The sequence below is a fragment of the Leucoraja erinacea genome, chromosome 20, assembly GCF_028641065.1.
Source record: "Leucoraja erinacea ecotype New England chromosome 20, Leri_hhj_1, whole genome shotgun sequence".
In the NCBI taxonomy this organism is placed as follows: domain Eukaryota; kingdom Metazoa; phylum Chordata; class Chondrichthyes; order Rajiformes; family Rajidae; genus Leucoraja; species Leucoraja erinaceus.
Genome location: NC_073396.1, coordinates 12,607,692 through 12,729,587, shown reverse-complemented (window position 1 = coordinate 12,729,587; position 121,896 = coordinate 12,607,692). Strand labels below are relative to the sequence as shown.

At 45.3% G+C, this 121,896-nt stretch overlaps 1 protein-coding gene across 1 annotated transcript; it reads right to left on the bottom strand.

Moving 5' to 3' along the window:
- Positions 1-12,736: 12,736 nt before the first annotated feature.
- On the bottom strand, positions 12,737-86,753 carry LOC129706793 (heparan sulfate glucosamine 3-O-sulfotransferase 2-like). Its single transcript, XM_055651282.1, has 2 exons — positions 85,780-86,753; positions 12,737-15,698 (listed from the first exon to the last, which is right to left on the bottom strand). The coding sequence occupies exons 1-2, from the start codon at positions 86,331-86,333 to the stop codon at positions 15,080-15,082; spliced, it is 1,173 nt and encodes a 390-aa protein (XP_055507257.1). The 5' UTR covers positions 86,334-86,753; the 3' UTR covers positions 12,737-15,079.
- Between the last annotated feature and the right edge of the window lie 35,143 nt (positions 86,754-121,896).

Sequence of the window (121,896 nt, the reverse complement as noted above, 5' to 3'; positions counted from 1 at the left end):
TTAAGGGCAATTGTCAATGGCTAATTATCCTCCACGCACGTCTTTGGGACGGGCACAAGAAACGGCAGCAGCTGGGAGAAGCCCACGTGGTCACAATTGACAATAGGTGCAGGAGTAGGCCATTCAGCCCTTCGAGCCAGCACCACCATTCACTGTGATCATGGCTGATCATCCACAATCAGTACCCCGTTCCTGCCTTCTCCACATATCCCTTGACTCCGCTATTTTTAAGAGCTCTATCTAACTCTCTCTTGAAAGCATCCATAGAATTGGCCTCCACTGCCTTCTGAGGCAGAGAATTCCACAGATTCACAACTCTCTGGGTGAAAACGGTTTTCCTCATCTCCGTTCTAAATGGCCTACCCCTTATTCTTAAACTGTGGCCCCTGGTTTTGGACTACCCCAACATTGGGAACATGGTTCCTGCCTCTAGCGTGTCCAATCCCTTAATGGTCTTATATGTTTCAATAAGATCCCCTCTCATCGTTCTAAATTTCAGAGTATGCAAGCCCAGCTGTTCCATTCTATCAACATATGACAGTCCCGCCATCCTGGGAATTAACCTGCACTCCCTCAATAGCAAGAATGTTTTTCCTCAAATTTGGTGACCAAAACTGCATACAATACTCCAGGTGTGGTCTCACTAGGGCCCTGTACAACTGCAGAAGGACCTCTTTGCTCCTATACTAAACTCCTCTTGTTATGAAAGCCAACATGCCATTTGCTTTCTTCACTGCCTGCTTACTTTCAGTGACTAATGAACAAGGATCCCCAGTTCCCGTTGTACTTCCCCTTTTTCCCAACTTGACACCATTCAGATAATAATCTGCCTTCCTGTTTTTGCCAACAAAGTGGTAACCTCACATTTATCCACATTAAACTGCATCTGCCATGCATCTGCCCACTCACCCAACCTGTCCAAGTCACCCTGCATCATCCTCCTCACAGTTCACACTGCCACCCAGCTTTGAGTCATCTGCAAATTTGCTGACGTTACTTTGAATTACTGTGAATGTGTAGCCTCCATGCAGACTAAAACGAATGTCAGATCGAAACTGCGTCAGTGTAGCTATGAAGAAGCAGTACTATCTGCTGCCCCTAAATGATAGATTGTTTGGCCGACTGGGACTATGCATGGTTGGGTGAATGGGAACTGGTTTTGGTTCATTTGGATGAGGTACACAGGTAAAAATGGGAGGAGGTTTGGACACGAGGAATAAAGGGAGAGGCTCAACTCCCTACTCCTCCCCCTCCTCTTTCTCTCCCTCACACACCTCCCCGCTCTTTCCCCCGCTTCCCCTCCCCTGTGCCCCACCTGGGCTCGCTCAATCCTTTTGTCTCACGCCTTCTTTTTACATTTCTGGGCTTTCTCCAACCACCTGCCTTTCCAAACCCCTCACCAGTGTCCACCTATTTACCTGCCACACTTTGTCCCACTCATCCTTTCTTCCAGCTTCTGTCCCCCGTCCCCCACCACAGCCAGTCTGAACATGGTAACCCCACCCAAAACGTCACGCATCGAAGTAGTCCAGAGATGATGCCAGATCCACCGACTCAAGTTAGCTTAGTTTAGTTTAGTTAATTTTCACGTGTTCTGAGGTGAAGTGAAAAGCTTTTTTGGTGCGTACTATCTAGTCAACAGAAGGACTGGGGTGGAAGATTGCAACCTTCACGTGGTCCGCCCTGTTTCGACGAATGCAATCAACCCGGCGTGCACAATCAAATAAGATCAAATAGAACAAGTTGTCCGACAACTTTAGGCTGTGCACACTATACGCAAGAAGAAGAACAGAAGGACTATACATGATTACAATCAAGCCATCCACAGTAAACAGGTACAGGATAAAGGGAATAATGATTTGTATAAGATAAAGTCCAGTAAAGTCCAATTAAAGGTAGCCCAAAGGTCTCTAATGAGGTGGATGGTAGGTCAAGACCATTCTCTCATTTGTGATATGAAGTAGCAATGTTACAAACTTTTGACATTTAAAAAATCAAGTCAGCAATTTATCCCATCAGATAAAGCATAAAAAGAAGTTTTATTTGATACCTAATTCACTTTCATATCTTCAGTATTAAAAAAGTTATGACCATTTTAATACTCGGAAATTAGCATATTTCCAATTGCTTTTCCATTGACTTAACATGAAAGCTGTGATCGAGGACAGTCAAAAGCCCATAACTTTCTTAAAAATTAAGAGAACTGAATGAAATTTTCAGTTATTACCGATTGAAGCATTTTGAAACAAATATGAAACATCTTACTTGGATGACCTGAAATTAAAGCATATAATTAGTTAATTACCTAATTGTAGCTAATTACAAAATTGCCAGTTGTGACGGAAATAGTAATAAATACCCAGACTGCCTTGAAAATTCAAAAATGTGATATTCTCAAGATCAGAACTTAAATATTATTGTATTATATGCTGTACGTCCATTACATGGGTAAATAAATTACTATTTCTAGCAATAGACCAAGTCTTTATGGAAAAGATCAGTTGCTAGCTGGTATATTGGCATATCAGTAGCATCAGTAGCATCATCATAGTCCTCCGATTGTAACCAATAAGCAACTCTGTACACCTTGTTTTTTCTCAACTTCTCAATTTTGGCATTGTAAACTGCAGGTTTTTGCTCTTCAACCACACATGACATGCCTTTCTGCCCATGCACATGCACTGCTTCGCACCTTATCTGTTATATTTGGTGCTTCTGATGTGACCGTATTTACATCGGCACGACCAAGCACAGATTACATGATGATTTTGACAAACAATTGAGCTTGCTGGATCTCCCTGTTCCTAGCCACTTAAACTGCCCTTCCCATTTTCAATATTGCCTTTCTGTCCTGGACTTCCCATGTTCCCTCTCTCCCTTTCCATTGACACCGCTGCCACAGTCTGCCCACATTTCTCCCATTATCCCACCTGTCTTTCCCACCCTCTTCCCTCCCTCATCCCCTTCCACCTCCACCCTTCCCTCTGGCTTTACATTTCATTCTTCTCCTTACCTGACATCCTTTAGTCTCCTTTTCATGTCCTGTCTTTGTCCATCTATCTGCCAATAAAACCTCCCTCTCCTATATCCACCTGTCATTGCCAAGCTTCGTCCTATCCCCGTCTCTTTTCCAGCTTTCCCACCCCCCTTCTACACTCAGTCTGAAGAAGGGTCCCAACCCAAAACATTGCCTTTCCATTCTGTCCACTGATGCTGCCCGACTCGCTGTTACCCCAGCCCTCTGCGTTGCACTCATGATTCCAGCATCCACAGTTCCTTGTGTGTCTGATGTACCTTCCTTCGTCCTTAACTGTGGCTTCCCATCAACCCTTCATGGCCACACTATCACAGAAATTCCCTCTGTTCCATCATTAAACTCCCCCATCTTCTCTGCTATCTAGACCAACCTGTTTATCCCTTATTGCTGATAAAACTGAAATGCTGAGTATTTGCTCCAGTATTTCCTATTTTTATTTCAGTTTCCCAGCCTTTGCAGTTATGTTTTTGGTTCATAATTTCATAATACATAGGAGCAGAACTATGCCATTTGGTCCATCGAGTCTAGTTTGCTAAATAGTGGCTGATCTATCTTTCCTTCTCCACCCTTTTCTCCTAACTTCAATCTCCGCTTTAAAAATAGCCAATGATGGCCTCCACAGCCTATTGTGTTAATGAATTCCACAGATTCATTATCCTCTGATTAAAGACATTTCTCTTTATCCCCTTGTCTCCTTTATAAAAGTAAGTCCTTTTATTCTGAGGCTGTGCCCTCTGATCCTAGATTCTCTCACTAGTGGAAACATCCTCTCCACATCCACTCTGTCCAGGCCTTTCACTATTTGGTAACTTTCAATGACGTCTCCTCTCTTCTTTCTAAATTCCTGACTTTTTGAGTTTTGTGATAAAAAGGGAGGCACGGTGGCGCAGCGGTAGAGTTGTTGCCCTACAGCACCAGAGACCCAGGTTCGATCCTGACTAGGATGCTGTCTATGTGGAGTTTGCATGTTCTCCCCGTGACCTGCGTGGTTTTATCCCGGGAGTTCCAGTGTAATTCCACACTCCAAGGACATACAGGTTTGTAGGCCGGTGGGCCGAGGGGCTCGTTTCCGTGCTGTATCTCTAAACTAAACAAAATAAATGTGGCCTCTTACACTGTTCCAACAAAGCCCAATGTAAGCTTGATCACTGTTTTTGACTGGTATTGGCCTCAGGATCCAACAGTGAATGCAACCATTTCACATATCAGACCTTTCCAGTTTGTGTCAGAACTGTGCAGTGCTGATTAAAAGCCAACCTGCAGCATTAACTCAACGTTTCTCCCCTGCATTTGCTGTTTGGTCCACTGAGTATTTCCAGCTTTCTCTTTCATATCACGTTTCCAACTATTTCAATTATTGTTTACTCCAACTGAGTCAGAAGAAACATATATTTTTTCGGGCTGGAAAAAATAATGAAGAGCAACCCAAGTAAGAAATGTTGGCCCTAATTAATTGTGGTTTATCTTCATAATCTGGAGGGGGCAGAATGTACGATATCTGAGTTTGCCAATGACATAAAACTAAGTGGGAGGGTGTGAGATGGGTATTTGGAATCTGTCACAGCATGTAGACAATGTGAGTGGGTGAATTGGCAAATAGGGAAGTGTGAGGTCATGTGCTTCAGAAAGAGGAATCAAAAGGCAGACTGTTACATAAATGAAGAAAGATTACGTTGAAGGACGTATAGAAGGATTGAGATGTTTACTTTAGTTTAGTTTGGAGATACAGTGAAGAAACAGGCCCTTCGGCCCATCGAGTCCGCGCCGACCAGTGATCTCCGTGCACTGGCACTATCCTACACACTAGGGACAATTTACAATCTTTACTGCAGCCAATTAATCTACAAACCTGTACGTCTTTGGAGTGTGGGAGGAAACCGGAGCACCCGGAGAAAACCCACGTGGTCACAGGGAAAATGTACAAACTACGTACAGACAGCACCTGCAGTCAGGATTGAACCCGGGGTTCTGGTGCTGTAAGGCAGCAACTCTACCGCTGCGCCACCGTGCCTGTCCTCTTCTGGAACAATAGGAGATAGTCACCGCATTCCGGTGCCATCTCGCAATGTCTGAGTCTCTGCAAAGTCCAATCGTGGCTCAAGGAGAAACGCAATTTCTTATGTTCTCACTTTAAGCTCTGGTGTCCTGGCGGCTCTGGATCGATGTTGTAGGGCCCAGCCTGGCCCAGTACGATGCCGTCAACTCCTTCCACCGCTGCTACAGGCTGCGCTCAATTTATTCATTCACCCGGCTGCTGTAGCCATACAGACAGCATCCGTAGTCAGGATCGAACCTGGGTCTCTGGCGCTGTCAGGCACTAACTCTACCGCTGCGCCACCGTGCCACCCCCAAATGCATGTTGTTACGTGTGAATCACATTAACTCAGCAAGAAGGTGCAACAAGTGGTTAGGAAGGCAAATGGCATGCTGGCATTTATTACAAGAAGGTTAGGGTTTAAAAATAGGGAGGGATTATTCGGTGTTGATGGGGCCGAAGACACTTGGAGTACTGCACACAGTTTGGATCTCCTTATTTAACAATGGGAATACTGGTTGTGATGGCGGTCCGGAAGAGATTCACCAGGCTAATTCCTGAGATGAGAACATTGACATTAAATCTTAAGCATCTTAAGATAGCAGATCTACATTTCTTTGAAACTTAGAAGAATAAGGGGTGACTTTACTGAAACGTAAAATTCTAAGGGGTGTGATGTTTCCACCAGTGGCTGAGTCCTGAATGAGGAAAAATAATTGTGGTAAGAGGGCTATCATTGAAACTGAGGCACAGAAGAGCTTCTTCTCACAGAGGGTGGTGGGTCAGTGTACTTCCTTGGTGGTTTGTAGAGAATAGATCTTTGGGGATATTTAAAAAGGAAGTTTTGTTTAGTTTAGTTTAGTTTAGAGATACAGTGTGGAAACAGGCCCGAGTCCGCGCCCACCAAAGATCACCCTGCACACTAACTGTCAGAACCTTTTTTCCAGGGTGGAATTGTCAAAGACTACAGGACATACCTTTAGGGTCAGAGGAGGAAGGTTTAAAGTGAGGATATGTGGGGCATGTTTTCACAGAGAGTAGTGGGGTCCTGCAAAGCACTTCAGGTAGTGGTGGAGGCTGATATGACAGTGGTGTTTAAGAGCCGTTCAGATAGGCGAGACTGACAAATGATGAAAGAATGGATCGACTAAATTCACTGGAATTTAGGATGAGAGGGGATCTTAAGAAGATTCTTAAGGGATTGGACAGGTTAGATGCAGGAAAAATGTTCCCCATGTTGGGGGAGTTCAGAACCAGGGGTCACAGTTTAAGAATAAGGGGTAGGCCATTTAGGACTGAGATGCGGAAAAACTTTGTTGTGAATCTGTGGAATTCTCAGCCAGGTAGTGGAGGCCAATTCACTGGATGTATTCAAGGGAGAGTTAGATATAGCTCTTAGGGCTAATGGAATCAAGGGATATTGGGAGAAAGCAGGAACAGGGTACTGATTTTGGATGATCAGCCACGATCATATTGAATGGCGCTGCTTGTTCGAAGGGCCGAATGGCCTACTCCTGCACCGACTGTCTATGTCTCTATGTTTCTGTGAATCATGTGCAGAGGGAGATTACTTTCTGTGCTGTAATGTTCTATGTTCTATGTTTGTATGTTAAGAAATATATCTACCACCTTCTTTAATGATTTGACTTCCACTGGCATTTGTGGTGGAGAGTTGCGCAGGTTCACCATTCACTAAGTGAATACATTTTTCCTTATATTGAGAGACTAGTCTGATTTATTGGCTTAGTGCTGGAATGGGACGTATCCTTCTGACATCTTGCTGCAATTTTCACCTCTGTCTTCACCTCTCCCACTCTGGCTGAGTTTTACTCCAATTGAACGGCAAGGTGACGCAGAGGTAGAGTTTCTGCCTTACAGCACCAGACACCCGGGTTCCACCCTGACTACTGAAAGTGCCTGGTTCCCCATTGTATCTCTAAACACCTTTGTCTTTCCCCCCAAATGTTACTGTGGAAACATATTGTACGAGTCGATCCCACCACTGCCAACTGTGTGCTGGGTTACATTGACTGCGGATAATACTCTGACAGATGATATGAAGTAGATTTCATTACACGGTGACTCTCTTTCATCGATCAATAAGCTTAAGTAAATCTGTTCCAAGGGTAATAAAATGTCACTATTGACACAGCACTACCGAGAATATAAGGTTACTGACTGCGAGACCTGGTTACGTCAAATGTTGAGTTTTCTGACCTTCGCATGTTGGAGACAAGCCCATAGCTCAATGTAATTTGAGAGAGTATCTGTTCTAATTAAATCTCATTATCTGCATTCCTCTTTGGTTAATGCTTTGTGACATTGTACAACCCAGACGTGGTGGTGGACTGTGCATAGCACTGGTGGTGGACGGGAGGGGTGGGGAATATGTGTCTGATGTGGGAAAACTGAATTATGTTGTTCTAATCACCAACGTCTACAGATGCGCTGGGTATAAAACATTTTTCACAGGATGCATCGCAGCATGGTTTTAGGAACATCTGGACGCAGCCCAGACCATCACACAAAGCAGCCTCCCTTCCATTGACTCCATTTACATCAGCAAGGCCAGCAGCATAATCAAGGACGAGTTGCACACTGGCCACTCCTTCTTCTCCCCTCTCACATTGGGCAAAAGGTATAGAAGTGTGAAAACGCACACCTACAGTTTCCATAGACAGTTTCTTCCCAGGTGTTATCAGGCAATTGAGCCATCCTACCAACAACTAGAGACCAGTCCTGAACTGCTATCTACCTCATTGAAGACCCTTGGACTATCTTTGAGCGGTCTTTACTGGCTTTATCTTGCACTAAACATCATTTACATTATTCCCTTTATCATGTATCATGTGGACGGCTCGATTGTATACATGTATTGTCTTTCCGCTGACTGGGTAGTATGCAACAAAATAATGTCACTGTACCTCAGTACAAGTGACCATAAACTAACCTCAAACTCAAACTCAGTGGAACTGGAAGTGGATGGGGGGAAATTAACAGGAACTAACAGCAAATTGCTTCAATGGTGATTCAGTCAAAACTTGCACCAACAACACTGTGTACTTGTATATGAAAACCAAAAATAATCATGATCAGCCATGATCATATTGAATGGCGGTGCAGGTTTGAAGGGCCGAATGGCCTACTCCTGCACCTATTTTCTATGTTTCTAATAACCATAGATGCTGCAGATCTGAATTAGACCATTTTGGAAACATTCAACAGGTTAAACAGCATCCGTGGAGAGAGAAATGTTTAACGTTTCATTTTAACTTTAGAGATACAATGTGTAAATATGCCTATTCAGCCCACCTATTCTGCACCGACCAGCGATCACTAGCACTATCATACACACTAGGGATAATTTACAATTTACCCAAGCCAATTAAACTACAAACCTGCACGTCTTTGGAGTGTGGGAGGAAACCAGAGCACCCAGAGAAAACCCATGTGATCACAGGGAGAAGGTACGAACTCCGTACAGACAATACCCGTAGTCAGGATCGAACCCGGGTCTCCAGCGCTGTAAAGCAGCAACTCTGGCGCTGCACCACCGCTTCGCCTATTTCTTAGATCCTTCATCAGATGTGGGAAGTTTTAGGTACCAATTATTTATGATGATGACTGGTGTGTTCATGCATCAGGACTGATGAGGGGCATTGTCCAATACTGTTCAGTGATGCCCGACTTGCTGAGTGCTTCTAGCTTGCACTTACACAACACTGTTAACATTGTAAAAAGCCCCAGGCCAATTTATAGCAGGCTTATCGAATAAAATTAGACACTGGTCCATGCAAAGTGAAAGCCTGGTCAATGATAAGTGTCTTAAGGAGCTTCATAAAGGAGGCATGTAGATACACAATAGACAATAGACAATATGGGCAGGAGTAGGCCATTCGGCCCGTCGAGCCAGCACCGCCATTCAATGTGATCATGGCCGATCATCCCCAATCAGTACCCCGTTCCTGCCTTCTCCCCATATCCCCCGATTCCGCTATATTTAAGAGCCCTATCTAGCTCTCTCTTGAAAGTATCCAGAGAACCGACCCCCACTGAGAATAGAGTGTTTTTGGGAGGGAAATCCAGCATTGAGGGCCAAGGAAGTCACGACACACGCATGGCGTGCATTACGTGCGCATGGTGGGCGGTGACATGGGCAGTGACGCGCGGGCACGCGTGGCGCCCCAGGATTTTAGGCTTCACAAAATCTTCGCGCGCCACCAGATGGACTACTTTAGACAACTGCATTTCTGTTGGAACATATAATTCTGTTATCTGCCAACAATTACTGCAGAATTGAAGGAGATTAGAGATTGGAGATAGGGAGGGGCAAATTAATGGAGGGATTTGAAACCATGTATGAGATTTTTTTTAATTTGAAAAGTTTGAAGTTTGAAAAGTAACTGATATGGATTATCAAGAACATTGATGATGGGTCAGCAGCCCTTGATGTGGGCCAGCACATTCAATGACCTTCAATGGATTATGAATGGCAGTCAGAGTTGGGCCAGTGGCAAAGGCTTAATTAATTACTTGAAACCTGAGTTCAATGATTTTGTGTGCAAGTGTATAAGGGAAATGGAGCCTTAGATGTGTGGGTTGAATTAGATAGAGATAGATGTGATCACATTAAATTGTGCTCAGAAGCATGAGTGGTATGTCCTATGCTTCTATGCTCTTGCCCATTGTACTCCATGTTCTGTCTTTTTGGGCATCAATGTAGATAAATTAGTCTTTAGTCAGAGGGTGGCAAACCTATTGAACTCATTGCCACAGAAGGCTGTGGAGGTCAAGTCAGTGGATATTTTTAAGGCAGAGATAGACACATTCTTGATTAGAACTGGTGTCAAGGGTTCTCTGGAATTCTCTGTCACAGAAGGTAGTTGAGGCCAGTTCATTGGCTATATTTAAGAGGGAGTTAGATTGTGCCCTTATGGCTAAAGGGATCAGGGGGTATGGAGAGAAGGCAGGTACGGGATACTGAGTTGGATGATCAGCCATGATCATATTGAATGGCGGTGCAGGCTCGAAGGGCCGAATGGCCTACTCCTGCACCTAATTTCTATGTTATGGGGAGAAGGCAGGAAAATGGGATTAGCAGACAGAGATCAGCCATGATTTAATGGATGAATAGACTCGATGGGCCGAATGGCCTAATTCTACTCCTTTAACTTGTAAATCTGTCAAAGAGAAATGTTAGTAACATTTCACTAATCCAAATATTTGGCTCAATGCTATGCAATGAACCGCTATAGATTTGTACGTAAGTTGACACTTCGTCACATTGCTAATTCCTACGACAAGGAAAACATCTGCTCCTTCTTTCCGAATTATGAAGACATAATTTCATATCTGTTTAGGAAAGAAGTGCGGATGCTGGTTTAAATCCAAGGTAGACACACAATGCTGGAGTAACTCAGCAGGACAGGCAGCATCTCTGGAGAGAAGGAATGGGTGACGTTTCAGGTCTGAAGAAGGGTCTCAACCCGAAATGTCACCCATTCCTTCTCTCCAGAGATGATGCCTATCTCGCTGAGTTGCTACAGCATTTTGTGTCTACCATTTCTTACCTGTTTCACCATTGATTATGCATTTCACCATATTACCACTGTGACTACTTGATGTTGCTTGACAATAACAACAAAAACAATAACAACAATTTAGCATTGAAGACTTTGATGGAAGCCAGCGGCACAAAGACAGGCCATACAGATCGTGTGATGAGACAGGCTCATACAGTACGATATGCCTGTAAATTTTGAGACATTTCAGCTTTTTGGTTGACATGGGATATGGTCAAAGGCAGGCAGATGAGACTAGTGTAGATGGGACATGTTGGTTGGTGTGGACAAATTGGATCGAAGGGCCTGTTTCCAAACTGTATGACTATAACCGAACAATGGACTAATGTTTTTTTAGGGGAGAAAATTAATTGAATATTTAAGCGCACCTGCATGGGTACAGTCTAATTTCTTGGAATACATACATTTTAAATTATTCCTGCCAGAAAGAACACAATTGCAGTTTTGTCATTGAACTATTATTTTAGTTTAGAGACACAGCGCAGAAACAGGCCCTTCGGCCCACTGAGTCTGCGCCGACCATGCGTGAACGCTATCCTGCACACACTAGGAACAATTTACAATTATGCCAAGCCAATCAACCTACAAACCTGTACGTCTTTGGAGTGTGGGAGGAAACCAGAGCACCGGGGTAAAACCCACGCGGTCACAGGGTGAACGTACAAACTCTGTACAGACAGCGGATCGAACCCGGGTCTCTGGCGCTGTAAGGCAGCAGCTCTACCGCTGCGCCATCAGAGTATTGGGGAGATGAGTTGGCGTGATCCTGACTTTGTGTAATATCGTAAGTTTATAGTCTTCCCTGACCATTCTATATCCCTGCCTACCTCGGTGTTGCCTATTTTTTTTAACATTCCAACCAAGTTCATATTTATCCCAGAGTTTGAATCTCATTAAAGCACTTTGTGTTAAAAGTTTAAAAAAAAACATTCTATGGGACTGAGCAGGTCAGGTGGCTGTTATGGTAAGAAAAAGAGTTAAGAGTTAAGAGTTTATTCCAGTTATTAAATTTAAAAAATCGCAATTAAAGTATTTCCTAAATTGGTGAACAACTGATAGAGATGCCCCATGACAGAGTTCACCGATATCCTTTGGGGCCGGAAAGCTGCTTCGGGCCTTTAGTCGAAACCCAATGCAATTGACTCTTCCCTCTGAAACAGGATACTCTGTATCAGAAGGCACACCAGCTATAATTACAGACCCACACGCCAAGAATATAGAGAAAAATAATATACAGCGGTCATGCAGCGGTGGATTCTGGAGCAATAAGCCCAAGATAATTAAACCTGTGATAACTGAAACACCCACAGGGAGTAGTAAAGATAGGTTAATAGTTGCAGTAAAATAATCCATGTAGGTGAAAAATCATTGACGGGAGAGAAGGAGAGGCCTGAACACACAATCACTTCTTTACATGGGAGTGCGAGTGCTAACCTGCGATGGGAAAGTGTCTGTATGTCTTCTGGTGACCAGCATGATCACGTCAAAAATATTGGTGTAATACAACATACATCATTTCAAAAAGGTCATTTGGATGCCCGTGTGAAAAATGTTACCCCAATGGTATTCCAGTAGTTTCCCCATAGGTTAAGCCACTGGTTGTTCCAGTGGTTAATCTTGTTGCCTGGCTGTGTGCCCTCATGCCTGTTCCTCATTGACCCGTGAATACTACTGTTTGCCCTTGTGATTGCCTTAATGCTAATCACTATTGTAGCCCACGTGAATAGCCCAGGGGTTGACATTGCATCTCTCAGTGGTTCACTTAGAGAATGCCTCTGTCATTGTTCCAGAGGTTAGCCCAGTTTACTCCAGGAAAATTGTGCCTAATTAACAATAAGAGTTTTTAGATGAAGCCTTCATCGGTCAGAGTATTGCGTATAGATGCATAGGTTGGGAAGTCTTGCTGCAGGTCTATACGACGTTGGTGAGGCTGCATTTAGATTATTGTGTTCAGTTTTGGGCACCATGTTATAGAAAATATGGTGTCAAACTGGAAAGGGTGCAGAGAAGATCTACGAGGATATTGCCAGGACTAAGCTATAGGGAGTTTGAGCAGGCTAGGACTCATGTGAGCGCAGGAATAGATCTAACTGTCTACAAAGATACACAATCTATGTATCTATGTATCTATCTATCTAAACACACAGAAAACTAGAAGGGGGATCTAGAACCAGGGGACATAGGTTTAAGGTGAAGAGAGAAGGGTTTAATAGGAACCGGAGAGATATCTTTTTCACACAAAGGGTGGTGGGTGTATAGAACGAGCTGACGGAGGAGGTAGTGGAGGCAAGTACAATTGCAACATTTGAGAAACAATTGGACAGATGCATGGATAGGACAGGTTTAGAGGGATATGGGCCAAATGCAGGCAGGTGGGGCTTGTGCAGATGGGACATGTTTATCGGTGTGGGCAAGTTCAGGTGAAGGGCCTGTTTCCACACTGTATAACTCTGTGCCTCTATGACAGAGAAGGTTTATGGTGGGATTGTAATCAACTTGTGTGTTTATGGCAAGTGATAAAGTGCTGTACAATAGGCTTGTCATCTAGATTTAAGATTGTGGACTGAAAGGGGCTGTGTAGCAGTGTGGATAGAAAATTGGTTAAGCAGCAGGGAACAAACATTGGTGGTGAAAGATCATTTTATTTGACCTGGGAAAAAAAAAATCCAATAGAGTTCCCCAGGGTGATTACTAGGACCAGTACTCTAACGTATTTTAATAATTGAAGCTTGGGCTTATGTGACACAATTTCCAAATATATAGAAAACTCAGAGGCATCGCAAATGTTGACAGGGATAGCTATAAGTGTCAAGAAGGTATCGACAGACTGTTGGAATGGGTGAAAAGGTGATGGATAAAGTTTAATATTACAAAGCATGACAGGTTGCATTTTGTAGGTTGCACGAGAATATGAATTATAAACTCGAGGATACAATTTTAAAAGGTGTTTAAGAATTGGGATATCTGGGGATGTGCGAGTATGGTTGGTTGGAAACGGCTGGGCAGGTCAAGCAAATGGTCAGCGAAGTCCATGCGTTACATGGATTATAATTAATGGCAGAGAGTTCAAGAGCAAGATAGTGAACATCTATATGAACATCTCAGCAAGCATCCATAAAGCACTGGGCTGGCTTTAACTGGAGTAATGTGTCTGGTAGTGGGGACCCACATTTTAGGAGTGGTGTCAAGGTTTTTGAAGAGAAGGAGTTGTGGACGAGATTTACTAAAAGGTGAAACAGGGGATAGACTGGAGAAGCTAAGGTGTTTATTTATGGTAGAGAATATTACGAGGGTGTCGTGGAGATGTGTTTCAAGTCAGGGAGGGGATAGACCGATCATTCATGTAAATGTTCAAAGGGGTCAGGCGTGCAAAAAGCATGAATTTGCAGGATTAGGGGTTTAACACTATCCTACACACACTAGGGACAACTTACAATGACACCAAACCACTTAACCTACAAACCTTTGGAGTGTGGGAGGAAAGGGGAAACCCCACGCAGGTCACGGGGAGAACATACAAACACCGTACAGACAGCACCCGTAGATCAAACCCGGATCTCTGGCGTTGTGCGGCAGTAACTCTACTGCAGCGCCACCGTGCCGTGGAGGGGAAAGATCAGCTGAATCGCTCTGACATAGAGCAAATATAGATTTGATGGGCTAAGTGGCCTCCTCCCATGCTGTGACTATTCTGTGGTTGTGTGAATGTGTGAATGTGTCTTGCCTGACTTGTCTGTTCTCTTACCCCAGTGGTTCGTCTGGTTTGTCCATTAATTTCCCCTGCAGGTACTTCAGTAGCCTTCCCCTATGGTTGCCCAATTCTGTTTGCCCAATGGACTTCCCCTGCACATTCAGTTTCTCTTCAAGTGGATGGGCCAGTGGTTGGTCCAGTGGTTGGTCCTGTTTTCCCAAAGGCTTCCCCTACAATGGTTTCTGCTACAGGTGTTCTAGTGGCAGGACCAGCATTGGGTCCTATGGTTTGTTTGTGCTATCCCCCATGGTTGCCTTGTTATTGGTCAGTGTCTGTTTCTGTTTGCAGCAGTGACTTCCCTAAATCCCATTGCAGGAGGGAGATCCTTAAGCTCTCTGTCGAACCTCAGGGTCCCATCATGTGAGCTCTGGCACAGCCTGGCTTGTATCGTGTTCATAACTTATAGAGCAGAACAAGGCCACTTGGCCCATCAAGTCTACTCTGCCATTCGATCATTGCTGATCTATCTTTCCCTCTCAACTCCATTCTCCTGTCTTCGCCCCATAACCCCTGCCACCCGTACCAATCACGAATCTGTTGATCTGCACCTTAAAAATATCCATGGACTTGGATGTCATCACTGTATGTGTCATCACAAACCACTTGGGTGAGTATGGTGCAAGATTTATAAATGTTATTTCCTTTATTTTCTCAAAGTGTAATTCAGCTAACAGTTAGTCCCATCGAAAGTCCTGTCCCACCATTTGATAAAACTTTATATTATATGGTCTGTAAAATTCTTTTAGCTGCTCAATAACGTCTGAGTCTATCTGGACGTGAGTCCTTCCTTTAGATTTTCCGAGGCATCTTGGCAGGCTGCTGCTCTCAGGTTTCTTCAGGCACGGAAATCCCTTGGTTTTATTGAAGTAAAAATGTTTGTCAGTGACGATCCTCTTGAGGCTCAAGAAGTCCTGGACTTTTCCCATTTCTCCGGCCGGGTCAATGATGAGCCTCTCCCCGCTGACGAAGTGGATCTGGGAGAGGGGGAAGAACTGGAGCCAGTTCTCCAGGTGCAAGGCGTAGATCCCAATACGGATGGCGCTCCAAGAGGCATCGATCAGACCCAGGGTCCTGTTCTTGAAGGCCAGCACCTCGAAGGTGGGAATCTCGGGTTTCTTGGACAGTGTCTGTGTGTAATCCGAAATGGCTCTGGTCACTGGGTTCCTGACCACCACCACCAGCTTGGTGACCTTTGCCATGGAGAAGATGCGCTTTGGTGCCTCCCTGGTGACGAAGTAACTGGGCGTTTTCTCCATGGTCAGCTGGCCATCCAACGTCTTCGGCATCAAGCTTCTGAAAGCAAAAGGGACACGATTTAGAAAACTCACCAGCAATCTATGAAATTATCTCCAGGCTGCTTAAAACAATGGAAGGTGAACACGGTTCACAATTTCATAAGTTATAGGAGCAGAATTAAGCCATTCGGCCCATCAGGTCTACTCCACCATTCAATCATGGCTGATCTATCTTTCCCTCTCAACCTTATTCTCCTGCCTTCTCCCTGACACCATTACTAATCTAGAATCTGTCATTCTGCCTCCACAGCCGTCTGTGGCAATGAATTCCACACATGTATCACCCTTTGACTAACAAGGTTAACAATACGCATAGCATCACACAGAACGAAAACAGGCCCTTCAGCCCAATGCCCATGCCAACCAACATGCCCCATCTACACTAGTCCAATCTATCTGTGTTTGGCCCATACCCCTCTAAACTTTTCCTATCCATCTACCTGTTCAAATGTTTTTTTGAAATTGTGATAGTACCTGCCTCAACTACCTCCTCTGGCAGCTCGTTCCATATACCTACCACCCTTTGTGTGTAAAAATGTTGTCCCTCAGGTTCCTATTAAATCTTTCCCCCCCCCTCACATTAACCATATGTCATCTGGTTCTTGATTCCTCATACTCTAGGAATGTTTTCAACCCAGATTTGAAAAGAATTGAACAAAAAATACTTTTTGTGTGGAAGATAAATGGACATCGAAGGAAATTCAGCATCAGCGGAATAGGGGCTAGAGTATATGATGAGGAGTTTATTCATGGACCTAGAGACAGATGATTGGACAATCTTTGCTCTGTGTTAGTCATGGGGCCAGTATAAAGATAGCGCCCAACCCAGGCAACTATTTGCATGCTAGCCACACAAGCAGATTTTACAATCACATATTTCCATCGCTCCACACTCTTAAATCTCTATTTCTACACTGTAAACGGATCGACTATAATCGTGCATTGTCCCTCCGCTGACGGGTTAGCACGCAACTAAAGCTTTCCACCGCACCTCGGTACACGTGACAATAAACTAAACTAACTAACTATTTGAGACCGACAATCGTGCTTTGGTGAGATGGTCACTTTGATTTTAAATCCTGAAGGACAAATGCTGGTTTGAGGGTTAAATGAATCTTCTATTTCAAATTTAATTTGACTGGTGAACTGTAAATGTGATACTGACTTCCTTCTGAAGCGATTGGATTACAGCAACGCTTCCTTGTTCTTCCTCTGCTGGCCACAACCGCAGAGATTATCCTTGGACTGAGTATTTGTTGCCCAATGTGTTTAGTTCATTAAACCTGATCCCATCAGTGTCGTTTCAGCCCAATCACACTTCCTTTTCTGGCCACATTCCTGGTGGATGCTTTCTAATACCTTTCTTTTGAAGTATTTTTACTTAGGTGAGCTCATTGAGCCCCAGTTGGAAGGTCATTGCCTCGTCCCATTCCATGTCTCCAGTGACTCCTATGGACTTCTGCAGATGCACGAAAGTAGACACAAAAAGCTGGAGTAACTCAGCGGGACAGGCAGCATGTTGTTTAAGAAGGAACTGCAGATGCTGGAAAATCGAAGGTAGACAAAAAAGCTGGAGAAACTCAGCGGGTGAAGGAATAGGTGACGTTTTGTGTTGAGATCTTCTTCACATTGGTTAGGGATAAGGGAAACATACGCTGGCTTTGCATCACAGTTTAGTTTAGTTTATTGTCACGCGTACCGAGGTACAGTGAAAAGCTTTTGTTTTTCACAGCTTGGTTTGGGAAAAGCTCTGCCACTTAAAATTGCATAGAGTTAGAGGTGTAGCCCAGTCCATCACAGGGAGAGACCAGACTTCCCATCATCTGCACTTCATGCTGCCTCGGAAAAGCAGCCAACAAAATCAAAGACTTGTCCTACCCCAGTCAATCCTTCTCCCTGCTCCTGTCCGGCAGAAGGTGAAAGTGCGCACCACCAGACTCAGAGACAGCTTCTTTCCCTCTGTTATCGGGCTTCTGAACAGACCTTCCATAGCTAGGGAACTGTCTGATTCACCTGTACCCCATTGTGGACATTGTCTAAGGAACTCATGTGCTACAATGAGTCAGTTCTGCCTTGCATTCTGCGCTCAGTATCTCTGCGTTTGCTCTGTCTATACTTGATTGCATTGATGTACGGTGTATCCAAACTGTCTGGATAGCGTGCAAAACAAAGCTTTTCACTGTACATCGGTAGACGTGGCAATAATCAACCTAAACCTACACAGGGAACTGAGCACAAAGTCTAGGCTGTTATTTCAATGCAACATGAAGCAAATGAGCAATTATTAAACCCTGCCTCCTCTCAGGTGTAGGTATTGAAAGATCCAGTGGCAACAGTCGGTGGCTTTTAGCCGTGTTGCCTTAGCTACAATTTTTTTCCCAGTCAACATCAGTGAACTGGGCAATCTAGAAATAATCACTTTGAAGTATTTTGTGAGCTAATTCATGGCCACATTTCCTCCATTTCAACAGCGACCCAGTATTAGAAATAATTAATGGCATTTAAAGCTGCCCGAGGTTCCAAAGGCTGTGAAAAGATCCATATAAATGCGCATCTGACAAAACTACGCCCACCTTATGTATCTCTAGTTCCTCAACACTATCTCCGCACACCTTCCCTGCCACTGTTGTATCACAACATCCCTCATCAAAGTTCATCTCCAGTTGTTCCCACATTTGCACCTCCTCCCTACTTTACCAAGGTGAGGCCATATGCAAACCGGAGGAACAGCACCTCAGCTTCCACTTGAGATGCTTACAACCTAACGGTATGAACAGTGATTTCCCCAGTTATAAGTAAAACCCTCCTTACCCCCTCTCTCTTTCCTGTGCTCCCCAAACCCTTGAGCTCACAGTTGCTCCCACTATCCCCCTCCTCCTCTATTGCCCCATCCCTGTCCTCGTTCACCTATCTGCTTCCCTCTGGTTTAATAGTTCAATCCTCTTCTCTCCTTCTCCAGTTTTGTCTCCTTTTCATATCTAACCTGTCACCTACTCCACCCATCTGCCAATCGCACTCCCCTCCCCCCCACCAACACCACCTGCATCCACCTATCATTCGCCCAGCTTTGTCCTGCCCCAACCTCCCTTTTCCAGCTTTCACAACCCTACTCCAATCCGGATGATGAAGGATCCCGATCCAAAACGTCACCTGTCCATTCCCACCACAGATGCCGCCTGACCCAATGATCTCCTCCGACACTTTGAGTTCTGCTCAAGATTCCAGCATCTGTAATTTCTTTATGTTGCCTCTTACTTTCTGGGAATCAGTATATAATCTTTAGACTGCAGACTTGAGAGATACAGCTTGGAAACAGGTGTGCCCGCACACTGGGTCCGCGCCCACAAACCTGTACGTCTTTGGAATGTGGGAGGAAACCGCAGCACCCGGTGAAAATCCACACGGTCGCAGGGAGAACGTACAAACTCCGTACAGACAGCACCCATAAGCAGGATCGAACCCGGATCTCTGGCGCTGTAAGGCAGTGACTCTACCACTGCGCCACCATGCCACCCCTAGTTCTAGAATACGATTGCCCTAACTTGATTTTGACTTCTAGTTATCTGTCAACTGACCAACTCTTTATTCTCAACAGCATTCCCCCCCTTCCTATAATCTCAGTGTATGTCCATCCAGTATTACCCTGGCCTGCCCGAAGCCCTGACCGTATCTGGATTCTTCTCACTTGTTTTCAGAAATAATGGGGAAATCTCCAACCTACATTGTGCGTGCTATTTGAAAATTCCGTGCAGGGGTGGGAATGATCATTGCCAGTCACGAACAAAGCATTAAAGGCACAGGGGCTAAATTCCACAGTCTTGGAAGTTCCCTGATGCGGACTGAGCGGAGGAGAGCTGTTGGATTTGCAACATTGATGGATGTACATAAAATGGCTCTGGCAGATAGATGGAATGGTCATAGAAGCCGTTACTTTAATGTAAGGGTCTGAAGAAGGGACTGGCCCAAAACGTCACCTGCGTAATCCTGTTCTCCAGAGATGCTGCCTGACCCACTGAATTACTCAAACATTTTGTGTCTATCTTCGGTGCAAAGTAGTCTCTGCAGTTCCTTCCTGCACATACAGCCTCACTTTAATGTTGGACTGAGAGCGCTCCTCACATTGCAATCCCTGAACCCCACTCACTTCCACTTGATACAGTCTCCCATGCATTTAATTACAGTACACGAACAAATATATCGACAGAAGTGTCATAAAGCCATGCAGCATGGAAACAGACCCTTCGGCCCACCAAGTCTGTACTGACCATCAACCACCCAATTATATTTTAATTTCATTTTACCAAAATCATTCACACCAAAATCCTACACTTCCAGTGGCGGAAGTCTGCAGGAACTGGTGGACAGAGATGTGTGGTGCGTCCGTCACCGTTCCCGTTGGAAACCAGCAGCACTGCGTCGCTAATGTTTTCAACAATGTTGATGGTGATGAATTAACCATCAACCTGCACATCTTTGGGGCGTGGGAGGAATATTGAAACATCGGAAGGAAACCCACGAAGCCACAGACAGAACGTGTGAACTCCACGTGTACAGCACCGGAGGCCAGGATCGAACCTGGGTCACTGAGGCTGAGAGGCAGCAGCTGAGCCACCGTTACAAACAGCGTCAGTGCATAATCATCCCCTCATATACAGCCTGTAGTGAAGTGGCTCAGACACACACACACACACTCTCTGGACAGTGGAGAGATGTTTACTGATCCTTCGATTTCCTTTCACAAGCCTTGACCCAGGACTGCTGCAAAGGTAAGAATTGTCACTGATTTTCACTGGGAGTTTATTTCATGTATCCATCACCTATCAGCAGGGAAAACTGTCTCTTAACTACTTGACAAGACTGGCCCATCACATCCACATAGAATAATACAGCAGAGAAACAGGCCCTTTGGCCCACATTATCTGTGCCGAACCTAAGGCCAAGATCAACACTATCTGCCTGCACATAATCCATATCCCTCCATTCCCCACCCTGCATATCCATGTGCTTATGTAAATGTCTCTACAATGTCACTATCATTGATTCTTGTCACTGTACAAAATTCTTAAGGGGTTGGACAGGCTAGATGCCGGGAAGATTGTTCCCGATGTTGGGGAAGTCCAGAACAAGGGGTCATAGTTTAAGGATAAGGGGGAAATCTTTTTGGACCGAGATGAGGAAAACATTTTTCACACAGAGAGTGGTGAATCTCTGGAATTCTCTGCCACAGAAGGTAGTTGAGGCCAGTTAATTGGCTATATTTAAGATGGAGTTAGATGTGGCCCTTGTGGCTAAAGGGATCAGGGGGTATGGAGAGAAGGCAGGTACAGGATACTGAGTTGGATGATCAGCCATGATCATATTGAATGGTGGTGCAGGCTCGAAGGGCCGAATGGCCTACTCCTGCACCTATTTTCTATGTTTCTATGTCATATATGTCTCCACCACCATCCCCGGCAGTGGATTCCAGGCATTCACAAAAAACTTTAAACTTTGCCCCAGCCACCTCTAGTATTTGATGCTTTCAGCCTGGGAAAAAGGTTCCAACTGTCTACCTATTCTACAACTATCATAATTTTATATACTTTTATCAGGTTTCCCCTCAACCTCCGGCATTCTAGAGAAAATGATCCAAGTCTGTCCAACCTGTGCCTGTAGCTATTGCCCCCTCCCTCAGCCATCCCAGCGAGTCGGATTGAAGAAAATCGGGAGACTTTTTTTACGTTCATTAAAAACAAGAGAGCAACCAAGATGAAGGGAGGACCTGTCAAGGATAAAGGATGAAACTTAGGCTTGGAGTCATAGGATGTAGGTGAGGTGTTAAATGAATGCTTTGCATCTGTGTTCACTAAGCAGATGACCACGGTGGACAGTAAAATCAGTACTAATCAATATTAATCTGCTGGGTCAGTTTGAAATTAATAATGTGATGTTTGGTCTCTTGAAGCGCATTGAAGTGGAAAAATCCCCAGGGCCTGAAAAGATCTATCCCAGGTTATTGAGAGAGGCAAGGGAGGAGGTTGCATGGACCTCGATGAAGCTCCTTGTTCCTTCCCCAGCTACAGGCAAGTGTTGGATGTTTGACGGATAGCCAGCGTTGTTCCTTTCTTCAAGAAGAGACATAGAGACAATCTAAGCATTTACAGGCCAGTGAGCCTCATTGGTAGGGAAGCTATTCGAGAGGATTCCTTGGGGTAGGATTTGCTCACATTTGGAAGAGAATGGGTTAATTATTACCTTGTCCACGAAAGGTCATGTCTTACGAACTTGATTGAGTTTTTTGAGGAGATGACGAAGGTGATGGATGAGGATAGGGCCGTGGATAGTATCTGCATGGATTTTAGTAACGCATTTCTGAAAGTCCCTCCCAGTAGGCTGATCCAGGAGATTAAGATGCATGGGATCCACAGTGACTGGTTTACTCATAGAAGACAGAGGGTTGTGGTGGAAGGGTGTTCTTCTGGATGAAGGCCTATGGTCAGTGGAGCTCCTCAAAGATCTGTGCTGGGACCGCTGTTGTTTCGAGATATATGTACACGACTTGATCATAAATGTAGATGAGTTGGTGAATGACACCAAAAGTGGTGGAGGTGTGGACAGCATGGAATTCAGCAGAATAGAGATTAGTTACAGAAATGGAGAGAGAAATGGCAGAGGGAGTTTAATCCAAGTATCTGTGAGTTATTGAGCGAACTTGGATTGTTTTCTCCGGAACGTCGGAAGCTGAGGGGAGACTTGATAGAAGTATATAAAATGATGAGAGCATACTGTAGATAGGGTAGACAGTCAGAATCTTTTCCCAAGGTGGAAATGCCAAGGACTAGAGGGCATGGGTTAAGGTGAAAGGGGCAAAATGTGAAGGAGATGTGTGGGCAGGTTTTTTTGTACAGAGTGTGGTGGGTGCCTGGAAAGCACTGGGAGTGGAGGTAAATACGATAGTGCATTTAAGTGGCTTTTAGATAGGACATGAAAATTCAGGGAATGGATGTATATGGATCACCTGCAGGCAAACTAGATTGGTTTAACCTGGCATCAATTTTGTTTAGCTTATTATTGTTACTTTAACCGAGGAATGTGAAAAGCTTTTGTTTGTGTGCTATCCAGTCAAAGAAACGGCGATACAGGAATACAATGAAGCCATCCGTAGATAAAGGACAAAGTACAACATGTCGTGCAAGATACAACACGCAGTTTGAAAAAGTCGATTAAAGACAGTTCAAAGGTCTCCAATGAGGTAGATGGGAGGTCAGGACTGCTCTCTAGCTGGTGGGAGGATGGTTCAGTTGCCTGATAAGAGCTGGGAAGAAACTGCCCCTGAATCTTGAGGTGAGCAGTTTCAAAAACCTGTACCTTTTGCCTGATGGGAGAGGGGAGAAAAGAGGGTGACTGGCCCTTGATTATGCTGGTGGGCTTGCCGAGGCAGCGTGAAGTATAGATGGAGTCAGCAGAAGGCGGGTTGGTTTGTGTGATGGTCTAGGCTGTGTCCATGACTCTCTGCAATTTCTTGCGATCTCGGGTGCAGCTGATTCCAAACCAGGCTGTGATGCATCACGATAAAATGCTTTGTGCGGCCCTTCTGTGGATTTGGTATGGACATTGTGGGCCGAATGGCCTGCTCCTGTGCTGCACTTTTCTCTGTTCTTTAGGTGGCAAACTTTCAGAGAGTAACACTCCAGGAGGGAACCATCTACCTGGGAATAAATACGGGAGACAGTATCCCTCATTTCCATGGGAATGCTGCAGCCGGGAACAATCTGTCATGTACTGGAGAATGCACACTGAGCAATATAGAGTGTTTAAGAAGGAACTGCAGATGCTGGAAAATCGAAGGTACACACAAATGCTGGAGAAACTCAGCGGGTGCAGCAGCATCTATGGAGCGAAGGAAATAGGCAACGTTTTGGGCTGAAACCCTTCTTCAGACTGCATTCCCACACAACCGAGCAATATATAGTGGGTATCGTAAGAGAGCTGGGGGATATCAGAGGAGAGTAATGGAGCAAAGGTCCTTACACCCCTGGGTACAGTACAGCCAGGCACATTCCATTAGGAACAACACAACAGGAGGCCACGAACAGTACATGGAATAAAATTGAGTATCACAGCAGAGGCAGAAATACTGCTGGGAATAATGAGCAGGGGACAATCCATCAAAGAGTTTACAGAGCTGCAGACCGCATACCTCTGCGAAACAGGCCAGGCACAGTCCATCAGGAATAACACTACAGGGGGCCACGCAGATAGAATAAAATTGAGTATCACAGCAGAGGCAGAAACACTGCTGGGAATAATGAGCAGAGGGCAATCCATCAGAGGGTAACAGAGCAGGGACATTATTCCTTTGTGAACAATACTTCGGGGAGCAATAGATCTCAGAGTAATGCAGCCATGGAATGCCACATTGGGGATTAATGTAACAGGAAATAACACATCCGGTTGTGATACAACGGGGAAGTGACACTGAGGTACACACTGAACAGGAGAGTCATCAGCTGAGAGTGAATCTCTCCCCTTGAAACAAGGGTGCAGTGAGCTGCTGTGCCTTTTAACCCTATGAAATGGAAGGGTAGCAATTGACAAGCCTGCTTGGCTTGGGAGCAGAAATAACCCCCTCGTGAATTGTTCTTGGAGCTGAATAGAAGCAACGCACTCACCTTTAACCAGAGATGGTTGCAAGGACAATGTAACATTTGTTACCTTCTCCTTGCACCAACTTCATTCATTACCACTTTAATTAATCCAGGCTATTTTTGTGTCTGCACTCCATCTTTCTACGGCACATCTGTAGATTTGGCACGGACATCGTGGGCCGAAAGGCCTGTTCCTGTGCTGTGTTGTTCTATGTTTTATCTTCTTGGGTAGCAAACTTTCACAGAGTAACACCCCAGGAGGAACTAACTACCTGGGCATTTAAAAAAAAGGGAGACAGAATCCTTCACAGAGGATGACATTTCTCTGAAAATTATACAGCAAGGCAAGATATCATCCTGTACTTTGATTGCCTGAATGTCAGCAAGTATTAGCCATCTGTGTTCCTTGTGCAGACTGCAATTCTGCAAGGACACGGGAATGGAGTGGGTTTCAACACTAGTTTCCCACCAGACTAATTATAAACGTGGCTCCTACAACACCCTTTTCAGTTTAATTTAGTTTAGAGATACAGCGCGGAAACGGGCCCTTCGCTCCACCGGGTCCGCGCCGACCAGCGATCCCTGCATATTAACACTATCCTACACACGCTAGATACATTTAGTTTTACATTTACCAAGCCAATTTATCTACATACCTGTCTGTCTTTGGATATGTACCTGAACCTGTTCTCATTGGTTTTAACATTTCAGCTGCATTCAATGCTGTAAATATTTGTTTGGTTAATGGGTATTAATTGGATTTATCCCAGAACATTTCAAATAGGTCCTCAATCTTCTGAGTCCCACCTTTCAAGAATGATGAACCTCATTAGTTAAGCTTGGATGTTGAGCACCTGCAGAAATATTAAAGAGCCAGTGTTTTATGACTGTGTCTCTATGAACCATATTCATAAATAAGGCTGGTGGGAAACTAATGATGTGTATAACATGCTTGACAGTCTGCATATAGATGATTGCACAATGTTCCATTACTTTTGCAACTTCTCACTACATAATTCAGTCTGTGCCATGTTGGCACAATCTACACCAAGTTGTAGACAACATTCAGGCTTGGGTGTTATTTGGCAAATTAGATACATTCCACAGCAGCCAAGCATTGACCACTTCCATAGGAGAATATCTAACCATCTCCCTGCCAACGGCACAGTGCAAATACCTTTGATAATTACAAGGTAATAATCGTAGACTGGGTGGTCATTTCGCTGAACACCTTCGCTCAGTCCGCCTTGGCCTTCGTGATCTCCCGGTTGCCAAACCCTTTAACTCCCCTTCCCATTCCCATACTGACCTTTCTATCCTCGGCCTCCTCCACTGTCAGAGTGAGGCCAAATGGAAATTGGAGGGACAGTGCCACATATTTTGCATGGGCAGCTCACAACCCAGCAGTATCAATATTGATTTCTTTAACTTTAAGTAATCCTCTCCCTCCGTCCCTCCCCCACCCTAGTCACTGTACTAGTTTCACTGTTGGCCTGCTGAGTTTCATTGTTTGTATCTACTTGATATCACCTTCTCCACAACCAACAATGGATCATTTGGTCTCCACCTTTCCTTGATCATGATTGCTGTCTTTGATTTATCCTTTTGCATATCCTTCATTCATTTGTTCGATACAGCTTTTCAATAGACAATAGACAAAAGGTGCAGGGGCAGGCCATTTGGCCCTTCGAGCCAGCACCGCCATTCAATGTGATCATAGCTTTCATATCTCTCATTCCCCTCTCCTGACTCTCAATTTGATGAAGGGTCTTGGCCCGAAAGGTCACCCATTCCTTTTCTCCAGACATGCTGCCTAACCCACTCGTTACTCCAGCTTTTTGTGTCTATCTTCGGTGTAAACCAGCATCTGTAGTTCCTTCCTACACAATAATCTTCCTGCTCTGTATGCAAAAAAAGAATTTCATTGTACCTCAATGATAATGACAAGAACTACTGAACCATTGAGAAACAAATGGACAAAGAGTTGGGCTTGCAGAAAAGCCAAGATTTTGTGATGGAATAAATTAAATTAATACGGTTCCTTCCCTTTTGTGTTCACTATGGCGCAGAGGGCTTGTATTTCTTTCCATTTTCTCATGTTCGACAGAAACAATCAAAAGGTAGTTGTTCCCATTCTTTCTGTTGTACAGATTGGATATCGGGGGAAAAAAACCACTGGATCAAGATTGCACAGAATTTCAGATCCCGTCCCCCAACCTCCCATTTACTCCTCCTGCACAGATCCACACTGAACGAGACCACCACCAGTCATTCTGGCTGTACAGATCCACAGTGGACTAAATCACTGTCACTTAGTCTGGGTTACAAATTCCAACTTGGGCGGCATGGTGGAGTAGCGGTAGAGTTGTTGCCTTACAGCGCTCACAGCGCCGCAGGCCCGGGTTCGATCCCGACTACTGGTGATGTCTGTACGGAGCTTGTACCTTCTTCCCGTGACCGCATGGGTTTTCTTTGAAATCTTCGATTTCCTCCCACACTCCAAAGCCGTTCAGGATCGTAGGTTAATTGGCTTGGTAGAGATGTAAATTGTCCCTAGTGTGCAGGATAGTGTTAATGTGCGGGGAACGCTGGTTGGTGCGGACTCGGTGGGGCGAAGGGCCTGTTTCCGCGCTGTTTCTCTAAAACTAAACTAAACTAAAAACAAACGTCCACCCATTCACTGTCGCCATGCAGATCCACACTGGACCATGAGCTACACTGAACCAACCCCCTACTCATTCACTCTCACCAGATAGAATCTCAATCAGTCTGCAGTCTGAAGAAGGGTTTCGGCCCGAAACGTCGCCTATTTCCTTCGCTCCATAGATGCTGCTGCACCCGCTGAGTTTCTCCAGCAATTTTGTGTACCTTAAAATCTCTATTCATTCATTCCTACTTTGCAGAATTCCTTGATCAAACCCATCCACACATCCACATTCACCGCTGTTTTGAATTTGTATCTGTATCTGTTTTCTCTGTACCTCTGTTCTTCTCTCAGCTGCACAGCGCATCCCCTGTGTCCATTCTGGTGGGGAGACCCAGGACCAAGCACCACCGATACCACTGTGTGGGCATGAACCAATCACCCACACAGGCCAAGCTCTCTTCCACATGAAGAGACCAGCCTTCTCTGAATGTACTGGTGTCACCATCACACACGGAGCTTTGAATCATCAAACCAGCCCTCCCACATCACTACATTGTGTAATTAAAAGTTAATTTTATTGGGGGAAAAAATAGCGAAAAAAGAGCAGACAGCATCCAAGTTTAAAGTCTCACATAAAATTCAGGAGAAGGAGACGTATATTCACCAATAACCTGTCCGGTTTTGTCCTGCCCCCCTACTCTTCCAGCTTTCTACCCCCCCCCCCCCCCCCCACTCTTACAATTAGTCTGAAGAAGGATCCCGACCCATCCACGTTCTCCAGATATGCTGCCTGACCTTTTGAGTTACTCCAGCACTTTGTGTCTTTTTTCTCACATAAAATATTGCAGCTTTGATAATCTAGCACTGACCTACGACAGAGCACCACTCTGTGGGTACATGCTGTTTGGCCGTACATCTTCCCTTCAGTACTATCCCTAGTATGGCTCTCCTTCACTTCTACCCCCAATAGTCCAGAACACTCCCAGACTGCCTCCTGACATGCAGTGTTCCTCAGTACTGCTCTCTATCTATTCAGATCTCCCTCGGTTTTACTTCTGACAATGCTGCACTTGAATAGTGCTCCCCTGAAGTACAGAGCTCCCAATGTTTCCTTTAGACAGTGCTGTGCACTCTCTGACAAAGCTGCACTCCACCAGTGATACCATGTTGACAGTGTACCTTTCTCAGTGCTGCCGCCCCTCCAACAGTGCAGTACTACTTTTCTTTCCTTCTGACAGTGTAGATCTTCCTCGATTTTACCCCTCTGTACCTCAACCATTCTAATGCCGAGCGATGAATTTATGCTTTTGGATTTGAAATAAGCCCATTTCTATCTCACTCGGAGTTCTGCCCACTGTATCATGGATACAACTGTGATGGAGTTCTGCTTGTGGCAAGTGACTTCAACTAGCTGGCTTTTATACATTCAGAGTTCTTGTGTTACTAAAGCCACTTAGCTCCATTATAATGGGGCGGCACAGTGGCACAGCAGTAGAGTTGCTGCCTTACAGTGCCAGAGACACAGGTTTGAACCTGACTGCGGGTGCTGCTTGTATGGAGTTTGCACATTTTTCCTGTGACCACGTGGGTTTTCTGCAGGTGCTCCGGTTTCCTCCCGCACTCCAAGGACGTGCAGGTTTATAAGTTGATTGGCTTCATTAAAATTGTAAATTGTCCCTAATACATAGGATAGTGCTAATGTACGGGGTGATCGCTGGTCAGCGTAGAGTCGGTGGGCCGAAGGGCCTGTTTCCGCGCTGCATCTCTAAAGTCTAAAGGTTTAACGTCTAATACTAACACTCGTCACTTCCATTAATGTTTGTCAGGAAACTTTTGAACAAAATACTCCTCAGTTTAAAATCAAAGACACAATCAGACAAATAATTTGGTTGATACTAGTTTAGAAATGATAATAAATGAGTTGGTTGATTACAGGTGGAGAGACATTGAGCTTTACAGCAGACATGTCACCTTCAATTATTGACACCACTATGTAATCCCACTTAATTCCATTTTTTTTATTGCCTCTCATATTCCACTCAATTCTCTCCAGATTTCTTGATTTCCCTACTCTGGGCAAAAGACTCTGTGCATTTACCCGATCTATTCCCCTGGTCGCGGTGAGAATGTGCAAACTTCACGCAAACAGCACCAGGGGACAGGATTGAATGCAGATCTCTCGAATCATGAGACTAGCAGTAACTGTGCTGCCCTGAAGAAGCCACGGATAACATCTAATGAATGAACTGTGAACAAGTGTTGTTGGTGGCTCTCAACAGCAGATGATGTGATCACTGCTCTAGAACTTGGGAGCTGGGTGAACCCGCCACGTTTCTGGATAGCATAACAATGACTACACTACAAAAATACGTAATTGGCTGTCATGGTGAGTCAAGGACATGGTGAGTGGCATGGTGGTGCAGTGGTAGAGTTGCTGCCTTCCAGCGCCAGAGACCCGGGTTCGATCCTGACTATGGGTGCTGGAGTTTGAGTGGGTGGGTTTCCCCCGGGAGCTCCAATTTCCTCCCACACTCCGAAGACATACAGGTTTGTAGGCAAAGTGGCTTGGTAACAATGTTACTGTGCGGGGATCGCTGGTCGGCACGGACTCAGTGGGACGGAGGGCTTGTTTCCACACTGTATCTCTGAACTAAACTAAACTAGACATCCTTCGATTGTCAAAAACTTCTTGGGAATCAAGAAGTTCCTGCTTCAAGAAACACCATCGGATATAGTGCAAGGGGGTGGTAGTTGGCAGTAATGAGGTGAAGGGCAGCATCGCAGTTGCCCGCATGCTGCCTTGGAATAATTACACTAAGGTTTTGCAGTAAGATTACTCGAGGGCTTCCATTCTCTGGACACATGGAGCACCTAATGAAGGACGAACATTACACTAATTACTCCACACTGTACGCTGTCCTGCAGAGTGAGTCTAAATAAGAATCTGATTCAAACACAGTGTGAAGTTGAGAGCTCGTGTGAAGTGGGAATTCACTGCAGAAGGGCAATGACATGCTGCTCTCTCTCCCCAAAGCCCAAGGTGATTTATGTTAATCTAAGTAGTTAACAGTCATGAAAAGAACAAATGAACGAAAGGCATGAAAAGTACAAATCAAAGCCAGCAATGATGTTCAAGGAAAGGTGGAGCCCACAATGGTCTCAATGGTGTGGCAGTGCCCAGTAATGTCTGGTAGACTTGCAACGTGAGGAAAATAATAATGACTATTAGATGGTCAGAATGCTGGCCTTGGGACTTTGGAGCAGAACTCCAGTGCAAGTCGAGAGGGTGGGAAAAGTACAGCGGTACCTGTGCAGCATTCCATGATTACGTATACGGAGAGCATCTTTTTAAAAACAGGATCAAAGAGCCCTATGTGGTGTTATGCTTGATGTGCCAGGAAGATGATGCCTAGGTTTGTATTGAAAGGCTAATAAAAATGGAGTGAAAGCCTTCATTTAGATCCAGTGGGAGTGGCGGCGCCTAACGGCAGCGGCTCGACTACAGTCGTCTGTCTTTTTTTATTTTTGTCTTGTTAAATGTATGTCTTGAGTTAGTTGTTATTATTTTTTTTAGCTGTGTATATGTGGGGGGTGGAGGGGGGGCTGTGGGGGAAACCGTTTTAAATCTCTTCCCTGTGCGGGGACCCGACTATTCCCTGTCGGGTCTCGGATGTCGTTGGGCCTAACATCGTGGAGCCGGCGGTGACCTCCGGCCGGGACTAACCTGAGGGCTCCAGTTGCAGAGCCTGCGGAACGGACATCGTGGAGCTGGCCAACTTCGGAGCGGGGAGAGCTGTGGTGGCGCGCGGCTGTGACCCGACTTTTGGAGTTCGGAGGCACCGGCCGCAGACCCGGTGGACGGGAACATTGGGAGCTCGCAGGTCCCTGGTGGGGGACCGTTTTTCCGAGCTCCACAACGGTGACTTCTCCCGCTGGAATGGCGGGTTTAAGGGCATGGAGCCGGGGCCTAACATCGCCCGGCGTGACTTAAACGGCCTCAGGATTTACCATCGCCCACCGGGGGCTTTAACATCGGAGCCCCAGTTCGCCTCGACACTGCAGTTGGACTGCTGGACCACGGGAGAGGGAACAAAGGGAAGAGATAAAAACTTTGCCATCCATCACAGTGAGGAGATGTTGGAGACTCACTGTGATGGATGTTTATGTAAACTGTGTTAAGTGTGGGTCTTGGATTGTGTTGTAATGTAAAAAACTGTAGAAATTATATTTTGTTCAAACCTAGGTTTGAATGACAATAAATGCATTCTATTCAATTCTATTCTATCCAAGACCCCCAACACTGGGAATGGTGGGCGAGAGGTCCTGTTTGGAGAATAGGCTCACAATGGTCATAATTACCAATTTTGTGAACCATTTGCAAATTGGAGTGGTGACAAGAGACCTAGATTAGTGGGCGTGTGGTCAGGAACTGATGTGAGAACGAGGGCTTCCATTGGTACAGCACCTCAACAATCGTTCATGCACAGGAAGGAATATGTTAGTGGGAAGTGGTACTGCTGTAGAAAGGGCGAGGAAAAGTATGTTAAGCTATTAAATGGTCATGAAGGTGCAGGGTGAAAAATGTATTGTGGATTTATAATCAGAAATAGTGATTTAGGCACTGTACTTCAAGAATGTAAAATCATTTAACAAAGGGAAAGATAAATGTCTGAGCAAGGCGTTCGAGTAGAGGGACAATGGGCCAAGCAACACAAACATGCAGATTGTAAGGAATAAAGTGAACACATTTTAGGCATACGTTTGACTTAGAAGGTACAAGGTGCAAGCAATTATTGAGACATAGATGGGAATGTAGCAAAATATAAAATCTTGGATAGATATGAAAAGCCACAAAAGGTAGGAAGTTGGATGAGTGATGAAGGTAGAAACAGCATCAATAGTGAGAGAGAAATATAATGAGAGGTAAGAAGTCAGAGGAGACTTTGTGGGTAGAAATAAGAAATGGATTTAAGAATAAAAAAAGTTGTCTATAGGACTCCTGATAGCAACTGAGAAATGGCAAAATGCTCGAATGGTAAAATTAGATGAGCTATTTTTAATGGACGACTTCAAACTTCATGAGGATAACATAAAGGATTGTGAGATCCTGTCATGGATTTAAGGTATTCTTCTGAGAATAATGATCTGAAACCAACATGTAAATACGCCATGAATAACAGGGAACGGCAGATGCTGGTGCTTGAGTAACTCAGCAGGCCAGGGAACATTTCGGGTTAAAGCACATCTATTGTAAACAAGCCAAATTCGTTTTAATTTTAATGAGCCAGGTATGGCTGACAGTCTACCAGTTATCTAAAAGGGTTCATGATTTTATTGACTGAGGTAAGCTGGACAACTCTGCAAATGGATACAAATACAATAAGGCAACGGAAGAGAAAATAATTTGTTATGATGCAGAAACAGCTCCTGCTTCTCAACATTCACCGTCTCGTGTGGCCAAAGGTAAGGAACTACATAATCGCAAAAACAAAAGCATACATTTGGGGAGAAACTGACACCGATCCTTGTAAATTGATGAAATGCAAAAACAGCAGGAGGTGACAAAACTGACAGTAAGAGCTACAAAAGACAATATGAAAATAAAGTTGGTGAGGTTATCATAAAGTCACAGTCATACAGCATGGAAATGGGCCTTCGGAAATGACCATCGGAAATCTATAACAATCATAGACATTCTCCTGTCCACTCTTTATTCATTCTCTTCAAAAAACATCAATAAAATTGAACAGTCTAAATCCGCTCTTTACAAATTCACACTAGCTTGTGCTGTTCAACTAACACTTTTAAGATGTTCAACTTGCCCATGCTGACCATCTGCACTAGTCCCACTTGCCCGTGTATGCACTGTCTCTATCTCTCATTTCCCTTTTCCCTGATTCTCTGTGTGAAGAAAGGTCTTGACAAGAAATGCCACCTATTATTTTTCTCCAGAGATGCTGCCTGACCCACTGAGTTAATCTAGCTTTTTGTGTCTATCTTCAGTTTAAACCAGCATCTGCAGTTAGTTTCAACAGATTCCCTCTAAACCTTTTCTATCCATGTACCTATCGAAATATCTTTTAAATGTTGTTGTAGTGCTTTGTTTAACTACCTCCTCTGGCAGCTCATTGTATATATTCACATCCTTCAGTGTGTAAAAGTTGTCCCTCAGGTTCCTATTAAATCTTTCCCTTCTCGACTTAAACCCATAACCTCTGGTTCTCTGCCACAGAAGGTAGTTGAGGCCAGTTCATTGGCTATATTTAAGAGGGAGTTAGATGTGGCCCTTGTGGCGAAAGGGATCAGGGGGTATGGAGAGAAGGCAGGTACAGGATACTGAGTTGGATGATCAGCCATGGTCATATTGAATGGCGGTGCAGGCTCAAAGGGCCGAATGGCCTACTCCTGCACCTATTTTCTATGTTTCTATGTTTCTATGGTGATCCTGTAAAGGAAAATACGAACACAAGTGGACACGTTGCATAATAATTGAGTAGGCATTGCCTCTATGGGAAGAGCCAACTAAAATTAAATTAGTGACTACTGGGCCTTGCTAAAATTAATGGGAGAAAAATGAAAAAAAAATTAGTGCCAATGATTGACATGCCTTCAGGGACAGATATTCATCATCATTTGACTTTAAAAAAGTAAGTAAAAGTATTGAGATAATATTTATGATATATTTAAATGCGCTTCCATTGGGGAACTATTCCTTTCAAGGTTGGACAATTGCCTTTTCATTCCGCTGCTTCAGAAAGTGGAGAAAAGAAAACTGAGGAATAAAAGATTGGTTAACTCAGCATCTGTTGTCATGATATTACCAGAGTCTATGATTAATGGCAGAAAAAATTGAACATCTTAAAAAAGCGTTAGTTGAACAGTGCAAGCTAGTGTGGATTTATAAAGAGTGCATTTTGACTGTTCAACCTTATTGATGTTTTTTGAAGAGAATGACTAAAAAGTGGACAGGAGAATGTCTATGATTGTTATAGATTTCCGATGGTCATTTATAGAATGTGGAACAGTGCAGCACAATAACAGAGCCTTCAGTCCACAATGTCTATGCCGGTCATAATGCCAAGACTATCTCTTATCTGCCTGCATATAATTTGAATCCACCCATTCATTGCAGATACATGTGCCTATTCAAATGTTTCCTAAATGGCAATATCGTATCTGCCTCAACCACCACCCCCAGCAACACATTCCAAGCACTCACCACTCTGTGTAGAAGATTTGTCCAGCACATCTCCTTTAAACTTTGCCCCTTTCACCTTTAAGTTATGCCATTGGATCAAAAAAAAGGGTTCTGGCTGTCTATCTTATCTAAGCCTCTCATAATTTTATACACTTGTAACAATAGACAATAGACAATAGACAATAGGTGCAGGAGTAGGCCATTTGGCCCTTCGAGCCAGCACCGCCATTCAATGTGATCATGGCTAATCATCCCCAATCAGTACCCCGTTCCTGCCTTTTCCCCATATCCCCTGACTCCGTTTTCTTTAAGAGCCCTATCCGGCTCTCTTTTGAAAGCATCCAAAGAACCTGCCTCCACCAGTGACTTGACCTCCACTGCCCTCTGTGGCAGGGAATTCCACAAATTCACAACTCTCTGGGTGAAAAAGTTTTTTTTTCTCACCTCAGTCTTAAATGACCTCCCTTTTATTCTAAGACTGTGGCCCCTGGTTCTGGACTCGCCCAACATTGGGAAAATATTTCCTGCATCTAGCTTGTCCAGTCCTTTTATAATTTTATATGTTTCTATAAGATAGCCCCTCATCCTTCTAAACTCCAGTGAATACAAGCCTAGTCTTTTCAATCTTTCCTCATATGACAGTCCCGCCATCCCTGGGATCAATCTCGTGAACCTACGCTGCTCTGCCTCAATCACAAGGATGTCCTTCCTCAAATTAGGAGACCAAAACTGTACGCAATACAGATGTGATCTCACCAGAGCCCTATACAACTGCAGAAGAACCTCTTTACTCCTATACTGAAATCCTCTTGTTATGAAGGCCAACATTCCATTAGCTTTCTTCACCGCCTGCTGTACCTGTAAGCCAACTTTCAGTGACCGGTGTACAAGGACACCCAGGTCTCGCTGCACCTCCCCCTTGCCTAACCTAACTCTATTGAGATAATAATCTGCCCCCTTGTTTTTGCCGCCAAATTGGATAACCTCACGTTTATCTATATTATACTGCATCTGCCACGCATCTGCCCCCTCACTCAACCTGTCCAGGTCACCCTGCAACCTCCGAACATCCTCTTCACAGCTCACACCTCCACCCAGCTTTGTGTCATCTGCAAATATAAAATAATCAGAGAGAGCAAATCTTAAACAAAAATAAAAATGCTGGAAACACACAGCAGGCCAAGCAGCGGATATGGAGAGAGAAACAGTCAATGCTGAGGGTCAATGGTGTTCAGTTTAGCTAAGAGATACAGTGCGGAAATAGGCTCTTCGGCCCACCGAGTCCGTGCCGGCCATTGATGCACGCACACTAACACTACCTTACACACATTAGGGACAATTTACCTTTTTACCAAGTCAATTAACCTACAAACTGGTGTAACTTTGGAGTGTGGGAGGAAACCGGAGATCCCGGAGAAAACCTACGAAGGTCACAGGTAGGATGCACAAAGTGGTCAGTATCGAACCTAGGTTTTTAGCGATGTAAGGCAGCAACTCTACCGCTGCACCACCCACTCTACCGCTGCGGCCCCCGTGTCTTTTTGGGAAAGAGGTCTTTACGCACTCCCTAAGTGACTCCAGGGTCAGACCATTATTAATTGTGCTCTGACGAAGCTTGGCAAAACCATCACCCTTGTAAAGCTCGAGGCAACGAAGGATGGGCGATAGATGTGAGCTTTGCAAATTACACTCACATCACTGGAATAAGCATTAAACCAAAGGCCTCGATTCCCAGCCAGGGCAGAGAGGACTGGGTAATTGTACTATCAATCAAACACAGTGACCATATCCCTGTAACGGACAAGAATGATGACTGCAATTTTCTGGTGAAATTGTCCTGTTCTTATTGGGAAAGGTTGCTGTAGTTTATGTTTCCTCGGTTGTTTTCATTGCTTTCTGTAGAATGGACCGTCTGTGTAATGGCGAGCTCAGTAATGGACCTTGTCCTGTCACTGGTAGATGCGGAGTTGCAGAAAGAATTGTCCACATGGTCCTCACAAAGCCTTCCAGCAAATTATTTGGGACACGTTGTAGCAGAGGCTAAGTAGTCTCTGGTCGGGGCAAGGAGGTTTCTCTGAAAAAAACAGACCCTGAAGATAGACACAAAATGCTGGAGTAAACTCAGCGGGACTGGCAGCATCTCTGCATTGAAGGGTCGGGTCCCTTCTTCACTGAAGTGTGAATCTGAGTCTGAAGAAGGGTCTCGATCCGAAACGTCACCTATTCGTTCTATCCGGAGATTCTTCCTGTCCCGCTGAGTTACTCCAGCAGTTTGTGTCTATCTTCAGTGTAAACCAGTATCTGCAGTTCCTTCCTACACAAGCCTCTTAACCCTGTTGAGCTTTTCAATTAAATCATGGTACCATTGCACCACTCTACCCACCCGAGCTCTATCTGGTAATCACTTACACCAGTTCACATGTATCTGAACAATCAAGTGCTATTTAGTGGCCTTTACTCCACGATCAAGTAGCTCTCTTCCCCCAGTTGTGGTGAGCATTAGATCCATGTCTAAAGTTTCTCCATGTCTATTTGTTAGCACATTTCATCATGTTTTAATAATTATGTTTTAATAATCCAGGAATAGTTCGGAGCAGGGACCAGTATAACCCTGAACCTTCCTGATGTTTCTTGAGAGTTTTCCCCATGGGATGAACAAGGAACTGCAGATGCTGGTTAACAAAAAAAAGACACAGAGTTCTGGAGTAACTGAGGCAGCATCTCTGGAGAACATGGACAGGTGACATTTCAGACTGGAAACCCTTCTTCCCTGTTGGGTGATTCTTTTCTAGTCTGAGTCTCACCCTCTGTCTGTATCTCACTTCCCCCATATTATATCTTTGCTTTTTCGTTCTAGAACTGCTAATGGAAGCAGAAAGACGCATTGAATACAATAAGCAAAAGATTAGTCTCAGTGAAGGTGGTTCTTCCTGATGACCCACCCTGGCCCAAATATGTAGATGGAATCGTGAAGTAAGCACGCATGCACCTCTACTTTATTAGGTTTTAAACAGATTTGGCAAGTCACAAAAATACTCTCACAAACTTCCTCAGAATAAAAGGACGCCAGTTTAGAAAGGAGACGAAGAGGAATTTCTTCTGGTGCATCTGTGGAATTCATTGCCATAGATGGCTGTGGAGGCCAAGTCAATGGATAATGTCAAGGTGGAGATTGACCAGTAAGGGTATCAAGAGTTATGGGGAGAAAGCAGGGGTTGTGGGGTTGAGAGGGAAAGATAGATTAGCCACGATTGAATAGCAGAGTAGACTCGATGGGCTGAATGGCCTAATTTTGCTCCTATGGCTTAAGATCCTGGATACACTGTAGAAAGTATCCTGAGTGGTTACATCATGGAGTTTTTTTTCTAATTCTGTTTTGCACTGATGTCTAGTTTTTTTCCACAGTCTTTTTTCTTTTAATGTATTGCTAAATTAATGTATAAAGTTATGTATAATTTCTTATTGTGTGTTGTCCAAGTCAAGTTGCCTGTGATGTCGCTGCAAGCAAGATTTTAATTATATCTGTTCCTCATCGCACTTGTGCATATGACAATAAACTTAACCAGTTGCGACTTCATATCGCTTTCATGTTCAGTTGACTATTAACCTTTGGAGAAAGGAGCCTGCAATCATAGTAATGTATACAGATGAGCCTACCTAGTAAGTCCAGTTCATTTTCAAATGCTGACGTCGACCAGTTGCATCACTATCTTCTCAGGACCACACTGGAAAGGCAATTGCCAAAGATGTCTACGCCCTGCCCATGTCCCCGAAAGTTTAGTTTAGAGATACAGCGTGGAAACAGGCCCTTCAGCCCACCGAGTCCGCACCTACCAGCGATCCCCGCACACTAATATCCCACACACACACCAGGGCCAATTTTACATTAATACCAAGCCATTTAACCTACAAACCTGTCCAGTCTTTGGAGTGTGGGAGGAAACCGAAGATCTTGGAGAAAAACCACCCAAGTTACGGGGAGAATGAAACAAACTCTTTATAGACAGCACCCGTGGTCAGGATCGAACCCGGGTCTCTGGCGCTGTAAGGCAGTAGCTCTACCGATATGCCACCTTGCCGCCCCCTGAAGTCTCCTAAAATAGCCATCCCTTTGCAGGTTTGGTCAGGGGTGAACTTGAAAGTGATCTGTCTGCACTAAATGGCAAGCTAAATCAGGGCCGCAATCCGCTAATTGGAAGGCCAAAAGTAGATCACTATTCCGTCTGTATTAGGAACAAGCACTTGAGATCAATCGTAAGGAGGTGACAGTTTTATAAGCATCTAGTTATTACCATTAGCTCAGAACCTGGGTGAAAATTGCTGTTAAATTAATGAAACATTCCCTCTCTTGTCATGCTTTCAATATCAGATGCCCACTAAATCAATTTGTCTTTTCACGCAGTCCAGTCAAGGATTGATAGATATCAGACAAGGGTGCCTGTGTCAATCAATTACCCAAATGAAGGAGGAAATTGGATTGAGACGGGCTGATTAAACCACATTGCAACGCTCAACACATTGACAACAGCCTCTGTGTAATGATCGCTGGCATTAATCAGCTAGTAATTCCGAAGGTGTTATACAGGCCATTAGCATATGGGGCATGTTAAATCACTGATGTGGAGAGTGCTGCAAGAAACTGCATTACCTACACAATGTGGGATTTTACTTCAGCAGAACTTTACTGAGGTGGCAATGAAATTAATATTAATTACGAGCCTTTTTATCGCTCTTCAGATCAATTTTCCAATTAGAAAAGGGTTTTGAGAGGCATTTTACAGCTCTATATTTCAAAGATTAATGATTCTCCAGCATGTATTTTTGTTCCAATGACATAGCCATTTAGGACAAATTGCAGGGGCACTCGATAAGATTCATCTCCATCTGTCCGGTGTTGTAGGAACATATGGATTTGAAAGAGTCCACTCAGCGTCTGACCTTATTCCGTTACGTAATGGTGAGAAGTAACTCAATTTTATCCATCCACCTCTCCTTTGTTTCCCTCGATACCCTCGAATCAAAGTATTTTTCCAACTTTGGCTTAAGCAGTGAGATCCTCCAGAACTCTAGTTCTTAGGGCAGTTTGGGGCTGTCTGTCACGCAAAGGACATTATAGCGATAGTGGCGAAAGCCAGCAGTGTAACAAAAAAGCTGGAGAAACTCAGCGGGTGCAGCAGCATCTATGGAGCGAAGGAAATAGGCAACGTTTCGGCACGAAACGTTGCCTATTTCCTTCGCTCCATAGATGCTGCTGCACCCGCTGAGTTTCTCCAGCTTTTTTGTGTACCTTCGATTTTCCAGCATCTGCAGTTCCTTCTTAAACACAGTGTAGATGGGCCAGGTGGGTATAAGATTGCAGCCTGATTTACCTAGTCATAGATTCCAGACAGATCACTCTCAAGTTGACCCCTGACCCAATCCTGCAAACGTTGATGGATAAAATTACTGGTCCTTTCCCAGGGAAACCTTGAGTTCCAAATGAAGTTTAACGTGTGTTTATCGAGTTATGAAGGGTTCTGAATGGAGGGAAATTCTCAAGAATCGAAATGTCAGCTCTCTTTAGACTTTAGGCTTCAGGGATACAGCGTGGAAACAGGCCCTTCGGCCCACCAAGTCCGCTCTGACCAGCAATCACCCGTACACTAGCACTATCCTGCACTTTAGGGGCATTTTAACATTTTATAGAAGTCAATTAACCTGCAAACCCATGCATCTTTGGAGTGTGGGAGGAACTCGGAGGACTCAGAGAATACCCACGCAGGTCATGGGGAGAACGTACAAACTCCGTACGGATAAGACCCGTAGTCGGGATCAAACCTGGATCTCCGCCGCTGCGAGGCAACATCTCTACCGTTGTCCCTGTTAGTAATGCCCCAGGAACATGGGAGATGAATTCCACTGGTTGTGCAGTAATTGGATAGGTCATCCTCTTAAAATAAAGACACAGGCAGCAGGCTAGGCAACTTGGGATCATTTCAAGGCTGTGGGAAGCAAATGGGACCATGGGCATTATTTGGGAATGATACCAGGAGAAAGTGCTGCAGCTGTGAAATTAGTTTGGGGTTAACTTGGGACTATAGGCAGTGAACAGAACACTGGAGTTCTGAGTTAAACCAACACAAAGTGCTGGTTTAACTCAGCGGGTCAGGCAGCATTCTTGGAGATCACGTTTCAGGAGGGACCCTTCTTCAAACTTGGGATTCTCCAGCAGTTGGTCAGCAGACACAATGTTAGATGACTTTATCCTTTGGTGCTGGTAATCTCTGATTTACAACGGTTTACAAGGCACTGCAGTTCCTGCCTCCTCAAGTTCTTGGTATTTCCTTTACCACAGCCTGTCTCTGTAATTGCAAGTGTTCCCTGCACTGAACGGGAACAGTCAGTTCCTGAGGGAAATCTGGAAGCAGCTAACAGTGACTCAGTACAACCACTGAACCTCAGTCCCAGCGACACTGTTACACCAGTCACACCGCAACTGAAGCCGAACACACCAACCCATCCCTTGCAAGAACTGGATCGGATTTGTCTCTCAGCATCAACACAGTAGGTACTGACATTGGAAAGAGCCTGGTCTATCTGATGCAAAATGATTAGAGTGTGGACTGGAAGCATCAGTGGAAGGACAGATCAAGGCAATGTTTCAGTTCGATGGCTTCTCACCAATACCAGGCTTCTGGCATCAAGGCAAAAATGCACCAAGGCACTCAGTCTACCTTGGCCTATACGATCTCCCGGTTTTCAAACATTTTAACTTCCTTTCCATTCCCATACCTTCCCTTTCTGTCCTGGGCCTCCTCCATCGTCAGAGTTTGGCCACACACAGATTGGAGCCGGCACCGCCATTCAATGTGATCATGGCTGATCATTCCCAATCAGTACCCCCGTTGCTGCCTTCTCCCCATATCCCCTGACTCCACTATTTTTAAGAGCCCTATAACCATATAACCATATAACCATATAACAATTACAGCACGGAAACAGGCCATCTCGGCCCTACAAGTCCATGCCGAACAAAATTTTTTTTCCCCTTAGTCCCACCTGCCTGCACTCATACCATAACCCTCCATTCCCTTCTCATCCATATGCCTATCCAATTTATTTTTAAATGATACCAATGAACCTGCCTATCTAGCTCTCTCTTGAAAGCATACGGAGAACCTATCTCCGCCGCCCTCTGAGGCAGAGAATTCCACAGACTCACCACTCTCTGTGAGAAAAAGTGTTTCCCCGCCTCCGTTCTAAATGGCTTACCCCTTATTCTTAAACTGTGGCCCCTGGTTCTGGACTCCCCCAACATCGGGAACATGTTTCCTGCCTCTAACGTGTCAAAGCCCTTAACAATCTTATATCTTTCAATGAGATGCCCTCTCATCCTTCTAAACTCCAGAGTGTACAACGCTCCTGGCAACTGCAGGATTCGGCAACAATGGAGATTTTGCCTATTTACTTCGGCCGGTTAATCTCCAAGGAGCCCACATTGATGCTGAAAGTCCCTGGGAGGGAGAGCTTTGTGAGAGCAATGTTAAAAATCACCTGACTCTCAACACTATCCACACACCATGACTAGATCACTTTGAGTCAAAATAATATTTTCAGAAATAAATCTACTAATTTACATTGAATGAATCAATGGCGTTTCCCAAGAGAACATTTTTCATTGATTGACTTCTAGCTGATTGATAAAATAGATTCAATGTTAATTTGAGATGGAATCATTCAGTGCAAGGGAGAGTAGTAAGCTTGCAAGTGGAACATCAGAGAGCTTTTGACACTTGAGCCACATAACTGGTGGTGCAGCAGTAGAGTTGCTGCATTATAGAATCAGAGATCTGTGTTCGATCCTGACTGCGGGCGCTGCCTGTACGGAGTTTTACGTTCTCCCCGTGACCCGCGTGGGTTTTCTCCGAGATCTTTGGTTTCCTCCCACACTCCAAAGATGTACAGGTTTGTTGGTTAACTGGCTTGTTATATATGTAAAATTGTCCCTAACGTGTGCAGGATAGTGTTAATGTGCGGGGATCGCTGGTCGGTGCAGACTAGGTGGGCCGAAGGGCCTGTTTCCGTGATGTATCTCTAAACTAGACTAAACTGTGTTCAAGTTCCTGAATCCAGGAGTGGCTCTGGGAGGAGAAGGGGGAAGGTGTCTTGGGGTAGGAAGATCTGCTGTACTGCTTGTGTAACCCTCACTCCGTACAAATCCACCAATATTGCCTCTGGTCGCTCGGTATCCTATCTGGACCTGTCTGAGCATCACTAGCCCACCACTGACCCACTGAATGTACAACTCTCCTTCTGCATTCCCTCAACGCTGGCCCTTGGACTGAGCATCACTAGAGATTTCTGAACAGAGCACCACTTCCTCAGTTCATTGTCCTGACAGTGCAGCTTCCCTCAGTACTGTCCCTCTGACAGTGCAGTGCGGTGGAGGCTACTGCTCTGATACTTTCATATTTTTATTTTTATTTGTTTTACATTTTTTTAACCAAAAATAATTTATTAACAATTATTAACAATAATAACAATATTATTATTATTATTTTTATTTTATTTTTTCGTTTTGTTTATCTTATCGTCTTTGTGTGGATGTGTACGTATGTGAGTGTTGTTTGTCCCCGTTTGGTCCCGACCTGATTCAGGTGGATCAAGGGTGGGTAAGGGTAAGGGTTTTGAGGTTCGTTTACATACTGTTGTACAATTATGTCCTGACTATCACTGTCTGTTATCATTGTATGTATGCAAATTGCTGTGAAATTCAAAATTCAAATAAAAAGATTTAAAAACAATAATATCTACAGTACAAAATAAATCAAAACAAAACCCACCACCATCATACAAGACAAACAAATATACTAATTAAACTACTATACAACAACATTATAATCCTCATTGACGATGACTTGCACCCCACGTGGAGCCCAACGGTCCCGTAAATCCCCCCGGGGTGCCCGTGGGAAGTATTGCACTGAGGAGTCCTGTGCAACCTATTCCAATCCCAGTTCACAGACCCGCCAGCCACTTGCCACTTTTCCGGGCTTGAAGAGTCTGCGTTCCCCGTGTATATGGAGTGTGTGACGTTGCAGCCCCTGTTCCAATATCTAAAGGGGGCTGCTCCTTGCCTTCTGGCTGGACTTCACACCCACCATCCTCATCTTTGGACACCCTGTGCATAGCGAAGATGTATTGGTTGGGTTGCTCCTGGGCCTGGCCAAGCTGGCTATCTGCAAGTCACAGCGCCAGGCGGAAGAGGACTCTGCCCGAGCCGGTTGCCTGCCCCTTCTCCAGGGTTACGTCCGCGCCCAGGTGGTGCTAGAGAGGGACTATGCGTTGTCCACGGGCGCCCTGGGGGATTTCCGGGACCATTGGGCTCCGTGGGGGATGGAATGTATCCTTGACAAGGATTGTAATATAATTGATAAAGAACATATTTGACATTTAACAATATTTGTTTAGATAATTAGGTGATTTTTGTATTATGGTGGTGGGTTTGTTTCGTGTTGTTTTGTATTGTATATATTATTCTTGCAATAATTGATTACATTTATTTTTGTGAAAAAAAGTGCAGCGCTCCCTTAGTACTGCCCCCGCTGAGAGTACTGCACTCCCTTAGTACTGCTCCCTCTGAGAGTACTGCACTCCCTTAGTACTGCTCCACTGAGTACTGCACTCCCTTAGTACTTTCCCTGCTGAGAGTACTGCACTCCCTTAGTACTGCTCCCTCTGAGAGTACTGCACTCCCTTAGTACTGCTCCACTGAGTACTGCACTCCCTTAGTACTGCTCCGCTGAGAGTACTGCACTCCCTCAGAACTGCTCCACTGAGAGTACTGCGCTCATTCAGTTCTGCCTCTCTAACAAAGCTATGCTCCCTGTGATATGTGATGTGGACACTTCTCGTGGGTGGGAGGCATGCCTGCGGACCTTGGTGCCCTCTTTCCTGAGCGTGCGTTATCACTTAACTGCAATCTCTCAGCGGGCTTTCCCCTCCAACTCTACAGCAAGCTGAACTGCAGGCACCGAGAGGACATCAGATCGAAATAAGCCATCCAGCTGCTTTTCATTAATTCTTCAGTGACTCTTCCTACGCTGTGAATTATTAACCTCACTGTAAGCAGCCTTCAGGCAAACTGAAGCATGTTCGATTCTAGCAGATTAACAGCAACGCAGAGTTCAGTGCCAATGCTGCCTCTGATGTTTAGCAGTGAAGACACAGTGTCTGGGCTCTGGTTCTTACTGCGAACAAGTTGTCGACGTGTTCATTAAGTGATGCTGTAATATCTCAATAATGCTACTTGGAGCTGCCTGTCGGAAGCATAGTAGCCAAGAAATTCAGCGACTAGCCCTTGGATTGTGCTGTGTGCACTGTGCACTGTGTTGTGAATGAAGATGCAGTCAGGAAGGAGGTTAGACTTGGCTATTGTGAGAACGAGAGGGATGGAGGGTATTTACCCCATCATGGGTTGGGGTCAGGATGAGTCAGTCATTGGTAACTGGTTATGCTTGGAGGGACAAAAAGACACAAAGTGCAGGAGTAACTCAGCTGGTCATCCAGCATCTCTGGAGAACATGGGTGGGTGATGTTCCGGGTAGGGGCCCTTCTTCAGAAGGCTGGTGGGAAATGGCTTGGACAGCAGGTAACCGGGTTGGTAGCAGGTAGCAGGGACCTGGCTGAGTTGAAAGGGGGTAGATCCCTGGGTGAAGTGAAGTGAAGAGGCTGGAACGCAGGAAGAAGAGAGAGATGGGCAGAAGTGTTCTAGCACAGCCTGACCATACACAGAACAATTTTCCCATCCTGTGTCCACCCTCTCACCTTAAGCCTATACCCTCTAGTGTTAGAATCCTCTACTGTGATGGAGGTCCCCAGATTAAGGTATAATTTCCATGAAATACTCCAAGCAAGGTATTGAACACAGAATAATTAATTTGTTGCATATTTTATTTTGGATTAAGGGCGGCACGGTGGCGCAGTGGTTGCCATATAGCGCCAGACACCCGGGTTCAATCCTGACTACGGGTGCTGTCTGTATGGAGTTCGCACACTCTCCCTGTGACAGCGTGGGTTTCCCCGGATGCTCCGGTTTCCTCCCACATTCTAAAGACATACAGGTTTGTAGGTTAATTGACTTTGGTAAAGTCTGTAAATTGTTCCTAGTGTGTAGGAGGGTTTTAGTATGAGTGGGCCACTGGTCGGTGCAGACTCGGTGGGCTGAAGTACCCGTTTGCTTGCTGTGTCTCTAAACTAAACTAAACTAAATAGGTCCCAACGCAAAACATCTGAAGAAGGGTCTCGACCCAAAAAGTCACCATTGCTTCTCTCCAGCGATGCTGCCTGTCCCACTGAGTTACTCCAGCATTTAGTGCCTATCCTCAATCTAAACTAAATGGTTGTTCCCCCATTTCATTCTGTGGAAAATATATTTTTGCTTGTATGGTGATAAAACAACTAATCTAAATTCTGTGCAATTAGTTTGCAGGTCAATGCATGGTCATTGGATGGCTGGTACACAAAAATGCTGGAGAAACTCAGCGGGTGCAGCAGCATCTATGGAGCGAAGGAAACGGGCGACGTTTCGGGCCGAAACCCTTCTTCAGACTGATCGATGTAGAACGTTGAATTCTCCCAATTTTGCTAGCCCTTGCTGTCTCCTCCCATCCCCCCGCCCTCGGGCTCCTCCTCCTCCCTTTTTCCTTCCTTCTCCCCCCCATCCCCCATCAGTCACTTTGAAGAAGTCATTGGATGGCTGGTAGTTTATAGGAGTGGTCTGGGTGACCTCAGTATTGACTCTAGATTCCATGAAGTGTCCTGTTAAACACAGGCAAGGAAACAGCTTCTGGATCACTGCCGACATTCCTCCCTTATCCGATGGATCAGTGCACCTCCAGCAACTGGATTGACCTCCGCACGATCGGAGAAATCAACTGGAAGAGCAGCCTCCAGAAGGCAGCTAATATCATCTAAGAAGCACAGCACCCTGCCCCTACTGTCAGCTCAATGCCACCATTGGCAAGAAGGAACAGGAACCCGAGATCTGTTACAGACATGTTCTTCTTCTTGCGTATGGCGTGAACAACTTAAAGTTGTAAGACAACTTGTTCTTTTTGATCTTCTGTTTGTGCACGCCAGGTTGATTGCATTCGTCGAAACAGGGTGGACCACATGAAGGTTGCAATCTCCCACCCCCACTCACATGTTCAACAACAGCTTCTTCCCTTCAACCAACAGGTTTTTGAACCATCCTGCACAACCCAACCTCAGCACCAAACTACTATGAACGTTGCATAAAATTGCATGACGTACTTTGCCTTGAACCGTTATGGTCTGTGTACCTAATATAACAAAAATATTTTTGTTGTGTTAATGTGCCTGAAAAGCATCACAAAATAATAATTGTATTGTTCCAATATTGGTGCATATGACAATTAAAGATTCTTAACCTTTGAATAGCAAGGACACAGAATCTTTGGTACAGATACTCTGGGCCGAAGGATCTGTTCTTGTGCTGTACTGTTCTATTAAAAGACGCAAAGTGCTGGAGTAACTCAGCGGCTAAGGCAGCATCTCTGGAGAACATGGACAGATAATGCTTCGGGCTGAGACACTGATTGTGGTGGGGGTGTGAAAGCTGGAAGAGAGGAGGGCCAAGTCTGGCCAATTGGCAAATGATAGGTGGGTACAGGTGAAGGGAGGCTTTGACAGTTAGATTGTTGGACAAAAGCACGAGATGAAGAGACAGAGAGTGTTGAGATAATGGCATCTCAGCAGCGGCAGGCTGCACGGACCTCAAAGCAAGGGTTCTGAGAGAGAGAGGGAGAGCCTGCCTTTGACATTTAGAGACTTATGTTGGTTTTAATCCCCAGCTGGGCCTGAAAGGGTAATGACTACAGAATGTGAGATTTACTATACAATTCATTAAAAAGTATTCAAATTTGTTGATTCAGGATCTCAGACAGCTTATTGAACTCTCTCCACAGCTAACAGAGGATATGCCATATCAATTTATGATACTTAATTATTTTTTCATTGAGGAAAGAGATCAAGCCGCAAGCTTGAGCTAAGCCACCTCACTTCCAAGTACCCGCCCAGGTAGACGTATAAACCAGGAATTAGATGACCTAGCAGTCTGAGAGAGGTGGTGAGAGAGGTGATACAAACCTGCATCTCTTTGGAGTGTGGGAGGAAACTGAAGTACCCGGAGAAAACGCACACTGTCACAGGGAGAACGTACAAACTCCATACAAACAACGCCCGCAGTCAGGATTGACTGGCGCTGTTTAAGGCAGCAGCTCTACCGCTGCGCCACCGTGCCACCCACTCATGCTAGTGAGTAGCTGTTAGTCATGTTTTGTGGCACGTCCTTGATCAACTAAACAATTCTTACAGGTAAGAGAAATAACAAAAAAAATCAGAATGATTTAGTTCACCAAGGTCACACATCTAGGACACAAAACAAACATTAGTACATGATGCTCCATATCTAAAGTATGAGAATAATTCTCGCTCCTGTTATTGTTTGGTAAATGTTAGTTAAGGACAGAATCAGTCTTATTCACCAGGATGGGTTGGTCCGATTAATGTTTGCCATCGGGAGGAGTATCACGCTGATGCTGTTTGGTTCAGTTTAGTTTTTTGTCGTGGGCACAGAGGCACAGTGAAAAGCTTTTGTTGCGTGCTGTGTCACTATGAGAGTAGCTTTGTTGAAGAAGAATGGGTGACTGACAAAATAATCCGAGGATGATATTCTCCATACTGTCTGCAAAGAAGTGTCACGAACCAGCCCATCAAATCATCTCAAAATGTCATTCTGATTTTGCAATACTCTCCAAACAACGGAATGAAATTGATATTCGTTTACCATGTCAATAGGTGTCTGAAATGTGAAGGAATTGGAAGACAATTGTAACCTTGTGCCCGTAATTGGGAATTCATTCTGGGTTCTGAATGATAAAGGAAATATAGTCTTCAATGAAGTATGAGGCCGATGAAATAGTCTTTTATTTGTAACGCCATATTGTGTGTGGCCCATTACACTGTTCAGGGTTTGGAGAGGGTGCAGAAGGGGCTTACCCAAATGCTGCCTGGATTGGAGGGTATTAGCTGTAAGTATAGGTTGGATAAACTTGGATTGTTTTATCTGGAAAACAAGACAGAGGGGAGACCTGATAGCATATAATAATAATGAAAGATAGATAGGTATAGGGAACCTTTCTCCAAGGTGGAAATGTCAAGGACTAGAGGGCGTAGTTTACGGTGAGTGGGGCAAACTTTCAAGGAGATGTGCGGGGGCATGCTTTTTATGTTCATAAGTTCATTTGTTGTCAGAGTAGAGTTCGGCCATTCGGCCCACCATGGCGGATCTATCCGTCCCATTCTCCTGCTTTCTCTTCATCACCCTTGACACCCGTACTAATCTAGAATCTAGCAGTCTCCAACCTTAAAAATATCCATTGACTTGGCCTCCACAGCCTTCTGCCGGGGGTAGTGGTGCCGGGGGTATTGGTGCAGATACCATAGTGGCATTTAAGAAGCTTTGGTTATAGGCATGTGGATATTGATCACGTTTAACTTGGCATCTTGTTCAGCACAGATATTGTTGGTTGAAGGGTCTGTTCCAGTGCTGTATTGTTCTATGTTCTGTGTTTTAACATTAACACTGATCATTGTACAATTATCCTCTCTATTGCAATCTCATCCTAATAAATGCTGCAGCTTCCTCGAAAAGTAGATCAACTTAACTGGCAGGCTTCCAGTTTCTCCCCCTCTCCTCTCCGTAGCTACCATCTCCTCATCTTCATTTCCCTGTGACTTCCAGATCTCCCTCATCCCGACCTTTGGTCACAGGGAGAACGTACAAACTCCATACAGACAGCGCCCGTAGTCAGGATTGAACCTGGGTCTCTGGCGCCGTCAGGCACCAACTCTACCGCCGCGCCACCGTGCCTCCCTAGGTCATTACTACACATTTGCAAAAAGTATTTTGTGACTTAATAGCAGCTGATTCATTCCCTTCTCCATCAACAGCATTTTTTTCCAGCAACAACATCTGCATAAATTTACACTTTATAGTTTCCTCAGGTTCCAGTATACATTCTAATTATACCAGTTACAAGGTGTTGATAAATCACTTGGAGCAATCCAGCACTGAGCATTGGCCATGACTGAATAGAGAACAATGAGTATGGGACATCAGTGTACACACCACAGAATCACTGTGCACAGGAGAGACTATTGTGCCCATCCAGTCTGCTCCAGTTCTTTGGAAGAGCTATTTAATTAAGGTTCCTCCTCTTTCTCCTATCCCCGCAAAGCTTTTCTTCTTCAATACTGTGTGAAAATTTCCATTAAGGGTTACACTGAATCTGTTTCCAACACCAACTTCCAAACATGCATGTATAAAAATGTGTTTCTAACAGCCATGCATGCAGTATGTGTGTGTCTGTGAGTGTGCAGTGCGTGTGCATGTGTGGAGAGGGACAGCTGAGTGTATGAGTGAGATAATGTGTGTGCCTTATTGTGTATGTGCCCGTGTGTTAGTGTAAAGCTATGTGTGAGTATGAGTGTGTGGAGTGGGATGGCTGAGTGTATGATTGAGATCATGTGTGTGTGAATGTGTGTGTCTTTCTGTGTATGTGGCTGTGTGTGTATATGATTGTGTGTGTGCATGTGTGTGTGTGATTTACTGTAATAAGAGTGTTTGTGTATATGAGTGTGTGTAAGTGTGAGTGCATGTGTGAGTGTGTGAGTGTGTGTGTGCGTTTGTGAGTGTGTGAGAGAGTGTGTGTATGTGTGTGTTTGTGAGTGTGAGAGTGTGTGCGTTTGTGAGTGTGTGAATGAGAGTGTGTGTGTGTGTGTGTGTGTGTGTGCATTTGTGAGTGTGAGAGAGTGTGTGTGTGTGTGTGTGCGTTTGTGAGTGTGTGAATGTGTGTGTGTGTGTGTGCATTTGTGAGTGTGAGAGAGTGTGAGTGTGTGTGTGTGCATGACATTGCAAGCAAACATAACTGCAAGCCCAAGGTGTCTCAGTGCAAGGGCAGGACCGTGATCCTAAGCTGAGGTTGCCACGTGCTCTTGTCCTTCGTCATCCCCCTGTACCAGTGCTGTTGAGTTTTCATGTCTTTCCTTTCTGTTTTGATACAGAACGATTAACTGCTATCTGCTGAGTGAATGGTGATATAGGAGCGTGTGTGCAGGAGGAGATTTGTTCTAGGTGAGAGAGCGGCAGCCAAAGTGACAGAGCTGTCTCCGATGGAGTTAATGAGATGTCAGCACTCTTTCTAAACCGCTCATCAATGACTGGGGAAGAAGACATCAACCAGCAAGATAAAGGAGCGCTGAAGGGAGACGACTGTTCTTCCAGGCCCCAGTGATGAGGACGCCACAGTAATGGAAGCACACTCTCGGAGAACACACTTTACACAGAGAAAAATGCGCCACAACGACAGGCTTCCAAAGGCATCTGTTGCCAAGGCTCCTGTAGCTCCTTGATACACATGTTCTGTGAGTTCAATTACCAGAACCGCAATGCTTGAGAGAGGGAAATCCAGACAGAAGTGTTGCATTGTGGTGGGGCACTGTTGCGGAGGAGAGTCATAGTCACTGAACAGGCCTTTTGGCCCACTGTCCATGCTGGCCACGTTGGCAAAGTTGATTAGTCCCATTTGCCTACATTTGCCCATATCAGCCTAAACACATCCTATCCGTCCCTCCCCAATCCTGTCTCCCAGTTCTGCTGTCCTCCTGATTAAATATTACTGATAGTATAAACCATTTTACCCATCCTTATCATCTGCTTTGATCTGTCGTTTTCACCACTTACCCTTCCTTATCTCTGGACTCCCTCTCCCCTGACTCCCGGTCTGAACAAGCGTCGCGACCCGAAACGTCACCCATTCCTTCTCTCCATAGATGCTGCCTGACCTGCTGAGTTACTCCAGCATTTTGTGCCTCTATTTCATAGACTTGTCCAAACGTCATTTAAAAGTCATAATTATGTCTGCTGCTATAGCTTCGCTCAGTCCGCAATAACCAACCTGACCTCCCGGTGGCTCAGCACTTCAACTCCCCCTCCCATTCCCAATCCGACCTCTCTGTCCTGGGTCTCCTCCATTGCCAGAGTGAGCAACAGCGGAAATTGGAGGAACAGCACCTCATATTCCGCCTGGGGACCTTGCGTCCGGATGGCATTAACATTGAATTCTCCCAATTTTGCTAGCCCTTGCTGTCTCCTCCTCTTCTTTAACCCTTGAGCTGTCTCCTCCCACCCTCCTATCCACCCTCCCTCGGGCTCCTCCTCCTCCCCTTTTCCTTCCTTCTGCCCCCCCACCCCCCATCAGGATCAGTCTGAAGAAGTGTTTCGGCCCGAAACGTTGCCTATTTCCTTCGCTCCATAGATGCTGCTGCACCCGCTGAGTTTCTCCAGCTTCTTCTCTTTGCCTTCGTGTCCCTTTTTGTGCGCGTCTCCACGGACCCACGAGTGGTGAGCAACGAACCTTCACCGCGCTCAGCACAGCAGGTCCTGCTACCACGTGTCACTCAGTCTTGCTTGGTCTCTGTCAAAGATCTTATGGTCTCTGTTATATCATAAATTCCGGGAGGTTGCAGGTGGTTGCCGGAGGTTGCAGATAGTGGAAACACGTAGGGAGACTGACAAAAACCTCCGGGAACCGCACGGAAACCTTGGGTGGGGCGCAAAGTCTCCAGAGGTTTCCGTTCAGGTTTCCTAAGTGGGACAGGGGGCATTAACGCTTTCCAGTTCCGACCTGAAATATTGACTGTCTCCCTGTCAACAGATGCCGCCTGGCCTGCTGAGTAATTCCAGCATCTGCTGATTATATACTCAGATGTCCAGAGTCTGCAATGTTTGCTTTTCAGCTGGTATTAGCGCAAACAAGTGTAATAAACAGAGAACTGCAGATGCCGGTTTAGAGACAAAGTGACTCAGCGGGTCAGGCAGCATCTCTGGAGAACAAGGATGGGTGTTATTTCGGGACGAGATCTCAGACCGAGGAAATGACCCGACCCGAAACGTCACCCATCCTTTTTCTCCAAACATGCCGCCTGCTCCGCTGAATTACTTCAGCACTTTGTGTCTATCTTTTAGGGCTATGAATTTATGTTGGGGCTCTGATTTAGTGTTGGTGTTTTTTTAAACCCTGGTTTACTGTTTTGTGTTTTGTTTAGAGACACAGCATGGAAATAGGCCCTTCGAGGCACCGAGTCCGCACCGACCAGCCATCCCCCATATACTATCCACCCCACACACAATTAGGTCCAAGCCAATTAACCTACGAACCTGTATGTCTAAGGAGTGTGGGAGGAAACATACATACTCCATACAGACAGCACCCATGATCAGGATTGAACCCGGGTCTCTGGCGCTGCAAGGTAGAAATTCTTCAGGTCTGATGAGGCAATGGTCTCTTCGCTGCATTGCCCACCCTCAAGAAGAAATTTGGCTCGGGTTTTAATTTGCTCATCCAGCAGCGCTGTGACATTTGAGACTTTAAACTCAGGTATCTGAAGGGACATTTGAACTCACAGCCTTGTGACTCACACCCACCAAGCCCTGTGTAGCACCTGACAGGGAGTAGGGTAAACATGCAGGTAAGACGAAGGAACATCAGAAAATATGAAGAAAGCATCAGGGAGGTGATTACTTTAATTGGCGATGAGATTGCAATAATGCCTTGTGGGGCCCGTGACGCACTCAGGAGTGTTTGGACATGTCACAACATGAAGGATTATTTTGCTTTCACTTTTAAACCTTAAGCTACCGGTCACTAGGTATTTATTCAAAGGCTGGATTAGCATTGTAAAAGTCTGGAACTGATGTAAAAAAGCCTCCTGGCAAGGCCACCTAAAATGATCACGATAAACTTTGCAAGGCAATTAATTATCAGATGCATGCTGCACTTAAATCATCCGTACCCATCTTAAAGCATACAAGGTATAAGCACGGTGATGATTCAACAGCACCTGGCACATGGTACATGGCACTGGCACTGGGACAACTGCTGAAGGCATTTGCCAACAAACACAGCAATTACGTCGGCATGGTGGCGCAATGGTAGAGTTGCTGCCTTACAGCACTTGAAGCTCTGGAGACCCGGGTTCGATCCCTGTGCTGTCTGTACAGAGTTTGTACATTAGTCATAGTCATGGAGTAATACAATGTGGAAACAGGCTCAATTCGCCCAAACCGGCCAACAATGTCCAAGCTATCCAAGCTATCCTAGTCCCACTTGCCTGCACTTGGTCCATAATGGGGCTGTCCCACTGCGGGGACCTAATCCGCGAGTCCAGAAGAGTTTGCCCTCGACTCATACTCGCAGCACGGTGGACACGAGGTCCTATGAGGTCTTTGTAACTCTCCTTCATGCTCGAGAGTGGTCCCCGTGTACTCGAGGCCTCAGCTAGGTCGCGGCGTATTTTTCAACGTTGAAAAATGCCCGCCAGTAAAAAAAGGTCGCCATTGGGAAAAAAATCGATATTTTTTTTACTCGTAGGTTTAGTCGAAGTTAAAGGTTGTAGTAGGTCGGCATGTTATTCATAGGTAATCAAGGGTAGTCGAAGGTAGTCGTAGGTAATCTTCAACATAGTCGAAGGGAGGTCGAAGGAGATGGAAGGAGGTCGTCTTCACTCTCCACTATTCGATGTCTAATTTTCCTGAAGCTAGCCTTCAACATAGTCAAAGGAGGTCTTCTACATAATCCACGGAGGTCTTCAACATGACATGTTTCAAACTCTCCTAAACTCTTCTAAACTCGCCATTTAGGTCACCGCAGTGGGACAGCCCCTTAACCCTCCAAACCTGTCCTATCCATGTACCTATCCAACTGTTTCTTAAACTAGGGGATAGTCACAGCCTCAACTACCTCCTCTGGCAGGTTGTTCCATACACCCACCACCCTCTGTGTGAAAAACTTACCCCTCGGATTCCTATTAAATCTTTTCCGCTTCACCCTGAACCTATGTCCTCTGGTCCTCAATTGCCCTACTCTGGGCAAAAGACTGTGCATCTACCCGATCTATTCCTCTCATGATTTTGTATACCTCTATAAGATCTCCCCTCATTCTCCTATGCTCCATGGAATAGAGACCCAGCCTACTCAACCTCGCCCTATAGCTCACACCCTCTAGTCCTGCCAACATCCTCGTAAATCTTTTCTGAACCCTTTCAAGCTTGACAATATCTTTCCTATAACATGGTGCCCAGAACTGAACACAATATTCTGAATGCGGTCTCACCAATGTCTTATACAAGTGCAACATGACCTCCCAACTTCTATACTCAATACTCTGTCTGATGAAGGTCAAAATACCAAAAGTCTTTTTGACCACCTTTTATTTACCTGCAACTAGACATTCATGAAACCATGCACTTGTACTCATTAGCAAACTTGCTAACTTGCTAATCTTGCCCAGTATGCTCCCATCCAAATCATTGATGTAGATGACAAACAGTAACGGGCCCAGCACCGAACCCGGCACCACTAGTCACAGCCTCCAGTCCGAGAAGCAACCTTCCACCATCACCCTCTGCTTCCTTCCATGGAGCCAATTTGCTATCCATTCAGCTATCTCTCCTTGGATTCCATGAGATCTAACCTTCCAGAGCAGCCTACCATGCGGCACCTTGTCGAACGCCTTCCTAAAGTCCATGTACACAACATCTACAGCTTTGCCTCTGCCTTCATCCTTTTTCCTCACGTCTTCAAATAGTGGAATTTTGTGGTAAAAAAGTGGTATATGTGGAAATTGTCCTTAATGTGTGTAGGGTGGAGTTAATGTGCGGTGTGGACTCGGTGGGTCGAAGGGTCTGTTTCCACGCTGTATCTCTAAACTAAACTGAACTGAATTCTGTGTGAGTTCCTTGGTGTAGTTCATGCCTCACCTCTGGTTGCTGCTCATGGTTCATCACCCTTTACCGCACTAATGTCACATCTCCTGCTCAGTTAATGCCTCGTTCATAATTACAGTTAATTAACACCTCTGATATTCTCATTTGATGAAAGCTATTGACGCCACCCAAACGCTTCTCATTTGGTTAATCCTCCCCCTCCTCAGTGAATCCCAATTAGTACTCCCACTTAATGAACTTTGTTTTCATAGATTCATAGAAAATAGGTGCAGGAGTAGGCCATTCGGCCCTTCGAGCCTGCACCGCCATTCAATATGGTCATGGCTGATCATCCAACTCAGTATCCTGTACCTGCCTTCTCTCCATACCCCCTGATCCCTTTAACCACAAGGGTCACATCTAACTCCCTTTTAAATATAGCCAATGAACTGGCCTCAACTATCTTCTGTGGCAGAGAGTTGTTGCTCAAGATTCTCAGATTATTAACGCTTAGGAAACTTCATCAGATGCCATTTCTGTCCAGAACACACATAATGCACTCATTACATTAATATTTGAACTCACAATTGGGCAACTGTATGATGTATTCAAGAGAGAGTTATATATATCTCTTAGGGCTAACGGAATCAAGGGATAAGATGTTGAAAGCAGGAACAGGGTACTGATCTTGGATGATCAACCATGATTATATTGAATGGTGATGCTGGCTCGAAGAGCCGAATTTCCTACTCCTGCACCTATTTTCTATGTTTCTATGTTTCTAAATTTCTATTCCCCTAATGCTGTCATATTGATTGATGGATTGAAAGATACAGCATGGAAACTGGCCCGTTGTCCCACTAAGCCTGTTCACATTTTGTTCAAAAAATATCCAGTCTTCTCGCCTCTTTAACTAATAATCAACTATTGCTCATTTGTTTGACACACGTTGACTAAATGCCCTTGACTGGTTATTGCTCTAGTTTGATAATCGGGTTCGAACCTGACTAAGGGTGTTGTCTGTATGGAGTTTGTAAGTTCTCCCGTGACCACGTGGGGTTTCTCCGGGTGCTCCGGTTTTCTCCCACACACCAAAGATGTTCAGGTTTGTGGGTGAATTAACTTGGTACAATTGTAACTTGTCTCTATTGTGTGTAGGATAGTGTCAGTGTGCGGGGATCGCTGGTCGGCGCGGACTCAGTGAGCCGAAGGGCCTGTTTCAAAGCTTTATCTCTATAAAATGTTTAGGAGAATTAAAGATGCTTTGGGTTCCATGTGAACAACACAGTATGAATATTTACCAAATATGTAACGGAATGTTAGCCCTTGTTTGCAGTGGGTGGGAGTGTGTGAAGCATAAGCTGTTCAACAACTACTGGAACCCGACTAGGGACTGCATGGACCATCTGAGAATCTGTGGGCAGTGAACCTGAGGATGGATGCCTAAGCTGGGAGATAGGGGACAGCACAGATTTAGCGGAATAGTCCTTGGATACCAATGGTTAAATTACGTGGGGAGACTAATGCCCCTGTCCCACTTAGGAAACCTGAACGGAAACCTCTGGAGACTTTGCGCCCCACGCAAGGTTTCCGTGCAGTTCCCGGAGGTTGCAGGTGGTTGCAGGTAGTGGAAGCAGGTAGGGAGACTGACAAAAACCTCCGGGAACCTCCGGGAACCGCACGGAAACCTCGGGTTGGGCGCAAAGTCTCCAGAGGTTTCCATTCAGGTTTCCTAAGCGGGACAGGGGCTTAACAGGGGTAACATGAGGGGGAACTTCTTTACTCAGAGAGTGGTAGCGGTGTGGAATGAGCTTCCAGTGGAAATCGGTAGGAGGGAGGTTGATATGATTTAAAATTAAATTGGATAGGCATATGGATGAGAAGGGAATGGAGGGTTATGGTATGAGTGCAGGCAGCTGGGACTAAGGGTAAAAAAGTTGTTCGGCATGGACTTGTAGGGCTGAGATGGCCTGTTTCCGTACTGTAATTGTTATATGGCTAAGGAAACTAAGGTGAACCATTCACCAAGGGGAACAGATAGGGGACTGGGGGAATTGAATACTGGTGGTTAGAATATCCAGAACAAGGGGATATAGTCTAGAAATTAGAACACAAACCTTTCAGATTTTCAGCCAAATAACATGCAGAAAATGATAGAACCAAAGTGGCGGCACGGTGGCGGAGTTGCTGCCTTACAGCGCCAGAGACATGGACTATTAGATCCTGACTATTGGGTGCTGTCTGTAAAGAGTTTATACGTTCTCCCCAAGACCTGTGTGGGTTTTCATCCGGGCGCTCCGGTTTCCTCCCACACTCCAAAGACATACAGGTTTGTAGGTTAATTGGTTTGGTATAATTGTAAATTGTCCCTAGTGTGATTAGGATAAGGTTATTGTGCGGGGATTGCTGGTCGGCGAACAATAACCAAGGGCCTGTTTTCGCACCATGTCTCTAAACTAAACTGAACGTAAGCTTGCGTCCATAGCTGGAACCACACGCCTGGCCACTTGTTATTATTTAAATTGAAACTGGTGGTTAGAATGTACTGGACAAGGGGACATTGTATAAAACATAGAACCCAAACCTTTCAGGTGTTCAGCCAAATAACATGAGAAGGCAGGAGAATGGGGTTAAGAGGGAGAGATAGATTAGCCATGACGGAGTAGACTTGATGGGCCGAATAGTCTAATTCTGCTCCTATCACTTATGAAACTGATTCATTTTGGCCAAAACTATTGAGGAATGTGGAGACAGGGTATGTGTTTGCAGAGTTCAATCTGTGTTCCTTATTGCAATGAATGGATGAAAATGGTCTCAGGAGCTAAAGGACATCCCCTAACTTGCTATATTCCTATTCCAACATTTACGGGAGTGTAGACCCAGGTGGCTTGAGAAGAGTTTCATACAGCAGCACACTCTGCAAACTGCTTTATAGATTTCACTCCTCATGCACTATCGCATACTGTACCCGACCTCATCTCCCCTCTACGCACACAGTAAGTGCAGCGAGGATTTAGGACAGTGTTGCCAAGACTTGAGGGCCTGAGCTATAGGGAGAGGTTGGACAGGCTTGGACTTTATTCCTATGTGAGCAAGAGGCTGAGGGGCAATCTTATAGAGGCGTATACAATCATGAGGGGAATAGATCGGGTGAATGCACAGTCTTTTACCCAGGATTTGTAATGGGTTGTGTTTTTGCACAGAGGGTGGTGAGTGCCTGGATTATGCTGCTTTGGGTAGCAATGTTACAAAATTTTGAGATTTTAAAAATCAAGTCTGCAATTTATCCCATCAGATAAAGCATAACAATAAGTTTAATTCGACACCAAATTCACTTTCATATCTCAAGTATTAAAAAAGTTATGGCCATTTTCATACTCGGAAATTAGCATCTTGTTCCCTATTGATTTTCAATGGACATTACAAAAAAGCTGTGATCTTGGATAGTCAAAAGCCCATTTCTTAAGGAAAGATTAACATTTTTAAATAGCCTAAGTGTCCAAAGATTATTCACAAATAATTCAAAATATAACATGATTTTTATATCTAATTTACATTAATTTATAGGCCAAATGGAAGGAATTTAGTGTTCAATTGCTGTAAATAAATGCCCATTTAAATCGGCTTTCTAGTGGGTTCATGTGAACGCGCTGGTTTAGAACGTTCACATCGCGCTGGATTAGTGCCCTCAAATGCCGAGAAAAATACTGCGGGATATAAAAAGCCCAAAATGAACTACTCGCTATAGATAATTTTATATACAGGGTTATATACATGCCCCATTTAATGTAAAAATAAGGTACATACCTTTAATTGTTTGCTTTATAAAACCCTGGGGCTGCGAGAGGTTGCGGAGTGAGACAGTAATTTTAAAACTATTATAACTATTATTCGAGGCCTATAAAACTAATAATACCTTTTGCGACCGGGTCTTGCAGCGATTTTTCGTTAATGATTTACTAGGCTGAACATCTGCGATTAGTACAGCCTAGTAAAAATCGCGTTTTAAACCCGCCCCCTCCAAACAGCGCCAAAATCGCGGACATGGCTTTGGGCAGATTCCCAATGACGATTCAGGTAGGTTTTGTAACATACCTACTTTGGGTGGTGGTCGAGCCAGATACGATAGTGGCTTTTAAGAAACATTTAGATAGGCAGTCAATGTCGGGATTCGGGTTATATGCAGGTAGATAAGAGATAGTTTTGGCATTATGACCGGCACACACATTGTGGACTGAAGGCTCTGTTATTGTGCTGCACTGTTCCACGTTCTATAAATGACCATTGGAAATCTATAACAATCATAGACATTCTCCTGCCCAGTTTTTTAGTCATTCTCCTCAAAAAAACATTAATACAGTTGAACAGTCTTTATAAATCCACACTAGCTTGCACTGTTCAACTAAGTCTTTTAAGCTGTTCAATTTTTCCACCATTAATCATAGGCTCTGGTAATTTCATGACAACAGATGCTGGGTTAACCAATTTTTCATTCCTCGGTTTTCGTTTCTCTCCACATTCGGAAGCAGTGGAGTGACAAGGCAATTTCCCAGCCCAGAGGAATGGTTCCCCAATGGAAGGAACTTTAGAGAAGTCATAAATATTATTTCAATGTTTTTACTTACTTTTTCAAAAACCAGAGATTTATGGACACAGCTCCGACCATCAGACAAACCAACCTCCCTTCCATGGACTCCATTTACACCTCACGTTGCCTCGGCAAGGTCAGCAGCAAAATCTGGGGACGAGTCACACCCCGGCCACTCCCTCTTCTCCACACTCCAATCGGGCAAAATGTACAAATGCCCACCTCCAGATTCAGGGACAGTTTCTTCCTAGCAGTTATCAGGCAAATGAACCATTGTAGCCAACAACTAGGGAGCAGTCCTGAGCTACTACCTACCTCATTGGAGTCCCTTGGACTATCTTTGATCGGACTACACTGGACTTTAGCTTGCACTAAACGTTAGTCATATTATTCCCATTATCCTGTATCTGTACGCTGTGGATTGCACGATTGTAATCATGTATCGTCTTTCCGCTGACTGGTTAGCACGCAACAAAAGCTCTTCACTGTAGCTCGGTACATGTTGTTATTACTATTAACATTATACTTATGGGTGCCTTTCAAAGACTCTCAAGGATGCCTTACAAAATGTAATAAGCAGATTACAAAACATATAAGCAGAATAAAACGAAAAGCAAAAAAAAATAGTAGGGACATCAACAGCGCCCAATTCAAAGAGAGAGTTGCGGCAGCTTAACGTGCCAGCGTTCACTCTCCCTTCCGGCAGCCATCTTGGAGACAAAACAATCAAAAACCTTTTAACATTGAACATCCACCACAGTGACTCCTACACACTCCTCACTGTGGTGGAAGGCGAAATATAGTTCAAGTTCTTCCCCTTGCTCTTCCACATGTGACAATAAACTAAACTAACTACCCGGTAAGTAACTTACTATATATATCTGGCCCTGAGGGGTTGTCTGTCATTGGCACTATTTTTTTTTCCCATTTTGCTCAATTTTAATTTTGGCAAGATGCAGTCACTGATTTAATGTTAGTTTTCTCTTCCTATGCAATGCCAATTCTATTGTTATGTAATGTGGCCATTACTTTCTTATTTCTTTGACAGAATTACCATTCTCCATATTTGTGGGTTATGGAACACCCTCTGTTCCTGAATATCATTATTAAAAATCTCGTGCTTTGATAAGATTTGAGGCCACATTTGGAATAGTGTGTTCAGTTTTGCTTATGCTTCTTTAGGTAGGATATTGTTGCACTGGAAAGCATGCAGAGAAGACTTACAAGGATGTTGCCAAGACTTGAGGACCTGGGCTCTAGGGGGAGTTTGGGCAGTCTGGGACATTATCGCTTGGCCACAGGAGGATGAGGCGTGATCTTATAGAGGTGCATAAAAGATCATCCTCATCATCATCGTTGAAAACATCATGGTGCCTTACAATGCTACGTACGACAGTGGTCGCAACTTCTACTGAAGTGTGGATGGCCGTTGGCTCGCTAGAAACTCATCCGCCCTTTGACAGGTCTTGTTTTTGGTCCTGCTAGAGGTCCACAGCCCCCTCCTCACCTGGCAAACCAGGTGGGGAAGACTGTATGGAGCGGGTAGCACGGGATTACATGTCACCCATGGCAGAGGTTTAATAGGGATCTGAGTGGCCGCCAGGGGAGGTAGTTGAGGGAGGTGCTATTACAACATTTAAAGGACATTTGGACAGGTAGATGGATAGGAAAGGTTTAGAGGGACATGAGCCAAACGCAGGCAGGTGGGACTAGCGTAGCTGGGACATCTTGGTTGGCATGAACAAGTTGGGCCAAAGGGCCTGCTTCCATGCTGAATGACCCTAAATTGAGCAAAAGGGCCTGGTTCCATGTTGAATGACTCCATGACTTTAGATACATGTTATAGGTCCCGTTCTGAGAAGTGCATTGCACATGGAGTTGTTGAATTATATACTGCTAGGCTTTGCAACAGAACGAACATCAGGGGTGTGTGGTGTACATTGCATGGTGTGCCAGGCTCCCTAGCCCGGAAATAAGAAATTCTGGGAATGTTCTGTTGCCAGAGGAGATGTTCTCTCTGCTTCCCAATTAAAATAAAGCTGACACACAGAGACCAGCTCATCCAAGGATATCCAAGTTGACTGTGGATCGCCTTAAATTCGGATTAAACATAAATCAACGTTAACACAGAAGTTGAGAATTAGGATCAAATATTTCTAAACTAGCTACAACGAGTGCATCTGCCTACACTGCCTATCTAATATTAATACAATGAATGAATAAAATAGAAATGGTGCAATGTAGTAAGCTTTTATATGAAAGCTGTGAATCTATTGGCTCAATCTTCACTCTGCAACTGTGCTCAAAATAGATGGTGCACAGATCTCAAAATCCTGATAAGAGAGAATATTTAATCAGCATTTTTTGATTTAATTGTTTCTATTTTGAGGATTGCTTACAGTGTGTGGACAGTGTTATGCCCACACAGAAATACTTTAATGCACCTGTCTTTCTCATTACATTCCCAAGTGGCATAATACATGTTCATAGTCAAACATATAACAAATGCATGTTAAACCATGAAACAAGATTTAATGATGGTTGGCTAAACCTCTCCATTTGGGGTCCAACAACAAGTGTTGTGATGAATCCTGATTCCTTGCCGTGGGAGTGAGAATGTGGTATTTATGATCCATATGGATTTTTTAATGAGGACAAATGGGAAGAGGCTTTATCCATTGAAATTCTGTCTAATATGAGTGTCTGGGTAAAGTTTCTTCCATGAAGTCCCAGGAACGATCGGATTAACACACAATGAGCGCTTGACTGGGCCTGTACTTGCTGAAGGATGAGTGAGCGGGGACCTCATTGAAATTTACTGAATAGTGAAAGGCATGGATAGAGTGGATGTGGGGAGGATATTTCCACCAGTGTGGGGAGTCTAGGACCAGAGGCCATAGCCTCAGAATAAAAGGACGTACCTTTAAGAAGGACAAGAGGAGGAATTTCTTCAGTCAGAAGGAGGTGAATCTGTGGAATTCATTGCCACTTGACCTGTGGAGGCCAGGTCAAGTTAAGGCAGAGATTGATAGATTGTTGTGTTTAAGAAGGAACTGCAGATGCTGGAAAATCGAAGGTACACAAAAATGCTGGAGAAACTCAGCGGGTGCAGCAGCATCTACGGAGCGAAGGAGATGGGTAACGTTTCGGGTCGAAACGTTGCCTATCTCCTTCGCTCCATAGATGCTGCTGCACCCGCTGAGTTTCTCCAGCATTTTTGTGTACCATTGATAGATTCTTCATTGGTAAGGACGTCAGGGTTTATGGGGCGAAGGCAGGAGAATGAGGTTGAGAGGGGAAAGATAGATTTGCCATGATTGAATGGCAGAATATACTTGATGGGCCGAATAGCCTAATTCTGCTAACACTTATGTACACGAACTTATGAAGATTCTGCGAAATGGAAGTGAATGAGATAATTGGGGGCCCATTGGAATATTTTATATTGGAAGTGAAATGGGGAAAGTTGGGCCCATAGAGAAGCTATAGAGCAGGTGGAAACAATGTAGGATGTTGCAATATGCAACCTATTGCTTGGGAATGCATTTCGTCCAGTGGGATAGAGTCATAGAGTAATTGAGTTTGGAAACAGGTCCTCTGGCCCAACTCACCCACATCGCCCAACATGTCCATCTACCTTCCTGCATTTGGCCCATACCCCTCCAAACCTGTCCTATCCATGTACCTGTTTAATTGTTTCTTAAATGTTACAATTGTCTCAAGTACTTCCTCTGGCAGCTCGTTCCATGCACCCACCACCCTTTGTGTGAAAAAGTTACCCCTCAGATTCCTATTAAACCCTTCCCCCTTTCACCTTACACCTATGTCTTCTGGTTCTCGATCCCCCCACTCTGAGCAAGAGATTCTGTGTGTCTATCTGATCTATTCCTCTTATGATTTCATACACCTCTATAAGATCACCCATCATCTTCCTGCGTTCAAAGTAATAGATTCCAAGCCTGCACAGCCTCTCCCCCAACAGCTCAGACCCTCGAGTCCTGGCAGCATCATTGTAAATCGTCTCTGTACTCTTTCCAACTTGACAACATAGTTCCTGTAACATGGTGCCCAAAACTGAACACAATACTCTAAATGCGGCCCCACATGCTGTTCTGTGGGACTGAATGGAAACGATTTGAACAATTGAATCCCAGATGATGGGAGTGAATCAAAATATTCATTGGTACTGTGCTTATGGTACCCAATATAGAATCTGAGAATCGTGAGATCAGAGAATGATCAGATCAGGACAGAAAGGCCATTCAGTCCTTAACATCCATGCTAGCTCTCTGCCAGAGCTACTCACTCATTCTACCTACTGCCCTTTCTCTGTCCACTAGCAAATCTTTCCCCACCATATATTCATTTATCTAATTCCAGTGAAACCTACCTCCACCTCATTTGCAGTCAGTACTTACCAGATTTCTAATAGGTTAAATAAACGTAGAAACTAAGTAAACAGGTGCAGGAGTAGGCCATTCGGCCCTTCGAGCCAGCACCTCCATTCAATATGATCATGGCTGATCATCCAAAGTTAGTATCCAGTTCCTGCTTTTTCCCCATATCTCTTGATTGTTAGCCCCAAGATCTATATCTAATTCTCTCTTGAAAACTTCCAGTGAATTAGCCTCCACTGCTTTCTGTGGCAGAGAATTCCACAGATTCACAACTGTCTGGATGACAAGGTTTTTCTTCATCTCAGTCGTAAATGGCCTACCCCTTCCTATGGCAACTGAGAAGGTTATTGGCTGCAACCTTCCTTCCATTGATAAATTGTACACTGCAAGGGCCAGGAAGCGAGCGGGCAAGATCATCTCTGACCCCTCTCACCCTGGCCACAAACTCTTTGAATCACTTCCCTCTGGAAGGCGACTCTGGATTGTCAAAGCTGCCACAGCCAGGCATAAAAACAGTTTTTATCCACAAGTAGTTGCTCTACTCAACAGCCAAAAATCTGTAGCCTCCCTTTGATCTGGTATTTTGTTGGTTCACATGCTTGATCAATAGAAACATAGAAACATAGAAAGTAGGTGCGAGAGCAGACCACCAGGTCCATCGAGCCCGCACCGCCATTCGCTCATGGCTGAACACTAAACAGACACACTTACCCACAAACAGTAGACACAAGACACAGAACACAAGACACTACCCTCCCCTTTATACCGCTATCACCCCTCTCCACCCCAAGAACCTCGTGATCTCCTGGGGGAGGCAAAAAACCGGATAAAAACCCAGGTCCAATTCGGGAAAAAAATCCGGGAAATTCCTCTCCGACCCCAATCTAGGCGATCGACACTTGTCCAGGAGATCACTCAGGTCTTACTATACTAACCATACCTAGGTCCATATCCCTGCCCTCTCCCCGTAGCCCCTTACCCCCTTGGCAGCTAAAAAAACATCTATTTTAGTCTTAAATATATTTAAAATTTCTGCTTCCACTGCTCCCTGGGGCAGTGAATTCCATAAATTAACCACCCTCTGGGTGAAGAAGTTCTTCCTCATCTCAGTTTTAAAAGAGCCCCCCCTTATTCTGCAACTATGTCCCCTAGTTCTAGTTTCCCCGATCATTGGGAACATCCTCGGTGCATCCACCCGATCAAGGCCCCTCACGATCTTATATGTTTCAATGAGATCGCCTCTCATTCTTCTAAACTCCAAAGAGTAGAGTTCCAGCCTACTTAACCTTTCCTCATATGTCAATCCGCTCATTGCAGGAATTAATCTTGTAAACCTTCGCTGCACTGCCTCCAGGGCTAGTACATCCTTTCTTAAGTATGGACCCCAGAACTGTACACAGTATTCCAAATGTGGTCTCACTAATACTGTGTACAGCTGCAGCAAGACCTCCGTGTTTTTATACTCAATCCCCCTAGCAATAAAGGCCAAAACTCCATTGGCCTTCCTGATTGCTTGCTGCACCTGCATACTAACTTTCAGTGATTCATGTACTAATACCCCTAGATCCCTTTGCGTTGCATTACAACGCAGCTCCTCCTCATTTAGAAAATAACTTGCCCTATCATTTTTTTTCCCAAAGTGAATGACTTCACATTTATTAGTATTAAATTTCATCTGCCAAGTTGTTGCCCACTCACCTAGCTTATCTATATCCTTTTGCAGACTCTTCCTATCCTCCTCATCCCCTACTTTTCCTCCCATTTTTGTATCGTCCGCAAATTTTGATATATTACACTTGGTTCCCTCCTCCAAATCATTTATATAAATTGTGAACAACTGGGGTCCCAGCACCGACCCTTGCGGAACCCCGCTAGTTACCGGTTGCCATCCCGAGTATGAACCATTTATCCCCACTCTCTGCTTCCTATTTGTTAGCCAATCCTCTACCCATGCTAATATATTACCCCCAATCCCATAATTTTTTATTTTTAGCAATAGTCTCTTATGTGGCACCTTGTCAAAAGCCTTTGGAAGTCCAAGTATACCACATCCACCGGTTCCCCTTTATCCACCCGGGTTGTTACTTCCTCAAAGAATTCGAGCAGATTCGTTAAACAGGACTTCCCCTTCACAAAACCATGCTGGTTCTGTCCGATGAAGTCATGTTTATCCAAGTGCCCCGTTAGTGTTTCTTTAATAATTGTCTCTAACATTTTACCCACCACCGATGTTAGACTAACCGGTCTATAGTTACCCGCCTTCTGTTTACTTCCTTTTTTAAATATAGGTGTTACATTGGCCATTTTCCAATCCACTGGGACCGTTCCTGCCTCCAGGGAGTTTTGGAAAATTATCACCAATGCATCCACAATCCCCACCGCTATCTCCCTCAAGACCCTTGGATGTAATCCATCAGGCCCAGGGGATTTATCCTCCTTCAGTCTCATTAATTTCCCTAATACCACCTCCTTGGTGATCTTAATAGTATTTAGCTCCTCCATTCCTACCGCCCCCTGTTTATCCAGCGTTGGAATATTTTTTGTGTCTTCTATGGTGAAGACTGATACAAAATACTCGTTTAATGCCTTTGCCATTTCCATGTTCCCCACCAACAACTCTCCAGTCTCACCCTCCAATGGACCAACGTTCACCTTAGCCACCCTTTTTCTTTTTTTTTTTTTTGATGGTGTTCAATGGTGTTTTATCATTAATGTTTTATTATTATTAATGTTTAGTGTTTTCTGAGTCATTCGTAACTGTCACTGTATGTCATGTTGTTATTTGTGGGCAGAGCACCAAGGCAAATTCCTTGTATGTGAATACTTGGCCAATAAAACTTACTTACTTACTTACTTACTTACTTATACACTGTGATACCTGGTTCTGGACTCCCCCAACATCAGGAACATTTCCCCTGCATCTAGCCTGTCCAATCCCGTAAGAATTTTTTTTGTTTCTATAAGATCCATGAATTGATCATAAAAACTGTCAGCTGATTTGCCTCAATTGATATTCCTCCAAGTGACTATTAATTCCTGGAAACACAATAGTCGGAATCTGTAGCTAAAGATAAGGTGTTGGACGAACTCAGCGGATCAGGCAGCATCTGTCGAGGGAAAGGGACAGTCGACATTAAGGGACGGGACCCTGCATCAGTTCTTCTACAGGGAATTGAACCAGAACATCAACCATCCCTTTGCCTCCACAGATACCGATCAATGCTTCTAGCTTCCCCGCCATCGAGGTTAAACCGAGTGACCTGTAGTTGTCGGGTTTATCCTGATTCATTTTATTGAATACATTAGTGAGTGACATTTACACTCTCCAGACTCCTGTCTTCATCACCCTGTAACATTGGAAGATTATGGATAATTGTCCAACAAATTCTTCCCAAATTTCCTTGGGGAATTCTATGAAATGTCCCATCGAGTGCTGGTGACTTATTTACTTTCAAGTTCAACCAATATTTCTAATTGCTCTGGGCTATCATTCTTAACCTTTCGAGTGGCTTCAACTATCTTCACTTCAACTCCTTCACTATTACTTAGATATATTACTAAGAGATGATTAATAATCACAGCTTAAGGATAAGAGGGAAATCCTTTAAAACCTAGATGAGAAGAACTTTTTTCACACACAGAGTGGTGAATCTCTGGAACTCTCTGCCACAGAGGGTAGTTGAGGCCAGTTCATTGGCTATATTTAAGAGGGAGTTAGATGTGGCTCTTGTGGCTAAGGGGATCAGTGAATATGGAGAGAAGGCAGGTACGGGATACTGAGTTGGATGATCAGCCATGATCATATTGAATGGCGGTGCAGGCTCGAAGGGCCGAATGGCCTACTCCTGCACCTATTTTCTATGTTTCTATGTTTCTATGTCCTTAGTGGATCCCAGTCCACCTATACTATCCTTTCACTGTTTATGTGCCAGAGAACGTGTTTGAATTTCCATTTGCAGTGGCAGCCCATCTTTTCACATATCCTCTCTTTGGAATTTAGAGATACAGCGCGATAACAAGGGCCCCGAGTCACGCCGTACATCAGCACTATCCAACACACTAGGGGTAAATTTCAATTTTTACTGAAGCCAATTAACCTACAAACCTGTACGTCTTCGGAGTGTGTGAGGAAACCAAAGCACCCGGAGAAAACCCACGCGATCACGGAGAGAACGTACAAACTCCATACAGACAGCACCCGTAGTCAGGGTCGAACCCGGATCTGCTCTGCCGGCCCCTCATTGCTTCTCATTTTGATAATTATTCTTTCTCTCTCTTTTGCGATCAGCCTTATTCTCCCCGGTACATGCAACCAATACTTGCTATGCACAAGTTTCTTTGTGCTTCATCTCACTCGGTGCCTTTCTTGTCAGCTCCTGATTTACTTGTGAATTTTACTTTACTCCTAGACTGTACATGAACCATCTCTTCCTTAAAGGCTGCCCGCTGAGTGCGACTCACAACGTTGTCAGGCAAGCTAACCGTGGGCGTGGCTGTGCCTCAACACAATGTTACACGGACGGTGTGAGGATCACCAACAGCTCTATAAGGACAGAGGGGAAACCCAGTCTAAACCAAGCTGTTGTGCAGTTCTTCCCGGCCTTAGATATCGTGGGTTCACCCCGCGGTTGGAGATTGTATCGCATTGTGAGATATAGCCCTGTAATTATCACAGTATTAATTTATTATTAATTAATGTGAGTGTGAGTAAAATATATAATCACTGAGGAGGTCCCGCTGGGATTGCCAACCAGAGTGCTCATCTATGACAGAAGAACACTTGGGGCGGGGGAGGGGGGGGGGAAGGAGAGGGCAGGTTGGGGTCTAGCGTTGGGGGCAACGGATGGGTGTAGTGTTCAGCTTTCTAAATTAGCCGCTACATCCCCCGTGGTGCAAACGTGTCAAATATCCCATCTGTAGATTTCTGAAGCGACTGTGGAACTTCCCCCTCAAATGCTAGTGAAGACGGGGTACAGCAGGGTGAGGGCGATATATCACAGGATACTGGTGTGCTAGATAGGTGGGTTGGTGGGGTAATTGGGGCTTTGGGTGAATGGAGAGTGTGTGTAGTAATAGAGAGAGAGAGAGGTGGATGGAGGGAGAGAGGGAGAAAGAGAGGGGGAAGGAGAGAGAATGGGAGAGAGGGGGAGAGAGAGAGAGAGAGGGAGAGAGAGGGGGGGAGAGGAGGGAGAGAGAGAGAGGGAGAGACAGAGGGAGAGAGGGAGAAGAGAGGTGGGTAGAGAGAGAGGGAGAGAGGGCGACAGAGCGGGCGGGAGAGAGAGAATGGGAGAGAGGGAAAGACAAACAGACCGAGAGAGAGACACACACACACACACATAGATAGACAGACATACAGAGAGTGAGAGAGAGAGGGAGTGAGAGAGACAGAGAGAGTAAAGGAATGGGGAGGGGGGGGAGTACAGGAATAGCTGGAAGAGGGGTCGTGTGGGAATGGTTGTTGGAGAAAGGGATAATTCTCCTAGTCTGAAGATGAATGCAAGATTCTGGATTGGGAGTGTGATTCTGGGAACAGTGCTGGATTCCGGGAGAATTAAAGAGTCTGGGAATGAGTGCAAAATGCTGGCCATGAATGCAGGAATGTGGGAAGTGTGCGGGATTCCAGGAGTGAGTGCAGGAGGTGGGTGCAGTGTGCCTGGACCATGAGCTGAATTGAACAAAGTACTCACTCTGGGGCAGAGGTCTGGGTGGGTTTGGACGTACTGGGCAAGGGTGGATTATTGGACCTGCCAGGAAGGGGTTTGAGTTGAGTTTATTGTCACGTGTACCCAGGTACAGTGAAAAGGTTGCGAGCTAACCAGTCAGCGGAAAGACAATACATGATTACAATCGAGCCATCCACAGTGTACAGATGCATGATAAAGTGAATATCGTGAATAATGCTTAGTGCAAGATAAGGTCCAGTAAAGTCCCATCAAAGATAGTCTGAGGGTTTCCAATGAGGAAGATGGTAGCTGAGGACCGCTCTCTAGTTGCCGGTAGGATGGTTCAGTTTGCCTGATTAACAGCTGGGAAGAAACTGACCCTGAATCTGGAGGTGTGCGTTTTCACTTTTCTATACCTCTTTCCTGTTGGGAGAGGGGAGAAGAGGGAGTGGCCGGGGTGCGACTGGTCCTTGATTATGCTGCTGGCCTTGCCGAGGCAGCGTGAGGCGGTGTGCGATAGAGCATTAACAGCAGGAACATTAGGGAATAAACCAATGAATGAAGCAATAAATTGCACAGTTTATAGAATTGGTAGTCTGGGGGGTTAGTGAGCAAGATATGTTCTTCTGCAATTTAATGATCTTAATAGTGCGGTGAAGTAGCTTCCAATTAACAGAGCAAGTAGGAACCGCTGTTGTGAAAACGGGGGGAAATGGCTCACTTTATGTTGCCAATTATACCATTAGAAAATAGTGAACAATTGAATGCATTGACGGGAAGAACTTGCCCGCTAACTGGGAACCAGCGAAAGTATTGTTTCATCCGGAGGTTAAAGAAATCTTGTCAAACCCAAGCAACAAAGCTGCAACTGACAAGAGCCTGTTTCGCAAGTGGAATAAATATCCGGCTATAATCTATTTATATAACCTGATGCGCTGTTGTCTAATGTAAAGTATTATACCTCGACGATCTGCTGTTAGGATTCACAAGGTAAGTCTGCTGGGCTGCAGGTGTTGCCATGAGAGGTACAGTGAAATACTTTGTTTCACATACTCCCTGGGTAAATCATATCATATTTTAAAAAAACGTCATAAGGTACTGGGGTAACTCAGTAGGTCAGGCAGCATCTCTGTAGAACATGCTGAGGTGATGGTTCGAGTTGGGACCCTTCTTCGGACTCAGATCATCTTCTCCCGAGATGCTGCCTGACCTGGTGAGATTTGTTTAGTTTGGAGATACAGCGTGGAAACAGGCCTTTCGGTCAACTGATTCCGCACCGACCAGCGATCCCCGCACACTAACACTTCAGGCTAGAATGGACAAGGTCTAGAAGGACTTCAGACCAAACAACACTGGCCCTTCCCACATGCCCAGTTTTCCCATCTCTCAAGGCCACTCTTTTTCATTCAGCATACCATCAACCTACCATTCCAGCATATCTGACAGTCTCATCTCTCTCTATAGAATCGTACAGCATGGAAACAGGCCCTTCGGCCCATCCTACCCATGCCGACAAAGCTGCTCCTTCTACACGAGATTGACACAAAATGCTGGAGTAACCCAGCGGGATTGGCAGCATCTCTGGGCCGAAGGGCTTGTTTCCACGCTGTATCTCTAAACTAAGCTAAACTATCAATTTAGTGACCATCCCTTTGGTGCCTCGGACAAAATAAATGATATACATTATGAAAAGTCGCGGCTCCTGCAGTGCACTGCACAATACTCCTTGTTGACGAGAACAGGCCCCAGTTGTAACTACTCTGTATTTCCTGTGAAACCAGACAGTCTTCTATCCACTTCAACATTTAACCTACATCACCAGCTTTTATTTCCTGCACAATCCTTTGATGTGGCATCTTATCAAATGCCTTCTGGAAATTTAAATAGGGTGCATCCAAAGCTAATGTTATATCTTTTTTCAAAAAACCTCCAATAAACTAGTCTGACATTAATTTCCTTTCACAAAGCCATGTTGACTTTGCTTGAGTTACCTTGAGTTTTTTTCAGTGCATTGCTATGTGTTTAATGATAGCTTTGAGCATTTTCCCCATAACACGTTAAGCCCACAAGCCTGGAGTTTCCAGCTTTCTGAATAAAAGAGTTACATCTGGTATTTTCCAGTCTTGTAGAACCTTCCCTGAATTAAAGGGAATTGAATTTGTTTTTTTAAACCGATGCATCAACTACCTCATGATGTGTAACTAAGAAGGAACTACAGATGCTGGTTTACACTGACGGTAGACACAGAATGCTGGCGTAACTCAGCGGGTCAGGCAGGAGAAAAGGAGCAGGTGACGTTTGGGGTCGAGACCCGTTTCGGTTCGAGACCTGATCCATGAAGGGTCTCGACTTAAAACGTCACCCATGCCTTTTCTCCAGAGATGCTGCCTGACCTGCTGAGTTACTCCAGCATTTTGGGTCTAACTATTTCATGATCTTCTGGATGAAGTTCATCAGAATCTGGAGACTTGTCAGTCCTCAGCTCCAACCACTTGCTCAGAGGCACTTCCTTGATGATTGTAATTTTCCTCCCTTCTGATTCCTGATCCACATCTCAGTGTCTCCGCCTCTCCAGGTTGGAGACTCCGATGATTCGAATTGAAGAGAATTCTCTTTGTTTTGTTCATAATTTCTCCCCATAAGTTCACAAAATGCATTACAATTACTTGCCTGGACTGCTCATTTAGACTTTAGGGATACAGCGTGCAAAAAGGCCCTTCGGCCCATTGAGTCTGCCTCGACAAGCTATCACCCCACACACTCACACTATCCTACACACTAGGGACAATTTACAATTTTACTGACGCCTATTAACCTACAAAAACCTATACGTCTTTGGAGTGTGGGAGGAAATCATTGCAGCTGGAGAACCCACACGGTCACAGGGAGAATGTACAAAATCTGTACAGACAGCACCCGTAGTCAGGGTCTAACCCGGGTCTATGACACTGTCACGCAGTAGCTCTACCACTGCACCACCGTGAGTGACGCCCACTCTTAGTAGTTCCTGAAGCCATCACTTCTATCACAAAGATGGGCAAGGACAGCCAATGCATGGGAACAGCCCTACATGCAGGTAGGCTCCCCTCCTGGTCGTACACCTGACTTGGAAATATATCATTGACCCCACGTCACTGATGGATATAAACACTGACACTCCCACCACCCACACGTGGTGGAAGCTCTTTCACAAGATGCACTCTTGCAGTTCAAGATGAAGGCTCACTACCGCCTTCTCAGGGGCAACAGACAATGGATAATACACTCCGCCTTTGCTAGCATCAACTTGTAAATGAAACATTTGTGCGGCACGGTGGCGTAGCGGTAGAGCTACAGTGCCAGAGACCCGGGTTTGATCCTGACCACGTGTGCTGTCTGCACGGAGTTTGTACGTTCTCACCATGACCTAAGTGGGCTTTCTCCGAGATCTTCGGTTTCCTCCCACACTCCCACGACTTAGGTAAATTGGCTTGGTATAAATGTAAAATTGGCCCCGGTGTGTGTCGTGTAGTGTTAATGTGTGAGGATCGCTGGTCGGCATGGACTCGGTGAGCCAGAGGGCCCGTTTCCGCACTGTATCTCTAAACTAAACTAAACTAAACTAAACTAAACTAAACTAAACTAAACTAAACTAAACTAAACTAAACTAAACTGAACTAAACTGAACTAAACTGAACTAAACTAAACTAAACTTAAACTAAATGAGATATTTTGGTCAAACCTTTCATCTGGGAATTCAAGGAAAAACACATGCTCACAGGGATAACGAGCAAACTCCACACAGACAGCACTTGGGGTCGGGATTGATTCTGAGTCACTGGAGTTGTGTGGCAGCAGCTCTACTAGCTATGTCACTGTGCCATCCTGGGTGCTTGACTAATGGTATGTAGATGGGGCAACATTGAGAACGGTAACAGGTATCGCTGTTGCTAGGGGGGTTGAATACAAATGGAGGGAGCAAAAACATACTGCTGGAGGAAATCAGCATCTGTACAAGAATATGGACTGACCATTTGGGTCATGACTCTTCTTCATCGGTCTCTTGTGCCTACAAAAATGGAAAAATAGATCAGCCATGATCAAATGGCAGAGCAGACTCAATGGGCCGAATGGCCTATTTTTGCTCCATTGTCCTGTGGCCTAAAAGCAGGGAAGTTTGTGCCGCAGTTATGTACGAAGCTGCTGAGACCATGATGAGTACTGCGCACAATATTGTTAGTTAGTGCAGTTTATTGTCACGTGTACCTAGGTACAGTGGGAATCTTTTGTTGTCTGCTAACCAGTCAGCGGAAAGACAATACGCGATTACAATCGAGCCAATTGCAGTGTGTAGATACATGATAAGGGAACACTGTTTAGTGCATAGTAAACCTAGGAAAGTCCGATCAAAGATAGTACGAGGGTCACCAATAAGGTAGATAGTAGTTCAGGACTGCTCTCTGGTTGTGGTAGGATGATTCAGTTGCCTGATAACAGCTGGAAGGACTCTTTATTTAAGGAAGGATGGTAGTACATTGGAAAGAACTCAGGGAAGACATCCTGGATTACTAGACAGAGTGAACAGGTTGATTTAGAGTATGAAGAAGAGTTGGGCAGCCTAAATTTGAATGCAATGAAGTTTTGAAGAAGGAGGTGTCTTGAGAGAGTGGATGTGGAATGAATGCTTCATATTGTAGGACTGTCTAGAAGTAGGAAAAATCAGGGGCTGTAGGAAAGAACTGCAAATGCTGGTTTACATCAAACATAGACACAAAATGCTGGATTACCTCAGCAGGGCAGGCAGCATCTCTGGAGAGAAGCAAGATGCTACCTGTGAGGGAAGCTTCTCTCCAGAGATGCTGCTTGTCCCTGCTGAGTTACTCCAGCATTTTGTGTCTATCTTCTAAAAATAAGGGACTACTCTTTTAAGACAGATGTGAGGCCACATTTTTTTTCTCAGAGTTGTAAGTCTTTCGATCTCTCGTTCTTCAAAAGGTTGCGGGAATAAAACCTTGTTTTTTTGAAGCAGAGGTAGCCAGATCTTAAGAAAAATGAGAGATTAAAAGTACAGACATTGCAAATCTGGCAGGGAGACAAGAATGGTGAGCCGAGGATCAGATCAGATCAGGCCCTATCTTATTAAATGGCAGAGGTGCCAAATGACCTGGGCCTGCTCCTAATTCATGGGTCATTATTGAATACTAATTCAAATTAACATTGAAGGTTAAAGTTAACATATTTGGACTCGAGGGGAATCAAACGATATATGAATCTGGACATGTCACAGGATCAGGCTTGAACATTGCACGGCAGAACAGCTCAAGAGGACTTAGCCCTAACTCCGCTACTTATTTCTTATCTTCTTGGTTTTTATGTAATGCGCTCAGTTGAAGTCAGGCTCCCAATTATTTTGCACCTACCTGTCAATTACGAGTAAGTTGTAGCTTATAGGTTAGTTTAGTTTGGAGATACAGGGTGGAAACAGGCCACTCGGCCCATCGTCCTCACTGACCAGCGATCCCCACACATTAACACTATCCTACTACACACACTAGGGCCAACTTACACACCAAGCCAATTTACCAACATACCTACCTGCACGTCTTTGGAGTGTTACAATGCAAGGGTTTTAAATTGGTTCGATCTGTTTCTTAAACTGTACTGTCAAAAGCTACCCTGACCATGTGGAAACTCTACAGAAGCACATGGAATGAGATGGACTAGCAAAGCTCCTAGATAGAAGAGGCACGGTGGCTCAGTTGTTGCCGTACAGCGCCAGAGACCTGGAGTTGACCACTACGGGTGCTGTCTGCACGGAGTTTGTATGTTATCTCTATGTCGTTTTCTCCGCGATCTCCACATTTGTAGGTAAATTGGCTTTGGTAAAAAAATGGAAATAACCCCTAGTGTGTAGGTTACTGCTAATTTGGCTTAATTTAGAGATACAGCGCGAAACAGGCCCTTCAGCCCACCGAGTCCGCGCTGACCAGATATTTCCACATACTAACACTAACCTATACACACTAGGGACAATTTTACATTTTGTGTTTATACCAAGCCAATTAACCTACAAACCTGTATGTCTTCAGAGTGCGGAAGGAAACTGAAGATCTCAGAGAAAATCCACGCAGGATGAACATACAAACTCCGTACAGACGGCACCTGTAGTCAGTATCGAACCAGGGTCTTGGGCATTGTAAGGCAGCAGCTCCGCCACCATATCGCCCTAACCGCCGTGTACACGGTTTGGGTGTTTGGCACAGGCCCTGACTCGGTGGGCCGAAGGGCCTGTTTCCGCGCTGTATCTCTAAACACACACTAAAGATAACTAAACTAAAGAGATTTTATGAATGACAAGGGCTTTGCAACTAAAAATCAGTGCTAAGACGAGAGTTGACATCTTGACAGAACCTTCGCCAGCCTGAGGATATTCAAAAAAATACATTGGGGCTAATGGTCTATTTTATAATGTGGAAGCTGTTCTAATGCTGGAGACATTTCAATCAATTTGAGCGCAGCAAACTTCTACAAATAAGAAATGAACATCATTACAAAAAAAACTACAGGCGTTGTAAATTTGAAAGTAAAAGGGAAACAATCAATAGGTCCCGGAAGCAGCTGTTGCAAGAGGAACATAGTTAGTGTTTTACATCAAGGATTCTGCATCAGAACCGATTATGGATCTTCAACTTGAAATGTAAACCGTTCCTTCGGACCTGCTGAGTGTTTCCAGTATTTTCTGTTTGTATTTCTGCAAATAGCAGTGGGATACAGTAAACAAACTGATCATCCGTTCTCCTGGCTTCAGTTGAGCAAGAGATATCGAATAAAACACCAGGGGTGAGCCCACTGTTCTTTATTGAATATTGCTGTGGGATTTCCGTTATATGCCCCTGAGAGGCTCGTCATGGATCTGCACTGCATGCAAACAGGCCCTTCAGCCCATCAAGTCCCTACCGACTATCAAACCCAGCTTGCATTAATCCTGCAATCACCAAATTTTATTCCCCCAACATAGATATCAACTGCCCACATATTTTTTTACATTCACCTGTACGGGTGGCACGGTGGCAAAAGGTGCTCTTGCGTCTGAAGAAACATAGAAACATAGAAAATAGGTGCAGGAGTAGGCCATTCGGCCCTTCGAGCCTGCACCACCATTCAATATGATCATGGCTGATCATCCAACTCAGTATCCTGTACCTGCCTTCTCTCCATACCCCCTGATCCCTTTTGCCACAAGGGCCACATCTAACCCCCTCTTAAATATAGCCAATGAACCGGCCTCAACTACCTTCTGTGGCAGAGAATTCCACAGATTCACCACTCTCTGTGTGAAAAATGTTTTTCTCATCTTGGTCCTAAAAGACTTCCCTCTTATCCTTAAACTGTGACCCCGAAGGGTCCCGAACTGAAACGTCACCCGTCCTTTTTCTCCAGAGATGCTGCCTGACCCGTTGAGTTACTCCACCACTCTGTATCTCTCCCATTGCCTGATGTGAATTCATTTTATGGTGGGGGCATTTAGGGGGGGGGGAGTTAACGAATCAAAGTCGGTGAACTGCGAGCGAGGGTCAGGTGTGTCCAACCCAACAACTCTGCCGTTCCAGAAACTGCAAGGGAGTCATTGAGAGTCCATTTCAATCCAGTTTGCTGTCTGGGAGAGGATGCCTTTAATAATCGTAGATTTACAAAAGCATTCTTTCTTTGTAGCTCATTTGATTTCCTGCGGAGAGTCAAGCAGAACAAAGGCTGACGGATGCGCCAAGCGCAGGAACTGATATCTCACATTTTGATTTAGTCTGCTTGGCCTGGCCTCTGCTTTGTTTAATGCCTTTGTTTTAATATATATAAACACAACTCTGTAAATGGATTAGTGTTGCACTGGGAGCGGCTGACCTATTTCACAGAGTCTGGAAGGGGGCCTGACATGGAAACTCGCTGCATTTCCTGAAGAGACTCAGTAATCATCCCCCCTTTTCCGAGGTTGAGGGGAGACCTGATAGAAGTATGTGTATAAAATTATAGGCGAAGATAGTTGCTGTCATGTAAGTCATCGGTGAGGCCACATTTGGCCTATTGTGTTCAGTTCTGGGCACCACTTTGCAGGAAATATGTTGTTAAGTTGGAAAGGGTGCAGAGAAGATTTACGAGGATGTTGCCAGGGGTCGATGGTCTGGGCCTCAGGGCTGGGACTCTATTCCCTGGAGGTCAGGGGGATGGGGGATGATCTTTTAGACGTGTACAAAATCATGAGACAAATAGATCGGGTATACTTTTGCCCAGAGTGGAGGAATCGAGAACCAATGGTATAGGTTGAAGGTGAAGGCCTAAAAGATTTTATTGGAATCTCAGGGGTAACTTTTTCACACAATGGGTGGCGGGCTTATGGAACGAGCTGCCGGAGGAGGTAGTTGAGGCAGTGACTATCACAATGTTTGACACAGAAAGGACAGGTTTATTGGGATATAGGCCAAATGCAGATGGGACATTTTGGTGGGTGTGGGCAAGTTGGGCCAAAGAGCCTGTTTTCACACCGTATGACTCTATGACTCAACGATAGGACAGTCAGAACCTCTTTCTAATGTGGAAATGTCAAAGGCCGAGGACATGGCTATAAAGTGCAAGGGGCAAAGTTTAAAATAAATGTAAGGGGCTAATTTTTTTACACAGAGGGTGGTGGGTGCCTGGAACGCGCTGCCAGGGGTGGTGGTGGTGGCAGATATGATAATGGCATTTAAGAGGCTTTTAGATGGATCTGCATGGAATGGAGGGTCTTGGATCACGTGAAGGCAGATAAGATTAGTTTAACTTGGCATCATGTTCAACACAGACATTGTGGGCTGTGGGGGCCTGTTCCTGTTCTATACTGTTCTTCATTCCAGCCTTTCTCTGAAAGAAAATAACACAAAGTGCTAGAGTAACTCAGCAGGACAGGCAGCATCTCTGGAGAAAAGGAATAGGTGACCTTTTGGGTTGAAACCCTTCCTCAGACTCTAAATCACATATTCCTTTGCTCCTGAGATGCTGCCTGACCTGCTGAGTTTACTCCAGCATTTTGTGTCTATCTTTGGTGTAGACCAGCATCTGCAATTCCTTCCTACACATTTTCTCTGAAAGAATGCAGATCCCAAACAGACAATGCGGCTCCCCTCAACCTTCTATGCACCCACAAGTGTAGGAAGGAACTGCTGACGCTGGTTTTAAACCGAAGAGAGGCACAAAAAGCTGGAGTAACTCAGCGGGATAGGCATCACCTCTGGAGAAAAGGAATGGGTGACGTTTCAGGTCGAGACCCTTCTTCAGGGGTGAGTGAGATACATAGATAAGGAAGTTTGAGGTGTGAAAACAGGGCAAAGGGTAAGGAGATCTAGGAAATTGTAGAATAGATCATTGTTGGCTGAAAGAAGGGAACAACAAAGTAAATAGAGATAAAATGTATTCAGAGACAGTCAGACTGGTCGGAGAACTGGGAAGGGGTTTGGATGGAGAGAAAGGGAAAGCAAGGGTTACTTGAAGTTAGAGAAGTCATTGTTCATACCGCTGGGGTGTGAGCTACCCAAGTGAAATATTAGGTGCTGTTCCTCCAATTTGTGCTGGGCCTCACTTTGACAATGAAGGAGGCCCAGGACAGAAAGGTCAGTGTGGGAATGGGAGGGGGAGTTGGAGTGTTTGGCAACCGGGAGATCAGGTAGGATTACGCGGACTGAGCGGAGGTGTTCAGCTAAATGATCGCCGAGCCTGCACTTGGTCTCGGGGCAAGTGTCAGTTACCCATTGTGTCCATGGGGATATCAGCATCATGGTTGAGCTGTAACATTTCCCCCCTGTGGGTTGTTGTCTTGCTTCCCCTCTCCGGTCCAGAACCAAGGAAGTGAATACTGGAGAGAGCTGACTATACAGAAGAATGGCACGGGGTCTTTCCTGCTCAACTAACTAATAAATCATCTGGAAAGGAAGAGCCTAGTCACTCAGTAGATTCACTGCAGCTTATCTGTCAGTGACCTTATACCATTCATTTTTGAAAAGGGCACTAGGTGAACCCTTAATCTGCAAATGAGGGAGCAAGAGGGGAGAGCAGAATGGAGGGGGAGAGAGAGAGAGAGAGACAGACAGACAGAGAGTCAGAGACAGGGATTGTTAAAGAGAGAGAGAGATATGGGAAAGGGAGGTGGGGGGGGGGAGAGCTTCAAGGTGGAAAGACAGGAAGTGCTGGAGTAACTCAGAGAGAGGAAAGCAGGTGATAATGATGATAGTGGAAGGAGGGGGCGGAGGGGGGAGGGCAGATGGAGACCTGGGGGAGTGGGTAGGAAGGAGGGAGAGGCAGGGGAAGGGGATGAGGAACAAGCTAGTGTCACAGAATACTTTCACTGCAGTCATCGTGACACATCATGGTATATTTCTCATTGATCATGCCTCGGATTAGTGTAACCACCAGAAGGATTTTTTTTCCAGTGTTACTGCTTTAAAAATAATAAGCCAAGTATTGATGAGAGACACCCGTGTCCCTGAACTGGAGCGTAAACGATCAAGATTAATTGAATCACAAACAAAAATTGTTATTTTGCATCCACTGTTCTGGTTAGTTGAGACCTGCTTCAGTTCCAGTGCTGAATGTCTATGACAGTGATCGATGAAAAGACCATCCCTTTGGGGCGGGTTCGCATTGAAGAGAATGAGAGCGTCTTTCAGACTTTATTGAGCTAAAGGCAATAACTTTCTTATTTAATCAATCAACTACTTATTAAACTTATTAGAAATACCGTGGGCGCTGGAAGTGCAGACACTTTAAAATAAACTATCACAGACCTGGCCACATCTCATAGCTGAAGAGAGATGCATTTCACATTGGTACAGACCACACAATTCCCTCAGTACAATTCTTCTTGACAGTGCCATTAATTCTTTATCCGAAACGTCATGAACAGAGTACAAACATTTAGTTGGATTGGGCAATTTGTCAGTGGGCTGAATGGCCCGTTTACCTGCTTTGTGTTTCTATGGCTTGAAAGAACATGTTTGGAGGAGGAAATGTATAAATGGGCTGCATGTAACACCATGCCATTATCAAGCTCAGTCCCATGCACTGTGCTTGTCCATACTATTCACATCATTCCCATTCTCAATTTGCAACCACACGGACACTACACCATATCCACACTGACCAAAACCAAGTTACTATGTCCACGCTGAACCTATGACCCTATCCATACTAAGCCATAATTCGTTCATGAGCAGTGTGCCTGTAGTGCATCTGCATCTTAATGAAAGGCCTGGGCAGAGTGGAGAGGGTGTTTCCACAAGTGGGAGAGTCTAGGACCAGAGGCCACAGCCTCCGAATTAAAGGACGTACCTTTAGAAAGGAGATGTGGAGGAATTTCTTCAGCCAGGGGGTGGTGAATCTGTGGAATTCATTGCCACAGACAGCTGTGCAAGCCGTCATTTAGTATTTTTAAAGTGGAGAGTGTTATTCTAGATTAGTAAAGGTTGGTCCGAATGTTCTAATACTGTTCCAATGACGTATAAACTTGCGTAACCAATTCCTTTTCACATTGTGTCGCATTCTGTCACCATACCAAGCCATACTTTACCATGTAGTCTGACCCATACCATTCCGATACTATATCTATCGCAATTATTTCATATCACACCCATAGAATGGCTGTAACCATGTGCATACCATATCTATACTACCATTTTAACCATCCTATACTCAGACTGTATCTATAAACAGTATCACGCCATTCATATAAGATTATTAGATATAGTTGGAATACGCATTCGAACCTTCGTATCTGGGTCTGCAGCTTTCATTGAGGTCATGGTTCAAGTCAAGTCCAGTTTATTGTATAGTGAGGTACAGTTACAATGAAAATCTGGATTGCAGCAACATCACAGGCAACCAAGCAGCTCCACTTTCTTGCACCGAGCCCCTGTGCTTTGATTCCCTTATTCTGCCTTGAATATAATCAGAGATGAGCATCCACAGTCCTCTTGGGTAGAGAATTACAACTATTCACTGCAATCTGGATGAAGAAATTTCTTCTTGAATGGCTGATCCGCTATGGTACGATTGTAACCCCTAATTTTGGATACACCAGTCAGGGGAAACATTGACTGTTCCGTTTACCCTGTCGACACACAGATTTCCAGATACGGTCTCCGCATGGCCCTATTATAATTGAAGCAGGATGTCTCTACTCTTGTACTTAAATCCTCTTGCAGTAAAGGCAACATATGTTTGTCTTGCTAATTGCTTGCTCTACCTGCATGTTAAGTATCATTGACGCGTGCACATGGGCACCCAGGGCCCTCTGAATGCAAACACCCCACATTCGCACAGCTCTTAAAAAATAATGACATTGTATTTATTTCATAAAAGCAGATGAGCTTGATTATTTCCACCTGCCATTTCCACCAGTGTGGATTGAAGATTGGTTAACAGATAGAAAACATATTATTGGTATTATAAAGTTTTTTTTAATGTTAACCATTGCTTGTTAACTTTTATACCTTTCAGTGTAGTTTTCCTAGTAGAACGGCACGGTGGCGCAGTGGTAGATTTGCTGCCTTACAGCACCAGAGACCCGGGTTCGATCCTGACTACGGGTGCTGCCTGTATGGGGTGCGTTCGTTCTCCCTGTGGCCATGTGGGTTTTCTCCGGGTGCTCCAGTTTCCTCCCACACTCCAAAGACGTACATTTGTAAGCTAATTGGCTTGGTAAAATTGTAAAGTGTCCCTAGTGTGTGTGGGATAGTGTTAGTGTATGTGTATCGCTGGTCGGTGTGGACTCAATGGGGCGAAGAGACTGTTTCTGTGCTGTATCTCTAAACCAAACTAAACTAAACGACTACTATTGTCAACTCACACCTCATGCCTTCATGGCTTGCTACATTCAGATTTAAGATCCTCATTTCAGATTAATTTAAATCACTTTCAATTATAATATTAAACTGTATCAACTGGATCAGTGTTCCCTGAAAGACTATCAACGCATCAATTAACCCATTCTCACTACACAATAGCAGCTTAAAAACACTGTTCCTATCCCTCATGTAATCTATAAACTATTCCATACTATTGCATCTCATTCGGTTTGCCCAGACTTTATAACCATTAAACTCCCTGGTGATTATTGCATTTTACCACTAGTTTCCAGACATAAGCCATGGCCTGCATTAGCATTATTAATTGGCCAACTATACCTGACTCACTGATCTCACTGCCTATTGTGGTTTCCTACCTCCATACAAATCGATACGAGTTCCTAAGGCAGAAAATCGCAGATGCTGCTCAACAACCAGAAAATTACCTCTGCTTCTGTTTCTACAGATGCTGTCTGACCTGGTGAGTATCTCCAGCTCTGAGTCTAACTTCTTGACTTTCAGAACTAAGATCACTTTCCTCTAATTATGTTCAATTCAAGACATCACCTTCAAACGATGCCCAAAACAATGTCAGTCCTGTGTCTGAAACCTTCACAACACACATACCCAGTGCCTGTATAAGCAGACCTGTATCATGCCATTATTGCAACCAGAAACATAGTTTGCCATGTCCATATAATGCCTATATCCATGTTCATATACTGTTGATACTTCAGCAGTAATTATATGCCATATCAATACTATGCCTTCATGCATGCTCTTACACTGGCCATTCCATGCATATGACCAAGCCTCCACTGCACCAAGAATCATACAAAAAGAATACCCATCCTGAGCTTATATCCATTTGCCCTACCTAGAGTTTACCCCAATCATACACATATTTGTATTTAGAATCATGACTCTAGTGTATGGAGAGTGTCAAAACATATTCAGACATTGCCTATCACCACACATGATGAACACTAGCTTACAGCAATAACAACCCCTTGTATGTTAGTGATGAATTCTTAATGTTCCAATCTACTTTGTTGCTACCCTTATACATTTTTATCTGCACTTCCGGTGTACCAGTAACGTTATGTACTGCATTCTGTTTATTCTCCCTTTTGCGGTACTGATGTACTCATGTGTGGTATGATTTGCTTGGATAGCACACAAAACAGTTTTCCACTGTGCCTGTGATAATAATAAACTAACACCAATCCTGTACCTATTCCCTTAGCAATATTCTATCCGCATTGCATCTATGTTTATGCCAATGGCAAACCCATTCTATGCCTTCAACCACGTTCATTCTGCATTCGATCCAGGCCCTTCACATGCCCAATACCACATCTACAACTGTGCCCAAACCTGTACCATGATGCATCTTTACCATGCCCTTGCCATACCAATAACATTCATATGATGATTCCCATTCGATATCCGCGCTGTGCTCCTAACCATGCCAATAGTACCTTTAAATAAGCCTAACACCATGTCAATGCAATGCCAATAAGCATGTCTATTCATACCCACAGTAGATCTAAACCCATACCCAAGCCATAGTCCTATTGCCCTTATCAGCCATACTGTATCTGCAATCATTCCCAAATCACAAACACATTGTGCTTTTCAACCATGGTAATACCTAACCCATTCTCACTATAACTATGTTACTATACTGCAGCCGTAACCAAGCCAAACCATGCTAATACTGTGCCTGAACCACGCCCGTACCCTGTCCATTTTTGTTGTGGTCGTGGTACTAGTTGGCAAACTACTCCTACAACCTCGAATTTCACTGTACCTTCACGGTACACGTGACAATAAAAATAAATCTATATATCTATCTATCTATCTATCTATCTATCTATCTATCTATCTATCTATCTATCTATCTATCTATCTATCTATCTATCTATCTATCTATCTATCTATCTATCTATCTATCTATCTATCTATCTATCTATCTATCTATCTATCTATCTATCTATCTATCTATCTATCTATATCTATATCTATCTCTATCTATCTCCCTGAGCATCCTATGACATCTATACGATAGTCCACGCCTTCCGTGATCGATGACTAAACTTCACCCATATCAATACCAGTCTGAAGAAGGGTCCCAACCCGAAACGTCACCCATCCTTTTTCTCCAGAGATGCTGCCTGACCCATAGAGTTACTCCAGCACTTTGTGATTATCTTCAGTATACACCAGCCTCTGCAGTTCCATTCTACCCAATATTCATCTGGTGTCTATACTGACTTGTATAACCATGCAGAGAGCGTGCTTACCACATTATAACTATCCTGCATCAATGACTGTGACAATATACAGCATCCATAACTGTGCCCAGACCATACCCTTCGATAATCATGCCCACGCCATCTGCATGGTGCCATCAGCATTCTCATCCCATGCCCAAACTGCACCAGTATATTCACACTCACCCTTTACCCATCCCATGCACTGAACCCTGCCCACGTCTGTACTGAAACCTTTCTCCTCCGTTCTTCTCCCATATCATTCCCATACTGCACATACAACCGGACCCACTCCGTGCCCATTCCGATTTATTTTCCACAGGGGTACCCATCTTTACCCATGGGAGAGGGAGAGAGGGGGGAAGAGATGGAGAGAGGAAGAGATGGAGAGGGAGGGAGAGGGAAGGGAGAGGGAGGGAGAGGGAGATGGAGGGAGGGAGAGGGAGATGGAGGGAGGGAGAGGGAGGTGGAGGGAGAGAGAGGGAGATGGAGATGGATATGGAGAGAGAGGGAGATGGAGAGGGAGATGGAGGGAGAGGGAGAGGGAGGGGGGAGGGAGGGAGGGGGGAGATGGAGGGAGGGAGGGAGATGGGAGAGGGAGGGAGGGAGGGAGACGGAGGGAGGGAGAGGGAGATGGTGGGAGGGAGAGGGAGATGGAGGGAGGGAGAGGGAGATGGAGGGAGGGAGAGGGAGATGGAGGGAGGGAGAGGGAGATGGAGGGAGGGAGAGGGAGATGGAGGGATGGAGAGGGAGATGGAGGGAGGGAGAGGGAGATGGAGGGATGGAGAGGGAGATGGAGGGATGGAGAGGGAGATGGAGGGAGGGAGAGAGGGAGATGGAGGGAGGGAGAGGGAGATGGAGGGATGGAGAGGGAGATGGAGGGAGGGAGGGAGAGTGGGAGAGGGAGGGAGAGGGAGATGGAGGGAGGGAGGAGATGGAGGGAGAGGGAGGTAGAGGGAGAGAGGGAAGCGGGAGGAGCAGAGCAAGATGGGGTGCCCACACCGTTACCTGTACCAGTCCAGCCCCTTGTCGTGGTGCCGATCGAAGAAGTGGGGCTCGGTGCCCAGCGCCCGGACGTCGGGGTGGACGCGGATGAACTCCAGCACGGCCCGAGTGCCCCCTTTCTTCACGCCCACGATGATCGCCCTGGGTAGGCGCTTGTTGCCCAGTCTGGAGGTCCCATTGGCGCTCCTGTCCTGTTGGTGAGGAGGCAGCGCCGGAGCCCCCCGGGTGACCGGCCCGTCGGCGGGAGGCGACGCCCGGAGGTGAGCGCCTTGGTCTGGGTCTGGGTCTCGGTCTTGGCCGTGGCGGGCGGCGCCGGGCTGCTCCGAGTCACCACAGTACTGTGACTTGTGCAGGAGTTTCTTCGGCGGCCCTAGCTGCAGCAAGTAGCAGGCGCGGTCCTCGGCAAAGCCCAGGGGTCTCTGCATGACGGGGTGGGCGCAGTACAGGAGGCTGTAGCACAGGTACGTGAAACACAGGGACAAGCTGAAGATGAACAGCACCCTGCGGCTTAACCTGGACGAAGGCGGCGCCACCCGGGTGGCAGGTCTAGATGCCATGGCTAGACACAGCTGCCCACAAGCACACCAACATGGTCCTGGCTCGGGGTCTGGGGGGATATACCTTTGGACATCAGGGTCTAAAGCTTGAGGGGTGATTCTTTAAGAGGGGAGATCTCAGTGGGACGAGGCGAGGTCCGCTCCTGCTGGAATCATGGATTCTCCATCCCAACGCCGTCTGGAGAAGGGTCTCGACTCCCAAACGTCAGATATTCCTTCTCTCCAGAGACGCCGCGTGTCCCGCTGAGTTACTCCAGCATTTCGTGTCTGTCTCCGGTGTCAAGCAGCATCTGCGGTTCCTTCCTGCACTAACACCCCGTCCGGTAACTCCTGGTTTCAGATGCCTCGGCATCGGCGTTCGTGCTGCACCACCCGACCGTCGCCAGCTCGGGGAAAATTAACCTGGCATTGCAGACGGAGAATCACAATCTCCTCCCCTACCCTCCCTCCCTCCCTCCCCCCCCCCACACACACACACACACACACACACACACACACACACACACACACACACTCACACACACACACACACACACACACACACACACACACACACACACACACACACACACACACACACACACACACACACACACACACACACACTCACACACACACACACACACCCACACCCACACACACACACACACACACACACACACACACACACACACACACACACACACACACACACACACACACACACACACACACACACACACACACACACCAATCACACACACACACACACACACACACACACTCACACACCCACACACACACCACACACACACACTCTCTCTCTCTCACACTCTCTCTCTCTCTCACACACACACTCACACACTCACTCTCTCTCTCTCACTCTCTCTCTCACTCTCTCACTCACACACACACACACACGCACACACACACACACACTCTCTCTCTCTCTCTCTCACACACACACACTCACACTCACACTCACACAAATCCCATCCACTGGCAGCTCCTCGCCCCTCCGGGTATCCGCCCAGCTATCAACGAGGTGCCGGCCAGCGCCGATGTATGCGAGGAGTAGTGGTCCTTTCCCAGTGTGTAGGTAGGTAGTGTCCCGCGGTGTCCGCTCCCCCTCCGCTGCTCCCCCTCCGCTGCTCCCCAATCGCTCGCCCCTCCGCTGCTCCCCAATCGCTCGCCCCTGGACCCAGTTGCAAAGTTGCCCGGTGATGCCAATAGAGGAGACTGGGAGATATGAATATTTAAACGTGCCGTCCCCGCGCTTCTGACGCTCCGCTCTCTCTCACTCTCCACCCCGACGCTCACTGGTTAAACACAGCAGCGCTGCCCCAGCCGCTCCCGGACAGTGAGTGGTACATTCGGCCGTCGCCCACTCCCTCCGCCCGGGGCAGGGAGAGGGTGAGGGAGAGAGGGAGAGAGAGAGAGAGAGAGCGAGAGAGCGAGGGAGCGAGAGAGAGGGAGAGCGAGAGAGAGAGAGGAGGAGGGAGACAAAGATAGAGACAGTGAGAGAGACAGACAGAGAGAGAGACAGAGAGAGAGAGAGACTGAGAGAGAGAGACAGGGAGAGAGACGGTGAGTTACAAAGAGAGAGAGAGGGACAGAGGGAGAGGGAGGAGGAGAGAGGGGAGAGTGGGGAGAGGGACAGGGACAGAGAGAGGGGGGGAGATGGAAAGGGGGGGGAGAGGGAGAGAGAGATTGAGAGGGTGGGGAGGAGAGAGGGAGGGGAGGGAGAGAGGGAGAGGGGCGAGGGAGTGGGAGAGAGAGAGGGGGGGAGAGAGAGAGAGAGGGGGGGGGAGAGGTGGAGCGAGTGGGGGTGGAAGGGAAAAGGGGGAGAGAAAGAGGGTGGGTGAGGGTTTGGGAGATGGAGGCGGGAGAGAGGGAGAGAGTTAGAGGGAGGGAGGGAAAGGGAGAGAGAGGGAGGATCAGGGAAAGTGTCAAGGAGAGATTGTGTGAGTGAGGAACGAGAGAGGGGAAGGAGATTCACTGAGAGACGTGCGATTAAATATGGTAGGAGGTTTAAACGAGGAGGGGGTAGGCGAGATGGGGAATTAAGGGGCAAATGTGACAAGGCCGGGGCACAACTTGGAGGCGAGGTTGGGAAGTTGGGAGTGTGTGGAAGAGAGGGACACGCTTCCCTTCGGGGGCACGGCAAGATCCCACAAGGGGCTGCACGCTAATGGCAGGCGGGCGTAACTCTTCGCGAGGTAACATGCAGAGCAAAGGGACCGGCGTCTTGCCAGTTTCAACTCCTCCACTCACATTCCGACCCTAGAACCAGGAGAGCAAGTCATAGCAGGGAAGGTGGGCGCAAGCACAGGCCATTCAGCCCGTCGGGTTTGCTCTGCACAAAGTGCTGGATGAACTCAGTGGCTCGGACAACATCCTTGGAGGAAATCCCAGTTGTTATCAGGCAACTGAACCATCCTCACACAAGCAGAGAGCTGTCCTGAACTACTACTAACTCATCGGCGACCCCCGGACTTTGCTGGCTTTACCTTGCACTAAACATCATGCCCTTATCATGTATATCTACACTGCAACTGGCTCGCTTGTAATCATGGGTATTGTCTTGCAGCTGACTGGTTATAACACAACAACAGTTTTTCACTGTACCTCGGTACACGTGACAATAAACTACTGACGTTTCGGGTGGAGATCCTGTATTTTATGTATAGCTCAAGATTCCAACACCTGCATTTGTTCCTGTCTCAATTTTTGTCTGAAGAAGGGCTCTGACCCGAAACGCCATCCATTCCTTTTCTCCAGAGACGCTGCCTGACCCGCTGAGTTACTCCAGTATTTTGTGTCCACCTCAACGTTACTGCTCCACTGCGAATTTCCAAAAGTTATGTCGGCTGTGGAGAAGTTCTCTTCCTCTCTCTGCTGGGAGTTTCTGTGAGACCCTCCCTCACTGCCCCGCCTCTGTGATTCCTGCTGCTCTCCTGTTCTTGACCATGTTCTGACACAAACTCACTGCTGCACCCAGGACACCAAGTGCTGGAGTAACTCAGTAACATCTCCGGCCAACATGGATGGGTGAATTTTCCGATTGGGACCGAAGAAGGGTCCCCCTCACCCGAATCGTCACCTATCCATGTCCTCCAGAGGTATTGCCTGTCCCGCTGAGTTACTCCAGCACTCTGTGCCTTTTGTAAACCAGCATCTGCAGTTCCTTGTAGTTTCCACACTTCTTCACTAGCTCAGCCACTCACGTTTCGTCAGCTTGTCCCACATGCACAAGGGTCCCGATGCGAACCATCATCTGTCTATTCTCTCCACAGACGCTGTCTGACCCACTGAGTTCCTTCAGCATTCCGTATTTTGCCCAAGACTCTGACATTTTCACTTCCTTGTGGCTCTTACTGTTAAACACCACAACCTCAAATAAGCTCGGAGCTACTTAGACTATTGTTGTTATTGTTGCACTGTTATTGTTTGTGTTTATGTGTGTGTATGCATATAAACGCACTGAACTTTTTTTTCTCATTCATTATATTGTTTACAGTGTTCTATGTTTACATATTCTGTTGCGCTGCTGCAAGTAAGAATATAATTGTTCTATATGGCAATAAAACACTATTGACTCTTGATTGAACGCGTTAGATCACCATGGATATGCGGCTTAACTCTATCTCCCTGCTCTTGCCCACAGATCTCTCTGAACCTTTCTCCAAAACAATTCCAACAGTTCAGTTTTGACATTTTCACTGGAGCCCCAGTTCTGACACCTTTTAGGGGAAATAATTTTATTTTAGCTCCATGTGAATAAATGTTTTCAGACATTACCCTGAACCTATGTTTCGTGTTATTTCTCTTTGGCCCATTCGCTTACTACAAGAAGGAACAGGTTATAATGACCGCACCAGCCTCACTCAAATCACGCTTCAATATCCTGTTTTTGTTGTTGCGGATTTGCAATCCAAGTTGTGTGTCCTCATAATGTAACTCTTTGTCTTATAGGCTCTCTTTTATTGCTTATGGTTCATTCCCAATTCCTATGGTTGCAACTCGCTGTATAGTTTTCTCCACAGCTGGGACACAGTGACTGCTTCATGGGATTAAACGCCAATAGTATAATGGTTTTAAAGTGGTAGAACACAGAAATTGTTGTAATAACTCCGTGGGTCAGATAGCATCTGTGGAGGGAACCCGTATCCATGTCCTCCAGAGAAACTGCCTGGTCCGCTGAGTTACTCCAGCACCTGCACTTCCTTATGTTCCGGTTGTGTTGGTCTCGATCATGTTTTAGTGTCGTCTACGTTGGGAGCCGCAATTCTCTCTGCTCCTCAGATAGACACAGAATGCTGGAGTAACTCAACGGGACGGGCAGCATCTCTGGAGAGATTGAATGGGTGACGTTTCGGGTCGAGACCCTTCAGAAGAAGAACGGTGTCGACCAGAAACGTCATCCGTTCCTTCTCTCCAGAGATGCTGCCCATCCCGCTGGGTCAGTCCAGTATGTAGTGTCTATCTTCAGTGTAAACCAGCATCTGCAGTTCCTTGCTACACATCCTTTTTGTTCCCGATGTTGGGGAAGTTCAGAACAAGGGGTCACAGTTTAAGGATAAGAGGGAAATCTTTTAGGACCGAGATGAGAAAAACGTTTTTCACACAGAGAGTGGTGAATCTCTGGAATTATCTGCCACAGAAGGTAGTTGAGGCCAGTTCATTGGCTATATTTAAGAGGGTGTTAGATGTGGCCCTTGTGGCTAAGGGGATCAGGGGGTATGGAGAGAAGGCACGTACCGGATACTGAGTTGGATGATCAGACATGATCATATTGAATGGCGGTGCAGGCTCGAAGGGCCGAATGGCCTACTCCTGCGCCTATTTTCTATGTTTCTATGTTTCTGCTCGTTCACAATTCTCAACTTTTAATACTTTGAAAGTGTTCTGAATGTGTTTGGGGGTTTGCCGTGGGGGTCCTCACATTAACCCCACATCGAACGGCTTGGTTCAATCATTCAGCCGAACAGCAACCCTCTCCGGCTTCCTGCTCCAGTCTAGAGTATTGGCAGTGCCACTTGGCTTGGGTCTCATCTGTGGAATTAAATGCACACCTCCTCATTACCTCACGCAGGGCTGTGCGTAGGCGCAGGAGGTGAGGGAGGAAACAGAAGCTCGGAAGAGCTATAGGAGACTTGCATGCAACATATCAGAGTCACTGGTCTTGACGGGGTGGATGTGGAGAGGACGTTTCCACTTGTGGAGAATGTAAAACGAGGGGATTTGAAAAACAAAGTGCCGCCTTGTTTGAGTCTTCGAGTGAGGGAAATAACTCGATATTTTACCCCCCCCCCCCCCCCCCCCCCCCCCAGCGCTTTATTAGAATGCAAGCACGTGTGGAGTTTACAGTGCACAACTGTACAAAGCCCAGCAATTGTGTTTGATTGTAGTTCCTGCTGGTTTTAACTCTTACTGATGCTCCCCCTGGTGCCAGAATGGGGTCACTGCAAGTGAACACAATATAGGATTGTCTTGAAGAAGGGGTTCTGCCCGAAACGTTGCCTATTCCCTTCGCTCCGTAGATGCTGCCTCACCCGCTGAGTTTCTCCAGAATTTTTGACTACCATAGCATTTTCCAGCATCTGCAGTTCCTTCTTAGGAACAATATAGGAAGAGTTGTGGGAGGCCATTCAGGCTATCCTAACACGAGTTGCAACATGCCTGCTTTGTGACGTAACTCCATTTAACATTCTTAGCTCTGCATAGCTGTAACATCCTAACCCAAGAAAATATTTGTAGTTTCTTCTTCTGAAGAAGGGTCTCAACCCGAAACAATATGTATGTGTAAATGCTTCTGCTCTCTATCCATGGCAGAGTATCTCAATTGTAAGTCTCTCTTTAATTTAGTACATTGCAATGCTCCTATCTAACTACCTTCAGTGCAATATTTTCTTAGCTCTGCATAGCTGTAACATCCTAACCCAAGAAAATATTTGTAGTTTCTTCTTCTGACTCTAACCCGGTCTCAACCCTTAAAGCAATTCGAGGTAATGCTCTGTAAAACCTACCTGCTCTATATCACATGGCAGCGTATAGCTCAATTGTAAGTTCTCTGGCGATAATTTAGTACATTGCAATGCCCCTAGTGCTAACTTGTGTCCTTCAGTGCAATATTTTCTCTATGTACCCCGTCTCGGCACTCTAACACCGGTCTACAATTGTCTCCCTTTATGGGAAGCATGCTAAAAAATGCATTTCGTTGTCTCTGTACTGTACACTGACAATGACAATGCCCTGAATCACTGTGTTTGTAGCCTCACTCATTGTAACATTCAATCTAAAGCCATCCTGCACTTTGAAACTCTTTATACAACCACCCTCATTGTGATATAATTTAAATAACATTAAATGCAACATTTACCTCCACACCTATGTTATCTCTGCATAAATCTTCTTACACAATACACACTCTATATAACCTTCCTCTCTGTTACGTTCCTGTGCATTGCCTTGGTATTGGTGATGGTTTATTATTGTCACATGGACTGATATACAGTAACAACTTTGTGTTGCATGCTATTCATGATTTTGCACAATCTATATATTTCAATCATGAATACATTAGGTACTGCAAAAGAGAAAACAAACAGAATGCAGACTATAATGTTACAGCTACAGAGAAAATGCAGATATAAAAAAGTGCTGGAGCTGCAACAAGATTGGAGGATCAGTAATTCATCCTTAACTTATGAGAGGACCATTCAAAAGTTTGATAATAGGGGAAGAAGCCGTTCTTGAATCTGGTGCCACGTACTTTCAAGGTTTTGTACCTTCTGCCTGACAGGAGATGAAAGAATGACTGGGGTGTGAGTGGTCCTTGATTATTCTGGCTGCTTTCCCAAGGCGTTGTGAAGTGTAGATTAGAATAGAATGCAATTTATTGTCATTCAAACCTAGGTTTGAATGAAATATCATTTCTACAGTTTTTTACATTGCAAAACAATCCAAGACCCACACTTAACACAGTTTACATAAACATCCATCACAGTGAGTCTCCAACATCTCCTCACTGTGATGGATGGCAAAGTCTTTATCTCTTCCCTTTGTTCCTTCTCCCGTGGTCCAGCAGTCCAACTGCAGTGTCGAGGCGAACTGGGGCTCCGATGTTAAAGCCCCCTGGTGGGCGATGGTAAGTCCTGAGGCCGTTTAAGCCACGCCGGGCGATGTTAGGCCCCGGCTCCATGTCCCTTAAACCCGCGATTCCAGCGGGAGAAGTCGCCGTTGCGGAGCTCGGAAAAGCGGTCTCCCACCAGGGACCTGCGAGCTCCCGATGTTCCCGTCCACCGGGTCTGCGGCCGGTGCCTCCGAACTCCAAAAGTCGGGTCGCAGCTGCACGCCACCACAGCTCTTCCTGCTCCGGAGTTGGCCAGCTCCACGATGTCCGTTCCGCAGGCTCTGCAACTGGAGCCCTCAGGTTAGTCCCGGCCGGAGGTCGCCGCCGGCTCCACGACGTTAGGCCCAACGACATCCGAGACCCGACAGAGAATAGTCAGGTCCCTGCACAGGGAAGAGATTTAAAACGGTTTCCCCCACAGCCCCCCCACCACCCCGCACATATACACAGCTAAAAAATAAAATAAAAACTAACTCAAGACATACATTTAACAAGACAAAAATAAAAAAAGACAGACGACTGTAGTCGAGCCGCTGCCGTTAGGCGCCGCCACTAACTCTAATTGATTGGTGAATGGATGGACTGCGTTCATAAATTTCTCAAGCAGTTGCGTTGCCAAGCTGTAATGCATCTGGATAGGATGCTCTCCATGATGCATCTGCAGAAAGTGGTCATAGTCAATGGAGACTTACATAATTTCCTTAGCCTTTTGAGGAAGTCGAGGTGTTAGTGTGCTTTCTTGGACATAGCATCAATGAGGTTGGACCAGGACAAACTGATGGTGATATCTACACCTAGGAAGGTGAAGCACTTGGTCATTTCCATTTTAGCATCATTGATACTAATTAGGGCATGTACTCCACCTGTCCTGCAGTTAATGACCAGCTCCTTTGTTTTGCTGACTTTAAGGGTGTTTTGTTGCCTTTTCTTGCTGATTGCAATCATAAGGTCATAAGGAATAGGAGTAGAATTAGGCCATTTGGCCCATCAAGTCTACTCCGCCATTCAATCATGGCTGGTCTATCAGAATCAGAATCAGAATCAATTTATTTGTCATTTGGACCCCTGGAGGTCCAAACGAAATGCCGTTTCTGCAGCCATACATAACACACAAATAGACCCCAGACACAACATAATTACATTTAACATAAACATCCATCACATAACTGTGATGGAGGCCAAATAAACGTATCTCTCCACTGCACTCTCCCCCCCCCGATGTCAGAGTCAAAGTCATAGCCCCCGGCTGGCGATGGCGATTGTCCCGCGGCCATTAAAGCCACGCCGGGTGGTGCGAGGTCGCCCACCGGGTCTTGGTGTTGGTGCCCCCGGTGTGCGCTCGCAGAGTCCGCGGCCATTCCAGCCGCGGCGGGGCAGCGGTGCTAGGCCCCGCTCCAGGAGCTCTTCGACCCCGCAACTCGGGCGGGAGAAGTCGCCGCCGCAGAAGCCCCGAAAAGCGGTCTCCCTCCAGGGAGCCGTGGGCTCGGCGCCGTCGTCCACAGACCTGTAGAGAGCCTCCGACTCTCCGGCAGCAGCAGCAGCAGCAGCAGCAGCAGCAGCAACAGCATCAGCAGCAGCAGCGCTCCTCCACCGCTCCGGACCCGGCCAGCTCCGCGACGGTGAGAGGTTGAGTCGACACCTGAGTCCCGGTAAGGGTCCTGTTGGAGGCCGCTCCTCGTTACGGCCTCAACGACGCCTGAGACCCGACGAGAAAAAGGTCGGGTCTCAGTGCAGGGAGAGATTCAAAAGTTTCCCCACCCCCCCACACACACACCCCAACATAAATAACAAAAACTACACAGAAACACAGACAAAAAATAATAAAAATGCGGACAGGCTGCAGAGGCCGCTGCTGGCCAGAGCCGCGCCGCCTATTCAAAATCTCTCCCTCCTAACCCCGTTCCCCTGCCTCGATGGGTCAGGAAGTCAGGGATCCAGTTGCAGAGATAGGGGGATGTTGGGTCCTAAGACTGGGAGCTGGCAATGGGCAAATTGCAAAGGATCAAGGCTGCCTGGGAGACTGATGAGAGCCATGCCCAGCCGCTTGAAGCACTTCATGGTGGTCGATGTCAGAGCCATTGGATAGGAGTCATCAAGGTGTGTTACCATGGTTTTCTTTGACACTGGGATTATAGTGGTTTTCTTAACACAGGTGGGAACCTCAGATTGAATTAGGGAGAAGTTAAAGATGTCCATGAATACTCCTGCCCGCTGGTCCATGCAGGTTCCAAGGGCACAGCCGCGGACTTCAAACCAGGCCAGTTGCTTTCCGTGGGTTCACTCTCAGGAAGACTAATCTGGGGTCTGCGATGAACCGTGGGCATAGGGTACACAAGACTGTAGGGCGGGTGAATTAATTCCACTGACCTTCTGCACGAAAGGAGCATAGAAGGAAGGGAATGAGCTCCATGGGGAGGAATGTGTTGTTGCCAGAGGTTGTGTCTGACTTGGTTCTGTAGCCCGTTACAGCATGCAAGCCATGCCATTATCGGTGAGGTTAGACTGGACTCTAACTTGCTCTAGAATTGTCTCTTAGCATCCCTGGTGGAATTGCCTTCACAAGGGAGTGGATCTGGTGGTTCATTCATGCATTCTGGTTGAGGAACCTTTGGATTGACTTGATTGGCAAGTCTGTGACTACAATGGTGTATTCATTTACATTGGCTGCTGAGTCCTTGAATATGGACGGGTCCACCTACTGAAAGCATTGACAAAGGGGTTTTGTTTTCTCAGATTACCACTCTATGTATTCTTGTAGCTTTTCATAGTAACTGTACCTGCATAGAAACATAGAAACATAGAAATTAGGTGCAGGAATAGGCCATTCGGCCCTTCGAGCCTGCACCGCCATTCAATATGATCATGGCTGATCATCCAACTCAGTATCCCATACCTGCCTTCTCTCCATACCCTCCGATCCCCTTAGCCACAAGGGCCACATCTAACTCCCTCTTAAATATAGCCAATGAACTGGCCTCGACTACCCTTTGTGGCAGAGAGTTCCAGAGATTCACCACTCTCTGTGTGAAAAAAGTTCTTCTCATCTCGGTTTTAAAGGATTTCCCCCTTATCCTTATGCTGTGACCCCTTGTCCTGGACTTCCCCAACATCGGGAGCAATCTTCCTGCATCTAGCCTGTCCAACCCCTGAAGAATTTTGTAAGTTTCAATAAGATCCCCTCTCAATCTCCTAAATTCTAGAGGGTATAAACCAAGTCTATCCAGTCTTTCTTCATAAGACAGTCCTGACATCCCAGGAATCAGTCTGGTGAACCTTCTCTGCACTCCCTCTATGGCAATAATGTCCTTCCTCAGATTTGGAGACCAAAACTGTATGCAATACTCCAGGTGTGGTCTCACCAAGACCCTGTACAACTGCAGTAGAACCTCCCTGCTCCTATACTCAAATCCTTTTGCTATGAAAGCTAAAATACCATTCGCTTTCTTCACTATTGCATGATATGCCTTACACTGCAACACTTGTATAACCTTCATCACAGTCACAGACTATGTTTAGCGGCCTCTGTACTACAACTTTCCTTGTTCTCCCACCTTTGAACAATTTCCTGCAACATAACACTCTCTGTATAGCTCTTCCTCATTCTAAGACTCGCATATAACCATTACAGGCAGTACGATGGCTCAGTGGTAGAGTTGCCGTCCTACAGTGCCCGGGTTTGATCCTGACTGGAGGTGCTGTCTGTACGGAGTTTGCACGTTCTCCCCGTGGCCGTGTGCATTTTTCCCGGGTGCTCTGGTTTCCTCCCACACTCCAAAGATGCAAAGGTTTGTAGGTTAATTGGTGTTGGTAAAGATTGTAAATTGTCCCTAGTGTGTGTGAGATATTGCTGGTGTATGGGGACCACTGGTTGGCATGGACTCGGTGGGCCAAATGGCCTGTTTCTGCACTGTGTATTTAAACCAAACTAAACTAAATCTCACCACAGCAGTCTCCAAATAACCCTTCTACACTATAATACTAGTTCTCAATACTCCCCCCACAGTATCATTCCTGTAGAACCTCCCCCATTGCTATAGTCATGATATAATTCATCCCATACTCGAATGCAAGTGACTCTTATTTTATGGTCATTTGGGCAATGGAAATTCACAAATTCACAGAATTCATAGAACATGGAACAGTACAATACAGTACAGGAAAAAGCCCTTTCTTAAATGCTGTGACAGTACCTGACTTAACTATCTCCTCTCTTGTGATAGTACCTGACTCAACTATCTCCTATTCTAACCACCCTTTGTGTTATGGAACATTTTCTAGGACCCCCCATAACAGGGGTTATAGTCTGAAGAAGGGTCTCAACCCGAAACGTCACCTATTTCTCTCCAGATATGCTGCGTGTCCCGCTGAGTTACTCCAGCTTTTTGTGTCTATCCCCCTATAACGCATTGCATTGCAACTCCCTTCAATAGTAGCATTGCCTGCATGACACACCTGCACTCTTCCAGTATAACCTCTCTGATTGTACATTTTATGTAAAATGTACCTAATTTAACTTCCTCTGCGTAACCTCTCCTTCATAGTAATATTATATGTGCAATCTCCCTCACTGTACCACTCTGTGTTTAAATCTTGCTACAAAGGTAACAATCTTTGCTTCTCTCTCACCATTGCACCCTTTGTATTATCCTAACCCCACTATGAATATCACTATATGAAACCTCTTGCATAATATAATTTCTGGTTAAATTCCCTTATAACACTATAGAATGCTTCCTGCACAGTGACTGCTGCTGTATAACTTCTTCTGCACCGTAATATTCTCTGTGAGACTTCCAGTCCCATAACCAGTGTTTTATTTTGTAATGGCACGTGCTGGTATGGTGTACCGGCATCTTTCTGTGGTTCACAGCAGACTATCCAGAGATGCTGCCTGTCCCGCTGAGTTACTACAGTATTTATGTCTGTTTCCAGAGAACATCTTGCCCAAACCTGCAGAAATATACAGAAGTGGAAAAGTACATAATCTGCTGCAGAGCTTTTCCCTGTTCTGGAGAGAACATACTCTCTGAACCCGTGCATCATTATACAATCACAAACATGCCGATGAGGATATTTGATGACCCCTCAATAAGCGAGTTCGGTATTCCGACTGCGCATGCCTAGGTCATAGGTCATAGAAACATAGAAACATAGAAAATAGGTGCAGGAGGAGGCCATTCGGCCCTTCGAGCCAGCACCGCCATTCATTGTGATCATGGCTGATTGTCCCCTATCAATAACCCGTGCCTGCCTTCTCCCCATATCCCTTGACTCCACTAGCCCCTAGAGCTCTATCTAACTCTCTCTTAAATCCATCCAGTGACGGCCTCCACTGCCCTCTGTGGCAGGGAATTCCATAAATTCACAACTCTCTGGGTCAAAAAGTTTTTGCTCACTTCAGTCTTAAATGACCTCCCTTTTATTCTAAGAAATAAAGTCACTTGCAATAAACATTCTTGGCAACTGCGCTGCTGCATGTGTGCAGACCTGCATTTCATCCTACGTCAGGATCGAACCCGGGTCTCTGGCGCTGCAAGTGCTGTTGAATTGCTACTGGACCGTCCCCGTCCCCTCTCAAGTGTCCCATCCCTGTCCGGGGGCAGCCGGAGATGTCCGAGGTGACCCTGGACTGATGGGACACCGGCCTGGAGCAGTGGAGCCCCAGGCTTACAACCAGCGTGGAGAAGAAGTGCTAACTCCACTGCTCCGGGCCGGTGTCCCGTCAGTCCAGGGTCACCCCGGACATCTCCGGCTGCCCCCCTGACAGGGATGGGACACCCGGGAGGGGACGGGGAGGGTCCAGTAGCAATTCAACAACACTTGCAGTGCCGGAGACCCGGGTTCAATCCTGACTACAGATGAAACGCAGGTCTTTATACATGCAGCAGCACAGTTGCCGAGAATGTTTATCACGAGTGACCTTTGACACATCCCATGATTCCTTGCATTTTTCGGAATACCAAACTTGCTTATACAAACTAGGGAGTGAGGAAGACAGTGAACACTGGGCAGGAGAGGCATGTGTGATTGCTGGGCTCCTGATGCAGAGGTTCCGAGCTGGGGAGACCTTTTGTACATGGCAGGTGTTTACACGTTCCTTTAACTTACAATGTTGTGAAGGACTAAGAGTAGTCAAGGCCTTTTCTCTGTAAGGTCTTGTTGCTATGGGCAACAAAAAATAAAAGTAGATCTTGGTCTGATAAAGAACTGTTTTCCCTGCTGCAGCGGTTGTGTAATGAGTGCCTTGACTGTGCGTTCTTCATAACTTATTTATTTTACCAGCAGGATTTTAGTCCTCACCCTGCTTTGACAGTCCTCAGAATTGACCCAACCACCATTATCGGCAATGCAGGATCATCTTAATCTTGGAAAATGCATTGCATAGATTTGCCACAATCAATTTCGACTCCTAGGGTTAAATTACAAGCAATGTCGTGGAGTGTAGAACAGGGACAAAGGCCCTTTGTCCCAACTCATTCATAACCACCAAGATGCCCCATTTAACATAGTCCCATTTGCCCACATTTGGCCCATCGCCTTCTCAATCTTTCCTATCCATTGATTACAGAGAATCCAGAAAGGTATTCACTGAAATCTCAAAGTATAGGGGATTAATTGATCTAAGTTTTTAAGCTGAGGCGAATCGATTGGGACAAACTATCTCCACTGGCCACAGAGTTGAAGGTTCAGGGTTGTAAGATTCGCGCAGGATCTATTTGTGAATAAATTAGGAAACATTTCTACCTGCAGAGGGGTTGGGGAAATTTGGAGTTCTCTTTTGATCAGTTCCAACGCAATTGTTACATTTATGGCTGCCTTTGGGGTACTGATTGGGGATGATCAGCCATGATCACATTGAATGGCGGTGCTGGCTCAAAGGGCCGAATGGCCTACTCCTGCACCTATTGTCTATTGTTTTTTTTTGTAACCAAAATTATTGAGGGATTTGGGGAAAAGTAGGTCATGGATCAGCAATGATCTCATCGAATGGCAAAATGAGCTACAAGAGCTTAATTGTGACTTGTGCCTGTATTCCTAAATTTATTCTCTGGAACGTATGAATTTGGGAATATAGGAAGTAGGTCATGTGGCCCTTTGAGCCTGTTCCACCATCCGTCAGACCCTGGCTCATCTTGTGTGTCAGCACCTTTTTACGACACTTTATCTCCATATCCTTTGATTTCCTTAACGTCCAGAAATCCATTGATTTCTGTGTTGAACAAACTCAACATCTCAGCTTCAGCAGTGCCTTGGGATAGAGAATTGAACCATTCACCTCGCTCTGCATGATTAAATGTTTCCATGTCTCAGTCCTAAAAGGTAATTATGCCCCTCAGGTCTAAAATTCTTAACACTGGTGCTTTTGGTTATAGAGCCCTAGTCATAGAACCAGGCTCGTTGGCCCAGTTTCCTGGCCATATTAAAGTACTTGCACTTAATATAAAACAATGTAGCCGGCTGACTGCCCTTTAACATATTCAAGTGGTTGAAGCAAGGTACACAAACAATATTTAAGGGACGTTTGGACAGGTACATCATGGATAGAAAATGTTTAGAGGGCTATGGATCAAACACAGGCAAATGGGACTAGCATAGATGGGTATCTTGGCCATTGTGGATAAGTTAGGTGAAAGGACTTATCTCTGTGCTTTATGACTCAATGATGCTCTGCCATTATGAATCTAAGACTAAGATAATTCCATCTTTGGTGTATTGGGGAGTGATAGGCTGGGAAGAACTGGAAGGAAAGTGAAGCTGAGGGCAAGATCAGGTCGAGCATAATCCTGCTGAAGTGAGGATCAGTTTTGATGAGCCGCACCCTTGCCCCTATTCCGCATGTCCCCATGACCCATCCGACTTTGCAAGCCCTGTGAATGATTGCCCGATTGACGGGGAGGTCCCTGGCCCTGACCCACATTGGAACAGGAGCACGCGTACATCTCCCTTTAGGGCATCTTAAGGAGCGGGGTAGCGGTTGGTGGACAGTGAGACCCCAAACACCAGACGGAATAAATCTGCGCAGAAGGAGGAAGAAGGAGGAATTGCGTACAGTTTTGGTCTCCAAATCTGAGGAAGGACATTATTGCCATAGAGGGAGTTTTTTTTTTTTTGTTTTTTTTTTAAATTCTATTTTATTTTTTTAATATGTTTTAATATTTATTATTTTTTTATTTTTATGATACTGACTGTAAAGGGAAATTCATTTTGTTGTCTCTAATTGAGACAATGACAATAAATTTGAATACAATACAATACAATACAATACAGAGATGGTTCACCAGACTGATTCCTGGGATGTCAGGACTGTCTTATGAAGAAAGACTGGATAGACTTGGTTTATACTCTCTAGAATTTAGGAGATTGAGAGGGGATCTTATAGAAACTTACAAAATTCTTAAGGGGTTGGACAGGCTAGATGCAGGAAGATTGTTCCCGATGTTGGGGAAGTCCAGGACAAGGGGTCACAGCTTAAGGATAAGGGGGAAATCCTTTAAAACCGAGATGAGAATAATTTTTTTCACACAGAGAGTGGTGAATCTCTGGAACTCTCTGCCACAAAGGGTAGTTGAGGCCAGTTCATTGGCTATATTTAAGAGGGAGTTAGATGTGGCCCTTGTGGCTAAGGGGATCAGGGGGTATGGAGAGAAGGCAGGTACGGGATACTGAGTTGGATGATCAGCCATGATCATATTGAATGGCGGTGCAGGCTCGAAGGGCCGAATGGCCTACTCCTGCACCTAATTTCTATGTTTCTATGTTTCTAAGAAGAATGTACGGAGATGACCTGACGAAGAGTCCCTGTGGGTGATGAGAAAGTGTTGAAGGATTGGAGATAGTATGTGTGGAGACCAGTGTTTGTAGAGCATGAGGTAATCATCAATATTCCACTGGGAGATTTATATGTGGTAAATGATGTTGGTGATGGCGCAATATATCTTTCTGCTATTTGTGTCCACACTATTGCAATAGGTAATTTGTCATTCTTTCCCACACTCTGACAGCAGGAATAGAGGAAGTATTTTGGAAACAGGTTTGCTTACTGCTGTCTTATTTTTTTCCCTGTATAATAACTGACCCTTTTGTTTCACACGAGCAGATTTTTACGTGGATGAGTGCCACCGGTTTAACCTTAATAGATTCTGCAGCTGTGTGAGTGCTGGGAATGGAATATTTTCCAATTACATCATCAAACACTCCCCGGGCAGGTACAGCATATTTACAAACAGTGTAAAGCTCCCTGTACACTGCACCATCATACAGTCCCATAGAGGGACACCACAGTTAGTTAGATAGATAGAGTGAAGCAGCCGCTACATTTTCCTATTTAATGTCCCCAGAGCTGAGACAGAATGGGACAAGCTCTCCTAACCCAGTCCCATCAAATGTTCCTGGTGCAGCGTGGATTAGCTTGAGAGTGAACCTTCCTCTACACTCCCACTACACAGGGCAGCATGGTGGCGCAGCAGTAGAACCACTGCCTCACAGCGCCAGAGACCCGGGTTCGATCCTGACCACGGGTGCTTGTCTGTCCGTTCTCCCCGTGACCTGCGAAGATTTTCGCTGGGATCTTTGGTTTCATCCGACACCCCAAAGATGTACAGATTTGTAGGTCTATTGGCTTGGTATAAGTTTGGAAATGTCCCTAGTTAATGTGCGGGGATCATTGGTCAGTGTGGACTCAGTGGGCCGAAGGGCCTGTTTCTGCGCTGTATCTCTAAACTAAACTAAACGAAACTGCTCATTAGTACTTTAGGGACAGAGTAAAGGGCCTGTCCCACTTTCCCGAGTCCTCTGCCGAGTTGAAAGGACCTTAAAAAAACCCCAAGATTTTTGTGATCTACGAACTCGAGACCCTTTTGGGTCGAGACCCTTCTTCAGACCTGAAACTTCTCAACCCGAAACGTCACCTATTCCTTTGCTCCAGAGATGCTGCTTGGCCCACGGAGTTACTGCCGCATTTTGTGTCTATCTTCGGTTTAAACCAGCACCTGCAGTTCCTTCCTGCACATTGTATTTCTTATAGTGGGTGGGAAACTGACAAAATTCTTAGAGGGTTGGGGAGGCTAGGATGCAGGAAGGGGTGGGATTCCGATGTTAGGGATGGAGTCCCTGGACAAGGGGTCACAGCAACAGTCGGGGACCCTTTTGGGGCTTAAGGACTACCTGGGGGGGGAAATCCTTTAAAACCGAGATGAGAAGAACCCATTTTGGGTTCACACGTTCAGTGGTGTCATCTCTGGAATTAGTCTCTCTGCCACAGAGGGTGGTTGAGGCCAGTTTAATTGGCTATAAAGTTTAAGCACGGTGCAGTTAGATGGGGCTCGGCCCCGTTGTGGCTAAGGGAAGCAGCCTGTATGGAGAGAAGGCAGGTATGGTCGATACTGAGTTTAAGAGCATCAGCCATGATCATACGTTTTAAAAGCGGTTCACAGGCTCGCATTATATAACCGAATGGCCTCCATTCCCTAGAGTGTGGGAAATGTACACCATTGTCTATGTTTCTGGATGTTTACTGATGTGAGTTACTCCACACCTGGAGTAGGTGGGATCCCAGATCCACAGTTTTTTTGGGCCGGAAATTCTCCAGAGGGACTGGGGAAGCTGTCATGGATGTGGGGTGGTGTGGGATGGTGATGGAGGTGGGATAGCGATGGAGGTGGAGCCTGCTGGCACAGTCGGGACCCTCACCGCACAGTTTGGGGCTGGCCTATCGACGACTACCTGGAGGGGGGTGGTAGTGGGTGGTGGGAGCTGGGAACTTTAGACCCCATCGCCAGAGAGATGGGTTCACAAGTTCATGTGGGTCACAGCAGCAGAATTAGTCTACTCTGCCAATCAATCATGGGGGATCTTCCATTTTACATTGGGGGCCCAAAGTGGAGCATTCTGTACAGAGAAATAAGTCTGTAGAAGGGGCTCGACCCGAAACGTCACCCGTTCCTTCTCTCCAGAGATGCTGCCTGTCCCGCTGAGTTGCTCCAGCTTTTTGTGTCTTTCTTTGGTTTAAGCCAGCATCTGCAGTTCCTTACTGCACGATACGTTTTAAAAGTTGATTCACAGGCTTGCATTATATAACCAGATAGTGCAACATGGCCTCCATTCCCTAGAGTGTGGGAAATGTACACCATCTGTCCATCTTCTCTGGTGATGTTACCTGACTGGTTGAGTTACTCCAGCACTCTGTGTCTTATTTTGTAAACCAGCATCTGCAGTTTTTTTTTGCATCTGCGGAGAGAAATTATATTTCCTGCTGGGGGATGCAGGAGCCCATCACTGTTTGCAGCCAATGCCTTTACGAGTGATTTCATGTAATGGCTCAGGGAAAACAGGAGCTTGCATCCCCCAAATAACTGTGGTTGCTGGATCAATGAAAACTCTCAAGACCACGATTTATAGACGTCGTTTCAGAGAATGGTATTGAGGAAGTAAATTAAAGTTGGTAAATTAAAGGTGGGGGAACTGATGTTCAGATCAGATAGAATCTAATTAAAGGATCAAATGGATGAATTAATCTTCCTACTCTTCTGCTTTGTTCCTTTAGTTTAGTTTAGAGATACGGTGGGGAAACAGGCCTTTTGGCCCACCGAGTCCTCGCTGAACAGCGATCCCCGCACATTAGTTCTTTTCTACCCAGGAGGAACAATCTATCGGTCCATTAACCTACAAACCTGTACGTCTTTGGAGTGTGGGAGGAGTGTGGGAGGAAACCGGAGCACCCAGAGAAAACCCAAGCGGTCACAGGGAGAAGGTACCGTACAGACAGCGCCCGTAGTCAGGTTCGAACCCGGTCTCTCGGCGCTGTATGGCAACAACTCCACTGCTACACTGTTGAGGGATTTTACAAATCCTTTGCTGGTTTTTAGGTTCACGTATAGAATTGTCCCTCTTTACATGAATCTTCTCCAGACTGTGATATCAGCACCCCCTCAAGAACAACAAAACAATCTAATCACATGAACACAGCTTCTGATGTCCAGGCCTGACGTGTGGGATTTTGTCCCTAAAGTTCTCTCCCTCTCAACGTTTGATAGTTAACTGATTTGAGAGATTCACGTTCAATTTTATTTGGTCACACTTCAGCACATTAGCACATTTGACTTTGTTAAAGCGTCCACAACTATAAGCTGAGGTGAAAAGGACACTTACACATGCTGAAGGTGGACAAAAATGCTGGAGAAACTCAGCGGGTGAGGCAGCATCTATGGAGCGAAGGAATAGGTGACAATTCGTGTCGAGACCCTTCTTCACACTGAAGAAGAGTCTCGAACTGAAACGTTGTCTATTTCCTTCGCTCCACAGATGCTGCCTCATGCGCTGAGTTTCTCCAGCATTTTTGTCTATCTTCGATTTTTCCAGCATCTGTAGTTCATTCTTAAACAACTTATACATGCTGAAATGACCAAGGCATGAATCTTCACCTTTGGATCTTGCAGTTATCCCAGATGATGTATTTTATCTGCAAGGACTCTGCCTTCAGGATGACACTTAGTTCCTAGCTTTAACGCCATGGGTCTGGTGCAGGGTCACTTCCAGCCAGGACGTAGCCTCTCCAGCATAGGAAGGCGCTCCTGATGTCAGGGTGGTTACTTATGGGGACAGAGCCATTAAAGGAACTAGCCACTTGCCACTATGGCTCATGGCCAAAGATCCTGGGAGTTATGTCGGAGTGTGATGCGGGTACTCAGGAGTGTAAGGCAAACGTGAGCAAGTTAACCACCCTCCAATCCTTTTCTATCCATGTACATTTAGTTTAGTTTAGTTTCGAGATACAGCGCGGAAACAGGCCATTTGGCCCAACCAGTCCACACCGATCAACGAACCCTGCACATTAACGCTGACCTACACACACTCGGGGCAGTTTACACTTAGACCAAGCAAATTAACCTACACACTTGTACGTCTTTGGAATGTGGGAGGAAATGGAAGGTCTCGGAGAAAACCCACGCAGGCCACGGGGAGAACGTACAAACTCTGTGCAGACAGCACCCGTAGTCGGGATCGAACCTGGGTCTACGGCGCTGCAAGTGTTGTAAGGCAGCAACTCTACCGCTACGCCACCGTGCCTCCCATGCCCAAATGTTTTTTTAAACGTTGCAATAGCACCAACCTCCTCCGGCAGCTCGCTCCGCAGGGCTGCACTCAGTGGCCACGGATACATGTGTTCACCGTTTATAGCCAAAATGAATGCTGGTGCATATAGGCCAACCTCTGGTGTCACAGCTTGCAGAGTTAGATAACACCAGTAACAAAGGTTCCTACTTATCTGCGGCCATTTGTCGAAGCTTAATATTCTCAGCTAATTTGCTTCTTTCCAGTTAATCACCTTATCAATTTATTCAATGGAAATGAACACATTATTACACGTTAATCAAACAAAACAAAGGAAATGAATCACTGTACAGCTTGGAGTCACGGACTAGACCTTATGCTCAAAGCCGAGTGACTCGGAGACTTTCACTTCTCAAGGTGAAGGGTGTCAGGTCTGGTACTCAAATGTCACCGTCTCTTTGCACATGAACCAGTCCAAGGGCAGGTTAGAGAATGAATAACACACACGATAAAGCTTCCTATCCTCCACACTTTCCCAACAAGCACTCCTAAAGCAATTAGCATTTGAACGCGTCCCTTGCTCTTTCTTTGCAATCAATTTTAAACATATATTTTGATGTATGGAACCAAAATGTTTATTAAGATACAGAACGACTTGATGCTTGAGGCTCGTGAAACTGAATATCGCGTGGAGCGGCTCGTTAATAGGAAGCCTTGTATTTTTTGCAAAGCAAACCATTCATTATCCTGCTATTAAATAAATGTGATTTCAAATCAATGATAAAATAGGGGACTGATCTGCATCATTTAGATAATGGAACTCAACCAAATTAATTCTGTGGGGCAGTAATGGAGAATGGATTGTTCAATCTGTTGTTGCCTGTTCCCATGAAGATATCTGGGCCTGTGCTCCATGATAATAGTTTATGTTTATTACCCAATTTCCCACTGACTCACGGGTCATTTCCAGTGATCCATTTACGCCATCAGCTGCCAAGCTCCATTCTAGAAGCAGGAATTGCTTTTGTCCTGTATCCTTGGTGTTATGGATTGAGCAGTCCTCTGCAATATAACATGGTAACATGATCTCCCAACTTCTACACTCAATACTCTGATTGATGAAGGCCAACGTCCCAAAAGCTGGCACTCACAGAATGGGGCAGAGGTTTAGGGATTTTGTTCAGGCTGCCTTATATCAAATAAATTTGGTTGCAGCAGTGTTCAAAGAGCAACACTGACCCGTTGCGATGGCCATTCACTCTGGCTTCATCTCCTAACATCGCGTCAAGACATCTCGCCTCTCCCATCTTGGTACTGGGTAAGTGGAGATGGTCAGACTACAACATGGTGATGGGATGTCACAACTCAAAACTCCAGGACAGGAGTTCTCTGGGGAGTGTTGTAGAGCAGAGGGATCTAGGAGAGCAGGTACATAGTTCATTGAAAGTGTCATCACAGGTAGATAGGGTGGTCAAATAGGATTTTTGGCACATTGGCCGTCATCAGTCAGAGCATTGAGTATAGAAGTTGTGAGGCCATGTTGCAGTTGAATAAGAAGCCGCATTTACTGTCGGGTATTGTGTTCAGTTTTGGGCACCATGTTATTGGAAAGATGATGTCAAGCTGGAAAGGGCGCAGAGAAGATTTGCGAGGATGTTGCCAGGACTCGAGGGCTCTATAGGGACAGGTTAAGCAGGCGAGGACTCTATTCCTTGGAGCGCAGGAGGATGAGGGGTGATCTTATAGAGGTGTACAAAACTATGAGGAATAGATCGGATGCCCAGAGTAGGGAAATCAACAACCAGAGGACATGGGTTTAAGGTGACGATGGAAAGATTTAATAGGAACCTGAGGGGTAAAAAGGGTGGTGGGCAGTGGCGGACTGGGTCTAAAAATATTGGTTGCCAGGAGACAAAAGGGGGCCCACTTCATCAGGGGCCCACTTGCCATCAGGCGAGCTGGCACCCTGACCAGTCCGTCACTGGTGGTGGGTGTATGTAATGGGCTGCTGGAGGAAGTAGTTGAGGCAGGGACTATCGCAATGTTTAAGAAGCATGTAGGCAGGTACATGAATAAGACAGGTTTAGAGGAATATGGACCAAATGCAGGAAGGTAAGATTAATGTAAATGGGACATGTTGGCCGGTGTGGGCATTTGGCCGAAGGGCCTGTTTCCATGCTGTATGACTTTGACTCAATGACATCCTGAAAAATCCTCCAATAAATGAAATAGTTTCTGAACATGTTTGCAGTTGGAATGTTATAATTGTATTATAATATACACTCAGGCCACGTTATCTGTTGATATGCTCTCTGCTTAGCTGTGCACTTGCAAGGTCAGAACCAGACTTCATTCTGAATTGTATCAGCATTCATGTACACATTGAGCAACCCATCATTGTACAAGTATGGTGATTAGGTTCGGCATCTCACTGCAAGAAATTTACTTGTAACTCCTGGGACTAGCTCCAACCTTCCTCCGCATGTGTTATGAAGTTATCTGTCAACCGAGTTTAGCTGCGCTCACAGACGCTGCTGTCCTGAACTATAGTTTACAACACAATTTTTTAAAGCACTATGCAACATCTACCAAGGCATTTTTGTCATGAGCATCGAGTGGGAAATGGAGCACAATCTCCACTGTGAACAGTAAATGAGGCAAAACCTGCAGGGACTGCATCTTGCGATGATGGTTGCCTTTTCATCTGTACAACGGCAGACTGAGAATCAATTTAATTGGGACCTATTTCCATCCTAGCCATTGCTCTTTCAAGATCTCCGGTTTCCCCACACACTCCAAAGACGTACAGGTTTGCAGGTTAGTTGGCTTCGGTAGAGATTGTAAATCGTCCCTAGTGTGTAGGATATCGTTGGTGTGCGGGGATCGCTGGTTGGTGCGGACTGGGTTTATTTCTGCGCTGTATCTCGAAACTAAGCAAAACTAAACTAAACTGCAGATATCTAGGGGAATGACCCGTTGAAGGATCTAGGGACCTTATCACACCACCACGGGCTGTGCCAAGTTCCATCGCAAGGTTGGCGTGATCTTTCGTGTGAAGGGCTGTTTCTCTGTGTGCATGCCTGGCTAATGCCACAGGCTGGAGAGCTTGGAGCACATTGAGCCTGGCACCTTGTGGTGAAAGCTGATTGCAGGATTGCTATGCTTGTGGCACGAACAAGTATGTGCAACATGAAAGAAGGTCCAGCCCTTTCTACACTACCACAGCACAAGATACTTGGCACTCAAGACTTGCATTGAATAAATGAATGACTAAACTACACTTTTAACTGAGATCAGAGTTTCAAGCAGGTTTTCTTCATGTATTCTGGAGTTCTCGCCCAGTAACTTAATCATCGCAGCCAGCTTCTAACATTCCCCGCTTCTCCCCTCCAATGTATCGTAAATGTCACGGTGAGGTGTCTAGATTACAAGTGGAGATGGTGGGAAGAGTTAACGAGGCATTAAAACGTGAGGGGTGTAGTTAAGAATTTGGAGATGAAGATTAGTTGAGGATGGGAGGAAGGTAGAAAGAGATGTTTGGGGGGGGGGGGGGGGGGAGGAGGGGGAGGGGAGAAAAGAGAATGGGGGTATGAGGGAGTGATAACAGTAGGTGAGATGGGGATGAAGAAAGAGCGCAGTGGGGCATAGAAAGCATTTTATCACGATGCCTCACAACTTGGTTTGGGAAAAGTTCCTTCCAAGACCGCAAGAAATTGCAGCAAATTGTGGACGCAGCCTAGACCATCACACAAACCAACCTCCCTTCCTTTGACTCAATTTATACCTCACGCTTTCTCGGCAAGGCCAGCAGCACAATCAAGGGGAACCTTTTCCCCTCCCAAAAGGTATAGAAGTGTGAAAACATCGACCTCCAGATTCAGAGACAGTTTCTTCCCAGCTGTTATCAGGCAACCAAATCATCCTACCGCAACTAGAGAGCAGTCCTGAACTACGATCTTCCTCATTGGTGACCCTCGGACGATGTTTGATTGGACTTTTACTGGTTTTACCTTGTGCTAAACGTTATTCGCTTATCATGTATCTATACATTGTAAACGGCTCGATTGTAATCATGTATTGTCTTTCCACTGACTGGTTAGCACGCAACAAAAGTTTTTCACTGTTCCTCGGTACACGTGGCAATACATTAAACTGAAGATTGGGCAAGGGGGTGAGAGAGAGAGGACTGCAGAACGGGTAAAATGGGGAGGGATGGAGTCTCTGAGAGAGAAGAAGATATGGTCAAAAGCTGGCCTTTGATATATTGATGCAAACTGGCTGCTTGCACCAGGAAATGAATTTCTGCTGGCAATTTGTTAATGAATTATATTGAGGATAATTAAATGCAAGTAGCTTTTTTCTGTGTATATTTTTTACAAGACTTAACATTCAGTAAATGTGCTGTTAGGACTGTGACCAGTTTAACAATGCTTCTGCCTGTTCAATAATAGATTTTCCCCACAATTCTTTTGGAGGATGAAATCTGATTACTCTTTGATACTGAAATTGTGTCAAGAAAGACTGAAAGACAGTATTTATCAGAAGATTTGTTGCAGAGCTAGAACCCAGAACACAAGCTGTTAACTGTGATAATTGGCATTGAATTTGAACTCTCATTAATCTTGCACAGACTGTTTCACACACTGTAAACTGTTATTGCTGCCGTGACTCTCAATTCCTTTGCTCCCTGGATCGGAGTTTCTTTGCTGTGCTATCCTCCCTTCAGCGAGCTGTTGAATCCAATAGACATCACCATAACCAAGTGCAGCCTAATCCCCAACAGTGAAAGGGTCCTATTTGTTTAGTATGGAGATACAGCACAGAAACAGGCCCTTCGGCCTGCTGAGTCTGTGCCAACCAACGATCCCCGCAACACTAACACTAACACACTGGGGATAATTTACAATTACACCAAGCCAATTACCCTACAAACCTGCACGCCTTTGGAGAGTGGGAGGAAACTGGAGATCACGGAGAAAACACATGCGGTCATGGGGGGAAAGTGCAAACTTCGCACAGACAGCACTCATAGTCCCGTGGTCAGGATCGCACCTGGGTCTCTGGCGCTGTAAACGCTGTAAGGCAGCAACTCTACCGCTGCGCCACCGTGATGCTCTAATGCCCCTTTAGGGACTCTGCACAAGCATTCCCAAGTCCCCTTGCCCCTCCATTTTCTGAATCCTCTCCGCATTTAAAAAGTAGTCTATGCCTTTATTCCTTTTACCAAAGTGCATAACCACACACTTAGTTACGCTGAATTCCATTTGCCACTACTTTGCCCACACTCCCAACCTGTCCAAGTCCTTCTGCAGATTTCCTCAACACTGCCTTCGTACCCATTTATGACTCTGCTACTTGGCAGCTTCATGTGTGGCACCTTACCAAAGGCCTTCTGAAAATCGAAGTAAATAACATACACCAACTCTTCTTTGTCTACCCTGCTTGCTACGTACTCAAAAAAACACCAATAGATTCGTCAGACAAGAAAAAACTCAAGGGATTTATCAGGCAAGAGCATTCAGTACTCTCTCAGTACTAATGCATGGAGCATCCAGTACTCTCTCAGTACTAATGCATGGAGCATCCAGTTTTCTCTCAGTATTAATGTATGGAGCATTGAGTACTCCATGTACTAAAGCGTGGAGCGTTCAGTACTCTCTCACTACTAATGCATGGAGCATTCAGTATTCCATCAGTACTAATGTATGGAACATTCAGTATTCTCTTAGTACTAATGTATGGAGCATTCAGCATTTTGTAGTACTAATGTAGGGACCATTCAGCATTCCTCAGTACTAATGTAGAGAGCATTCACCATCCCTCAGTACTAATGTAAGCATTCAGCATGCATTCCTCAGTACTAATGTAGAGAGCGTTCACCATCCCTCAGTACTAATGTAGGGAGCATTCAGCAGTCTGTAGTACTAATGTAGGGACCATTCAGCAGTCCTCAGTAATAATGTAGGGAGCATTCAACATCCCTCAGTACTAATGCAGGGAATATTCAACATCCCTCAGTACTAATGCAGGGAACATTCAGTACTCCCTCTGTACTAATGTATGGACCATTCACCATCCCTCAGTGCTAATGTAGGGAGCATTCAGCATTTTGTAGTACTAATGTAGGGAGCATTCACCATCCCTCAGTACTAATGTAGGGAACATTCACCAACCCTCAGTACTAATGTAGGGAACATTCAGCATCCAGTACTGTCCATCGCTCACCTGCCATCCACCGTCACTTGAGCTGATGTTACTTTCACATTGTATTGTGCAGCTGTCTGTCGGAAAATTAACCTTGTGTTTTCCATGTTACATTTTGAAAACCCTTTGATACGTTCAAAAGTGACAGAAGGCACAACACAAAGTCAGAAAGTAGAGGCAGTGTAATGCCGGCAGACAGGCCTGAGATGTATTAAACTGGAGAGCAGTGCTGATCCATCCACAACCTTGCTGCGGAAAGATTAAAGAGATTTTCAATCAGGGACGAGATTATTATTTTGAAAGAAGCAAACCGGACAAATATAATCAGTCAAACTCCTGCAACACTGAGTAAGTAATTGCAGCGTCAAGATGACTTTCAGACATCGCAAATAGAAATAGAGAGGACAATGCTTCACGATATTTGGTACAGGTTCAGATGCTAATCAACATGTTTAATACAGGTAGATGTACTGATCAATATAATAAAGGGCAGAGTTCAGTGAGATAGACTTGGAGACAGACAGTATTTATTGATCAACCCCAATTACCCTTCCATTTCCAAGTCTATCCCACTGAACCCTGCCTTGTATTAAACGCATTGATCAGTGCATGTACCTTAGTTTAGTTTAGAGATTCAGTGCAGAAACAGACTCTTCGGTGAAATACATAATATCATACAGGTCAAATGTGATCTGATTGCAAGCTGACTGCCACCTTGGCTTTTAGTAATGGGCAATTTTAATCAGCTAAATGAGTAAGGATTTTTTATGCAGCATTTTCTTGTCTCTACTTCTGTCAATGAGGACTCCCACTGGGATGCATCCAGAGTCTCTGACACTCTTTATAAAATCAAAATAAACTTTACTCAAGATAAAAAAATATGCACCAAATGAGAACTGTGCAAAATTACATCGACATTCTCGCCGGCTAGGAGGGGTGTCTCCACCATACCTAACCTCCAATGTGCAGCAGCGGGAGGACCCTAGACGGTGGTCCTCTCCCACAGAGCCTTTTTTTTTTTTTTAAACAAAATATTTATTCAATTTTTAAAAAATAATATTTACACTACAATAAAACAAGCCAGAACCCACCACCATAAATACAATACAAACATATATCCATAATAAACTATTATACAATTATGATACAATCCTTATTGAGGATACATTCAACACCCTGCGGAGCCCAGCGGTCCCGGAACTCCCTCAGGGTGCCCACAGACAGGGCGTATTCCCTTTCTAATCCCACCCGGGCACGGACGTAACCCCGGAAAAGGGGCAGGCTCCCACAGAGCCTTGGCATGGAGGGCACTGCACCAAGGAGTCTAGTGCAACCTGTTTCTCTCCTGGTTCACCGACCCGCCAGCCGCCTGCCACTGTTGCCGGCTGGAAGAGTCTGTGTTCCACGTGTATATGGAGTGTGTGAGGCTGCAGCCCCTGTTCCAATATCTAAAGGAGGCTGCTCCTTGCCTGCTGGCTGCACTCCACACCCGCCATCCTCATCTTTGGACACCCTGTGCGTAGGGGAGAGGGTAGGGCTGAAGATGTCCTGGTTGGCTTGCTCCCGGGCCTGGCCAAGCTGGCCATCTGTGAGTCACAGCGCCAGGCGGAAGAGGGCTCTGCCTGAGCCCACGGCCTGTCCCTTTTCTGGGATTACGCCTGCACCCGGATGGTACTAGAGAGGGAACAACACGCCATCCACGGCATCCCGGGGAATTCCAGGACCGCTGGGCACCGCGGGGGGTGGAATGCATCCTTCATAAGGATTGTAATATAATTGTATAAGAGTGTAACATTTAGGAATATTTGCTTAGATAATTGGGTGATTTTGTATTAAATGTATCTTGTATCTTGTATTATGATGGTGTGTTTGTTTGGTATTGGTTTGTATTGTTTTGTATTGAATATACCTGTGATATTGCAATGATTGATTACATTTATTTTTGTGATAAATTAAAAAAAACGGAGCCTTGGCGTTGGCTGCAACGAGCTTCAGCCCGTACTCCTGCAGTCTGGAGCAGGCCCAGCCGGCAACATTCCCCGACGGACATCTCACTCTGCTGGGAGATCAACAAAGTTCGGGCAGACCAAGGGGCCTCTTTCACCGCCACAAACTCACGGATTGTTTTTTGCTACACCCTGGTGTAACTGATACACCTTGGACTGTATCATTTTGCCCAAGCCCGCTCCTGTCCTGGCTGTGGTCAATCAGGAAACAGCAGCAGAACACAAATATAGAGCTGCTTTTAAATCACAGTTAATGAACAGATTTTCCTTCGAGCTATCTTTTTGTCAGAAGCGCTGCTGTGGAATATTACCAAAATCTCACCCTGTGAAGGCAGGAGAACTATTGACGTTGGATGTGGCTGTTGCAAGAGGCAAATGCAATATAGATTCAAAGCATACAACGCAGGGCTCAGGAAAATAAAACGTGGCCGTCACCACTCAAAGGAGCAGGGAAATCAATGGCTATATTATATACGAAGTCTTTTCCTTATCAGGGTTAGCCTGGTGGTTCCCATTAGTCTGTGCCCTTGCTATCTATCACAGTAATAATTTGACATTTTTTTTTCCCAGTTAGACACAGTGATTATTAAATGTAACCTTTAACAGCACCAGAAGGGCTTGGATCTCAGCCAGATCAAAGCTTTGGAAAGTGAATCTGCTAAAAACACTAAACATATATTCCAAAACGTAGTCACCTTGCTGGCAGCCGGCCATTTGTTTTCTTCCGTTAACATATTTTACGATGTAAATTGTCATTCCTCTTACAAAAATTACAACGTTTGGGGAGAACTTTGGAGGACAGCGACACTTTTCTGCCAAAATATTTCCATATATTAACATATTTATCACCTAATCGGGGTTAGAATGGAATTAATCAGAATATGCTTGCAATCTTTTTCCCGTATACAGAAACATTTTTTTTCTTAAAAAGTATGCATATTTTGCATGATTAACTTGAAAATAAATTATTTTATCTGTAGTCATTGTGTCATGAGAGCCAAAGGCAGAATCTTTGAGTTTCATGTTAATAAAAACAGGAGAGCTTTTTGCATACTTTATAGGTACAAGCTTGCTGGAAAGAGATGGATGGGCAGATATGCATGGATTACCGGGCAGGGATAATAGGAGACTTCATTATCCCAACCCTAAGTGGGAAGAGAAAGAGAAAGGAAGAGAAGGGAAGAAATAGCGAAACATAGAAGCATAGAAAATAGATGTAGGAGCAGGTAATTCAGTCCGTTCAATACTCTGCTATTCGACTTGATCATGTAGCTTTCATTTAATTTAGTTTTGAGATACAGCACGGAAAGGGGTACTGATTAGGGATGATCAGCCATGATCACATTGAATGGCGGTGCTGGCTCGAAGGGCTGAATGGCCTACTCCTGCACCTATTGTCTATTGCCTATTGGAAACAGGCCCTTCGCACCGACCAGCGATCCCCGCACTATATCACTACTCTACACACAGTGGGGACAATTTTACATTTATACCAAGCCAATGAACCTACGGACCTGTATGTTTTTGGAATGTGGGAGGAAACCGAAGATCTCAGACAAACCCACACAGTCACGGGGAGAACGTACAAATTCCGTACAGACAGCACCTGTAGTCAGCATCAAACCCTGGTCTACAGGCGCTGTAAAGCTGCAGATCTACCGCTGCGCCACCCTGCCGCACTTAATACCATATTCCTTCTCTCTCTCCATACTCTTGATGTCTTTATCCATCTTGCCCTTTAGCAACTTGGCTTCTGCAGCCCCTACCACCCTCTCTCTGACTGATGAAGTCTCTCCTCCGCTTCGTCCTAAGTCTCTTGGATTGTAACATGGGGCTGTGACCTCTGTTTCTAGATTCCCAGCCAAAGAAAACCATCCTCCCCCCCATCCAGTCTGTCTCGCCGAGTCTGAATGTATTACATTCCAGTTACATCTTCATCTTTTTTAGACTACAAACCTACTCATTCGTCTTTTTAAACTCCAGTCAATACAAACATACTCGATCTAATCTCTCCTCTAACTGCAGCCAAACGTCCCTGGGACCAGTCTAGTGAACATTTTGTTGCATGCTCTGCCTGGGCAAATGTATCCTTCTTAGATAAGTGGATCAAAACGCCTCTCAATATTCAAGATGTGATCTCACCAGGGCTCCTGAATAACTGGATAAAGATATTTGCTTCTGTACACAAATCCTCTCACTATGAAGACCAACATATAATTTTCCTCTGGAAATGCTTGCTTCACCTCCATGTCCGTCGGAAATCAGCAGCACTGCGTCACTAATGTTTACAATGATATAATAATAATAATAATAATAATAATAATAATAATAATAATAATAATAATAATAATAATAATAAACCTCCAAGTATAGATTCCCAGGAGAATTCTCTTGGCCAATGTTTACTCTTGCCTTATGAGGATCTATTGCTGGACCTGGTCTTGGGGCAGATAGTGTGCTCAAGTGGAAATTATGATTATAAGGTTTAGATTACTGATGACAAGGAGAAGGACCAATTTAGTTTAGTTTAGAGATACAGCACGGAAACAGGCCCTTCGGCCCACCGAGTCCACACTGACCAGCGATCCCCGCAGATTAACATTATCCTACACACACTAGGGACAATTTTACACATACACCAAACCAATTAACCTACATACCTATCTTAAATAACAGTTGCCCCTCTAATAGGTTTTCTGCTCTTTTACACCTCCTCTGGACAGTTTGTGCTGTTAACCTGCCTCAGCACCCTAACCAGTGCACACTAACCAGTGTTACCCATTCTGTGTAGGTGTCCACTCTATCACAGACCTTCTTCCACATGCCCCACTTTCGCTACACATTTCAGCATGTTTTAGTCCTAACTTTTTCCAGCTCTGATGATGAACCTATTCTGTTAGGTAGACAAAAATGCTGGAGAAACTCAGCAGTCTCGACCCGAAACGTCGCCTATTCCTTCTCTCCATAGGTGCTGCCTCACCTGTTGAATTTCTCCCGCATTTTTGTCTACCTTCGATTTTTCCAGTATCTGCAGTTCTTTCTTAAACCTAATCTGTTAACTCTGTTTCGCTCTCCAGGATTGCAACCTGACCTGCTGAGTATTTCTGTTTTCTTGCTACCTAAGAATATTTGCTTCAGTGCCTGTCAATGAAAAGATTTCTCCCAGTGTGTTGAAGTTGCCAGGGTAATAAATAAGATACTGTACAATGAAGAGGAGGTACCAGAAATGTTGGCAACCTTAAAGGAACCATATGATCTTGTCATTGTCGTGGAAGGCACCATACAAATCAAGAGTATTGACATCAGAGGGTTTTATTGTCATATCTATCGAGAAGGCACAATTAAATTCTTACCTGCAACAGCACAACATAGATAATAACGGTACTCAATTATAAACACAAATAAAGAGGTTCAAGAAATAAAAAAAACAATATAGTGCAGAACAAAATGAAGCTCGAAGTCCTTAGTGTAACCAAAGCAGTTCATGGTTTGGAGTTTAGTTGGAGTTTGCAATATTCAATAGTCTGATAGTTGTTTGGGGAGATGCTGTTACTGGAACTGGCCCTCACCGTTTTCTGATTCCTATACCCAATGGTTCAATGGTTCATTGTTACTTTCTTTCTCACATGTATCGAGATACAGTGAAATTAATTTTTGTTTTCAGTTCAGTACAAGGATCACTATACTTAGATACATCCTAGATAAGCATTTCAGATACAGCATAAGCATATAGCAGTAGTAAATTGAGACAGTCTACAGAGTCATCCGTTTAGCGTCATTTCTTTTTTCCTGATGGCAGGAGTGAAATGAGACTGTAGCCAGGGTCCTTGATGATAGAAACATAGAAAATAGGTGCAGGAGTAGGCCATTCGGCCCTTCGAGCCTGCACCGCCATTCAATATGATCATGGCTGATCATCAGTATCCTGTACCTGCCTTCTCTCCATACCCCCTGATCCCTTTAGCCACAAGGGCCACATCTTAAATATAGCCAATGAACTGGCCTCAACTACCTTCTGTGGCAGAGAATTCCAGAGATTCACCACTCTCTGTGTGAAAAATGTTTTCCTCATCTCGGTCCTAAATGTTTTCCCCCTTATCCTTAAACTGTGGCTACTTTGTTCTGGACTTCCCCAACATCGGGAACAATCTTCCTGCATCTAGCCTGTCCAACCCCTTAAGAGTTTTGTAAGTTTGGCTGCTGGCTGCCTTTTTGAGGTGGTGCATCCTCTAGATCGCTTTGATATGGGGAAGGTTAGTTCCCGTGATAGACTGGGCGGTGTTCACTTTTATCTTTACCTCTCTTTCATCCCTGGGCGTTCGAGTTGCCGGACCAGGCCGTGATGCAACCAGTCAACATATTCTTTACCGTACACCTGTAGAAGAGACTCTTCATCAACATACCGAATCTCCACAATGAATGCAAGACTTCAACTTGCTCCTTCTGTAAGATTTCAATGCGAAAAAAAGTATTTCCATTCAAATTCAAAGAAGGCATGAACACGAAAGCAAAATCACGGTTATCCACCCATAGAATTATTCCAGCTGAATGAGATAATTATTTAGTCATCTATTGTCATGTTGAATAATTTGGCTGTGAACACATTAAAGGCAAAACTCTTAAGCGTTAAGTCTTTGTGAATGGCTTGGCACTGTGTGGGTTTAATCTCATATTAATTTAATGCAATTTAGTAATATTGTAAATCTGCTTTCTGCTGGAGGTGTAAATCCTGACTAATGTCTGCCACTGACCCTGGTTGAGACGAGAGCTACTTGTCTGTGAAATTGGTTGTCACAGACCATTGGTTTCAACGACGAAGGCCGATTACTTCAAACTCACGACCAATTCTCCCACACAAGTGGAAATTAGAGCGACCTGCGTCTCATTAGCAGCCGGCAAAGAAACACGAATCCCGATTACTTCACCCCCCCAGAAACCAATTTCAGCAGAAGCATTGTCCAATTCGTTCAGGCCTGTTATTTTTCGGGGAAGCGTATTCTAACATGTCAGGATAAGTCAGCGACATCGTAAATCCAGTGTGCTCACCATTGCTGTCCGCAGTAGAAGCAGCTGGAGGCTTCTGGATTCTCAGCTAAGAATGAAGGGCTTTGATTTCTGCTTTGCATCTCTGAAGTCAAACTCCCTCAAAATCAGCATTCATTGATCAAGTCCACCAGGTCTGGGATTACAGAGATAAATGGTTTTATTTAGTGTCTATTCTTCTCCATTGTCTTCCTGTTCCATGTTTAACACACCCCGTTTCTCTGAGTCTTCTCCTCGCCTGAGTTTTTTACTCTTTGCAACCGTTCCCTTAGTGCATTCTCTTTATTTTCTGTGTTCATCTCTGTATGTTCCTCTGTGTGTTCCTTAATATTTTCTTCTTGGCATGTTCTCTGTATTAAAAGCTGTTCTGTCGCTGTCCATGGTGTGTTTGAAAGGATGGTGTAGAAAGAGCTTTAAGGGCCGGTCCCACGAACATGCAACTCCACGCGGCAAGCACGACCTAGCGTGGTTGCTTGAGTCGTACGGCCTCGCGGGGCTGGTCCCACTTCGATCGCCGGAACCGTATGGAGTTGTGCGGAGCTGGTCCCGACATCGTGCGGGGCTCCGAAAAACTGACTGTGTTCAAAAATACCGTGCGGCAACGGCCTGCCGGCCCGCAGCCACCTCGACGGGCGTGCGCTGCGTCTTGACGCCGTACGTCACGCGCGAAATTCCCGCGAAATTCCCGCAAACTTCGCTCGAACTTCTCGTCACTCACTCGACCTCCGCGCGGACCCCGCTTCCTGTTTGGTCGCGCTCGCCGCATGCAGGTCGCACGCTGGTGGGGCCGGCCCTGTACGGGGATCACTTGACCTCCGCGCGGACCACGCTTCCTGTTTGGTCGCGCTTGCCGCATGCAGGTCGCATGCTCGTGGGACAGGCCCTTAACTCTGTTTATGATTTACAGCATCCCTAATCTGGGAGTATTTGGTGGATCAGCATATATTTAACCTGTGCTGCACCATTTGCGGGGAGTTTTTCACGGGGTGAGGCAGAGCAGAGGGAGACTTACTCTGCCTGTAAATAACCAGTGCTGTTCCAAAGCTTGGATTGCTCGATGGAACAGTGTAAAGGGAGCATTACTCCGTACTTGAATCTGTATTTATGCATCCAAATATCACAAAATACAGATTGAAATATCAGATTTAAATGTCTGACCCAAAACATCATCTAAGCACGTTCTCCCGAGATGCTGCTTGGCCCGTTGAGTTACTCCAGCACTTTAAGTCTTTATCAGATTTTATATCATGGCTTGGGAGAAACTGGTTCAAATGATGACTCACTTGCACTGGAGAGTGTGACATGTTCCTGATGGGAGAGGCATTACTTAAATCATACCTGGAACAATGTCCCCACAGACTGACCATCCAGTGTAATAATTACAACTAAATAGTGATGGGGTTGAGGGGAGGGGCAAGGTGGATGGTGGTTTGGAGGGGAAATTAGAGAGATAAAGGATGAAACAATAATAAATGTAGTAAAAAAAGACATGAAGTGCTGGAGTAACTCGACGGGTCATGCCGCATCTCTGGAGAACATGGATAGGTGACCTTTCTTCAGACCCAAATATAGTAAATTGGGTTATGATTATCAGAAGAGTGTTTGTGTGAATTTAAGACTATATTGGAGTTATTGGAGCAGGACAACAGGTGGAAATTCTCTTTCTGTGAAGGCATGGAGTTGTTGTAACATGGTGGATGGGCTAATGATAAAACTAGATATATAGATATATAGACAATTCCCTCCCCTCTACTTTCATTTTAAGTGACCCCTGCATTCCCTCTCTCTTCCCCTCCCCCACCCTGAGCGTTCTACTAGTTCCACTGTTCACCTCCTTGTATCCCTTCGTTCTCACCTCTTCCCCAGCCAACAATGGGCCATTATATACACCCTTGGTCGTCTGTTGCCAACCCAGCTTCGTTCTGGCCTTTTCCTACCTCCAGCTCCCTCCCCTCTATTTTCGTTCTGAAGAAGGGTTCTGACCCGAAACGTCAACCGTATTTTTTTTCCAGAGATGCTGCCTGACCCGCTGAGTTACTCCAGCAATTTGTGCCTACCTTCAGTAGAGACCAGCATCTACAGTTCCTTTCTACACGATAGTTGAATATGATCTGATAGTCATGGTAGAGACATGGCTGCAAAGTGA

Excerpts from the sequence above, each read along its gene's own strand:
- LOC129706793 (XM_055651282.1), bottom strand. The coding sequence starts at position 86,333 with ATGGCATCTAGACCTGCCACCCGGGTGGCGCCGCCTTCGTCCAGGTTA. Across the intron at positions 15,699-85,779 it reads AAGGGGCTGGACTGGTACAG|AAGCTTGATGCCGAAGACGT; the intron begins GTAACGGTGTGG and ends TTTTGCTTTCAG.